The following is a 121,896-nucleotide window of genomic DNA, read 5'->3' as shown; positions in this document are numbered from 1 at the left end:
TTCCTTGGACACCACAGTGCTCAGAGCTCATGCTACATTCCATAAACATTGGACATTAGAGTTTTATGACCTCCGATCAGGAAAAGTGCACTGGAACATCACTCAAACTGAGAGTGTTGCCAAGTCGGAGAAAAATATCTACCCCAATTTCACTGCGTAGATTCAATCCGACATCACTCAACAATGGCAACTCCCATTGACACAGGTCGTGAATGGCAACACATAATTTACAAGAATATAAAAGTTTATGTATTTATTGTAATTTATTATTATATTGATTTAGTTACTGTAAATAACTTCATGTAACACAACTTGATTTGTACACCCTGCATGAAATCATTTGGTGAAATGTATTAAGTGAATGTAAGAAAAGCTATTCCTTTTTTTGTATATATAAGACAAATTATAAGGACAGGTTTGCTAGAGGTCTAAATGTGTTGTGAGGAACAAAACGAAAACCAGTTTATCAAGATCAGCCATCTTTGTTGTTTACATTCCCCCGGAACGCTTTGCAGTCATAACTGGTACAATCCAAGTGGGACAAATCTGACGTACGAGATTCACGGAATGCCGCATCAGCTTGCGAACGTTACATGACCAAATCCGGAAAACAGGTGAGCCGTGACCGTGACAGTTGTTACTTGAGCCCTTATGTACTGTGATGTAATTTTTGCAGTCAACAGCAAGTGACTGTACCAACAAGGCAAAATGGCAGGCCCCTAATTTATATTAATACCACAGTAGTCAGACTACCGCGTTTAGAATAGTGGGGATGCATTGAACACAATATTGTAAAAAATATTTTAGACTTGACTTCCCCTTGGACTTTAATTGCTTATTTTGTATGTGTGACTGTCATTGCGAGTGTTTCTTTGTCTATATGTGCTTTGCAATTGGCTGGTCCGAGTAGATCTTATTAAGGACAAGGATTAAAAAAGATGGACATATGGATGGATGCTTATCTTTCCTTTTTATTTGCTCATATAGTCAATGTTGGGGGTGGGGGTATCATGGTCTATTTATTTTTTATTTTTTTAGCATGAATGTGTTTTCTACCACAAGGTCTGCATTCTATTAAATTGCTTAGTGTAACAGCATTAGAAAACAACAGTTAATTTTAGCTGTGTGCAATTTGAACCTTGAACAGCAAAAATAACGCTTGACAGCGTTATCCTCTATTGTTTTTCAAACGACATGATATTTGTGCCATACACTCGTATAAGGTATTATGCATTCAGCAAGAAAGCATTAATGTGCTGTGTGACTGAGCTGAGCAAATATTGAACTTTCATTGGCTCACTATTAAAGTCACTTTGCAGCTGTTACAATAAATAATACAGCCTTTACAGCCACTGCAAATGGCACATCACACTGTAGTAAACACACATCTGTGATTGGCTGGCAACCAGTTCTGGGTGTACCCGGCCTGCTGCCCGAAGCCAGCTGGGATAGGCTCCAGCACGCCCCGCGAACCTTGTGAGGAAAAGAGGTTAAGAAAATGGATGGATGTAAAAAGAGAAAGAGAGAGAGAGTGAGGGAGAAAGAGAGAGAGAGAGAGAGTGAGGGAGAGAGAGAGAGAGAGAAAGAGAGAGAGAGAGAACAAATTTAGCTGAATAATTGGTGGTGGGGGGAATCCAAAATTTGCTGAGTCATGTAACTCACTTTTCTTTTGTTGTCGGTGAGCTCTCTGTAGTGGTATGCGAAATAATCACTGAATTCAATACAAATGAAATTTACACCATTATAAAGGGGTTGGTGCAAAAGTTGGTATGCAGTTAGACCCCCCCCCCCCCCCACACACACACACTACTTTAGAAAAGTGTTTAGACAAAAGGAAAAAACTGAAAAAAATACATTACACATTTATTATGTCATTAGGCTATGTACTACAGTATGCCCACTTTCCTCACACCCCCTAAAAATAAAATAAAACAACAAGAATCCTCTCAGTTGGAGAGCGTAGTATTTTTTGAGGTAGTACTTGCTTTAAAAAGTTTGAGAACCACTGCTTCAGATGGCTAAGGGTGGATATGTATGCTAAGAGACACAAATTCTGAGCATAATTATAACAGTTTAAAATATGCCTATACAGTGATAATACAAAATAAGGAAACAGATCAACAAAATCCTACCAAAAAGCTGATTTGCATATTTGGTGCATATTATCTATTAGAATATATTTGACATTTAAGTTGCTCATCAAAAGCAAGGAACAAGAGAGAAAAAAAGCCATTTAATAATATTTAGGAATCACTTTTTTCATTATAGTTACATTTTGTCTCAGTGCAATAATTGCATGTTTGCATTTTGTGTCATCTCTAATTCTGGAATAACTCATGTACCTTTTGTAACATTTTTGTTTGTTTGTTTATTTGGTGGGAGTGTTTCTCAATCAATGTTTTGGAAACACCGCAATAAAAGCATGCCGCGTTAGATTAATTGATGCAGGTGTACCTAATACTGTGGCCCAGCATGTGCTCTTTGTTTCATGTTGCGATGTGTATTCACTACTGTTTTTTTTTTTTTTTTTACCTGTGCTGCCCCTTTAAGGGAGCCACTTCAATCTAGGCGTGTTTCCTGCTGCCATTGACTCAAACAGTGAATCTGGCATCCTGCGGGTGGAGAAGCAGCACAGCAAAGCAGCTATTTTCTGCTTCCACATCGGCACATTTGAAGTATTTAATCTGATATTTTTATGAAAAGATAGTGATCGTTTCCTGGTAATTGGGGTCTTTTTGAAAATGTAATTAATTAATTATTTTAATTATTTTTTTCCTCAATGGGAAGCCGCTTGCCTGGTCAAGCGTGGACTAGTCAGCCGGGTCAAGGTTCGCTCCTCCACGGGTGGATTTATTATTTGTGGAGAGGTGGAGGAAACATCTGCAGCGAGCGCCCTCGGATGAATGTGTAATCTTCTTCCAGTAAGGGCGTGAAGAAGCCGACGTTGTTCTTCGCGTCGTCGTGGGAATGAGCTGCCGCAGAAAAAGACCGCAAAGTGGAAATCAACACTGCTGATGACAATGTGACTGCATCTCCGTTGTCGATCTCTTTTTTTTATTTTTTATTTTGTACCCGAGAACATGCAGAAATGTGTCACGTTGCTCAGTGAGTAACATCTGCATTTTTATTTTTATTTATTTTTAATATAAACTGAAGTGTGATCGTCGAGAGGCGCCATGTCGGCGGTGATGATAAGCAGGAAGGCGCGGAAATGGGAGAAGCTGCCGGGCAAGAACACTTTCTGCTGCGATGGACGAGTGATGATGGCCCGGCAGAAGGGAGTCTTCTACCTGACCCTCTTCCTCATCATCGGGACATGCGCCCTCTTCTTCGGCTTCGAGTAAGTCCCATGTCAATTCCCCCAACCACCCTAACATTCTCCTAACATTCCAAAATGTTCCAATCAATGCTGAATTGAGAGTTCACTGTTCCAAGAAACACTGTTTTTAATTGCCCTCAAATTCAACCCATTCAAATACTGTAAGTGGTTAATGAATAACTTTGGTGGCTTTCTGGAATTTCTCTGACAAATCTCTACAACACCAATATAATTCAATTAAATAGGTAATGATAGGTTTCACTTCGATAAGCAAATGTTTTCTTATTTACACCCAAAATAGACCATTATTTTTGCATAGATTCCACGAGCTAGTCAGAGAACGCTCCTAAAGCAAGGAAGGGTACACACATACTGACATTTGGGCCTATAATATTGAGCATTTTCCCTCCCTTGTGTTCAAAGTTAGCGGATGCATATCTGGGGTGTTGTAAGATTGACCCCCCCCCCCCCCCCTAACAATCAGCTCAGCAAACTGTTCAGGGCGACAATTTTAAGTGCTAAACCTGTTCAATATGGTTCAAATATAACTCTAAAAGATTATTGTGAGTGATTTTTATGTGGTATGGGGTGTGGTTGCTGGTTAGAGTAATGTTTGCTCCCTGGTCTGCTTCAAAAATGGTTGCAGCTGCAGTTATCGTACATGTTAAACTAGGGGTGCTCTGATCGATCGGCTGGCCAGTTTATCGGCCCCGATTTCCTTAGTTTTGGGTGATCGGCTGATCCCTTAAATATAAACCGATCTTTTCCACCGATCTCATCTCCCTCCTCAGAGGTCTGAAAAAGTCAGCCACTGTCCTCTTCTGCTGAGATGACGAATGGGCTTTTCATTTTTATTTCAGAGAACTACTTAATTTGCAGTTAAAACAAACTGTATTATTTCACAGACTTTTTAAAAATATCTGAGAAATTGTGATCGGTGCACCCCTATGTTAAACCAATTGATTGTAAATCTTTATTTTTTGTTTGGTCAAGCTGATTTAGGCTGGAATTTTCTTTGGTTCATTTGTGGGTTTCTTTCTTTAAAAATCAGTTAAGATTTTAATTAATATTCTTTGTTCATTTCTTGGGGTTCCTCCTTTTTGTCAACAAACAACAAATTGTTTTGTTGTGCATGTGGACCAAATTCAGTTCCTTTGCTGAAGGTTCAAGCCTGACCGCTCTCTTTGACGTGTTAAATATTTAATTGCTTTCCTGTGAGACATGTCTGGCTTTTATTTGAATATTTTCTCTTCATCCTAAGAAAGTCAAATGATATATTCCTTAAACATAGCAGAATGCATGTTGTCTTTAAAAAGATGAGTGTGGTATCAGCTGGATTCTTAGAAAAAGAGAATGAGACAAATTATGTAACCTTAATATCGAAGTTTGTGAACAGAAAGGCCAATTCTTCCTTTGGATATTTAGATGAAGCAAACAATCTGTAAACCCAGGTTCTTTTACTCGCTTATAAATATCTTAACCGTCTTGGGCCACATCATATCTATCTGATATGCTTTTGTCATATAATTCCTCCCGGTCCTCTGAAGTCCTCTGGAACAGGCCTTTTCACTGTTCCCAGAGCCACAACAAAAACTTACAGGGAGGCTGCATTCAGCCATGATGGCCCGCACCTCTGCAACAAACAGCCTGCCAGAGAGCATCAGGACCACAGAGACTCTTGATCTTTTTTAAAAGGCGGCTCAAGACTCATCTATTTATTTTACCCTTTAACTGATTTTTTAAAAATGTGTGTGATATTTTATCTGTTCGCTTATTTATTCATTTAACTATGTATTTAATTTTTTTTTTCATTTTATCTATATCTTGTCGTAATGGCTTTAAGGGCCCTATTTTTGTGCGCAGTGCAGATTGAGGGGAGTTTTTCTTTCTTTTGGTATTTTGCTTGAAGAGCGCAGATAGAATAGGATGTTTGAACCATTGTCTGATGGAACGCAGCCGACTCATGGACAATCTAAGTTCAATGCTGTGTTTGTTCTTGGATTGCACAAACATGGCTGATCTCATCAGGTTAGTATAGTATAGTTTCTAGGGGTGGGAATCTTTGAATGTCTCCCGATTCGATTGGATTCCGATTTTTGGGTCTGCGATTCGATTAAAAACAATTTTTGTTTCAAAATGATTTGATTGACAATGATTTTTGCTTCAATCTATAGATGTGCAAGGAATTGTAATGATCTACTCCAGTCTGACTCGCTAATGCTTATTAGTGCACTATTCGTGGCACTTTTATCACTCAAAAGAATGGCTCCACACTGTAAAAAAACTTTTATTGGAATAATTTGATCGTGACTGTTTCCTTATACTCTCTAATGTAGCTACAACTTAATAGTTTTTTAGACCGCGTGGAACAACACTGCCCCTATGTGGCCAAATTGGGTACAAAATGAGCAGCGCTCCAAATAAAGGCACACACAGACAAAGGCAAGACAGTATAAAATAATTTAAATAAAATCGATTTTTGGACATTAAAAATCGTTTCTGAATCATACTAAATGAGAATCGCGATTCTTAGTAGAATCAATTTTTTTTGGGGGGCACACCCCTAATAGTTTCAACTGAATTCTTTGACTTTACAAAATGGTGGATATGGATTCAAGTGCGGTGTGTTGACTCCAAACCCAGTTACGTTGTTTTTGGCAGGAAGAGCAATTTCACAGGTGTTCAAGATGACCGTTGGGGTCAGGCACAGGATGTGAACCTACTCCTTGTCAAGTAGTCACTGTTGTCATTCCTTTATTTAACGAGTAATGTAACTGTATTGTTATATTTCTCAAATATGGCTGATTGCTTCTAACACAGTGCAAGAAAGTTAAACAGTGTAGAGTTGACTCCCTTGTCCTTTTTCTTTGAGTGTGGACATAAGGATCTGTTGTGTGCAAAGAAGTGAGAGGATGATTGTGCTCACACAGACTGAGCAAGGCTCTGCAGGGACTAATGGCTGGAGAGTTGTTAGCGTGCCACGTTCATATTACAGCCCAGCAAGCCAGCATAACTATCCCTGATGGAAGGATAGATTTTCAGACTGAGACCTGGGTGGGTGTCACGATAAAAGTCATCTGTGGACCACGTGCAAAGACAGTTGTGAGAAAACACCGCGGGGCTTAACATGCCAGCAAAACAGTACAGTGGTACCTCGAGGTACGAGTTGAGTTATTTCCGCTCGTAACTCAAATCACTCGAATCTCAAATCATCTTTGCCCTTAGAAATGAATGAAATTGCCATTAATCTGCGCACGTCACATTTTTGTAGTGTTGTTTTAATGAGGACAAAAATAGCGCTCTGTAATATTGGGCTTAATAAAAACATACATAACTGGCATCATTGAATAATAGAATCAGAAGGAATGAAACCGTTTTTGTCACATTGCATCAATTGAACGGCCATTTTGCTGCTGCCTGCCTTGGCTGCGTTGTGGTAGTATAAGACAGACAGATGGATATACTGTACTGTATATGGATGTCTGTACAGTGTGCACTGAGTCGTCTCAGCTCCCCCCGACTCCATGCAGAGGATAAAGAAAATGACTGATTACTGTTAATTTGATTGTTTAAATGTGTTGCTCTACTGTTTGTGTTCAAATATCAGTTACTTTGAAGGGTTTTTATTCAGTTACTATTATGTATTAGAATAAGCATTAAGATTGAGATAAGGAATTAAGATTAAGATAGTGGACTAGTGTGCAATTCTACTCATGTTATATCTAGTTTGACAGTAAAATCAAAAATGGGAGTGGCATTAAGCATCTTGAAGCACAATTTGCACAACCTTTACTTTTAGAGGGAAATGAGTTGAGTTCACTGCCGCCGTTCGGTGCTCATATCTCAAGTTTGTGCTTGGAAGTCAAAGCAAAAAAATAAATAAATTAAAAAATCTGCCAAATTAAAGTGGTTTCTCGAAAAACTCGTGTCTCAAGGCACCACTGTATTTAGATTTTGTAGTATGTGATCATTCAAGTTGTTTTTCTTCACCAATACAAGTGTCATAGAGTTCAGAGATGTCTTGCAATGCAAACGCACCTTTGAGTGTGCAAAGTCGAGCCAAGAGCCCCACTGGGCCAAGGACAGTCGAACAGGGCAGACAGTGTCCTCCTGCCTGGCTTTGATCCAACTGCAGGCGAGCCGACGTCTCTCTTTTGTCAGCAGCTTTGGGCCCAGTTTGTAAGAAAACCTCTCTTTAGTTAGTGTTAAATTGTGGAAACACAAGTCTGGGTACACAAACTGAATTGAGCTATTTGCAATGGATAAACAAATCAAGAAGGTGCATCCAGGTTGTTTGTTTGCTTTCTGGGATGAATCAATTTCTTTGCAGCTCTTGTGGGCTCAAACTCTTAGTTTTATATCCTCTGGCATTATGTCGATCCTTTTTTTTTTGTGTGGAAGATTACTGATGCTGCGTTTCAAGCAACTTGGATAGTCCCAAATTTTATACTTACTTGCAAAACTGATTGATCACAGTTTTGCCATTTAAATGACACCATTGTACTCTGCTAAAAACATTACACGTTAGCCTCTTAATCACTGCCATTGACGGTTATAGACGTCAAAAATTCATTTGAACTATTTCGATTAGTTTAACTTTTTTTCCCTTCTTTTGTTAACAAGAGTATGAAAACCTAGATTTTTTTTAATTGTTCATTTCGAACAGATATAAAATTTGTGATTAATCGTGAGTTAACTCGTAAAGTCATGCAATTAATTTTGCTCCTAATTTTTTATTGTAATTAATCGCATGACTTCAATAGTTAACTCGCGATTAATCAGACATTTTATATCTGTTCTAAATGTACAAAACATTTTTTTCCCTAGGTTTTCATACTCTTGTTAACAAAAGTGGGAAAAATGTTAAACTAATAGAAATAGTTCAAGTGAATTTTTGACGTCAATGGCAGTGAATGAGTTAATAGAAACTTCAGCATGAACATTTTTCAGAAGCTTTTGTCTAAACTTTGAAAACGGTAGTCTTATGCAAGTACATACGGTAGGTGAGTCAACCATTACGCCGTTAGGTCACTAAACAAGCAATGAAACCATATTGCTTCTCATATTGTAATATGTTAAGCAAACACATACACCAATGAAGGGTATTGAAAATAAATTTGGATAAGCATATTGATGACCTCATACAGCTTTTGGCAGACGGAACAAGCAACGGGAGCATGAGGACAGCGTCATATGTTTGTCCCCCCGTGACGTGGGAGCATATGTCAGGACGCGCATTCTTCTTCTGCGGTCACCTGCGTGTGTGTGTGTGCATGTCACTAAGCGGAAGCTCTCGGTGTGTCCGGCTGTCCACTCAGGGTGTGTTGCATGAGGAAGAAGAGGATGAGGATGAGGCATTCAAAGCCGAGCCCGCAGAGAGGCTGCGGATCTTGTAACAGACACCGGAGCTTCTCTCAGCATCCAACCCCACCCTGCCTCCCGACCGGCCAATAGGAAAGCGGCCACTGGGCTTGGCTAATTTAGCACTAACTTGATTAATGCTCCCTTCAGACTCTATGCTCCATTTATCTGACACACATGTACAAGCTTGGTCACTGATTTCCTTTGGAGGTTTCATTTGTATTTTTTTAGTCAGATTTTTCAATCACTTTGTGTATGACTTTTTTTTTTTTTTTAATGGATGGCAGACAAATCGATCGCAGCTTTTCCATACTGCAAAGAACACTTACTATTTTTTTTCCAACGGGGCTCATATTAACTGAACATTATTCCTATGATGCAACCACCACTCTAATCCTATATTTAATCCTAGAAAAATCCAAATGACCCCGCCCCGCATGTTTTATCGCTCTCATATGGTATTTAAATGTTACATAACCAGCAAGATGGATTTAAACCGAGAGAACAGATTGTATCCTCTCTAGCTTCAGACTACCCACTTTCATATACACTGGATTATCTTTTTCAAAGAGTTTTGAAGGGAGTCGTCATGCGAAGATAGTTGCTAGATGGATGAGCTGCCGGTATGAAGTTCACATCATCGGATATTTCCCCCCGTCTTTGAATAGTTCCAAAGAGCCATTGAACATTCGTACTCAGAAGCTGCTTTATTCTGATCCTGTCTTTTATGATACAATACAAGAGATGCACCTTATCAAAGTTCTACGCCAGGGTTGGGAAAAAATATTGATTAATTGTTTCTTTAGAGTTTTGATTATTTTGGGGAATTGAATGACAATTAATTACTGTTTGTCATGAAGCATTGAAGGCATAATGGAGTGCACTAGCCTAAAGCACTGATCCTCAACCACCATTCCAAGGGCCACTTGGTACCGGGCCGCACGGATATTTTGAAAACAAACAAACAAACAAAAACCTAATATTACGGTATTGTTGTATTTTTTTGGGGAGCAGAGCACGTTTCGTGACTGGGAATGTCCACCAGCGCCCCACCCAGTTGACAAGTGTTTGTAGCAGGGCATATATGTCACTAAATGTACGTTATCACCCGGGCGGGAATATTGTCTACCGGCAGCACTTTGGATCAGCTGCAGCTGCCTGATTTTTTTATTTTTTTTGTTACGACCTATACAACCACCATGATAGTAGTCTAGCCCTGAAAATAAAAGCATGTATGAGTTTTTCTTTGTCATGCGCAGACATAGAAACCTTCATTAATTCAATGTTTTTCAGGTGGTAATAGGCATTTAGTAATAGCTTTTAAGTGATTAAAATTCAGCTCTGAGTCAATAATTTTGGCTTGATTTGTACAGTAGCTGTCAGTGCCATGGAGTCAAGGTGAGCGCTGATCATGGGCCTTACATATTTGGAGTCAAAGACAATTAATTCTGTCTTGTCTGGATTGATCTGGTGAAAATTGTGGTCCATCCACTCTTTGATTTGATGAATAATACACTTACTTGATGAACCTTAGGGAAAGTTCCGCGTCATCAGCATACGTGAGTATGATATGATTTTGAGATGTGGTGCTTCATAATCTGAGCATGTAGGTAGGTATTAAATAGAAGTGGTCCAAGAATGGACCCTTGTGGAACCCCACATGTGGTCTTTGTTCGCTCAGATTCATGACTACCAATTGAGACAGCTAGTACCTAGCTTGCAAGTAGATTTGAACAATTTTAACACAGTTAACAGGCGGAGCGCGTGTTGGCTCCTCTTCATGTTTAGGTATCTCTTCTTTTTGTTTAAATTTCCCTTGTATCTTGAGGGAACACTGACACAGGAAGAAAAATAGGTCGGAAGTGAAATACTTTAGTCCTGAGTCTGACTTGTCTAGGGGGAATCCATCTCCCTTAAAAAGATATCTTTGGTCCCAGAAATTGTTCCAATTGTCAATGAAATGCATCCATATTACTATAGAACAACTGTGACATCATATATGAGCAGTTAAGCTACAAAGAAGAAAAGAAAAATAGCTATTGTTATCAATCAAGGAAATATAGTCGGTAATCACAGTCGGTATTTATAAATTCCTTTTCCTGTTGAACATGTTCTCGACTATTTACTGGAAAATGCCACCAAAGCCCTGACTAATAGGAAAGTAGTGATTGGTGTCAAGGAAGTGTCTTAAAGTGATACAAGTATTTTGACTGTTGTGAGATCTTTGTACTGTATATTGGGTAGGAGCTAGGTTTATCCTTGTTTGTCATAGCTGAAGTTATATAGAGTCTTTGCTGCATGTTTTTGTTCAGCTGAGTGACTCAAGCTAACGAGCAACAGATATCTAATTATCGCTTCGAGACTGGTATATTTAAATGAAACAGAAAAGGTTGTGTGAGGTTTTAGCTGCTGTGAGTACAAAAAGCTCTCATCACATATTTACCAAGGTGCATTTGTGAAGGGACAGCAGAGCCCCCCCCCCCCCCCCCCCTATTTCATTCCAGCCTCTGCCCTGCAGGCAGTCAGAGTGTACAGATGTTTATGTGATGCCGTTGTGTCAGACTCTTGGCCCCGCAGTGCACAGCCATTTGCATTATGTATCACGTTGCATGACTCTGGCAAAGCGGGCACGGCTCGCCATGATGAAAGTAATAAAGGTTTATGAGTCACTGCGGCATGACAATGTGTTTTAAACCTTGGTTCAGTGAGTGGTTTTAATTACTTATGTCCTACCTCATTTTGCATCTTATTTTGTGGGGTTTTGTTTTGCTGTATGATCGAAGTCCTTGGTGGACACACCCTAACCACCATCAGACAAACACGTGGAATGAAGGAAGGAGCATGATGTGTCTATTATGGCTTTAATGGCTGCAATATAAACAGCTGATTGCGGGATTTTCAGCAAAGTGACATCCATTATCACTAAGACAGTGTTATGTCATACGAACCGTATACAAAGTTCAAAACATTACTCAAAAATGATATGCTATAGGTACACACACTGTACAGTATATGGAGAATAGGTCATACTAAGCATTATTAGCTCTATTTGTGTGTATGCGTTCATCTGTAATCCAAGCATCAAATAATAAGTAGCAAGTCAAAGTAGTTTGTTATGGATGCGTTGAACTGCCAATGTGGAGTAAACAAACAAAAGTTTGCCTTGCAAACTCATTTAAACGTATGTTCAAATTCGATCGAACACATTTGCACACTCATTCAAACGCATTTAAATATGTTTGAACCAGTTTACAAACTCGTTCGAACATATTTGCAAACTCATTCTAAGGAGTTTGAATGTACTTGTTGGCTAAATGCTAAAAACATAGCATTTTCCCCATAATGCCACAGGGTATGACTTGCCTTTTTTTTTTTTTTGCATTTGACCTACATTATACTGAGAGTTTGCTGAGTTTGCAAATTTAGTAAGCAAACATTGTTTATTAGTATTGTATGCATCTATATGCCCCCCCCCCCCCCACATGCATAATGCCACGGGGTACGCACATGCACAAGTCTAAAGCATAATCGGGGGGGTAGATATAATAATAAAACCATAAAATTCACTAAGAAACAATGTTTACTTACTTAACTTTGGAATATATTGGTATAATTTAGGCCAAATGCAAAAAAAAAAAAAAAAATACTATAAAATATATAAGTCCTTGGCATTATGGCGGGAAAAAAAATCCAAGAAATTTGAAAGCCTTGGTTCATATTAGCGGTTATCCAGCAACGTACAGTTGAGTGGGCAGTTGTGGCCGCTTTAAAACGCTCCGTTTTTTTTTTATTTCAGCCAGGAAGGATGCTAGACAAAGTAGCATCCATGTTGGACACAGGATTTGAGGGCAGAGACAATAACTTTAATTTGTCATGATTTTGAAGCCTCATTTTATATACTTGCTGTTGATAACACTCTTGTGTGAATTGTGTCAACTTTATAAGACATACTGCAAGCTATTTATTTGAACTTGGAAATGAATCTAATAATGTCAAAAATGACTGGTGAAAGATATTTGTGATACGACGCGTGTTCAACCTTGTATGTAAAAATGACTCATTTGCAAGTCATTTTCAGTATTGATCTGCCACTAAAGACATAGACTAAGCTCTGAACACACACTTTACTAAATTGGTGAAATACATCCCCAAGACGAGTGAGGAAGAAGGTTCACCGGTGATCAGATCAATAAACCTTGCAGATGAAATCATCCCCCCTCGGGTATCGAGCGGCTGATTAAGTTCACTTTTTTTTTTCTTCTGCTCACTCATTGAGTGATGACCTCACAGTGTCACTGTAGCATCATCAGCCTGCCACTCGACTGCCCGGGAAGCATTCGCACCCAGTCAGGAAAGCAGCATGGCTGATGGGAATGGATGATAGCGTGTGACTCCGATGGCCACCAGTAAATTTACGGAAATTACGCTTCATCAATTGGCTGCTTGTGACAAATAACCCATATGGCATTTAGACGTTCGGTCCACAGGAAATGGCTTGCAATTTGTTTGAACTCTGCCGCTTCTTTCCTATTGTGGGAAAATAGAGACATATCAGACCAGTTCTGCAGGTGTGTATACTGTGCGTTTAGGTATTCTGACATACTTGTTAATCAGCATTGGACTGGTGGACTTAACTTTTTGGTTGTGGTTTGCTGACAATCACCTTATTTTAACGGCCTTCCAGTGAACCCTTGTTTATCGCAAGGAACGCATTCCAGGCCCAACCGCGATAGATGAAAATCTGCAATATACAGCGGTTATAAAAAGTCCACACACACCTGTTCAAATGCCACGTTTGAACACTCATCTTTTTAAATCTCAGAATCCTGGCATCGGAACACAGGCGTGTACGCTTTATGTTTACTGCAGAGTGACTGTATGCACATTATTATTATTATTTTTTTCATATGAACCCTCCCACACCAAAACACACCAGGTAAATGTGTGGAAAATAATAACTGTACTTATTGTAGTGTCTGTATGTTCGATATGGGAATTTAAGAGGCGGGGCCTTGGATGGGTGACGTGTGTTAGATATTATTAACATTTAAATTCTTTATTTTCATATATTAACCATTGTTATACATTATTAACATCTTAATTCTTTATATTAACCATGTTGAAAGGTTTTGTAGACGTGTGTGGCGGGTAGTGTTGAGCTCAGTATAATTTGACCTTAAGCTGGGACATATTATTTGGTCTAGAAGTTCCTTCTCTGTGGGAAAACACATTTGGTCCTTGAGGACAGAATCTGTTTTGAACACGCACCCCTGACTCTGTTTTCGCCATCGCTCATGGAAAAGTACCCAGAGAGTATGTTTTGTCTACAAATGAAAGAGAGGCGGTCGGTTTTAACTATAAGAAGCCATTTTACACGCGGAAGAGACACATTCGGCGCTCTGAATTCCACCTGTTAAGTGATGAATTGAAGTCTGTTACAATGTCCAGAGATCTCTGTTAGATTAAAATCATTTTTGCAAAGGTGTTTTTTCTTACATTAAATTGTCTTCAAGTTTTGGAACACGCAAAGAGGACAAATAATTTTATTCCTCTTCATGTGTGACAGTGTGTGGATGTGAGCTTGTATGACCGACACCAAGTCCTGCCTCATTGTGTTTGTGTTTTACTATTCTTACATTGTGATAGCATTCAGTACATCAGCTCAATACATTTGTATCCAATATTGTGTCGTAACAAAGAAAATCAACCAACAATATGTTTGTGGTTGTACTGTAGCTTTCAGTGGTTACACAAACTACATGAATGTAATATTAGAATGACTTCTAATTATGATGAAGTGCAATAAAAGTCTTGGTTACAAACATTTACACAACCATATGTGATATAAAACAGGGATATTACACGGCACAAATGCACCATGTTTAATGTCTTGATGACAGTCAATAATGGATAATGATGATACAGGGATGTGACGATGATTTTATGGTTTGTCGTGAAGAGGTTAACTGTAACATAAGGTGTTGTATTTAAGAAAATGAGAAATGACATTTTCAGAGGATTAGACGGTCAGTGTTCGAAGACTTTAAATTTTCCATATTTGCGACTGTGACTGACTGGTGATAGGCATTGGAAATTAGATAAGCTGTATAGAAAACAGATGGGCAGAGGAACTAAAAATGCTGAAAACGTTTCACATTTGCAGCAGTGAAGTGCAGAATTTTTGCAATTTATCTTTCCAGTCTTTTAAAGTCCCAAATTGATGCTCTTCTTGTGCCGCATATCTATTTTATGGCATCTTTTAATGCTCACTAGTCTAGCCAGATATTCATTTCTGCGATCGTTAAAATCCTCTCATATTCTTCTCCCCGGGTTGTCACTGGCATGCACATAGGCCAACGCTTAGCTCCTTGATGAGCCTCCACAATGCAACTTGTACAGGATGTGGCACAAATGCAATATTAATGTGACATTATGGATAAATGATTTTCAGCTACTTGAGAGGTTGTCACAGTTGTTTCCACTGTAGCTGCTGTTGTTAGAAAATTGGGACTAAAGTACTCACTCTCTGTAATTCAGTGTTGTGAACAAGTAAAAGTACTGATTGAAATCCTTTACAAGGATCAACGTATGTTTTGCTTTTTCTTTAGCTTTTTTTGTGACACTAGGGATGTTGGTAGACTTTTATTCATATCAGTGCTACGCAAAACATTTGCATTAGAAGATATGTATTTTTTTTATTTTTAACAATTTAGATCAATTCCCAAGCGTTTTAATAACAGTTCTGTGCATTGATTAAAAATTCCAGAATAGTCCTGGTCTCATGCGTATCAGAAATAAACGCTAATCATTAGGGGTGTGCCAAAAAATCGATTCTCATAAGAATCGCGATTCTCGTTAAGTACGATTCAGAATCGATTTTAAATGTTCCAAAATCGATTTTATTTGAATTATTTTCTACTGTCTTCCCTTTGTCTGTGTGTGCCTTTATTGGAAGCACTGTTCCTGTTGTACACGATTTGGCCACTTAGGGGCAGTGTGGTTCCACGCGGTCTGATACACTGTTAAATTGTAGCGACATAGAAGCAAAAAGTCATGATCAAGTTATTCCAATAAATGTTTTTTTTTTTGTTGCAGTGTAGGAATGTTTAGATACTTCTCTGTATACGTTCATGAAGCGTTTTAAAAGAGATAAACGTGCCATGAGTAGCGCGCTAATTAGCATTAGCGATTCAGACTGGAGTAGATCATGACAATTCTTTGCATATTTATAAATTGAAGCAGAAATCCTTGTCAATCAAATAATTTTTAATCTAAAATCGTTCAGAATCGATTATCGAATCGTGAGCCATTTAAAGATTCCCAGCCCTACTAATCAGTGCAACCAACAAAACTCAATGCAGCTCTGCTTACCTTGTGGTTTGAGCATTGCGATTACATAGTTTTTCAGACAGCTTAGTGCCACTAAAGCTGTCTCATTCTGTCTGTGGGCAACATTATGTAATTTAGCCCCATCATCACAATATGGAAATATTTACAATGGCTTGCTCATAAACACATTTTCAGAACTAGACAGATACAAGATTTACTTGGTTGTTTACCCATTTAGAGGATCCGTTCATGATTGTTTTATTTTTTGTCTTTATGTATTAACAGTGGTTTACTTTATTTTACATTTCAATATCAGTTAAGAATGTTCTCGAAAAGGTTTCTAGCATCCTGAAACAGTTTGCGTTGATTCATCGAGGTTCCACTGCTGGGTGATTTATGCTAACGTGTCCCCAGTCCTCCAGATTGTCAGGGCAGTGTGGCATGATGTTATTTATTTCCAGTTGTGACTTTCTTCTGTCAAAGTTTACGACCTCATGTCCAGAACAGCAGTTGACGATATGCATGGTCTTGTGCTGTCCTGCCTTTTTACGGTCCATATTTATGGACGGCAGGAAAAGGTCTAACGCACCACTCCTGCTCTTTTCAACCGTAGGTGCCCATACCTGGCTGTCCACCTGTCCGCCACAATCCCAGTCTTCGCCGCTGTGCTTTTCCTCTTTGTCATGGCCATGCTACTGAGGACCAGCTTCAGTGACCCGGGCGTCCTTCCTCGTGCTCTTCCAGAGGAGGCCACATTTATTGAGATGGAGATCGGTAAGTTTATGCAGATTTTAAAATACTAGACATAAGCCTTTTTTTTGCAATTTATTTTCTATTATCACATAAATGCATGCATACAGCGGTGCATTGAGATACGTGTTAGCTTCGTTCCATGAATGTAACTCAAAACTTCTATATCTCAAATCATCTTTTTCCATTGAAATGAAGGGAAATGCCATTAATCCGTTCCAACCTTCCCCCAAAACAACAAAAAATGTTGTAATATGAATTCTGATGAGGAAATATAGAGCACCACAATATCACTTTAATAGTGCTTAAAGGAACCACACCATGGTATTTTAAGCCCTTCCACATTTTACTATAGGCATATAAATGATGAAATCTTACCTTTGACACAATTGCGATGTAATTTCTTATGAAATGTGAGTTATTTCAGTGGCTATTTTTCTTACGCGGAAGTCAAACGCTTGGTTCAGTAAAACCCCGCCTCTCCCCCTGTGGCTGCCACACGAAACATACAGATAGGTTTTAAACCAATTTTTAAAATGGACTCTAAACTTTTACGGGCTGCGAGATCCTGCATTTGGTCACGCAAGCCATCAATTCTTGAATAAACATTTGAAACAAAACGGGTCTTGTCGCAAGAAATCGTGGAAGGGGAGGGTAGCAGAGAGGTTGGAGGAAAGAAGAAGAAGGAGGAGGAAGAAAAAAAGCACCACAGCAGGTCGCGAACCCGCGCCCTATTGCTTATGGGGCAAGTGCACTGTCCACTCCACCATCCATTCATTTAAATTTATTGGCGCAAATGTTTTACTTGTAGTATACCAGTGTCAGCCAGTAGATTTTAAGACGGCCAATTGTCATTTCATTGCACTTTGGCATTGCAAATTTGAAGAATAATTGATTGCTTTGAATTCATTTGGACAGAATGTTTATTGATAGTCTACTTTTGTCATTATCCCATAGAGGGAGGTCTGAAAGTGGGCGTGCATTTAGTCCGCAGAGGCGGTGGGGAGGGTGGCGCAATAACGTAAAACCGTGCCAACAGCTTGTTTTCTCAGGTTGGGAGGGGCTGCTGCTTGGAGAGCAGAATAACTTAGACTTTCTCATACAGGGGCGAATGGAGGAAAACTCAACTTTGGTCATGTTTTTGGTGAGGAATTTTAACCTGGCTAAAAGCTCCAAAAAACGTTTTTTTTTTTATGTTGCAGTCTAACCAGTTTAAAACATTCAGTAATGACAGTTAGCAGAAAGAGTTAGCTACCGGTACTCAAAGCTATGTCTTCCGACAGCTGTAGTTGTACAATTAGAGAAAGTTGAGCGGCATCAATGGAATAAGTTTAAATACCACAGTGGAAATATTTTGGGTTCAAACCGGATAATCACGGTTCGATCGCTCGCATCAACAAGCTAGTATGTATGTCACATTTGTTTGTAGAAAGTCCCAACAGAACAAATCTCAAAGTCCATTTGCCGACATCTTACATTTAAGGATGCCTTTGTCCAACAATGCAGACATAAATGTAACGGCACAAAATGACGCACGGCCATAGTTTGCATAACTGTCTTCAGCAGCTTTATAGCCAAAGAGACACTTGATGAGCAGTAGAAAAAGCCCCCCAAAAATGTTGAGATCCCAAACAGTTATTTCAGCCTTGTATGCAACTGTAAGTGGACATTCTGAGAAAGATAAGTCATTTCTTTGTACTCTGCCACATCTGCTACTGATATGTGGTTGTATGAGTTATACTATATGTTAATAGTCGTTTTTAAAATAAAAATAAAAATATTTATCCAAGATACTTAACTCATTCACTGCCATTGACGGCTATAGATGTAAAAAATTCATTTGAACTATATCTATTAGTTTAGCGTTTTTCCCCCATTTTTGTTAACAAGAGTATAAAAAAATAGTGTACATTTAGAACAGATTTATAAAATTTGTGATTAATTGCGAGTTAACTAGTGAAATCATGCGATTAATTACGAAAGAAATTACGCCCCTAATTTTTAATAATCTTTTCTTTTTTTTAAAAAAAAAAGCAAAAAAGAAAAGATTATTAAAAATTAGGGGCGTCAGGCGATTAAATTATTTAATTATAATTAATCGCTTGACTTCACTAGTTAACTCAAGATTAATCACACATTTTATATCTGTTCTAAATGTACAATAAAAAAAATATTTTCTTGGGTTTCATACTCACATAAAAATGTTAAACTAATAGAAATAGTTCAAATGAATTTTTGACGTCTATAGCCGTTAATGGCAGGGAATGAGTTAATTTTGTGTTCTACATTTCAATGCCAATATTCAATATTCCTGAAAAGTTAATTGCTCTTAAAAAGGGTATACTTCAGTTATTATGCTGTAAAATAATTGTGTCAATGAGAGGAAAAAAAACGAACATAAACAAAATTATCCATTATCATGATACTGTCTGGGAATATTTACCATCCTCGAAAGAAAATTGTTTTTGTAACATGCCTATTAATGGCATGCTCATTAAATAAACCCTAATCCCCATCCCTCCAAGCAATTCTATTCCTCTCTCCCTCAACAGCCCTTTATGACCAGGGAAGTAAACCACGTATTACTGCAACGGTCCTTATTGGTTTCCTGCACCCCTGCACGTGCGCTTGCTCAGTCTTCGTCTGCGTTAAAGATTCACAGCATCCTTCAGCAGCCATCTCGCTTCACAAAGGCAGTCGCGGGTGGAGACTCGTGATAGGGGATGGCTGTTAAACGCAAGGTTGAGCCACTCGCTTCTCTGAGGGGGGACAGCTGGCACCCGACGCTCCCCTCTCTCATCAGCACAGTGACTCATTCAGCTCGCCCCATGACAAGAAAAAAATAAATCACCGTTAATTATTCTCATGATGAGCTCCTGTATTTTTAGACATTTTAAAAAATGGAGCAGAACGTTATGAGTGGCATGAAATGTTCCAGATTTTTTTTTTTTTTAAGGCTGGTTTCAGTATAGAAAATGGATGGATGAAATCAGATGAAAAGCAATGTGTGCCTGCCTCTTAATGGGAATGGGTAATTAATGTATGCCTGTCTTCTTTTTTTTTTCTTTTACTGCTTTACAATGTCAAAATGGCTGTTGTGAATAGGATCATTAAAATGGTTAACTGTTTTTCATATAAACCATGGGTAGGTTGTTTTTTCAGCCTCCACACCCTTTTTTAGCCTCCAACCTTATTTGATACACAGTAACACCAAAAATAGCTCCCCACTTCGTCCTTATAGTATTCCCCTAAATGGGCAAATTCTCAAAACATAAAAAAAAAATGTCTTTGAAGATCATGCAATTCAGAAATGCATAGTTGCTATCGGAGCGGCTGGTAAAAATGCAGCCGGGGTGCTTTGTCAGTGTGATAGCGCATTGGACCCCAGGGGGATGGCTAATATGGAGTACGGGAGTAGCATCCTCTCTGAATATGTGATGCCGCTTGCAGACTGAGCTGTGCTGCCTCGAGGGAGTGGCACACTTCCTGTGACTCAATCACTTCATGTATTCTCTGCTGGTTTGTCCTCTGTGATACTGTATTCTACTACGTTACGCCACTGTAACATACGCAAGATGGATAATTGCTTGAGTAAAACTGCTCTGGGAGTGGAGGTGATTAATATATGAACAATGTAGGGGGAAAAACACACAATGCCACAAAACTACATGCATATTTTTTTGTTGTTGCTGCAATTACCTTGAAAAGGTAACTTTGTTATTTTAGTGATTACTTAAAGCTAACTCATTTGCTCCCCAAAATTTATAAAAACGTTCTATTTAAAATTTTGCCATGGTCCCAAAAACGTATTTACACGTTTTTTATGTTGTTGCTATTTTATGCTGGCGCATACAGAAGGCTTTGATGCAGCTTCTGACCTGAAGACGCTTAAAGGGATACTTGACTAATTGAGCCATTTCCAGCTGCAAAAAGTTAATATTTTGTCCAGAATTAATTTGGTAGCTTCATTATTTTTCATGGACAATTAATATAATTTTTTTCCCACTTGCTGTCGACTGAAGATGGGATAACCTGTGCTGAGGAAGTAGGTAACGACCAATCATGGCTCAGTTTACTGACCAAACCCAGGTGAGCCATAATTGGTCGTTACCTACTTCCTCAGCACAGATGATGTCATCTTCACTTGACAGCAAGTGGAAAAGTGAATTATCAAATTCATTCTGGACAAAATTTTAATTTTTTACTGCAGAAAATGGCTAAATGAGTCAAGTATCCCTTTAAAGCAATGGTAGTCATTACAAAAAACGGCGAGCAGGTGGCAGCAGAGTATAAGAGATCAACCAGGGCCATGTTGCAACAAGCTATTTTCCTCAGTCTTTTCAACAGATTTGTGAATAATGATGAAACTTAGCTATATTCTAATATTAATTGCTGCAAAACGGAAACAGATAGAAATCTACTTTCTTTTATGTTTATGTTTTTAATATTCATGTTTTGTCAAATTTTACTCGCTGCTGCACCCCAAAGGTGATTGTTTCTAATTGCCCTTGCTGGTGAATTGGCACCTTTTTGCCAATAATGATAATAATAACAAAATGCTATACAGTAACGTTTCATGCCTTGGATGAGTAACTGTAGCCTGATTACTTCACCGGGAAAAGTAGAGTCATTCCTGAAAAGTGCCGGCATCACCAGGTACGAGCACCACTAGCGGTATAGGCGACAGTACAAATAAAATTTAAAGCATGAAATACAATCAAAAACATATTAGAACAAAGCTTGTTTTGTGATGCTTTCGGGGGCGCTGGAACGTATTACTGGCATTTCAATTTATTTGAATGGGGAAAATTGATTTGATAATACAATACAAGTAAAGTGAGTTACAAATTTGGTTACTTTTTCCGCAGAGGCCGCCAACGGCAACGTCCCCAGCGGGCAGCGACCGCCTCCTCGAATCCGCAACGTTGAGATCAACAATCAGATCGTCAAGCTCAAGTACTGCTACACGTGCAAGATCTTCCGGCCGCCGCGAGCGTCCCACTGCAGCATCTGCGACAACTGCGTTGGTAAGCGTCAGCTGATCGGCTTCATTGAAGTGGTTTATTAGGACTGTTTTAAGAGTTTGACGTAGAACTCGCGGCTTTTGATCAAAGTATGGCGAAAAATAGCCAGCGGTGATCACCGGTGTCCTTTTTGCTTTCACGGGGGGACTTGAAATGACAGCTTTTATAAATAGATTTGCAAAAACACACACAAAACAAACAGTGACCCTATGCTTCACACTAATACTATGAAATTGCGCTTCTGTTTATTAGTTGAATCATGAGTGCCTTTTGTCAACACGCAAACACACAGTGGACAAAGGAGGCTTTTGTATCCAAGCCTAACTAAATTCAATTTTCATATCCAGATTTCATGTCCATTTTATTGAATGTATTCAATGGGTGTTTGTATAATAAATAGATTTTTTTTTTGTGGTCATACTAATTCAATTCACTTATCTTCGCAAATCTGTACACAGAGTGTCTATTTATAGTACATGACCACCAAAATGTTGTCTCGAGGAAACATTTGCTAATCTGTTTTTAAGATATACATCTCAAGTTCACTTCATGGCAATATTATTCTTGAGCATCCTTGAGCTGGAAGGCCAAGCAGTTTATTGCAAATTAAAATGATGCATACCTTTTTAAGATATAATTATTGGCCCTTTAGGAAATAATGAACATATAATTACTATGCTTCAGGGTAAAATCATATATATGTCATATAACCACTATAACCCGTGAAAATCATGAAACACTTTATTTAGATATGAAGAAAGTCATGATGTTACTCATTTATGGTGAGTTTAGTAACTTCCCTTTTGAATTTGAACGATTCTGGGTCCATTTCTGGTTCAATTCTGATTTCAAACGATTCTCAGTTCCAATTCTTTTATGGGCACAGCCAAAAATGTGGCTTTGTCAACCTATGGCCCGGGGGCCTCTATGTGGCCCATTATCCAATTATTTCTGTCTGTGACATAGGCTAAAATAAACATTTGACAGAACCCTTCATTGTACTGGCAAACCAGGAGAAAAGAAGTAGATGATTCTCATCCCTCACTTCTTTGTTTTCAGCCAGTCACACATACTGTATTTCGGTAAGAGATGACGCCAAGGTGGGCACAGGTGGGCAAATAATTTTGCAAAGGGCCCACATGTGAAACATGAAGGTTTGCCGAGGGCCAAGCCAACCTCAACGTTGTCTATATTATTTTAACGTATTTAGGAGAAGCATATTATCGTGACTCTAAAAAAAAGTTTGTTCAAAAATAACCCAACTATGGGTCAAAAATGGAACAATCCTCTACTTGGGTCTATTTGACACAACTTTCTGTGTTGTTTTATACAAAATAAAAAGACCCATTTCTTGACTCAAAGTTGGGTCAAATTGACCCATAAAGGGGATCGGTCCATTTTTGATCCATAATTGGGTTACTTTTGACCCCACTGTTTTTAGAGTGTTGTTTCAGTAAATTGCTTCATTTTGTCTGTAGATGTTATGCATACAAAAAGTTCACATGACGTCACCCAACCCCACCTCTGGACCTGGCAGCCATTTGGTGGGCGAAACAATTTTGTGGCAAACAATTGCGGCCAAATCAAGCAAATTCTGAGGAGCGCTTGTGTTTCTTACTACAAGTTACTTTGATTCATTCATTTGTTCATTCTTTCCGGATTTTCACGAACCGCTTCTCAATGGTGTACGCGTGTGCCGTTCACGGTAAGCAGTCATTAAAATGACACCATTAACTCATTCACTGCCATTGACGGCTATAAACGTAAACAATTAATTTAAACTATTTCTATTAGTTTAACTTTTTTTCACTTTTGTTAACAAGAGTATGAAAACCTAGAAGAAAATTATTGTACATTTAGAACAGATATGAAATTTGTGATTAATCGTGAGTTAACTATTGAAGTAATGCGATTAATTACAATTACAAATTTTTATCGCTGACGCCCCTAATTTTTAAATAATCTTTTCTTTAAAAAAATTGATAAAATAAAAGATTATTTAATAAAAATGTCTAGGTTTTCAAACTATTGTTAAAAAAAGTTAAAAATTATTTAAAATTAGGGGCGTCAGCGATAAAAATTTGTAATTGTGTTTAATCATATTACTTCAATAGTTAACTCACGATTAATCACAAATTTCATATCTGTTCTAAATGTACAATAATTTTCTTCTAGGTTTTCATACTCTTGTTAACAAAAGTGAAAAAAAAAAAGTTAAACTAATAGAAATAGTTCAAATGAATTGTTGACGTCTATAGCCGTCAATGGCAGTGAATGAGTCGATCTTGACTATTAATACAATCTCAGCCCGAATCTCCATTTTTTACTTAAAAGCAAATCTACTTTCATAATTACATTTCAACATTCCAAACAATCCGATGAGTCAAAATGTCAACATTAATAACAATAATTGTTGCCAGTCCAATTGTTTTGCTTTGCCTTCCTTTCATTTTAGTCAGCCTTTTAGCTTGGCTGCGATAAAAGCCTTCTTGGCAGAGGAATCAAAGGCTACTCATCCTGCGCTATAAAGCCAATCATGGACGTCAACACCCTCTGAAACCCGAGCGTCTGTAAATCAAGCTTATCTCCATCAAACTGCAGCGCCTGCTACCTTCTCCTCGCTACACTAATCTTGCCTCATACCTCGGGTGCACCATTTGCCTCTTGTTTGCCGTCAATTGTTTTGAGAATTTAACGTCAATGTTTGGCTGATGAACGATTTGGATCCTAACAATAGTTTTGAAAGAAAACATCAAAATATGATTGAAGTGTAGACTTTCTGTAAGAGGAGATCTTTTGAGGTCCGAGCCCTCACTTGGACGATGTTTTTGATTTGATTTGTGAGCAAGCATTTGCGCTACAAGCGGCAGGCAGAGAACTCAAATTTAAGTAGATCTCAAGTTAAACATAAAACAAATAGAATTTTAAATTGGGCATTTAAACAACCAAATATTTGGCCTATGTTAGTCTTTGCTGATAGCTTAGGGTTAGGGCTAGCAACAAAAGGGTTGTCTCATTGTACACTTGACGAGTGGGCTGGCACAGTGGTGCTTTGAGATATGAATTTAATTTGTTCTGTGACCATGCTTGTAACTCTAAACACTCATATCAAATCATCTTTTCCCATTGAAATAAATGGAAACGTCATTACTCCCCCCCCCCCAAAATATAATTAGGGTTGAATGATTTATTTATTTATTTTTTACTCACTATTGTGATTGTGATTTAATATGTATTATTATTATTTTTTTTTACAAGAATTAAATTAATCTGTATTACAACAAACACAATCAGATCCATATTTTTTTAAAGATTTTTTTTTAATAGATTAGGCTTACTCTAAAAAGATTAAAAAACAACCATAAAATAATATGAAAGTTGTTAACTTCCGAAACACTTTTAACTGAAGAGTCTTTTTAGCATTCAATACAACAACTTCACAAAACACTACCAAACAAATGTGGCATAAACAGTAAATCAGTAAATCATAAAACAGATTATAAACTAATCCAAACAAATTTGTGGCTTTATCACTTTAGCTTTATATAATAATAATTATTATAATGATAATAATTATGTATTTTTTTTAATTATATTATTATAATTATCATATATATATATATATTTTTTTTTATTCCACCCCAAATTGCAGCCTTTATAATTTCGATTGCATTCTACTACTGTACATTGTGATGTTGAATTGCATTTGATTAATTGATCAGCCCTAATTTTAATGAGAAAAATATAGTACTCCGTAACATTTTAGTTGAAAAAACAACAACAAAAAAAACCTGTGTATTTTCTTTTCTTGTCCATGTGGCTCTCTTCTCCAATCGTAGAAGAATAGAGGAAAAAGGAAATGAACACCAAATATAGGCCGCCAGTTTTCAGAGAGCACTGCACAAGGCCATCTTTGAAGGAGTGGCTGATTTGAATGTATTTTTAACTACCAAGTCCTTTGACTGCCCCAAAACTGGCTGATACGCATTCCACATTTTCACCATGTTTTGATCTGTGTCCCCTCAGACCGTTTTGATCACCACTGTCCATGGGTGGGCAACTGCGTGGGCAAGAGGAACTACCGCTACTTCTACTTGTTCACTCTCTCGCTCTCGCTGCTCACCATTTACATCTTCACCTTTGACATCGTCCACGTGGTCATGCGTGAGTATCCTGCCGTGAGGGAGGAGGAGGAGGCGTATCAAAGGAATGTGACAAGACGAGAAGGGCAAGCTTTACAGATAAACACACGCGCTATGACCTACATAAGATCGACTGAGGCCGGTCCTCGAGGCATAGCATGATGTGCATGTGACACATTTTTCACTCAAGCTATAGCCTTTTTTAACCCTGCGTAGATGATACATGAGGACAACTTCAAGTTTCACTTCTGTGTTGCTCTGTTGACAGGTTCAGTGGATGATGGCTTTTTGAGCGCTTTGAAGGAAACACCCGGAACATATCCTTTTAAAACTACTGCAGTAGAAATACTGCAGAGGTGAATACATAACATTGGGGATAGAGCGGTCAAAATTAATCGATTAATCCACAGTTAATCGATTATCAAATTAATCGACACCTATTTGAATAATCGAGTAATCGTTTGGAGCCATTTTTTTCATTTAAAATTGTCTAAATCCTCTGGTTTCAGCATATCAACAGTAATTGTTCACTGATTTCTGTAGTTCATCATGAAAAAAGACTGATTATTCTCTTTGTATAATCAAAATAAGACATTTGCAAACATCTGTGTTTTTACTTTGTAAAACAATGACCGAACCGGTAACATAGTACATCAATCCCCCTTTCTTAGCACTATAGTAAATGAATACAAAGTACGAAGTAAACATCAATCCCTGGTTAATAAACAGTAATCAGGGAAAAAATGCTTTTGTAATACACTATGATTCAAAATTAAAATGAATCTGATTAGTCGATTAATCGCTTGTATAATCGATTCTGAAAATATTCGATAATGACAGCACTACATAGGGACTTTTATTTTTATTGTGGCTGCAATGTAGATGTGTGCACAAAATGTCAATTTGTGACTACAAAATAAATTAATGCAATCACTATACAGTTGTGCCTTCAGATGAGTGACTAATGAGTTTTGTTAGATTCAAGTTGATCATATATACATATATATATATATATATATATATATATATATATATATATATATATATATATATATATATATATATATAATTTTTTTGCTTTGAGTTGCGACCACTTGTGCTGTATATGGTGGTAGTGACCTCAATTCACTTCACAATAAGCAGCAGTTTGGCAAATAATGAACAATATAACAAAAATAGCTGTTTATTGCCACTCCCAGTTGAAGTTTACTGTCAAAGTAAACATTTAACAAAGAAAACTGTACCTTGTGTTTTTAAAACAACCATAGCATTGTGTTCGAGTCTGTTAGCTTAAAGCTAACACTAAATAGCGTCTATGTTGCGCTACTTTAATCTTTTAAAAGGAACCCCGACTGTAATGTTTGCTCTATATTATTTATTTGGTTGTTACTAACATAATTATGAGATTCATTTTTCAAAAATCATTTCCAGTTTAATACATTTTGTAGAAACTTTATTTGGACAGACGCCGCCATTGTTATTCACTACGTAGAATGGCCGCTAGCTCTCTGCCGAGCAATTTGAAATGTGTATACAGAAAGCATCAATACAGTCTGACTTATTCTGTCCCCAGATGGCCAATGCAGGCATACCAGAAAAGCAACATAACGGCCATGTCAAGTCATTCAATACAGACAATACAAAAGTTATTTTTTAATTTAATGCCATACCATCTGGTTACGTCTGGATTTACAGCCATTTGTCTGTCGGAGCCTCAGGAAGGAATTATCTTGGTTATGACCCCACCTACACCGTTGCTGCTTTTAATCATATTACGCAACTGTCGGCCATTTTGTTGTCCCTGACTGTCAGGCACCAATCATCTGTTCCTATTTCCTTGACTCAAATCTCACTGTGCTGGAGGTGCTGGTGTGTTTCTTCACGCTGTGGTCAGTGGTCGGCCTGAGCGGCTTCCACACCTACCTGATCTCGCTCAACCAGACCACCAATGAGGATGTAAGTCTCAGAAATTCAATACACTACTCAACCGTTATTAGATATTCCAGTCAAACCACCTTTGACCACACATTCACAGCGTGACAAAGTACTTTACACCTTTATTTACATTCCACACAAAGAATGCATTTATTTACTCGCTGTGTGCTTCTTGGTTCATTTTTTGCAGTGTGCCTGACATATGATGTGGTTTCATATTTCCTCAAATAGTTTTTGAGTCTTTGAAAGACTTTTTCAATAAATTGTGATTTCCGCCCCCCTCCCAGATTAGCTCAATAATTGCTATATTAAATTAAATAATGAAAAACATTAGCTTTAAACTGGAACCAGGGATTTTTTTCCCCCCCTCAGTTCACAAAAAAAAGAAGATGCCGCATGAAATTTTCCACTAGAAGACACAATCACGTTCAAATTTATCGTGCCAGTAACAGTATTTAAACCATGCTTTACAAACGCTTAACTACTATAACATCAAATTGAGAGCTGACTGACTAGATCCAGTGCGCGTGTGTGGCTTGGCATGCCTGGAAGGATAAACATTGACAAGGCATAAACACGGCCACTGCGCTTGTTACCATGACGACGGCACAGCCTCTTTCACAAGCCAAGGACAAAGGGTCAGCCGAATGCGGCTTGTTAATCATCAATCAATAATCAAAAAATAGAAATAAAATCTTAGCCAGCTTTACTTGGACTACAACAATTTGAATCTTCTATCTTCTGCTGTCTTAATGAAACAATAATGTGCACTTTATTAGCTGTTTTTGCAAGCCCCTTTAAGTTTAATTTCTCCCACACTGAGCACTTCATTCGCACAGAGAGGCCATGAACGTCTTCTCGAGCGAGATTGCCAATGGAGCAGCTGAGTCATGTGACAAATTGGCTGCCAAGCACTCTGGAAGCTAAAAACAGCGTCAAACGAGCAGCCAGACACGACCTGGCGATATAAACATCAGCAGGGGAAAGCGTCTTCTCCTCTTGTTGAAGTAGAACTGAGCTGACGGGACAACTAAACACCCTCCCCGTCTGGTTTAGGACATTTAGAAGACGCTTATGTGGAGAAAATAGGCAAGATGTATTGATTGATGGACCAGGGGTGGGACAAACGATCAATACAGCTAAGTGTGTCTTATCTGTTGTTATACATTATTGATGGACTGCAGCTAAATATGCAAAAAAAAAAAAATTATATATTTTTTTAATGGATCGACACATGCATCCTTGAGATGGTGCTCTTCCAATAAAGTAAAAGTATTTGGATTTTAGGGTAACATTATTAGGGGTGGGAATCTTTGAATGTCTCGATTTTTGGGTCTGCGATTCGATTCAGAATCGATTTTCGGTTAAGAACGATTTTTTTATTCAAAATGATTTGATTGACAATGAGTTTGCTTCAATTTATAGATGTGCAAGGCATCGTAATGATCTACTCCAGTCTGACTCGCTAATGCTAATTAGCGAGCTACTCGCAGCACTTTTATCACTCAAAAGAGCGGCTCCACGCTGCAAAAAAACAACTTTTATTGGAATAACTTGATTGTGACTTTTTTCTTCTACTCTCTGTGGCTACAACTTAACAGTGTATCAGACCGCGTGGAACCACACTGCCCCCTAAGTGGCCAAATCAAGTACAACATGAACAGCACTCCCAATAAAGGCACTCACAAACAAAGGCAGGACTGTATAAAATAATTTCAATAAAGTGGATTTTGGGACATTTAAAATCAATTCTGAATCTTACTAAATGAGAAACGCGATTCTTATGAGAATAGATTTTTTGGCACACCCCTAAACATTATGTTTCAAAGTGATTTATTTTGCATTAGTTACGGTAGATTTAATTCACAGTTAGAAAATCACAGTAAGTAGAAAAACAACCCAGTGTAGAAATACTACTCAGCCTTGTTTAAATGACAGATTTTGCTCACATAAAAAAGACACTTTAAAACTTAATGTGACCTTTTAGCTAAAATATTTGTTTTCTCACTTATACTTAGAATTAGCCAATCCCATTCAAACGTGTATTAAATGTGAGTCAGCACACACCTGCCACTTTTTTCCCCCATTTAAAATGCCTCTGATTAACTTCCAATAAAGTTGAGATGTTCTAGTAGGCTTTTCCTGTCCTTTTTTTAAATTTATTACCGCTTTCTAGCCTGAAGGTTTTTATTATTGTATTTCAAATTGTCTATTCAAATTCCCTCGACCTTGACTAAGGCCCCAGTTCCGGCTGAAGAAAAACAGCTTGGAATTATGGCCAAAGAGTTCAACCTTTGCTTCATTGGATCCGACTTGTGTTTAGAGAAACTTTGGTATTGGTAGAAAAAACAATGTCATGAAAACCTTACTAGAACAGTTTGAGGTTGTTAGTTTGGGGTTGTTAAAGCACTTAAATGGTGGCAGGTGTGTGCTGACTCCCATTTATCACGAGTTTAAACCTAAATGAAGCCACACGTCCCAGTTATAAGAGGGTGTGTTCACTTGTGCAACCACATTGCCTCATTATTCATTACTGTAGAAATACATCATTATCCCATATAAAAATATTTTATTATCTGCCCGTATTGTTAGTCACTGTTGACACACAAGTATGCTTGTACAAATCCGTGGTGGTGTTGCAGATTCTTGAATAGAATCAACGTGAATTAAACTTTGTGTGAATAGAATCAAAGCAAAATTGCACTCGTTGGCTGCATTGATGAATGGCAAGGTTCCCTTCTGCTTTAATCATTTATTCATGCTCCCACCCCTCTTTTTCACTTTAGAAGGGAATCGCTGGCCTCCTTTTTTCACCATTTAATGAGTAATGAAACTGTAATTTGCACCTACAGTGTGCGTGTGGTGTTGCTCCTGGAGGTGTAACAATGGCTGTCAGCAAAGCTGTTTTTCTTTTTCCATAATTGAAATCACCCCAATAATAGAATCAATGATACCTGCAGGGGATGGGACGCCTGCCAAAATATCCACTTGTGTTGGGTGGGGGTTGAGGATGGATGAAATGAAAGTGGAAAAAATACTGAGTTTAGCAACTGTAAAAGATAGATAAACCTGTGACTGTTACTATGCAGGTGTAACACTTTGGTACCTGTCAAACTGATAGGCAGGGTTGGGAGGGTTACTTTTAAAATGTAATCCGTTACAGTTACAAGTTACCTGCTAAAAAATGTAGTTAGTAACGTAACCCAAGTACCATAATATTAAAGTAATGTAACTGGATTACTTTTGGATTACTCCAATACCGAGTATGCTCATGAAGACAAAATAAAAATCACCACAATATATATTCTATACAATGTGATCCTGCTATTTGCGGGTGAGAGCCTCCAAATAGCAAAAATCCTAGTGTAATTTAAAAGCATGTAGGCTATTGATAAATAGATAGATTGATGGATGGATAGATAGATGGATGGATGGATGGATAGGTTTAGCCGTGTATATGTTATGTATGATGTTTAAATAGTAAATTGGTGGGAGGAAGATTTGTTTGGAAGGTGTAACTCACATTATGGTTGTAGGCTAGCAGGCTAGCTAGCAAGAAGCTACAGCGCGTAGCATGCTGCTGGACTCTCAGCTCAAACTTTCGCTCCTAAATTCCAAACAGTGAATACCGGTCACCATTTCCTCCTCCCGTCCGTGAAGCATTTTTAAACTGCCCGCGTGTTGAGGACACGACTAGTCAGTTCGTCTTACTCTGTCTCTCTCTCTTGCTCTCTCTAACATGCTCTCATCGTACAAATTGTAATCCCTCGAAGTAATCCCCATTTTTAATGTTTTTTTCCTGCAACTGTAACGTAATACAGTTACTTTTTTTTTGTTAATCTGATTACGTAACGGCGGTACATGTATTCCGTTACTCCCCAAGCCTGCTGATGGGTCATCCTAATATTTTGCCCCTTTCACAGTGTTTGTTATTTTGCTATGTCCCCCCCCCCCCCAAGGAATAATACTACCAAAAATAATCTAATACGCTAACATGGGTTTGTCTTACAGTCCATTTAGCTTAATGATAACATAATGCAGAATGCTAAAGAGGCTTAACTCAGCGTTGCAGTATTTTAACCCCTCAAGGAATGGATATGTTCAAAGAGATGTAATAATAATAATAATAACCCTTGAGGAAACCACAATAAATGCTCAAACTCTGCTTCTTTAAAGGAAGGCACAGTGTGAACCTGGAGGGGAAAAAAGCATGCACATTTGAACGCAAACAATGGAGCAACACATGAACGATGTAACTATAATCACAGCCAGGCATATATTCTTTATCCTATCTCTGCAGCTTACTGAGTCTGTTGGCATTTGCAAAACTCTTTGTGTATGCACTACAGCATCTATTTGTCAATATGATGCTGCTCCCGGGTGCCCAAGGTGCGCACAGCAGAAGCAGCAGCATATTAACCATTGAAACAAAGCAACAAATGTTTTCTCACAATGGGATCGCTACTCTCTATTAAATATAAAATAAACGTAGTAAAACACTGCCGTCTAATGGGATATTGCAGTATTACCACGTAGCGTATCAATGCATGTACAGTAATGCAATTATAACGATGCAACATTATGGAAATGGTTACAACCAAATCAGTGTATTGATTAGAACAGAGGCGGGCAATCTCTCCTGCAGGTTTTGGGCGGTTTCTCACTTCCAACACAAGCTGATTCCAATCAACAGGATCGTTATCAGGCTTATGCAGAGCTTGCTGATGAGCTGGTCATATATCAGGTGTGTTGGAGAAGGGCAACATGCAAAACCTGCAGGACTCCGGGCCTCCATGCCCACTTTTGGATTAGAACGCACATTTATTTGAAAGAAAGTAAAATGGCGCCATCTGGCTCAACACTGCACCGTTACCACTGGCTATACTGCAGTAATCATTTTTGATTCAAACAATACATGTTGGAATGTTGGAAAAAGTTACAGTTGCATCAAATTGATGCCTCTTTATCAATATAAAAGAATAGAAATTAAAATGGCACATACTGATACTGATTCTATAAGATGGTGGGGGGAATCTCAATCAGGCCACTACTATACTACTACCACTACTATATGTATAAAATACATATGAGAAAGAAAAAGTATGTATAATTTAATACTGTTTATATGTTTGTGTTTGTGTAGGTGTACCTAATGTTGTGACTTTTAGTGAGTGTACTGCACAATAATGGTTAGTAAAATGTTAATAGATTTTACTAGTAACACTCAAAAAAAAAAAAAAGTTCTCCTTTTTACTGGACCGACACTGTCTCAAAATTCTCAATGAATTATTGCATGTTTTGTTTAGCATTAAAGCAGGAGTCATTAAATCCTTGACGAGATCCTTTTTAGTAGGTCAAAGCCTAGCCTCTGGGAACAACATCTAAAAATAGAGCCCTGCTTTTGAATAAGGTATAAGCCCGGGGAAAATGTTTGGAAACGGACCGCTGAGCGCCGCTCTGTTTTAGCGAGATGTCACAGATCGTCAATGGATGCTTTTTGGTTGATTGATAGATTTTGTGCTTATAGCGAAGTCCCGTTTATAGCGGAGGATACATTCCAGACCCACCTCCAATAAATGGAAATCTGCTATGGAGACAGACCAAGTAAAAAACAAAAAAAACCTTTTTTTTGTCTGCAGATGCACAGAGGATCAAGAATATATGCCTGAGAGTAGTACGACATTGTCCGTCTACATGTTGCTTCATTGTTTGCGTTCATTCTTCAAAATATGCAACTATCAATGCTAATTGTTAGCATGTCAATTGCGTTTTTCATTACAAAATAAATGACGGCTCGTATCACGCAAAACTCGTAACTCAGGTCACTCATATCTCAATGCACCACTGTCCTTCATGTGACAATATAGTGGGAGGCAAATGCTGTATTTATTTTATTTGTTGTGTTCTTACAGATTAAAGGATCCTGGTCGGGGAAGAACCGAGTGCAGAACCCCTACAGTCATAAGAACATCTTTAAAAACTGCTGTGAGGTGCTGTGTGGGCCCACGTACCCCAGGTATGACCCAAGACCATACACGCTGCCTCACACGCATCATATTTTGCCGTATTAAATGTCTATGTTATACTTATATTCACTCCTCTGGCCATGGCGCTGATATGTCACACTTATTCAGTAGACTCAGAGGAGTGACTCATGAGCAGCTGACTAATCTTTAATCTTATTTTTATGGGTCCACATGTCTTCAGATAAAAAAAAAAATAGGCCTCAGATAAAAACTGCAGAAATAACATTAGCCTAGCATAGGTGCCCAAGTCATTTTTGACTTGCTACCACAATATTAAGAAAACATTTTTATTTATTTTTTTGCGCATAATTGTGCTTTTTCTTTATGTCAGTGAGGAATTGAAGTCATTCAGGTGGACTATTCCAGTTTGATTTTATTTTATTTTTTTGCCTGAAAATATCCAAAATTGACTGAGGCAATTATACTATTAGGCTAAAAAAAAGAAAACTAACTAATACATTAAATAATTTTTTTCCCCAGAATATTATTATGAGTGTTACAAGAAAGATACTCAATGTTTTGAAAAAAGAAGTTCGTGTAAAAAGCCTAATATTACAAGGATAATGTGTTTTGGGAAAAAAACAATTTTTTTTACAAGAAAAACTCATGTTACCGCAATAAAATCAAAATATTATTACTTTATTTCTGCAACTTTACTCTTATTATATCAATTTTTTGCGTTTTTTCATGTTTCACCTTTATCTTCGTTCATTTTTATTATTATTTTTAAATTAAGGATAAATAGCACTCTATAGTATTGCACATGTTTTGCTCTGTTTGTGTTCAAATATCCATTGCTTCTAAAACCACAACTGTCGATGCTAACAGTTAAAACAGCATTTTGCATTATTTGTTTGCATTAAGCTAGCTAGTCAAAGGCTAAGATATGGTTCTTTATGTGGTTGCATAACGTGTAATTCTCTAGCTTTATGTTTGACAGTGCACAGGGAGTGGCATTTAACAGCTTTTTAGTATTTGCCACACTGCTGCTATTGTGACGAGTCAAATTGAGTTCAGTGCCACCGTACAGTGCTCATATCTCAAGTTTGCGCTTGCAAGTCACAGCACATGACGGATCGCGTCATGGAAATCTCATCAGTCGAGTCACATTATTGCATGCATTATTTCTTTCCTACATTAACATGCAATTCTGCAAGTCCGTCTCAGCTCTCCAGTAGGTCGCTCAGTTCTACGCTTAGCTTCCATCTACTGACTGATTGCTGTGTTGCTGTTTAGCGTCTTGGACAGGAGGGGCCTGATGCACGAAGATCCGCCCGTTTCTGCATCGTCTGCTGCACCATCCTCCTCCTCTTTATCCTTTTCCAACAGCAGCAAGCCAGCACCGCCAACCACTGTGAGCATGACGCACACACACACATACACACACACACACACGCAATCACACGTTTACCCTCCCCCACTCACACATCCACCCTAGTAAAGTGCCTGAATAGAGAATGTAACATAAAATAGAATCTAAAGCAATAACCGGAAAATTTGAGGGTTAGAGAGAGAAAGAAAAAAATGGGTGGTAATCCAATTTGGAGCACGAGATTTGCAGCCATTTTGTGCCCTTAGTCATTCACGTGTCTTTTTGTTACTGAACAACTTAATTCTACTTAAAACCATTGTTTGAAGCAGCAAGTGAGATTTTAGCAGCAAAAAGTAATTCACTGCAATTACTTGTAGATTTGATTTCCTACTTAGAACGCAAATGTAATACTTTTTGAAAAATAACTTGAAAAATTGTTCAAACTATATTAGTAGTGTAGCAAAAATGGATTCGAGTCAGAAAATTGGTTTTGATTGAAAGATGCAAGCGCATCAAATAGATTTGAATCTAATTGTTCCACTCTAAAATCAGACTCAGAATCGTGTGGCACCCATTTTAGGGATAAATAAAGAGTGAGTTAGCATCGTTTTTCTGTTTTTTATTATAGACATTATGGAAAGTTGCCATTCATTTGAAGGGTTTAATGTATCAATGATTATTTGATGTATTTCGCTTCCAGAAAACCACGGCGCCGCTCATCCCAAACGAGCACACGCCTGACGATGCCAAGCCGGGCATCGGCTCTCCCGAAGACGATCTTCCTCCTTCTTCCTTCATTCTGCCCTTGGCTTCCCCCGAGACGGACGCCGAGGCCCCCGTCGCCAAGGACAAGAACCACTAACCGCGTTCCTCCGAGTCCTGCCCGCTCAGGAACTCTCACAATCCCCCAAGCCCGATTTCTCTCCTTCACCCTATGTGAGTGACGCGTCCCCCTTGAGGGAGAGGAGTGACTTCATGGAACGTCAGCATCTTCCCGTCTCCCGAACATTTGGCTTGGCAAGCCTCAGCGAGGGAGGAAAACGCGTGTGCATGACAAACGGACAGGAGCGCCGATGGGATGACTTTTCTTCCAAATCTTGTATTAACTTTAAATGTGAGCGGCCAATATACTCCAAGCAAATGGCCGTCAAAGACATTTTGCTTCTCTACATGTGTAAATTGTCATTTATTACAGTCCCCCTTTTTGTGTTGTGCACACATTACATTGCTCTATGCAAATTGTGGAGGCTGGACGAGCGGTGTTTGTGTGTAGCTGACATATTCTAATGACTCCGTAAAGGCAAGTTAAACCTTGTATTCTGTTAACTGCTGCATTCAGTACTGTTACTATAGCAATGGAAACGCCTGTCCTTCCTTCCTTCCCTTTTTATATACGTAATTGTTCAAGGCGTGTATAATATTCGGTGACACTCGCTTTACGCACACGAAATATCTTCACCGGGAGGCATCCCGCCATTTGTTTGTATGCAGGCATGTGTTGATGTTGTTCTTAGACCCTCGTAGCAATTGTGCCTTATAATGGACGTGACAGACGTCTGCCAACAAAGAAACTTTCGAAGGCATGCATATGCTATTTGCTAAAATGTAGGGGTGCCTTGAGATATGAGTGACCCGACAAGTTTTTTGAGTTACGGGCTGTAAAACTTGAGAGACGCATAATGTTTAGTGACAGTGTATATAAAATGCTGTCCCGTTTCCTAACAAGCTAAACATCAAACTAAGAGAATTACACACCATGTATTTAAAATGGCCAAACAATGTTGTCTTAAGTACAGCCCTCTAGCTTAATGCTAACATATAATGGAAAATGCCCATTGACATGATTAGACCCATTTAACTCATTCACTGCCATACTGTAAATTAATTTCAACTATTTCTGTTAGTTTAACGTTTTTTTTCTACTTTTGCTAACAAGATTAAGAAAACCTAGAATTTTTTTATTGTACATTTAGAATAGATATAAAAATTGTGATTAATCGTGAGTTAACTAGTGAAGTCATGTGATTATATTACAATTAAAAATTTCACCTGATGCCCCTAATCTTTTATTCTTAAAAAAAAAGATTATTAAAAATTAGGGTCATCAGGCAATTAATATTAGTAATCATAATTAATCACGTGACTTCACTAGTTAACTCATGATTAATCACAAATTTTATACCTGTTTGAAGTGTACCATTTTTTCCCTAGGTTTTCATACTCTCTTATTAACAAAAGTTTTCAAAAAATTTTAAACTAATAGAAATATTTAAAATGATTATTATTTTTTTTATGTCTATAGCCGTTAATGGCAGTGAATGAGTTAAGGAGCTGACATTTGAACACAAATGGTGTAGCAACATACTGTACTCAGATAATACAACGGTATTCACTGGCATATATTCTTTATCCTCTATGAATAATAATACAAAATTTTATTTATATAAATGACTGATATGACAGCATCTTACTGAGTCACTTACAGTAGCAGTTCAAGAAGTACTATTCATTCATGTATGACAATTATACAGCTTGCCAAATGCCAAAAGAGGGACACCAGGAGCAGCACAATGAAATTAATTGTAGCATTAAATCATGATACACAAACTGTTCCATTTTTTTTTATAGTCTCTCTAATTATGTTTTTTTTTAAGTACAATCTTCTAGACTATTTTTCATTAAACACAAACAAAATCTTGGTGTTTTCATTGGTTGGGAGGTTGGAACGGATTAATGGCATTTCCATTCATCTAAATGAAAAAGCTGATTTGAGCGTGTTTAGAGTCATGGGCGTAATCAAACTCATATCTTAAGGCACCACTGTAATCAGCTTTTGGGTGACATTTCCGGATGCAATTAAAAGGATGGAAAAGTCCGTCCACCTCTCTGCTGATAGTCTGACACTCTTAAGATCAAAGGCCACTTGGTCTCATGGTGTCAAAATTTGAACAGCGTGATGAAGACAACGGTTTAAATACCAATTCTAATCGAACTAGGAAGTTTATTGGTCCAGAGAAACAACAAATTGTGCATAATTCTACTGAAACACTGAACAGGTTCACATGTGCACTCAAAAAGGTTAACAGGTCAAATTAAGTTCACCTGTAAACTAAATGTTTTCATACATTTTGTGCATTTTAGGTTGATCCTGAAATTTCACCCAAAAGCAGAACTTTTTGTGAATACAGTAGATGTATATTAGGTTTAATATTAATTTGCTTTCTTACTGAGTCACGTGATGATTGAGACTCACCTCTTCCAAATGTGTAGGCTACTATGGGTTGAATGACTACAAACGACGAACATTTGACTTTAAACGTTGATGTGGAGATGAAAAGTTGACTCGACTAACCAGTTCAGGTTGTAAGAATCAGTCCTCCTCAATCCTCCGTAAGAAAACCAAACGATATGTATTATCTTGTGCTAGCATTGCTCGTCTTTGGAAATTTCAGGGAAAGTGCTCAATCTTTTGACTTGTAATGAGGAGTGCAAACTTAATTTGGACATACAGTACAGTTAGTGAGTGAGTAATAACCTTGCCAGCAAGATGAATTCTCCCGGTATTTGTGAGTTCACAAACTCCGGAGAATACATCTTGTACCGCTCCCGCTGATTCCCGTTTGCAGCCAATCTTTATTCGATCGGACCAATCAGGCGTTGTTTAGGCAGGACGAAACCAATAAGCGCCTGTGGCGGCGGCGGGGGGGCAATTCAACCTAACAGACGAATGGATGCTGCAGTTAATTATGTTCTCGCAGAATTATTCACCGTTTCCTTGTTGAATTTGAACAGCGAGAGGCGCTTCGTGCATTTTTATCTGGTAAAGATGTTCGTGCGCCCCTCCCTAAAACGAGACGGTAGACAAGATTTTCATCCGTTGCCTTGATTGGTCAAAACAAATGTGTTAACCGCATCGTCCAATCAGCTCGAATATTGTACAGCAAGTCCCGCCTTTCCCGAACGGGTCTGCCGAGTGAAGTACCAGATTGATAAAGTCAAGAACTCCCTGGCCTAGAGCGAATATTATCAATCTGGCTGGCGAGGTTAAGCGAGTAAAGCAAAAATAAATACATTTAAAAAAATACAACAAGCAAAGCCAATGTTGAATTGTACATATATTTAAAAATGTGGATGTAGTGAAAGTGACAAAAGCAGTATACGGCTGATTTTTTTTTCCTTCGCGTTCCCGAGCCCAAATATCACATTCGAGCCAATCATCCCCCAGCAGTCCTATCTGTTTCTCCTGCCGCCCTCCAAGAAAAAAAGAAGGCAGCTCACTTTAATGTCTTTTCATTTGCATCATTCCAGTGAAGGTTGGCTCGTGGCTGTCTTTAATGCAGGGAATATAAACTGAAAAAGGCAAGGGAGTGCGAGAGATGAGGCTGGAGGAAAAATGTGATAAAAGTCGAGCTTATTTTTGGTGTTCAAAACGATGTTAGCGAGTTTGTGATTGTGTATTGTTGTGGTGTATGCGAGAAAGAACAAGTGTTAGTGAACTATCTGTGTGTAGATAAGTATCGGACGCTGCCAACAGATTTGGTCACAAGTGAGCATTTCTAATGTGTTTGTCACGTTGGTTGACTTTTATTATAGCCAAAGTGGAGCAGAAATAGCTGATTTGGGAGATTTTGGTCATTCCTGGCAGCTGTTTTTCTTTGTGACATGATGTGTAAATGTTAAGGATTGAAGACAGATAATGGAGCCTTTAAAATGTTAAGGATTGAAGACAGATAATGGAGCCTTTTCATGAACCCTTAACGTTTCTTTTCACTATATGAGGAAAAAAAGAAGGAATGTGGAAAAGGGTAAATGTATGCAACTTATATTTATAACAGTATCCAAGCAGGTTGTTCCCTCTCAATTGTATGATTTTTTTTATTTTATTTGCCATGATCAGACCCGAATGCTCTGATATACGATATATATATATGACATCATGTATACAGTACTCTTTATTTATGTTCACTTTGTTTGGTCTTGACACTGTGATTTATGTATTTTATTCTAGTTATTCCACTTATTTTTACATGATCAGTATGTCTGGTAAATAAACCTTATTGTATTATTATTTTGTCTGTTGCAGTGGACATTCTGAAAGTCAACTTAACTTTATTTACAAAGCACTTTTAAGAACAACCACCTATGGAACAAAGTGCTGTGCACATATTAATTTTATTTTATTTTTTTTAAATCTTACATAAGCTGTAAAACAATTTGAACATAAAACAAGTGAAAAACAAAACACTTAAAGAGGTGCAGAGTATTAAAGTTGAAAGCCAAAGGTTAAAAATTTGTTTAAAGACATTTTTCTGGGGGGGGTGGAATGGTCTTTGATCTTTGACCTCAGTAAATAAAATAAAACAGTCAAGGTCCCATGCCAAAAAGTAAAACAGTTTAGACACGCTTAGGAAACTTTGCAACATTTAACAAATTCTGAGTTAAAAATAACATTGATTAGCGTCACAAACGTTCACCCCTTAGAGGGATACAGGCTTTATTTTGTCATATAGGTATTTATTCTGTCAAATAGAGTTGAGCATGTTCCATAGCAGGAGTTGCTCAGTGACACATTTGCCAGCACATCGAGGTTTCTTTGTCCTGGTTTCTTCTTCAAGTTCTTTTGAACGAGGCCATCTGCATCCAGCCTTGCTCTCTGTGGTTACTTTGTATTTTTGTCTTCACCATCAAGCCCTGCTCTCTGTTCTTACTTTGTATTTTTGGATATAACGATTCTGTTTTTCTATCTTCCGTAATATGTATACTTTTCAGTTCAAATTCCGTAAATAATTTTATGTTCAATTAGCATTGTCAGACAACATTTTAATCATTAATCATTATGTGAAACAATTGACAAGAGAATATCATTTAAAGTAAATTTTTCATTTTATAAATATTATCATGAATGAATTGACTGAAAATGGGAAACATTGCAGAAAATTCTCTGACTTTATTCATAAACTATTTACAGCACACACAGAAGTAATACATCACAGAATGCAAGTATAAAGAAAAAACTACTGAAAAGTAAAATTCATTTTTCACAAAACAAAACGATAATGCCAATTTAAAAAGGCCACTTTCTAGGAAGCAGTCCAAACAGTTTGTGTTTACAAAAGTACAGCAGATTTGGATAGAGAGTTGATTGTGTATGTGTCACAACACAAATCTCTCAATGCTTCCGTCCCAAAACTCCAGGACCACAATAAAAATATTGACATAACTCAATCTGGAGCCTTCAACATGCTTCTTGCATACTCAGTTCTTGCATTTGTTGTTGGACATCGTCAATCATCTTCTCTTCCGTCTCCTTGCTGGTTTTCGACTGGACATTCTGACGCTCCTCTTCCCGTTTGGCCTCGTCAGGCCTCACATCAAGCTGCTCCGAGCTCTCAAAACAACCCGAATCCCTCGGCTCCTTGGCGTCCTCCTTGGGTCTGTCCTCAGCCTCCTCTTCCTTCTCCTCAGCACTGGATTCATCTTCAGCTGCAAAATCATTTATATGTGTTAAGTACAGGATTTCTAAACATGTTTTTAGCTTTTTGTTGTAATTTTAAAAATAAAATGACAACTAATTAACTAATGAATGAATGATTTAACAAATTCACTTTTAACCCACGCACAAAAACATGCTTTTATTTTAATAAAACTTTTTCCTCCTAGTATTACAACTTTATTGTTGTAACTATAGGCCTATGAGTTATTTTGGAAATGTTTGGATGTTAAAACTTGTTTTTCCTTAATAACTTTGCAATGCTATTGTGATAATATGACCAAATTTTTTAGGGGGGAGGAGTTTAGTTTTATAACTGTAGAAATCTTTTCTCAGAACATTGTGACTAGATTTTACAACATATTCTTTTGTGTGACATTTTCTGTCAATTTAAGGACTTTTACTTCATAAAATTTGGACTTTATTATTATTATTATTATTAATTAATTAATGAAATACTTAATTAATTAATTAAGTAAATGTATTTACTTTATTATTTTCATCCCATTTTGACTTGTAACATTTTGTCTGGTAATGTTATGACTTTTTCTCAAAATGGTGCATTAGAATAATTTATTCTCATAACATTTTATAACACATTTCATAATACATTTTAACTTGTAACTTGTGAGTTTTTCTGCCGATATCACAACTTAATTTTCCAACACCTTATGCTGGGTTTGATCAATCAAAGTTTTTTATAGTATGGATGGCAAAAGTTGCCGCTGTTGATTTCATTTCGCAGCTACCTTGGGTTTAGTGTGAAGAAAAAGAAAAAGAAAAAGTCTCTGTGAGACAAGATGAGCTCAAATATCAAGATGACTGAACATGCGAGTGAGTGTCTGTGTAAGCGAGCAGTAAAAAGTTTTTATGTCGCTGAGGCAAAGAAGTCGGATGGTGGCATAAAAGCCTCCCTACAGGCGCACTTCTTGTGTCAGGAATACAAGATGACTTACTGACTGCCTTTTTTAAAAGATATGATGGAAAATTGACTTTTTAATACCTAAGTGTGCTCGAACTTTGTGGATTTGTAAAGTAATTACGAAGACGCATAGAAACTGTTTTAGATTGTGAAAAATGCGCATACAGCATGTCTCCTTTAGAGTTCGGTTAAATCAGTTGAATAGACAGACATTTAGGAGGATCGTTAAACCTACAGTCTCGGAGCAGGTCGGCAGCACTCAGGATCTTGGCGCGTTGATCCGGGTCTGTGATGTTCAGCTCATTGAGGTGAGACTCCTTCAGGCCTGTAAAGTCATCCAGGTTCTGAAATCCATGCATGGACAGCAAGGAAGACAACTCCTGGAATGGATGCAGATCATTTCTCAGTGTCACACACTCACATCAGGCAACCAATCAAATTTGTTTTAGAACGGACTCAGCTGAGGTAGACACTAGACAGTATATTGTTTTGAACAACTAGCTTGTGGCTAATGATAAGCTGATGTATTTGTTGGCCTATAGATGATGCCATGGATAGGAATGGACAGACGCAAAACTAACGAGTAGGCTTCGCACCATCAGACCGATGCAGTCCAGGACCTCCTCCAGTGTGGATGGTTTGGACTTGTTTTTGTTGGTTTTGCTGTCACAACGTCTTCGCCTGGCCGGGGGGCTTTCGTTGGGCAGGAGATTGACGTAGATGAACTTAAAGGAGCCCACCTTGTGGTTGAGTTTTCCCGTCCAAGTGCCCACGGGAGGCTTCTCGATGATGTGGATGATGTCTCCTTTCTGGAGGAGGGAGCAAGCACAATCATGATACATACTAGAAAGTAGCTAAGTATGCTGAGTCATGTCATCTGGAAGGCTCACCTGAAGTTTCAGGGACTCCACATCGTAAGGACTGGGAGTGAAGTCAGTGTGCGCCACCGCGCGGCCACAGAAGGGTCCGTTGAATGAGGCCAAATTCTCCTCTAGTTTCATGCTGTCCCTCTGACAGTAACCGCTGTCAAGGCTCTGTCTGTCGCTGTCTGATAGAGGAAGGACACGTTTGGACCAGGATGCTTGATGGCAAAGAGGGTCAATGGTGAGGAAGTCTTACTGCCAGAAAAGGGGCAGGTGACATGACTGGTGTCTTCGGAGCCTGTGGAGCACATTGATGTCCTCTGGCCTCCCCAGTTGGGGGAGACTGGGGATAGTTCCTCACTGCTCTCCCCCTGAAGAGGCAGAAACCAACGTGGTGTCAAGTTTGATGCTTTAACATAAAAAAAATTAAAATAAAGAAATTAAATAAAAATATACAATAAATAAAATTTTCATAAAAACATTTAAAATGTGTGTGTAAGAAGTGAATGAATGTGAAAAATATTTAGTAGTAAATATTATGATTTAGTTATAATAAAATATAAATATGAAGTAGCCTACTTTTTAAATATGTAATTTATTATTTTTTTTAAAGAAAAAAAAGGGGGGAATTTCAGCATGCAGTACATATGTTTCACCACCAGATGGAAACATTTATCAAATAGGACCAGTAACTCCTTTCACCTCTAATACATTGACACAGTGACTTATTACGAAGTGTACAGAGTTTAATTTTTTTTTTTTTACCCCTCCCTCAGCCAGAACCTTCTGCACCATCTTGGAGGTTTTGCGGGTCAACGTGCGGGAGATGACGTTGCGCCACTTCTTGCTCAGGTTGCCACCGCTTTTCCCTCCATCTGCGACGCTCCCTTCCACCTGAGATGGCACAAATGTTTAACCGTGAACTTTACTAATAAGCCATGGCTTCTACCCATCAGCCCTTCTTTCGGATGTCAATGTTGCAAATGATATGATGTGATCGATGGAACCTGTAATAATGTGTCCGAAAGGAAAAATTAATAAAACATAAAAATAAAAAAAATCCTCCCACACTGCAACATAATATGAAAACAACAATATTTGTACATTGTGTAAGGTTTGAGTTTCTTGCTGAAATACAGAAACACATTATATTGATGATTTGTTCTGCATTAACAGCTTTTTCTGGTGACTTGTGTTTTGTTTTGTTTTTTGTTTTTACAGGTTTTTAAGGTTTTCCTCAGATTTTGGCATTCTGACATCTTGAGTTTCACTGGTTGCAACCTGGTCAGTATCATTTGAATTGCCTCAAAGAAAAGAAACAGACTGGGATATTTTTTTTTTAAAGTGTGTGGGGGGGGGGGGGGGGGTTGTGCTATTGTGGCCCAAGATTAAATGTCCGTCAGACCTATCAATACTTCAGCCATAATAATATTCATACAACTTTTTTTTTTGAGAACTCACCGATATAAAGCACCGATATTGCTAGTATTTTGATATAAAATTCATAAAATTTCTGGCACATTTGATCATTCGCAGATGTATCAAACTGGCGCCTACTACTGCTAAGGAAGACTTTTACTCGATGTTGGAAATATCAGTGTCTAGTATCGGCATCCTCCACAAGGCCTTAAAAAGGCCGGTATCTGCCTGATAGTGATACCTGGTATTGGTTCTCGCCTATCTCTAATTTTCAATTACATGAACATTTACTTGCACTGGTAGCTACATTTTGAGCCTTCAGTCAATTTCTGAACTTCGTCATCTGTCTGGTATCACGGGCGCACCAATCTCGGAAATGGTCCAGTGCTTTTCTGGAAAAGTGCCAAATCTAAACCTTCATCTAGACTAGTACACATTTGAAAAAAACAGAGTTATCTTATTCTAGTTCTAATATGCTGAAATGATTTATTTTCAATGACAACATGGCCAACATAATAATTCTATGTGCTTATCAGGAAAAACGAAGTGAAACGTCTTTGGACTGACAGACTGTTGCGGCTCTTTGCCTGACTGCCTCTCGCCATGCAAAAGACATCCTGTCTGCACTCTATGCACAAAGCTCTTGATTGCAGAAAAATCATTAGTATTGACTTCCAATGAACTATGGTGTGCCGCATCAGGAAGTTTTGCACTTCTGCAACTCTCAGGCTTGTTTATGACCTGTGTTTATGAAATGCTTGGAGGAACAGCAGCAGTTCCACTTTTTACTCAAGCAGTGATTAAAGTTACACTTCGCTATAGGTGCACCTGCAAAATCCAATGCAGTTCTGTAATCCGAGTATTGTGCGTCATGGGCGATCATCATCAGGCGTGACACAAAATGATTCAATTGAGGCCTACTCACAGTCTCATCGAGGACAAACTCCTTATCAGGTGTGACGGGTGAGGTGACCTTGGGCTTCATGAAGTCCTTGAAGCTGCTCGACCTCTGCAGCGACAGCTGTAAACAAACACATTTACTTTTTATTTACATCAGCATTTACTGTCATCGATGTGAACGCGATCAGAAAAGATTAAAGGCGTACATACACACTCACACCGCAACACCCACCTCTTCTTATAATCTCCCCAAATGTGTGAAAATTTCACTGCAGTGTCATGACTTGCATGATGATGTCTGCATTTTTCTGTTAAAGAGGTCAAAACCCCAAACAACCTCTGACACACTTGCTGCTATGTGGAGAGACCATAAAACACATTCAAAATATACCTTTTCCCTCCCATACACTTTAAAAACATTTAAAGTTATTAAAACAATTTTAAACAAGTTGTAAATGGATTGGAGCATGAAATAATTGTAAGCATAAATTGTATAGAAAACACTATGTGCCTGTAAGAGGTGGGGCCTGGTGTCTGATGTCATCAATTGCGTGTGTGAGTGTGGGTGTGAGCTGTGGCTGACAGCAGCTTCGATGCATTGTGTTGATAAGTTTTACTCTTCTCCTGACAATAAATGGCTGATATGTGCATTGACAAATATGGCTCTCCTTTCCCACATCCAAGGCCATTACAGTAATCATGTACCGTGGTGCCTGCAGATAATAGCACTGTGTGGTGGCTTTGAACTCGATTCAAGAGAATTACATTTTACATGTGTCTTTTAACTCATTTACTGCCATTGACGGTTATAAACGTAAAAAAATCATTTTAACTATTTCTATTAGTTAACTTTTTTTTCTACTTTTGTTAACAAGAGTATGAAAACCTAGATTTTTTTTATTGTACATTTAGAACAGATATAAAAATTGGGATTAATCGTGAGTTAACTATTGAAGTCACGCGATTAATTACGATTAAAAATTTTAAATCTCCTGACGTCCCTAATTTTTTAACAATCATCTAGTTAGGCGATACATTTTTTAAAATTGTAATTAATCACATGACTAGTTAACTCACGATTAAACACACATTTTATATCTATTCTAAATGTACAATACATTTTTTTCTGGGTTTTCATACTCTTAACAAAAGTGGGGATTTTTAAAAAAAACTAATAGAAATAGTTCTAATGAATTTTTAACGTTTATAGCCGTCAATGGTAGTAAATGAGTTAAACAACTACAAAACTTTAAGTACGCTTAGCTAAATGCTAACCAACCATGTCAAACGCCATTGACAAGCTAACAGGTAGCGTAGGCATGGTTTTAGAAGCAAGGGATTTGAGCACACATGGTGGAGCAACACATGTAGGCAGATAATAAAACATTATTTACAGACATATATTCTTTATCCTCTATGAAAATGACATATTTTACAGAGTCACTTAAAGTAATCGTAGAAGAAGTATTATGATGATGATGATAATGATGATGATGATTATTATTATTATTAGTAGCAGAAGCAGTACTCTTCTTTGCTTGTGTCTGCATTACTGTATAATACAGTACTGCCTCCTGGTGGCAAATGCGAGCACACCAGAAGGTGCAACACAATGAATTGGACAGTAGCATTAAATCATGACAACCATGTTGATTATAAAAAATTAAAAACAAAACAAAACATAACTTGGGGAAAATGTCACAAATTAATTAATACAAAAATTAGAACAATTGAATGTGTTAATCCAACTCCAGTCGACTGGTCGTCTGCACCGATGAGGATGCAACATGAGGCATTGCTGATATATATATATATTTTTTTACTCAAACAACTTCTGCTATGATTCACCCAAGCAGAAGAGAGGAGCTAGATATTTTTTTCTCATGCGCTAACATCTTCAAGCGGTTAGAGTATCCATGTGTGTGTGTGTGTGCGGGCGTATTGGTGAGCTCATCTTAACCACAAAGGTTTGCTCCAACATATGCAGACTTAGTGGGCAAAAAAAAAAAGAAGTGTTCTAAAACTCCTCTATGTGTTCAAATGTGATAATGCAATTTATTACAAGTTGTGTACTATTTAAGGTAAGAAAATATTTCTGCTTATATCCCCTCACATGTAAAAGCATTGTGACAAAAAGGCTTTTCTCACCTTCTTCTTTTGCACCTGCTCCTTCTCCGAAGCGTTGGAAGGTTTTCGCCTCAACATTTTGTCGTCGACGGCGTGCAGGCGACTTGTAAAAATTGAGTGAAGGTTTCTGTCCTCGTCTCTGGGGTTGAGAGGAAAGATGTGAAAAGAGATGAGACAACGAGAGGTGCACTCCCCCGCTGCTGAAACAAGAGCACACGTTAAGGGGAAGTCACATGGCTGCATGGCAAAAAAAAACAACACTACTGCACATTTCATTGTGCTGTCAGTTCTTCAATGCGCAATAAAAGCCATTTGGACCATAATTGCATTTATCTAGCCTCAGCAAAGACAAAACATTAATATAACATTGCGCTTTGAGACAAATATCACTCTATAGTATCTTACTTAATAAAAAAAAAAATACAAAATTATAATTAGAGCTAAAGACAATTAAACAGCTTTTGTCTCACTTTCTCTTTCAATGTAAGTTCATTCTGGTTTGCACACGATGGTCACCTGGGGTCAGTATAGGACAGTCACACGGATCTACTGTATTGGAGACTCAGCTCCTCTCCTAGCTTCTCAGGATGTCACTACTATAAGTCGTTCTTTTTGTCTATTGTCTAAATCTGTCGATGTGGCGGTGCTGTACTGAAAGGGTACCAGCACCGCCACATACATGCTAGCTGTTATCCCATGTGCCTATTAAGTTTCACAATGTAATCTATATTACCTGTATTAAGGTAGCAGAAGCTTTGTGGTTGATTTAAATACGCAGTAGTAACCTTCGGCTGAGACAAAAAAAAAAGGTTTCTTTTTTTGAAGAATATTTACTAATTAAATCTTCGAAATTACTGCTGGCGGTGACATGAATGGACTCACCTGCAACCACACAGAATTCGTATCGAGTTTGTGCTTGCAAGTCAACAACAACAACAAAAATGGATCACATCTTGAAAAACTTGAAGTCAGGTCACTCGTATCTCAAGGCACAACTGGAGTAATTTAAAAAAAACAACAACAACATGAAAGCTTTGCATATTCTACAGTACAATGCACTTCTTGATGCATACTGTTGCCACATTATTTTCCTTCTTCAGCACATGTGAATCACGCTTGCGCTTTTTAAAGCTGTTGCTCATCTGGCCACTTTGTGCTTTTTCAGCGGATTTTCCTCAGCTGTGACTATTTGTCAGCACGTCCGAAGGAGGACCCTTTTTTTTTTTTTTTTTTACAAAACAACAGTGGAGCACCAAAGTAAAACCAGGAAAACAAGACTGTGTTCCAAATTATATATTTATTTTTTTCTACCCCTACGCTGTATTGTGACCCGTTTTGGGCTTTTTGATGGTTCTGACCAAGCCATTTCAAAATAAAATATTGCCCACGGTTCATAGTAAATTCAAATGATATAAAATCATCAACTTTTAGAGTATAAGTCGATTATTTTTAAAGAAAAAAAAAACTTAACTCAAATAGCACAGCTCCAAATGATTACATACATCGGCATTTTAATACATTTTATATGTTTTAATTTCAAGAATTGAAAAGCTCCCTATTTCACTGAATAACATTTTCAACCCCAAAAATGGTTCTTTCCAATAATGTTTATCATCTCTAGTTGATTTCATAGTTATCTAACTGTATATATAATAGTACATGTTCAGTTTGCTACTAAATTATGACAAGTTAGTACGTTATCTTGCAAAACTTGAAACAAAAATGGTGACAAATCTTGTGTTAATGTGTTTTCCCTTCGTAGCAGACGTACAATAGTAAAAGCAGAGAAGGAAGTAGAGCAAAAGCCACGTCTAGCTTGTTATTTTGGCGTGTTTGCAAACCGCACGAAGAGAGGATGCCCTATTTCGGCTTCCTCTTATGCCACTTCAGCTCGCTGTAGAACCAAAATTCACATTTCATTGGCACGTCACGGAAACAGATGAACTACACCTCCTGTTGTATTCTCTGAAAACAATGTCAACACTGGCCACATTATTAGGTACAGCACACCTGCACAACATCATGAGATTGAATCCAAGAGCATTATCAAAAGCTTTGCCTTGACAACGATAATAATGGTCTGTTTGAATGGGCATTGCCAGAAATGGATTAGCAGAATGCTTATTATTGTAGTTTGCATTCCGGACCCTATAGCAAGATATATGCATGGGAGGTGCAGGTATTATTTTTGCCTTTTCAGGGTTATCATCCACACGTTCTACAGTACTGTAGTATTTGTGCCTGAATGTGTGTGGAACAGCCCGTGTGGAAAAATTATCACAGCAAAATCTTGTGATATTTTATTAGTAATTTAATATACACAATGGTGTAATGCTATTTGTTTACTTTGACCAGAAACCTTAACTGAGAGTGGCAATAAAATGCTTAAAACCTATTTTTTGAGGAATTGTTCACCATTTGCCAAACTGCTGCTTGTTGTGAAGTTAGGTGAATTTGCAGCTATCTAGTACGGAAGCGTATTGCATTCACTTGAAAAAAAAAAAGTCCTGTTCTTCTGACAATTTTTTTTGGGCGAGCGTTGTTTTTTCGAATATTTTTTTCCCTGTTTTTTTTTATAATTTTTTTTCTGTTTCAAAAAAAACCCAAACATTTCCCTCTGTTTTTCTGAATATTTTTTTTCAGTTTTTCTGAGTAATTTTTCCCTGTTTTATAAAATAATAATTTTTATGTTTTTTTTTTAAATTTTTTTCTTTCTTTCTGTTTTTCAATATATAAAAAAACATTTGTATGGGGTCATTATTGTGGCAAAAATATTTACAAATGCGTATTTTGTCCCACAAATTGGTAAAAAGAATTTGTATCGCGTACACTGATTTGTATGCGTAAACAAATAGTTGAACTCGTATACGTATACATCTGACCTGTAAACAAACACCGGGCGATTTGCAAATACAACACCTTTGTGTCCACTAGGGGACGCTAGGGTCAATAATATTTTACGTTGTTGGCTGCAATCTAGGCTATAGCCATTTGTTTTTGTTTGTTTTCTTGTCTTTCGGGGGCCGGGGACATTCAACTATTTGTTCACGCATACAAATCAGTGTACGCATTTGCAGATTTTTATCACACATTTGTGACTTCAGTCACACATTTGTGGATTCTCGTTACACATTTGTGACTTTAGTTACGGATACAAATTATTTTGACATATTCGTGGATCAAAATACGCACAACAATGGCCCCATACATTTGTAAATAAGTATCTCATGTATCTCATGGCACCACTGTACTTCTTCTCGGTAGAATCAGTAAGAATGAATCCAATTGCAAGTGAAACACATTCTAGTTTAATTAAAGGATCTGCAGTTTCATAGTAGGGTACCAATAATGTATAGATATTGTTGTTGAATAAACAAAAGGAACCGAGTTTCAAATGTTTGCTTCAAAGATGACAACAAATCAAAATCAAATAAGTTAGGCAGTATGATTACATAAATAGTTTAAAAGCATCAAAATTACACAAAAGATCATTCTAAAACTTGGAACAAAAATGCCAGTGCACAAATGTCAGCGTTTCCCCCTGATATACAGTACATTTTTAGAGTGCAACATTGTACAACACAGCCACAGCCAAAGTGACCAGGGTGGGTGAAGAGGAGTGGACATATGAAAATGATCCGGACTGGACAAGGGGTTTTGTGTGCCTCAGCATCCAGCTCTTCTCTTCATGGAGGCCCTGACGGTCCAACTCGGGACCCATTAACCTCCGAATGGTCTCGTAGTATTTGTTCAACCACTGCAGCTGGAGTGAGAGTGAAAAAAGCATTTTCTAAAACAGTAGCTCATGATCGCCAAAGTGGCATCTGGTGTTCCTCATGAATCATTACTAGAACCACTTTTGCTCTGTGGGAATATTTATATATTATAATTTATTGAGATGTAGTAATTTTTATTTTTTTTATTTTTTTTACAAATGACGTAAGAGATGGTTTGTTTTTGACAAAGATCACTTTCATCTTTCAGTTGGAGAGAAAAAAGAAAGGTGGGGTTGAAGAGAAAAACAGCACTCTTACAGAAACATCATGCATCTTTGAAACAAGAAATTGACATGAAGCTTGTGACATAACATAATATTACTACTGTATAAACTAGCAGCTACTGAAAGATTTATTTATTCTCATTAGCGTACAATTACCTGGACTGGGCTGAGAAGAGTGATATCAATCAACTTCCTGTCATATGGAACCAAGGACACAGTGTCAAACGTCAAGTAGTTATGACCATACTGCAGGGGAAGGAGAGCGTCAATTACCATACGACACTTTTTAATAGAAAATGACTGAATGATCAATAATGACTTGGCTTAAATACATTTGTATGGTATGGCACAACCACTGCAACGTCTTCAATGCGAATCCCAAAGTCGTTATCCTTGTAATATCCAGGTTCTGTGGACAAAATCAGAACAGAAATTTGTGTAATATGAATTGAATTTTCATTAAAATCATGCAAATGATCTAACAAAAAGTCTCACCTATAGATGTGAACATGCCTTCTCTAAATGGAATGTTGTAACTCTGAAAACCAACAGGCCCTAAAGTAGCAAAGTAGATGAATATTTATGAACTGCATTTTTAAATATAAAACAGTGTGTACGAATAAGGGGGAACATAAATAAGTGGAATAAAAAATATAATGAAACTAGGAACTTCCAAAATACAAAACTAGGAAACGATAGTAAAGTATATTAATATTTATTGAGATTATCAATCATAATAAATAAAAGTATAAAAATAGAAATAAAAATAATATTTAAATAAATTAATAAAAATAATCAGTCTTAATGAGTCAAATACAAACTATAAAAAAGGTAGAGTACTGTACTACTACTAGTATTTATAAAATGTGCACTATTATTATTATTATTATTATTATTTTAAACTAACAATACAAATAAGAAAAAAATCAACCAAATATAACACTGGATAGAAATAGTCCAATGTTTTAGTATTTATTAGGTGTATTATTGTATTGTACATTAAATTATATTAGATAATTACATTAAATAAAAAAACTAAGAAAATAGATTACGTAGAACTAGACAAAAATACTAAAATGTATAAATTTTTAAGTGTATTATTTATAAAATAAAATAAAAACATGCAAATAAGAAATACAAAATATAAAAACTTGTCTAATATATACCACATTCGTATTTATTAAATTGATTATTCTAATAAAATAAAAATTTAATAATTGGAATAAAAAATAAGAAATCTTAAAAAAATATATAAAATATGAAATGAGGCAAAAAAAAGGAATTCAATATATTAGTAATTAGTTATTGTATTATTGTGTTTGTATTATAGAATAAAGACTAAAATATGCAAATAAGAATAAAAATCAAAACAGAATAAAATGAAAATACAATGAAGTAAAATAATTAATATTAAAAAGTTAAACATTTAAACCTTTCCCCCCATCTGAATCTTTAAAAGCAGTTTAGTTTTAAATTTGAATTTAACTTTCATGTACAATACATTTGAACTGAACCATTTAAGTACAGTTATTTATTTATTTTAATTTTCCCTTGTTTAAGCGCTGAGTTAAAACTGTGTACAATGTTACAGTGGCTTAAAATAATAAATATTCATTTTAGTTCTACAAACTATTTTTTTGGTACTTAGGCGGTCCTTAGTGTAAAAAAGTACGAGACAAAAATGTTTTTTTTAAATGGCGTACACTCATGAACCCCGAAATAATTGCCAACCCCGTGTCCTGTGCCATGGCCGTAGTTGAGACCCACTTCCCACAAAGCTCTGCGGCCCAGCATCTCCATGTTGGCACCTGGGGACGGACCACAAGCTTATCACTCAAACACAGCAACAGTCCAATATCGCCATCTAGTGTTACACTCAGACTTCTGAATGAACATTACCCACCTCTGGTCCCTGAAGGAAATATGGTTCTAGATATTTCGATATTTCCCATAAGCACTCTGGTGTAGGCCTCCTTGAAAATAGACATAAGTCAACGTTAGTTATTTTCACATTACAAAAGTGCCAACATGGAAGGTAACTTCCTATAAAGTGGTGCCTTGAGATACGAGTGACTGACTGTCACTTTTTTTGCTTTGATACGGTGGCAGTGACTCACTATATGACTATGTATCAGATGCACAGTGTTACCTTTTGCATAGCTGTGGGGGACCCCCAATGGACCGTCCGAGTGATGTCGGTTGTCCCGTCTCTGACAGCGTGAAAAGAAGTCATGACACCAAGTCAACCACAAGTGACGTGTGTGTGTGTGTGTGTGTGTGTGTGTGTTGTTACGCACAGATACTGGCCACCGGAGTCCACCAGGTACATCTCGTCCACCGTCAGCTTCCTGTTGCTTTCTACTGTTGGGCTACAGTATGAAAAGACAACAAATCAGCACTGAAATTAGCATTTAGCATGGAGTGACTATGACTCTATTTAGCTTTATTAGATGAACAAAGTAGCAAATTTTTCTCGAGGCTGAAATATAAGAATGGTATTACTCAATGGGAAAAGATGATTTGAAACACAAGTGTGTTCATGGACCAAATGAAGCCCGTATCTCAAAGCACCACTGGACTGTACTTACACATGACCAAATTATATTTACCTGTAATGTGCCAGTGCAGCATTAGGTCCACTTGCCGAGATGGTCTCAAAGCTCGGTCCCCTGCTGTCCTTTTGTTTGCTGAAAATGTTCATTTCCTTTTTATATATTAAAGTTTTCCGATTCTATTGTGATTTTGTACGTACAATGTTGAGACTGACCTGCGACAGTGGTTGACATACGCAGAGGCGCTCAGCTCCGACTCCTTTCCTGTTGGCACCGCCTTCTCCAACCACATGAGGAGCTGCATGACAGCTACGGCATCTCTCACCTGGAACGCAAAATAATAAAATAATAATGCTAGCCTGGTTCCTATCCAACCAAATTGCAGCCCAGTAACAGTAACTTAGGCATGTATTTGTGTGTGTACGACATACGTGAGCATCCCTCAAGATGCGCTGCTCAGTGTCATCTTTCACAGCTTTGGTGGTCAGCACAAGAGAGTAAGAGCTGCTCAAAAGTTTGTCCTACAAGTTAGTAAATATAAATTTAGACAAATGAAATCACACAAGGAGGTGAAAGAATACGGGTAACAAACGGTTCATACTGTATCATATCATATCATATTTTAGCAATACCTCCATCAAATACCAGTCAAAGTCTGCAGTGTAAGTGTGAAGCACACGCCAAAAATCAAGAATTAAATTGGATTTTGCTCAAAACCAGCATTCATGTCTTCATAGAGTAACTCAATATCTAAGTTTGAAGGTTGAGCAATGGCGGGGGAAAAAAAACAAAAAACAAAAACAAAATTACCTAATACCAAAATATTCAAAAGCTGCCTCCCTATGTTGAGAGCATTTCAGTTAGCTATATCTTACCATTTCAGTATGTTGTGTGAGAGCATTTCAGTTTGTTATAATATTTCAGCGTTTTATATGACATCATTAGGTGTGAGAGCATTTGAGGTTGGTATCATAGTTCAGTGTGAGACCATTTCATTTTATCATATGATTTCATTTTCAGTATAACATGTGACACCTTTCATTATATTAAATGAGAGCATTTCAATAAGCACTGATCCACAGCACTACTAAATTAGTAGCTTATTAGTGGCTGAAGTAAATAAATGAGTAGCTCATTAGCAGCCTGATGACACCCTGAGAGGCGAAACATGTATGTTTAATAAATTAGCTCATTCTCCTCTTCCTGACACCACTATTACTAGTTGAGTCTATCTCTATTGAGCTGTGCGGAGCAAGCTCCCCTTGACGTATATATGAGAGCATTTCAGTTTATTACTTCATAGCATTTTAGTATGTTAGATGAGAGATGTCAGTATATTGTATCAGAGCATGTGTGAGAGTGTTTTATTATATTATATGAGAGCATTTCAGTAATGTGTGAGAGCATTTCGGTTTATTATATCGGCTGAATTTCAATATGGTTAATGTCGGTGACGGATGTTCAGTATATTGTATGAGAGTATTTCAGTAATGAGTAATGTGTGAGGGTATTTCAGTAATGAGTTGGAGCCGAAACTCGAACCCACAGACAGACGTGCTAACCAGTAGTGCAGCCTGCTTTTCTTTCAGGTTGAATTTCCACAGTCACACTTTCAGATTCTTTTCCCCAGTTGTCCAAATACTTTTGTCCATTTAGCATATCATGTAAATTGTTCATCAAGAATGCAATATAAGTGCCATACCTGCGATTTTATGACCTCATAAAGTGCATAGTTGGTGTACTCGGTGCCAATCCACACTTTGACCCCCGGCCGCCTCACGTACTCCTTGAGGTGGTCCAAGATGGCGTCGTAGCTTTTCAGCTGCACGCACAACGGCCCACTGCATGAGGCGTTCAGGTACACCCTAAGCTCTTCTGTCACCCTTTCTGTGTGCAAAAAGAGCCTGACAAACATGTTGTGAGTGAAGATGATGATCACACAAAGTAAACCATCAGGGTCCAGCAGAGACATAATTCAGGATTACCTCTCACACATGCACTTCTGAAATGCTTTCAGCCACACAACTGAAAAACGTTTCACTCCCATACACTAGTGAAACACTCTCACAGCCAAATAAAAGACTCCACACAACTGAAACACTGATAAGCACTACTGAAACACTCACACACAACTGGAACCCAATCTAATTCATATACTAAAACTCTCATGCACACTACTAAAATGTCACAAACATGACTGAAACACTACTGAAATGCTGTCACACGCAAAACTTAAAAGTTACTCTCACGTCTCCTACTGAAACCCTCACACAAATCCTCCTGAAACGTTGTCACACAAACTACTGAAATGTCCCAACAAGCACTACTGAAACACTGTCATGCACAATATTGAGTTGCTGCCATAGCCAATTGAAAAATGATATACTCTCATAAACCCTCTCACACATACAATAAAATGCTGACTCACATGCAACGTAAAATGCTCTCACACACATCTGAAACATTCTCTGAAAACTGAAATGCTGTCTCACGCACTACTGAAATGCTCTCACACACAAAATTGAAACCAAAACCAAAACTCAAACATTCTGAGACACTACTGAGACTTCTCACACACTACTGAAATGTGTATTTCAGAGAATATTAAATGAAATTACCTGAGGATATCCTTCATCGTTAATCATTAATCTTTTTTTTTTTTGTATTTCTTGACACAGTATCACAAAAGTGTGATCATGTGAGTGCATATTTCATTTGTAGTTTGAGGGGATTTCAGTTATGTGAGAGAGCATTTTAGTAGTACGTATGAGAGGTAACCCTGAATTTTATCCTTGATGGCCTCTCATGAGGATCAATAAAAATGTACCAGATCTCGTCCATGGTCAGCAGCGTGTATGAGTAGAAGAAAGGGTTGTATGGGATGTCATTGCCGCGCATATTAAACAGCCCTTGAAAATGACAAATGCAAGTTATGTATATGAACTTTGTAGTCTGTACGTAAGATGCGGTAGACTTACATGCTGTCTCATCAAGTGCTGACAACAGGAGAGCTGTGGGCTGATAAGGATTCTCCTTCATCTGATTTCGGATTTGTTCCACTTTCATCTGCCAGGACCGTTCTGTGGACGACATTATATTACGTTAACAGTTATGATGAATAATCTTGCATTTATTCTTTTGAGCTGGAGCCGATCTCAGCTTACTGCATAAGATTCAATCGGGTCATCACAGGGCACATAAACAAACATATGCATTGACAATTTAGAGTCTTTAATAAACAAAACATGCCTGAATTTGGAATTTGGGAGGAAAAACATGAAGAAATCCCATGCTAACTTTAAAATTCATCTACTCTATGTTTTTCTGTCGAACCTATCCTATAACTATTAGCTGAAAATCTCGCCCATGTACGTTTTTTGCTTCCTTACTGAAACACCCCAGGCGGGGCCATGGCCCTCTTTATATAATAAATTACAGTCAATTCTTGCCGTATTTCTGTTTGCAGCTTATGCAGGATTTTTTTCACAAGAAGTGTTCCTGCAGAGCAACACACGCAAGCCAGGATGAAAGATCGAAAAAGATTAAAAAATGTCCAAACCACATGATGCTTTTTTTGATATTATGTGCAAATTTGCTCAGGCATTAAAATCCCAGCAATAATGCATCATATTCGTACTGAGTGTCCTTATCCAGGTATGCTGTCTAACGCGTGCACAAACATTCGATTTATGATGCTCTCCATTTGTTCCATTACCTACATGTGACCTTAAAGGCTAAATGAGGCTATTGGGCGAAATAACTTCCTTCCTTGTCCGTCCCCCCAAAGTCGGCATTAAATCTGTCAACCATAAATACATCACCAGGTTGTTTATGGCCACGCCACATCGTAAAATGTATTTATTTATCGGCACCCAGGTAAGGAGGGAAACGCACGTATGACTCTGTCGGGCAGGCGGATGAGACTATCAGGCGATATGGGAGGTCTGTCCTTCCACACTTGGTCCACCAGGTTGCCAGGCATCGACTTGAGACTCCGATTGCTGGACTCCAGACTCATTGCGTAGTCTTCCTGCGTTTCTAATGGAGCAAATGGCAGGCGATTAAGCACTCTGAGGCTAATCAATCACGAGGGAATCGTCCGTCTGTCAAACTGGCGTCAGCGGCCTCCGGTGATGTTAACCAGGACTGACGGAGGCGGTGATAAAGACTCACTGAGAGAGAAGAGGAACGGATCAAAGCCAATCTGGCCGCCATTGGGTACGTCTGAGATGAGCCACTCGGCTATGCTGCTTATGGACACTGTGGAACGACACAGTTGACATAGCACCGTTATTGATGATTCACAGCACTTTGTCTTTAAAGCAATCGATTAAGGTCCGATTTCATAATCACAATGGCTGCCACAAAGCTTCTCTACGTAATGTTCGATACCACTTTTTTTTTCCAGACTGATACAATCACAACAACTCTTGAGTAATCGCAGATAAAATCACATGAATTTGATGGCAATTTTCTATCATTTTCATTTCTAATTTCCCAAGTACAAATACCTCGAAATATTTCCAGGAATCGGCCTGAGACCGATACCTGGTGTCGGTACTCGCCCATCTCTATTTAAAAGTATTAAGACATTTACCTGAAATTGTTGTTCTTTTATAATGTCTGCAATCAAACTACAGTATATCTCTGCATATTCTCTCAATTTGTAACTTGCAATTCCATAGTCCTGTTTGATTTTGAAGTATTGCTTTGGCTCTATCATGGACGTTTGAACATTATCCTGATTTCCCCTAAAGTACTAGAGCTATAGTACGTATTCAGTAAATTATGTGGAGTAAATTTTACTTTAAACTGAGTCTATTTGGTCCCATTCAAGAGGGCTAAAAGTATTTGCCTATCACATGAAAAAACTAGAGATTTTTCACTCAGAAATTCTCAGTAAATTTTGCAAGGAGAGATTTTGACAAAATTGTACTTACTTTATTTACAGGGACATTCAGCGATTCCTAGTGCCATCAAGTGGTCAAAGCATAGGTCATAGCATTAGAACATCGCAGGAGCACACACACTACGGTGGATCAGAGTGACCACATTACGCAAGCCTACCGACGGCGATTTGCCAGCCGTTGTAAAGTCCGGCGAGCGACGCTGAAATTCCGAGCTAGCTGGAATTAGCCGGAGCAACTAACAAGAGCGGCTATCGGGAGGAGCTAGTTAAAAAAAAAGCTAGTAAAAGCTTGCGAGAGCAAAGCAGAAAGTAACAAGCGACTCATGGGAGTTACTGACCACCGGCAGACCCAGATGTGGTAAGCTGCGGTCGACCCATTGGTCAGACTCTCGATGAAATACCACCCGAGAATTACTCTCTTCTAGGTGTAAATGTTACTCTTTTTAGAGTGGAACAAAATAGACTCAGTTTAGAGTCAAATTTACTCTACAGAAATGATATGGCTAGCCTGTAACACATCCGGTTTTACATTGAAATTGGTGTGTCGCTCTAACATGCACAACGTTATTCCATCCAGCCGATGTATCAAATATATCATCGTACCATCAGTAGCATGCAGCTGCATAAATTATTTTTTGTAATTAAAAAAGGATTAATGCTGCCAAAAAATATTAGCATTATTCAGTAGGAGGACCGGCGGCAGAACTGCACATTTTGCATTTCATAGTCATGAGACGCTGTGACCGGATGTAGCAAAGCAGCCCCAAGACATAAAAGAGATCAAGTTGTCTGACACTGAACAACACATTGTGATTCAGGATGTCTTCAGACTCTCAACATTTCACTGTCCCCTACTGGGATTCAAGACACCCTGTGCTGGATGAAGCTACATCTTGGTCTCAGTTGTAGGTCAAGGGTCATCCATTGAGATCATTTTGAGACCCACCGTCTTTTTGCAGCTCCCAGTTGCAGTCCATCTGTCTCTCCGCTTGGACCCAGTAGCGGCTGTCCGTCCACAGCGCCGCTTTGCCCGGCGTGACCACGGCCGTGCCTGCAGACAGGCGGGAGCATTAAATTACAGATGCCAGTGAATGCACCGCAGTGCTAATGTAGCAAGCGGGGACACGGGAAGGTTGAAGGAATCTCATAATGTGAGGCTTCACTGTTACCATTTTTTAAATCTCTCTATTCCACACGGAAAGATAAAGTGAGTTTGCCGAAGCTGTGGGATAATTAATCCTGCGTAAATCATCATTTTTCATTTAGTGAGGGGGAGGAGGATGAAAGTAGCTCAGATGTGGGATGTTGAGTCATTGGAAGGACGAAGAAAAAGATGAGGATGAGGAGGAGGAGGAGGAGGAGGAGGAGGAGGAGGCTGCTACCTGCAGAGCCTGTAAAACCCGTCATGAAGGCCATCCTTGCGTCACGCGGTCCGATATATTCACTCTAACACACAGACACACTGTTAATCATCACACAAACAGGAAATGCATTTCATGGTGATTGACAACTGCGGTACCATGTGGGCGTCCGTGCCCGGGATAATGTAGGCCGAGATGTTGGAGACGAGCATGTGTTCTCGCAACTCGCGCAACTGGAGACTGCTGTTCACAGTTGTGCTCGGGAGGTACTGACACACACACACACACACACACACACACGCACACATTGACAGTAAAAGACAGATTTAATAACACGAATAACTGCTGACTCAGTCTTTCCTGTATCTCACATTGTAATCATTTATCATTTAACTATTGCACCACGTGTCACAATAACAACAATAGTACTTATCTTTCTGAGCATTTATAGACTCGAGCTTATTATTATAAATGATTACACATTACGAACATTTTAAATGTAATTATGTAATTTATGATCTTTAAAAAAAAAAAAATAATAAATTAACAAAGGAAGGCTGGAGCCCAGATTTGAATGCACAACCCCTGAATAGTGAGGCAGACGTGCAAACCACTCAATCACCATGCTGCCAATTCAATAATAATAATAATAATAATCATAATAATAAAATCATTCAAGAATAAAAAAAATAAAATTTAATAAAAAATATTTCTGTATTTGATGGAATTTAACATTCTTGCAACTCAAAAACAGCAAACAGATTTATTTAACAATATTTATTCCAAAAAATATGCAAAAAATATTTTAAAAAATTATGAAATAAAATAGGACAAATAAAATATTTTTTGCAATGACAAATTTGAATAAATGAGCTTTTGTAATACGAAATAAAAGGTAACAACAAAGTCATTCTTGCCGTGCAGAGCTCACCGGCGGGGACAAGGTACAGTTCCTCTCGGTGGCCTCAAACAAAGCCACTCCGTTGACGTTTCCTGAAATGAGAAGAGACCTTGAAAAGTTGCCCAAAGCGTTCTGTCAGCACTTTTTGTTTAGTACCAAGTTGGACACGAACACTGGAAGGACCTCTTAGACAAGCAAAGCCAATAAATCACAAAATGAAGTGCAGTCAAATTCAATAATGTACTGCTGTTGATCCATTTTTATGCACCGGAATTGGAGAGCAGGTAAGAATAAGTTTTCTCTACTGAAAACTGACCACCATATATATTTTTTCAAGAATTAACAACAACTGTCATTGTGTCTTAAATGTGAGCCAACCAAGCAAGAATCACATCAATGAGGACAAAACAGAACAACTTTTTTTTCTTCTTCCAATTTACCTGTCAAGACCATCAAAAGCAGAGCCAACATGGAGAGCATCTTGCCTCTGAAGCACATCCACACAGCGGGTGGGCTGAGGTGGGTCGGGCCTGACTGGAGCAGGTGCGCCGTTGAGCGTTCAGTCAATGTGAGTTTGTGGTGCGAAGTGAAGTGTACGTACTGTATGCGGCTCCCCTTCCCTGCCTCCCTCTCTCTCTCTCTCTCTCTCTCTCTCTCTCTCTCTCTCTCTCTCTCTCTCCTTATCTCATCCACTTCCCTTCCTACTCTTCTTCCTCCGCCTGTCTCAATTCACTTGTCCCCTGACAGCTATCATGTGATCTGCATTCATTTATTTTTATTGCTATTGCACTCTGTTACTAAAATTGTGTAAAAAAAAAAAGGTGTGACATCACACTTTCATGCCATCTTAAATTCATAAAGTTGCTTGACCCCAGGTGTTGTTTTCAAAAATGTTACAAAAAATGAATTTTAATACTTGCTTTGAACATACAGTGCAAGATAAGTTCCCCCAGCAGTTGGCAGTGCGTCCTGGTCTGACCCTAGATTTAAAAAAAGAAGAAGAAAAAAAATGAATTTGTGTGGAAAATAAGTGCTGATTTTGCTTAGTTCTTATTGTTTTGATTTTCACTCCTTGTTTATGCTACTCTGTATATGAATGCAAATTGCAAGTTTCTATGTGTGAACCCCTTTTTGTGTATTTATTTTATATAATAATAGATGTATTTTAGTTTACATATTGTTACCAAATTTGTATTATCCTCTATGAGTGTTTGTAATTTTCAATATTCAATCAAATAAAAAATAGAATAAAAACTTTTGTGAGGGAATCCATACTGTTTGCAAGCACAGGTCATGTGTGTCACAGGTGTGATGTTAGGAATGTAACAATATCCAAACGTAACGAATCATGATACAACATTATTATGATGTTGTCGGGGGGTTGGCGATATTAATAAAAAGCTCACAATGCTGTATAAAAACTCACAATATTGTAACCCCCCCCCCCCCCCAGTATTGTGTTTTGGTACATGAGAGCAGTAACGAAGAAATGTGCTTGGTCAGTCATTTTATTTTAAATGTCTCGTCTATACAATGCTAATTATAATTATACATATAGTTCAAATAGTACAGGTAATATTAACCCCAATGCACATAAACGACCTAAAACACTTACATTAAGACATTTACTTGCTAATACACGTTTACATTGTGAACAGAGTCAATTTGGCCTTTACGTGGGTCTAAACATAGGTGGCCAAAAAGTGCCTAATTAAAATTAAACTACACTATTAAAATAACCACCAGAAGGTGCTGGAACTTCACAATGGAAATCAACCAGGATTTTTTAACAGATGTGCTGCTTTTGATATTGTGCCACTGATACAACAATATCATGTTTTAATATCATGATATCGCCATTATTGTTATATCCCAATGTGACGTAAGAACAGATTTAGTCGCAGAATTAGACAATGAATCCCAAAAACACAGTTTATTGACATCCACATGCAGACGCATAAACAGAGTTTTCGCAGATCTTCACTTTTGGTTGGAGGTTTTTAACAGAATTGTTAGAAATTAAAGTAAATCTGCTGTTTCGTGTAGATGACTGCCAGGCCAAACCTGAGAAAACTATATTTGTTTTGTGAAGGCCTCAGATCGATGATAGATTCAAACTTTTGCTGTCAAAATGGATTCAAAGTGTTTTTGAAAAGAGCTCACATAAGAACAGGTTGGTTCATGTCACCTCATTGCAACTACTGTATGACGCTTTGAGACAGATGTCAGATTCCAAACGGTCTGAGAACACATGTCCCGTTATGCATACTGCATACGACTCTTTCTGTCATCAATAGGAAGTAGCGGGTGTGATTCACTCGTTGCAGTTTGTGGAGGGAGCTTAAGTTGACAAGTCAGGCTACATATTGTAAATCATAACAGGAAGTGAAAGCAGCTGTGTCCGGCTTAGCAAAAAGAACTACAACGCACATTTGTTGAAAGAAATCATCCCACATTTTCGAAGCAAGAAGGAACATTGGCTGGATCGGAGCTCTTCATTCTGATTGGTGCATAAAAGGTGGAGCAAAGTCACTGGTGTCATTCTGGAAAGATAACCTACCATCAATAATTCATGTGGAATTTGTTTGTGGTTTCTTCAGCAGCTAGTCAGTACACATACATCGCTCGAAGATATCCTGCATGATTTGAAAGAATTGTTGCACCTGCTGACTGACACTTTGGAGTCCATCGACAAAATGAGGTCATATTAGCCAGTTTGTGTGCATGTGTTCATCGTCATCTAGTTATGAGCAGTGATTTGGCGGCTGTGCTGTCAGTGTTTTGGGACCACATATCAAATCTTGTACAGAGCCGCCTAGGGTCAGCCCTGCTGGAATAATGACAATTTTATGACTCGGTCATAAAATTGTCATTATTATCTATCAGGAACAACTAGCCTAGCCTAATGATTAATGACGACGGTACAATCAAAGACTCTAATAAATGTTGCCTATGTTCATTCATTTGACTAATGAGCTCGCATTACTGAGTGTGTTTCGTACTTCAAGCTGGTGCCAAGCCATTGCTTTTTTTTGCTGTGGCATCTCAGAAGAGATCAAATGTTTTTATGCCAGCCATACAATCTAGTGAGCATAATCTACTAATAACATAATGGAAGAGGAAGGACGTTCAACTGATTTTTATTGTTTCTGTGACCATGTTCTACTTTTTTCTTCAATGTAACATTGACACACCCAATTCAAATAATTTAAGTTTTATTTTTAGTTTTCTTTTTTCTTTTTTTTTAGTAGGTATCATGAATGATGATTATTTAGTGGATTGCTATATCGTTATTATTTTATACATTTTACATTTTATTTTATGCACCTATGCTCACTCCACATCCACATTGTAGATTATTATTATTATTATTATTATTCATGTTTATTGGCATCTATGAATTAAAATAATACAATGTGTTCCACATAATTAAAAAATAATAATCACTCATTATTATTACTACTATTACATGCAAATAATTTTTACAGTAAGATTTTCTATATTTTTAAAATAAAAGTAGTAGTAGTATTGTTGTTATTATTATTATTAAACATAATAATATAATGTATTAATATTACTTATTAAATATGGTATATTGCAAAAAAAATGCTTGAATTATTTTATTACAGTAACATATTGTATATTAATTATAATACATATAATTTTAAAATATAAAATATCATGTGGTATCGAAATTGTCCCTATATCACCACAAGGGTTCACTGTTGCCAAAGTAATTTCACCTCCAACAGCCACTAAAACACGTGATTCAAAACCAAACCTTGCAATCAACTGGACTCTGAGCCGTCCGTGTGTGTGTGTGTGTGTGTGTATTTGCTGTGTGTGCGTTGATGTGTGAGGCAGTGTTACACACATACTGTGCAACTGGGTGATGAGGCACAAAGTTAAAGATCAATATTAATAAACGGTAGCCGTGGCAACGGGGTAGAAGAGTGCATGAGTCAGATCTTAGCCAGGGGGGAAGCAAAGGTGCTGAGGAACCAACATGGACACACTAAAAAAACTGAATAATGAATAAATATAAAGAATATATATATATAATGGCGAAAGTTCATAAATGTGCACTAAGAGTTAATTAATAGCAGATGGACAGATGGACATTGGTATCAAAGCTTTGGTGACATTCCTAGATAGCACACGGCTGAGTAAACAGTGAGGGGTCGCTCATTCGCAAACATCAGCTTGTGAAAAGATGATACACGTCATGGACGTTTAGAAGTTAGTCGTGTTCACAAGCCTTTCTGCAATGTGTTCAATGAACAACACATAAAATATTGTCATTGCGAGTACAGCTGATTCTAGTCATGGAATCCTGGGCAACTCGAGTCACATGATGATGGTTTGATCCAGGGATGACTCCAGGATCCGAGGTTGAAGGGTTGCTGAAGTAACGTTCACTGTTTTGTAACTTTTAATGCATTTAATTCCCACATCAACGAAAGAGACACAAAAGCCCGTGACTAAACCATTAAATCTGATTATGTAAATGTTGAGTCAATGTTGAGCAAAAAGATGAATGGATTGGATTTATAAAATAAACATAATGGAACCATACAATTTTGGAGGGAAGACAACTTATTGATACAGCAAAAAATGCCAGCTAACACCTGACATAAACAGTGACCTATGATTAAATGCAGCAAAAATGATGAATAGTAATGATAGTAATGTGCTTATAAATAAATAAATAAAAATAAATATATATATATATATACAGTGTATATATATATATATTATCACACTGTATTGAGTGCTAAAAGTTAATAAATTATCCACATCCTGGTGTAAGTCAGGTACATATTACTAAATAATAATAATAATAATAATAATTATATATATATATATATATATATATATATATATATATATATATATATATAATTATTATTATTATTATTATTTAGTAATATGTACCTGTATTATCACACTGTATTGAGTGCTAAAAGTTAATAAATTATCCACATCCTGGTGTAAGTCAGGTACATATTACTAAATAATAATAATAATAATAATAATTATATATATATATATATATATATATATATATATATATATATATATATATATATATATATATATATTTGCTTAACTGACTAACCAAACACTATATGATTATATACTTTTTTTAAATAGCATTTTTGAAAAGGATATTAAAAATGAGCTCAAATTTTAGGGGTGTTAGGGTTCAACTCAAGGCTGCTTGAGCACCCCTCCAAAATGGTCTAGAAACACCTATAGTCTGATTTTGCTTTAGTAATTGAGCTCAAACAAAACGAGGCCTCAGAATATTTTTTCTCATTCCATCAGGGGAGGACAAATGAGATCCAGTGGCTGGGGTAGATACATAATCGACTTGAAAGTGGGAATGCGGCCAACATTGATTGTGGCCGGTAGCTGATGATGGAGTCTTGAGTGTGACTGCCGAGGACGAATGAGTGAGGAGGGGTAGCTTTGATGCGGGTGGCGGGTCACGCATGTGTGGGATGATGGCAGCGCAGATAGCGACAAAGACTGAGATTACTGAAAGGTCGGGAGTTGTCGAAGGAAGATGGATGCAAGACTTTTAGCCTGCACACGCACTTAACGCACTCTGCAGTCAGTCGGTGGGTGGGAGTCCGTTGTTGAGGCCTTGTCTTATGTAGACATCTATACTCTCGCCCTATTTTTTTTGTTAACAGGCATCCGTGTGCTCGGCGTAAAAACGGTTGCATCTTCATTTTTGTCTAGTTTAGCTTAGCATGTCTGCTAGCCTGCGCTATGCCTCGATAGGCATTCCAGCATATTCTATTGCATGGCCCCGCAATCTCGCAATTTGGAGACCAAAAGTAGGCTACATTTTAGACTACCAAGAAGCAGGTCTAAATTGTGGTGCTGGTGGTGTGACGCGATTCGGTGGATTTGATGGCGGCGTAGGCATACAGATTTGGAATTGTGTGGACAAAATCAATCAACAAATGAACAAATTATTTTCATACTTTTAATAGAGCCCACCCCTGACAGTGCAGTATCAAATCTAAAATATACATTGATATATTAATTGCGGTGGTTCCCCTAATTCAGCCTCACCACTGTATACGTCCCATGCACACTAAAACAGATGTGTGCACATACTGCATCAGCATGCGTTCACACACTCCAACACAAATTGCTTACTGGGCCGAGCTCCAATCAGCAGGATTAATGCAGCCATATCACATTTTACTGTAAAACACCGCCGCACACTCTGGGGAACAAATGAGTCCGAGTCTGCAATCCCTCAAAGCTTGCCTGCAATAATTGAATCAACTTTAGAGGCTATGGGATAACCCGCTTGAAGAAATTCACAAAACCTTGCAGCTTTATTATGTTCCTGGAGAAGCGCATCAAATGCTTTTACAAAGCAACAACAAAAACCTTCTGTGGATGGAGCAAACGGATGGGCACGGTGGTGTCTTGACTCTCAATTCATTGAGTGTAGAAATATGTGAAACAGTAAGTGAATTGTGTTGAGTTTAAACGGCCTGAAATGGCCTTGAAACCACAGAATCAACTTAAAAAGACCTCAAATAGACAAAATGCTGGCTCGAGTCCAGAGAAAACATTTTAGGATAGTTCAGTGGTCCACTGCATCCTCAGATGATTGGCTTGCGAAACATGATTAGCTCTAATGTCGAGGCAAGCTTGTACTTTTGTAGGATGTCATCCAAAAAGTAAAGCACTTTGGTGGAAAAATGACATTTTGTGGGGTGGGGGTTCTTTGAACATTGTTTGTTTCTTTCATCCCACTTCTGGTACCATCTTACGAAACTCTGAGGAGAAACAACCTGCATTAGAACCCAAGTGTATTGGTCTGAACGCCTCCCATAAAGGTATGCCATCTTCAAGGTTCACCAGTCCCAACGTTCCCTCATTTCGCTTCAAATAACCTCACAGTTAGCCAACTTCTGACAACAACTGAACCGAAACAAGAACTTTTAGGAGTAACAGTCTAGATTTGAACCAATCACTACTCGGTTGAAAAACCTGTACATCATGTTGCATAGATATTGATCACCGTTCCCAAGTTTTCCCAAGCATTCCACTTTTGACATCAGTTGTCATGGAACTTAGCAACTCGGATTTGGAAAATAGTCTATTGGGTTGAAAAAAACTTCTTACAGGTCCGAGCTGTCCAACTATATAACTGTCACATTGGAAAGATATCTGAATCATACCAATCACCACTAACAAAATAATCTCTCAAATGGGTTGTGAGGTCTTCCAGGGTCATTGCAGTGGGTGGTAGCGATGATCATGTTTGGCCCAAAAGCCATTGATGTGCACCGTGTGACTCCTGGCTGTGAGGTAACACTCTCGTTCCAACACCCTGGTGCTCGGGACACTTGCCATGCAGGGTGACTTGTGGCACCATTTTGAATTCCAAACGGCTGAGGGAATCTCACGGCTTGAGGTAAAGCAGAGAACATGGTAGGCGATGGTGTTTGGAGGCTTGATAAAGTCTGGAGTGAGTGTAAGTTAAAGTCAGCAGATCAGTGATGCTCAAGATGCACTAATCCTCTGCTATCAACTTATCAAAGTGTTTGTCTCGGGTTGGGATGAAAGCTGCTTTGTGATTGTGTGAGCAAAAACAGATGCTGAGTGTGTCTGTGTGGCATTCTGCAGTCTTCTTCTAGTTCTTCTTCTGAAATATTTAATAAATAAAAGTTACAAAATGCCAAACGCTCCCTGATTTAAAGGTCTCAGACAATATGTTAAGATCTCGCATATCGTTATGCACAGCAATGGTCCCAAATGAATGGCAAATCAAAGGAAACCATTAGGAACTGGTTTATTTGTATACGTAAGGTTGAATATACTTCAGCTGACTCCAGAAATAGGCAAAACTGAAATGATCTCAGCTTCTAAACAATGTGATGTCCAGGGGTTCCGTCCCACTTCCCCTCATGGCGCGGGTAGTTGTTGACTGCAGGGACCTAAAGAAAACACCCAAATAAGGAGGGGAATAAACAGGAAAAGCACCTGGTTCAGAAGCGTGTTGCCTTCAGGGACTTGGGACACACGCCTCTGTGGTCACACTGTGTTGTTTCCTAACGATTCTTTAGGCTTCCTCGTTGACGGATATCCCCGATCTGTGAATGTGTGTGAATATGATATTGTCTCAGCTTGTTTGCACAATGATATATCTATAACTGGTATCATTAATTTGTTTCCATTAGAATAAGGAATCATGGCTCCAATCCCACAACTTGATTACTCCAAGAAATTTGACAATTTCTCAACTTGTGAAGAATAATTTTTTGATGATGTGAGGAAAAAAAAAGAGTCATGCGAAAATCCCCAGAAGTAACTGATTTCTGCCAGATCAATCATCAGCTAGTCTGCCTAAAGAATCATTAGAATATTTTATATATAGGGTCATGTCATGTTTTTTTTCTCCCCAATATATGGGACTCAGCGGGCTGATTAGCAGACCGCCAGGCTTCCCGTTCTGTCTCCCTCTGTTGGTCATTGTTACTTTTGGTGTTGACGGGTTGTCACTGTAAAGACAAATTCCTTGTTGTGTTTATACATATTTGGCCAATAAATCTGAGTCTAATAGGATGCAGGTGGTAACATTAGGCAGTTTTACACCAACACAACTTGAACCACAAAAAAACAAACAAACAAACACACTAATGAAGTGGTCAATGAAGCCCATATCCCACTGAGGGTCAAACATTTGAGAAGGTAGCGGATGTTGATTTCCTGCTAGGGTTCGTTCAAGGCTGCAACGTTCGCAAAATGTTCTCTAAACATACTTCGGTTTTAATTTTAAAAAACTGTTGCTGCAAATTGAAAAACCATTAAAACATTACGTGAACGTCTTTGGTACCATGACGAGATATCAACATTCGCTAGCTTTGCAAATGTTTGCCCCTCAGTGGGATACGGTCTTAAATGTATCTTCTTCCATAGTTGAATTATTAGTAAATGCTGCAATGCTCTACGCTCTTTGGCACATTGTTTTGTAGGAGCAACATTTTTACGTTGCTTAATCTACAGAGAAGATTTATACAGCCAGATTTTAAAGCCATCCGTTCAACTTTCCCCTAGTGGAACTTCCGTTCCTACAAGACAAGTGAACCCAGGCCTCTTAAGGCAAAGTTCAAGTCCTCCTTGAACTGCTCCGCGCTCAGACAAAAAGTTGCTACTAGTGAGTGTTTGCTTGAATAGACACAGTCAACAAGTAAAACGATAACAAGGACTCCACATTTGGTGAGGGACTGCCAGTGTTGTGCGAACATTCAGGAGTCCATAAGGAGCTTGAGAGGGAGATTAGTGCCTAACTTGACCTCTTGGCCTTTCAAAACAAGCCAGTACTATAGCTTACAAGGGGGAGGAAAAAAAAATGTAGTCACCTCCGACTTGCTGAAGCAAATTCCTTTTTCCCTCTGACACTTGTAAACCGTTCACCTCATGACAAAAGGGAGCAGCGCATGTCAAAGGCGACCAGTCAATTTGGGCCATTAGAACACGCCGGTCAGAGGGAGGTTAAGCCAGAAGCCGGAAAACAGTGAAACGGAGCCCGAAGTGCTTGTCAGACACGACGTTAAATCCATGAGCTGCTTTGACGACTCGGATGTGGCTCCTGGTTGAAAACATGGGGGGACTTGAGAAACCAAAGTGCTGCCACTTCTGATTTTTCTTACTGATTAAGTCATTACTTCTGTTATCAGGGCAGTAAAAAGCTTAGACACCTCTAAAACAGTGGTACTCTTCTTTTTATTTATTTATTTATTTTTTTTACATACAAGTACCCCATTGCTCTTTAAGCACCACCAATGAATTTTTTTTTATATACTACTAATACAAGTCATACATCTTTGTTCATCTATGCCAGCAAAGTATATTGACAGTTGTTATTGTTTTAATGAAATGTTCTTCCACTCGATGGCAGAAGCTCTAATGAGTCCAACAAACCCACCTTTTGTCATTGATTATTAGTGATGCACCGAATATTCGGCCACCGAAAAATTTTCGGCAGAAAGTGGCTATTTTTGCCATTTTCGGCATTCGGCCGAAATGAAATTAAAGCCGAAAGAATATGTCCGAAATAGGTTGTGGTGACAGAAACAAAAAAACGCTGCAAGCAAACGTCTGTTTGAATTAAACAGCAAACGCGGGGGTGAGTGTCCGCCTTTTCTTCTCGAGTTTGCACCGGTCGGTCGCAGCAGCTCCTGGGGTCATTGCGCACAGGAGAGGGGCATCGCTTTCTCCTGCAGCGCCTTCTTTTTTTCTTTGATGAGAGCCCCTCGAGCGCTTCCACTTTTTCACTTGCATTCTGGTGGCCGTGCTAAATACTTTAGCTAATGTTAGCACTATTGCTATCAACAGTTTTAAGCATGGAAACACTTACCGCTATCTCCGGGTGGTGACAGACCTGTACAGGACGCAATGTGTGACTTTGCATTCCGTTCCCGAAGCCGATTAGCTAGTGCGAACAAATTTATTTATTCATTTTTAAATGCTGGTGAATATGTGAATGTGCCGATTTTAAGTTCGCCGCACTTTGTCCCACCGCACGCATCCGTCTCCGCTTGTGTAAATTACATTGACTATGAGGTGCAATTGCACCGCCAGAAAATGCTCAACTCTCATTTGGTGTTTAATGTACCATTAGCCAACATGTCTGCGGAGTGGGCACATTTCAATTTATATTGTGCTTGGTTAAAATGGCAGTGTTAAATAAATATTTTATAATATTATTATAATTTTAATTAATTACAATACATGCAATGATAGTAAAAATTGGCATAATTTTTTGGGGCTATCCGGTTTTCGATTTCGGCCAAGCATTTTCATTTCGGTGCATCCCTAATATATATATATATATATATATATATATATATAAGTTTGTGTGCCCACATAATGAATATCAGAACACTGGAAAAGATGCTAGCACAAGATTTATTCATGATTTTAAAGCAAATCTCCAGCTGTAGTCCACAACATGAAACCAAACAAAATATATAAAAAAAACAAATTTGTACGCAGCAAACACACTCATAAAATTTGCATTAAATCGTATCACAAATAATTAATCAAAACATACAGTGCAAGCATGACAATATAAAAAGCCAATGACATTTTTTTTTCATTGGCAACAAAAAAACATTTACAGTGTAAGAGCAATGTTAAGATTCTTACAGATTCAGTTAAATACCAACCATGATCATTCAGAATTTCAGATAATTCAACTGCACACTCACTGTGCTACTCTCAAGTCATTCTAAAAATTAAAAGAAAAATAGTCTTCAACCAGATTAGCTAACATTTAGTCTAGCTAAATGCTAAAGCCCACACTTGGCATGCATTTAACAGAATTTTCAATCCAATTGATCAAAAACATGCCCAGTTTTATAGGGTGCTCGCGTAAACTGACACTTCTTGAAATCAACACCAGTCCTTCTTTATCTTAAAAGGGGAAAAAAAGGGATCTAGCAGATATTATATACACTTTTAAAAAGCCACAATCACAAAGAGCACATTTAAATGCTAAATCATGTCACTTCAAACTGTGGAATAATAGGATTTATGGCAAATTCCTCTCATATAAGAGCCTTAGGCTCAAATTTTAAGACGTCCTTAAGGAGAACGCAGGGAAACAACGCTTGAGACTTTTCCAAAGTCATGCCACACTATTCAGTCTGCCTGTTCGCAACACGTTCTTTTGCTGTTTTTCTGGACATTAAGGCAGTGTTATCCTTTCGATACGGAATACCTTTCAGTGCACCCTTATATCTATTATTTAAAATGATTTAAGCGGCCCACATCTGCCAAGCGTTGACAGGCCAAGCCGAAAGATTGCATGTGATGCTGAAAAGAAAGAAAGAAAGGAATGGCTTGTTTCATGATTTGTTGAAATGGTGCTGGACCAGCATGCAAATGTGTTTAGAATTAAAAATGACTGATTTGTTGGCTGCATTTTGGTTGAGGTTATCCATATGCATTTCTCAATTTAAGTCATGGTAAAACAATTCATATTTGCATTCAAAAATACGCAAGCATTTATTTATTTTTTTTAACATTGTGCAGATTTGCTTGTGTAGATTTTTGTGGGGACTTTCGATGGGAAATTTAGTTTGCAACAACTCTTAGGTTTGAGGTAGAAACTCAGGTTGTTATAACTGAACTTGTCTTACGAGATGTTTCATCCACTGCTTCTAAGATCTCTGTTATAGACTAACCTGCAATTCTGCATTTGACATTAATTCGGTTCATTAATTCTACTCAATTCCTGGTCCAAATTCACTGAGGATGCAAAACGCTGTCCAGGATCTTAACCACCTTAGCTTCCCTATACATATATATAATGTATGTTTAAAAAAAACACGTTCATTTTACAAGCCTATTCAGTCATTCATTCCTGTCCTCACACCATCAGTGGTCCTTGGATGCAGGCTGGACTACCTGCGGTTACTTCCTTGGGTTGCGGCGGGGTATCACAGTGAAGGAAAAGGGAAAAGGCAGGACAAAGTGGTGAAACAGCGGGAATGTGACGACACGCCGAGCTGCTTGCACACCATCATGGGGAATTTCTGGCTTGTATACGTAACCTTTGGGCAACCTGCTCATGTTATGACAACATGAGCTCGAATGTGATGGAAAGACATGTTCAAGCGAAGCACCTCTGGACTTACACTAAACCATAGATTCATCTTTCATAGAGGCGGACACAGCGCTTTTATTGCAATGGCTGCATGGCCATAAAAAGATCTCACAGATGGGCCTTGTGGTTTTGGAAGACCAAGTGCTTCCAGATAAATTGTATCTGTGTCTGCGGAGCCGTGTGCTTTGAATACTTTGCTCTTTAAAGAGGTGCTGAGTCACACACTTTGACACATGCTGATAGCCTCCATCATATATCAATAACACTCCAACGGGGTTCAATATTTATCTTAATTTCCAAGCGAAATGATCACACTACTACCTTATTGTTATGGAACAGTTGGAAGATAAATATTCCACTTTCACACTGCCTTTACTACATTGGAAACCAGCACATTGGATTTTTATATAAAGTTCACCATCTAGTGCTCATATCTCAAATATTTGACAGCAAATACGATAGGCCACCCCCAAAATCGCTAAATTTGCCACAAATATACAAATAAATAACAAGTCACAGGCCTTTGCCCCAACACTCATCAACACAAAGAGTCTTTCAATATATGAAGAGTGCAGGTGCTGTATATGAGCAAAGGGATAGTCGAAAAAGCAAAACAATGGCCGCATTCTTGGCTGCACTGATGGATGTGGATGCGGCGCTCAGGTTGTCGGCCATTTCCTCGACGCACGCTGCGCAGCCTCCAAGGCCTCGAGCCACCCGCGTAGTTTCCAGGCGGCACGTCCGACATGGACACTTCACCCACAGAGAATCCGACATTTTTTTTAGGCAGCAGGTGGGAGGTGTGTGCGGCGACGGACTTTCCAAGGATGTCAAGTCAATGGAAGCCACGCGAATGAATGTCCTTCCCCCTCACAGCTGCAAACAAAAGCAGTGGAATGCAGGAAGACGACTGCTCACGTCGCAGATGGAGAAGATACGCCGGTCTGAATAGGAACCTGAGCAGCGCGCCGGAGGGCTACACGAAGCTTTTTACTGGCATGATAAATCAACACAATTGTAAGCCACAGGACGAGAAAACCCTCGAAAGGCTTTGAGGGATTCAAGCGGAAGATATCAAAATCATCTGCTCGTAACAGTTTTCCAATTGGACAATGAAGTCAAGCAAAACCTCAATTAAGTCGGTGAAAAGGCAGTCTGGGAAGGATGCGTTTGTGCAGAAATTGGTTGATGCTCCAGAGAACACAGGGCTGTTATCACAAAAGGGAACATATTAGAGTCACACGCCGGACAGACAGGAAGTGCTAAGCACATTTTAAATATCGCCATGGTGATTGAGGGAAGATGGGCTGGAGAGCTGAAATTGCACATAATTGCCTTGCCTGAGCCTCAGCGACTCCTCGGAGAGCAACCAGGCTCATTGAAGAAAAGAAAAAAAAATACATTTGAACCATCAAAACAGCAAAAGTATAAAAGTAATGTTCTCGTTGTCAATGTTTTACAGCCTATAAGGAAAAAATGTGAGATTAATGAATGATCAATTAACTAGTTGTCTGGCTCTGTACGATAAATGCCCTGTGATTGGCGACCTTACTTTAAGGTATCAGTACTCGCGACAGCAGCCAACATGTGGCGGTTTTACTATCTGCAACTAGAAATGAGAAGAATTGACAATTGCCATTAATTTAATGCAATTTGAACGAAATATGCTATAGTTGGGATTAATGAGTTTTTCTTTATCATTACCTTTCATTGTTTTGTGGGGGAAATTTTACGCATCAAAGTATGTAACAGTTGAATACTGGTATCCATCTTTAAAAAAAATGATACCAACGATCTCTATTAACTCATTCACTGCCATTGACGGCTATTGACGTCAAAAATTCATTTGAACTATTTCTATTAGCTTAACATTTTTTTCACTTTTGTTAACAAGAGTATGAAAACCTAGAAAAAAAACATTTATTGTACATTTAGAACAGATATCAAATTTATGATTAATCGTTAGTTAACTATTGAAGTCATGCGATTAATTACAATTAAAAATTAGGAGCGTCGGGTGATGAAAATTGTAATTAATTGCATGACTTTACGAGTTAACTCACGATTAATCACTAATTTTATATCTGTTCTACAATAAAAAACTTCTAGGTTTTCATACTCTTGTTAACAAAAGTGGAAAAAAAATGTAAAACTAATAGAAATAGTTCAAAGTTCAAATAGTTCAGTTTTTGATACATCAATCTCTTTTTTTATGGCTGATGTTGAACAAGATTTGAAAACATCTGGAATTTCATTAACTCAGTCTGCAACTTTATGAAAAAGCTGACTGAAAGTATAGAATGAACAATAGATTTATTAGCCTGGGGATATTCCCGTCTGTATGTATCCTTCACACTATGACAAGTCTGTCATCGTTCAGATTTTCAGTCATTGTTCATGCACATATCAATTAATACATTGGAGCCACTGATTGGTTCTGATGTCGTAACTTGATCTTCAGCTCCACTTGATTGCCACCGAAGGAGTTACTTCACTTACTAAACATCGTGCACCTGCAAAAAGTGCTATAAGCACCCATTTTCTGAAGCATGTCAAATGTTCTAAAGTGTTTAATAGCAAACACACTTTGGCTTTATCCTTACATAGCTCGAGCTTGATCACAAATGTGTCCATAAGAATGGCTGGTGGAAGAAGTGAGATAATGTTTAAACTCAAGCTGATCTTGTCAGAAGACAAAAAAAGCCTACTAGGACATCTGAATTTTAATCGGGGTTAATCAGAGATACTATTTGGTGGGAGGTGTGTGCCAACTCCCATTCATCATGAATTTGAATGTGGTTGATTCTTAACACAGCTACAGCCACAATTTTAAGAGGGTGTGCACACTTACGCAACCACACTATCTCCACTGTTTATCTTTACTTTCCACTAGAAAATATCTGAACATTTTGAAGTTATCTATCTTGGTCTCATTTAAAAAAATATTTATCACAAAAAAAAAGACATTTGGACAGGGGTGTGTAGACTTTTTATATTGAGTGCATGTGAGGTGAAAACATTATGGACTTGGCAAATCTTACCTGGGTACTCCAGAGCAAACACCAACCCGGTGTCTCGTCGTCATGGCCACTGCAGCAGCCTCAGCCGGCTGTTTAAAGTGTCTTAATAGGGCCTGTTGATGGATGACTCCATTACTGTATTGCGCCGCATGCTGCGTCACCTTCCAGCTGCACGCGACGCTGCCACGCTTAGCCAGCTCACACCAGAAAGCGGTGTTGCTGTGAGGAAATGAAAATGCTTAAACACAAACTAACAAACAAACGTGCATGAGATATCTACTGCAGAAGGACTTCCTGATGCTGATAAGCGCTTGATTGCAGCAAGCGGAGCGGAGATGAAGTTGACAGCGAGGGCGACAAACGTGCTTCCTGTAAGAAGCCTTGTTGTCACGCTTCATCGCAGGGGTGGACAAACTTTCATGCTCATCGGCCACTTTTGGATTTTTCAAACGGATAAACGTATGAGCAGGTCATTCATAAATGTGGTTGAAAATATATATATTTTTACATCTTCAGTTAACGGATCATTCAATTCTACCACTTAAATGAAATTAATAATAAATCTATATTTTGTTTATTTTTTCCAGGTTTTCTGAAAAAACTGATGAAGATGACTGAGGCCATTATTTTAAGATGGTGACATAATTTCAATAAAAACATGTATTCTCTCTTTTTTATTAGTTTGAATTTGTAATTAACTTTCTGATGATTGAGCATTTTTTAAAATAAAATACACAATTTTTAGATGTAAATATAAAACTGTTTTTAGAAATATTTTTGCATTTAGTACTAACATTGAAATTGAAAACAATTTTGTTAGTTTAAAAAAAAAAAATATATATATATATATATAATTTATTTTGTATTCTTTCCATCATTTTACACTGTATATTATTTAATTTACAACTAATCACTCAAGCCAATAATAAATAAATAAATACATGTGAGATAAGTGAAACTATTACTTTTATTAATATAATAATGAATTTTCCTTTTTAATATGTATTTGTTACAATTAATTAATTTTAAAACAATTGTAATACTGAAAATAAATAAAAATAATTCTGATATTTCAGTAAGAAAAAATTAAATATGCTTAGCATTTTTCAATACTGTACAGTGTAACGTCAACATTTTAACCCACTGCTAACAGAATCTTTATTTACTCATAAAGTATTATAATGATTATCACAGTGGCACCTTTTTGGTGCTGGTTTAATTCATTCAGTGACGGCACTCGAAACTCAAAACACACATATCTCAAATTCTTTCTCCATTGAAATGTATGGAAATGCCATTGATCTGTTGCAAGCAACCTTCCCCACAACAAAACAACAACAACATTTTTGTGTGTGTTTGTGTTTTTTTTTATACGGAACATTGCATTAATGTTACAGTGTAAAAAATGCTGTGCACCTTGGAAGCCGAGAAGCAATATAATACAGCCATTCTGGCACAAAAAGAGTTTCACAACTACTGTAAGCGACAAAGCTGGAGCAATATTGGATGTTACTTTTTTTTCCTGCAGAGGATAAAGAATATATGTCTGTCAGTGTTGTTATTTTGCTAAAAACAACAACAACATAATTCTCAAGGCACCGCTGTAGATGGAAATATACAGTAAAAAACAACAACTGATACAGCCATTGAATTGGAATTGAGAATTTGGATTTGCAGTGTAAACTTAGCATAATACAAAGAAAGTGTTGGTGTCTGTGAGTTGTCACTCGTTGAAAGATCTCGAAGGCCCCTTGTTGGCCTTGGGGCATGCAGACCTGAGGGCTGGTGGGGAGGGGGGCTTGGTGGGGGTGGGGGGGGGGACGGGGGTAGAAGACCACACTGCCACTCAAGACCATTTGTTCATCCAAATTAAAAGCATGACAGCATGACGCTTGTTGCACTTGGTCCCCTCCAACCATAACGTCAAAGTGTGCGCACACGTCATTCTTTTGTGCATGTGCATACAAAATAATACTCATAGGCCACAATCCTTAAAATTGGGCGATGAAAAATTGATCACTCTTCATTAAATCTTTCTCAGACAAAAACGTGCCCGTCGGCAAAGAACGCAATCATGTCCAACCTTCTATAAACTTTTTAATCTAAAGTGGGCCAATTTCATCATTTGACTTTTTGGACAAAGAAAACAGAACATTAGCTGAACTTCCTGAGCAGATCGGCAGTGAAGTGAAAAATGAAGCGTGAACCAACGAATGTGGGTCAGGAGACTCATGCATCACACCTCGCCGCACCGCTCGCACGCCTAAAACAACACTTTTAATCCATTCCTTTACGCTAATTTAACAACATAAACATGTAAATTAAGATGAGATCGACCGGGCAGATATGCACTTTGCTTATGCTGGTTACACGCTTACATGTAAATTTTGTTAAAGGGGAAGTCAACACCAAAAATTCCTTTGCAATATGCTCTGTGCAGCCGTACTAGTCTAACCAAGGTATTCTGATATTATATTACTTTTGTGTAACATGAATAAAGCAGTAAAATGCACCTGTTTTTATCCATCTCATGGGGCGGCCATTTTGCCACTTTCTGTCGACTGAAAATGACATCACAGTTGCTCAGGGCTTAGCGAATGACCAATAATGTCACGTGACCAAAGTTAGAAAACTGGTGAGCCGAGATTGGCTGTTACATGAGCAACTGTGATGTCATATTCAGTCGACCACAAGTGGCAAAATGGCCGCCCCATGAGATGGATAAAAATGGGTGGATTTTGCTGCTTAATTCATATTCCACAAACACAATACTAATCAAAATACTGTGTTTACGCTAGTGGGGGCACATAGAATATTTTGTAACGAAAATGTGTGGTTTGACTTTCTCAGCAACAGAAAGCAGTAATTGATAACTCCAGGGCACCTTTACACTACGACACCGTAACTTACTGTGAAGCAAAATAACATGGTACAGTGATTCTTAACCATAGGGCTGCGGTCCAAAATTGGGCAGCAAGCGGCAGCTAGTGGGCCGCAAAATTAAATCAAGTTCAATAAACCGTTTCGTTCATCTCAAGGCACCACCGTAGATTACTTTTGAATTTGACTATGCAACATCTAACAAATATTAAAGCAGATTTTGGCGGGTGGTAAATAATAATTGTTTATCCAAACAAGTTTAGCACCAACACTAAGGCAACATGTCCGCAACAGTAGTGCTATTGTCGTGTTTTTTTTGGTTTGTTTTTTACCAGCCAATGCACAATGACACTGATTTTAAAGCTGCCATTTTAAGGGGGAAGTCACTAAACCTCATTCACACACAAATGGATTTGTGGGTGTGCAAGGAAAGGAAATGCACATTTGCTACAATCCTCTTAAGTTTCACAGCCGTGGAATGTGTCACGTTTACGCTCAGTTACACGCTGCCGTGCGGATCATTCAGCCGCAGACTAAAATACGTGAGAAACTCAGCCACGTTAAAGCCATCTGAAGCCCACTAAGTTGCTGGGGCACCTGTTTTCTGCTCCGCACCTACAGTCTATGCCTACAATGCTCACGGAAGATTGAGACCCCTCTTGTGACAAATCCAAAGATCCTGGATTATTCTCATCCTGCGTGGGGACTGGCGACACAGATGGGAGTCCAGCAGACCTGTGATGGCTTCCATATGTCACCCGGCCCTTGAGAGCGTGTGCACTTTTTCAAATGTTTTTCTTTCAATCTTTCATCTCTCGCTCTGTTGAGCTCTTTAAACAGCTCCGAGCTGGATGAGGGAGGGGGCCGGAGGGGGGTAAGGTTGGCGTGGGTCAAACGTGATGGCGATTAATTGTAGCAAAAAAATTTCGGTCTCGGCCCGGTGCCTACACCTTCACTCTGAATGATCATTGGGAGGTTAAAGACGGGCCACATTTTACAGGCAAAAAGTTGACAGGAGATAATTTGTACGTTTTGTAGCGCCCTCTGTGTTTACTGGGGTCTCAAAATTGGAGCCATGCTGAGATTTCTCACCATAACTTCTTCCTAAATTGACCGTTGTGATCTTGAGGGAACATTTACGCGACAACAACCACAACAACCTTTATTTTTCCTTATTTTAAAAATGAAAATCACAAAAAAAGACTACTATCAATGTCATACCCATGCCAGGCCACTTGGAGAAGTAAGAAGCAGAGTGACCAGCAAAAACAACAACAAAAAAGCAACCAGCAACAAATCTAGTCATTATTGGAGACTTTGAGACTCACTCCTGTCCAGGCTGCAAATGGATAGCGCTAATTGATCATATTTTCATTTGCAAAGGCCAAAAAGAAACTGTGGGACCCAATGACTAGGGGTGCGATGATACGGGTAACTCACGATTCGATACTGTGAAGATATGTAACGATAACATCACGATACACGATATCTACGATAATCGATATATTGTCAGAAATTTGCTCAACGATATATCACAATATTCAGTATGTGAGTGACAGGGAAAAGAGACTGGACACCAGTTCTTTGCTACTGCTTCTACCTACTTTACCACCATTTAGGGATTAGCGCCCCCACAAACAGGACAGGAGAGATTAAGTACTGACGGTGACTGCAAAGCGTAACAAAAGTCACAGTTCGGATTGAATCACAAATTTGAGTCACAGATCGAATCGTTTTTTGGATCAGAAAACAAAACAAAACAAGATAAAGTGATTTATTTTATAAAACACTTTTGCCCATTAAATAATAATAATAAAAAAATCTACTCAAAATGTCTAATGTAGTCGATTAGGATTTAGGAACAAAACTTTGAGTGCAATAAGAGGCAGATACATTTTTATTTTATGTATAAAATAACAAGGTATTAATGGCTTCAAGTTGTTTTCCTAAAATCTAAACGTCAATATTTGACATTTTTAATTTGAATGTTTTTATTTATTGGAAAAGGTGTTTTATAAAATAAATGAAGACAGAGTTCTATTATATATATTTTTTATAATGAAAAAGACAAAGTGCAATTTAAGGCACATTCCCTTCCTTTAAACATGGAGAGTCATTTACAAAGTAGCCTAAGCCCAAGATGTTGAAAAAGTAAAGAAAAAGTCAAAGAAAGAAAGCCAGGTAGGTGCCACTCATTACTGTTGCCAGCCTTTCTTGCACTTCAGGGCCACCGTACCAGCCAGGCACTAATGCTAACACTAGCTGCTAGCCACTATTTTTGTGTGTGTAACTTTATTGAAAACAATACATGAACAATACAAGATACATTTAGTCAAGAAAATTGGAAAGAAAGGGGCTCAAGGTTATTTCCTCAAGTCTTTATAGAATCTTGGGGTTCAAAGAAAACCTTAGATTATCCTATAGATTTTAAATACAGCAAAATGAGGTCACGTAAGCCCATAGTTTTTTATTTATTTAAATACTTTAATCAATAAATACAATTTACTATCAGGATTAGGTACGTCGAACAAGTACCATTCAAACATGAACATTAAGAAAAAAGAAGAAAAAAAAAACAAGAATGCAAGAAACGCTAGGGGTAACTAAAAATACATGTCAAATAAAATTAGATAAATATGTTACATTCAACACAAGCAGAAACAGTCTTCATTGCTTTTTCCTTCTTGCAATATCTAATTGACAGAGAAAATAAAGCCTGAGTTCGTTAATGAAAGCCAAAAAAGAAGGCTTAATTCCCATAAATGTACACTTACGTAGTGAAATTTTGCCAAAATAATAAATAAATTAACCAAAAACACCTTTGCTTTGCTTTTTCCATTTCTTTCAACAAAACCAAAAATAAAATTCTCCAAAATAAAACAAAAATCTTTGTCAAAATAAGTTCTTATAAAAGAACACAGCCTAGACCAGAAAAAATTTATATGTTGAAATAAGTGAACCATAGTTTCCGGAGAAAGCTGCTAGCCACTAACGTCGGAGACTTGCGGCGTATCATACAACGACGACGTAATTAACTAGCGGTTTCTTAGCATCCTAAATTAGATTAAAAATACTTTCGGGATGGCATTGTGATAATGTTGGTAGAAAATATGTAATTTCAATAAATACTTCAATCGATGCCCTCGTCTTGAGTGACACACGAGAGCGTTAATATTCCCCGTCTGATTATAATCCCTGCGGTGGAGCTCATTAGCCAGGCATCCAAGTTGAACCCTGGTTGAGTCGAGTCTGGGACCTCGGCTGTCACTCAACACCTTTTTTCTTCAAACAAAAGGCCATCAGGGAGAAATAATCCTGCTCTCGCTGGCGTTTTCTGGAGTTTACAAGCTGCCCCTTTTTGGGTTTGGGCAGACATATGCATGCAAACATCTGCACAATGTGTCTAAATGTTATCTGATGTAACAAAGCATCTGCGAAAACAGAGGAAATACATCACTTTAATAAAAATTTATTATGACATAACTCTAAAAACTCATATCTCAAATCAACTTTTTCCATTGAAATAAATGGAAATGCCAATAATCCATTCCAGCCTCCACCGAAAAACAACAAAAATTGCTGTAATGCGTATTAAAAAAAAGAAGAAGAAATGAATTAAATAAAATTGTACTTTGTAAATAACAAAGCATCTGCGAAAACAGAGTAAATACATCACTTTAATTAAAATGTATTATGACATAACTCTAAAAACTCATATCTCAAATCAACCTTTTCCATTGAAATACATGGAAATGCCAATAATCCATTCCAGCCTCCACCGAAAAACAACAAAAATTGCTGTAATGCGTATTTAAAAATAAATAAAAGAAATTAATTAAATAAAATTGTACTTTATAAATATATACAGTAATAGCATAATTAAATAGACTTAAAAATATTAAAACAGTTTTTGTCACACTGTGAAAATGTTAAAAATCATTGTGTGTACCCCGCTCAAATATGAAATGGGCCTTAACAGAAAGTGCAGCATTGTATACAAAGCACTTCTTTTAAAGTACTCAACTACATTGAGGTTTAACCTACTGAAAGAATGCAACAAAGATCTGCTTTCCATACCAAAAGTATTAGCTAGCAAAGGTTGGACAGAAGCTCGTCTTAATAACCACAGATTGTCTTTTCGTCTCCACATCGGTCCCACTCACCAAGCCCGAGCCGCAACTTTTAAAGCACCATGATTTTCAGAAGCCTCATGGTTACGGAGCAGGGTGCGCACAAAAAAAGCCTATAAAATGACACTGGCTGCTTGGAAGCACAGAGCTGCCAACGTGATTTACGGCATGCCGGCTTTTCCTGAGGGTGACAAGGAAGACAGCGAGGAAGAGTGATTCGCCCCCTTTGTGGGGTCCTCTCATAAAAAGGTTGAGTGATGAGACCCTACTGATCTTATAACATTCCTTTGTTGTTTGGCTAACAAAGACAAATAGAAAGCGATACGCCGCTTGTGCTAACTCGCCAGTGTCACCAAAACACTCACACCGCTCTCTGTCCTGTCCATCTTTCGCAACATTTTCATGGGAAAAGACCATAAGTTACAATCCAAACAAATAAAAGTCAATTACATTTTGTTTTGTAATTTAAAGCAACAATATTCAGTCATTTGACCTTAAAATAACAGCTTCAGCTCGGAATAAAGAGATTAGCATCTAGGTTGTTGCCATGGTGACACCCCCCAAAACACACACAGACCCGAACTTGAGAGGCAAATTCAAAACCTCACAACTGTGAGGCCGACATGTGACCCATTAGCTTACTGTGCTGCCCTAAAACATGACACACGGTAGTCCCGCACTATTCGTGGAGGAGGCGCTTTCCTGTTATAAAAGCTTGTCCTTCTTTTGGGATGTATTATTTAAAAAATAAAAATTTCTCTTTTTTTTTTTCTGGAGAGCTCAGTATTGTTCTTTCGGTAATTTTACCGATTTGACATGTCATCATCATTGCTCTGTCTTTTTATTTTATTTATTTTTTATTTATTTATTTACTTTTTTTGTATGTGGGTGAGTATGTGTATGTGCGTGTGTGCGTGCGAGTGTGTGTATTCATTAGTTCACCTAAAACCTATTAAAAAATCCCATACCGTTGACCTAAACCGAACACTTCCAGCCATTATATTATTATATATATTATTATTATTATTATTATTATTATTATATATATATTATTTCAATTCTTAAGGCATGCGCAGACCAGCTCACCAGAGTGTTTTCACCGCCATTGTCCCTTCACCTAAGAGGAACATAGCGAGCCCGCCTGAAAGACCGCTGCTACTATTGATGCTTTTCGTGACTTTCATATCTGCATTTAACAGTTGTACCCCATAAACTGGTTACAGAGCTTCAACCACCCAGCTGTGGAAATGATCTGCCCTCCACTCCACAGCAAGATCAAATAATGTCAAATCTAATCCATGACAACTGAAACCAAACCCATCAAAAACAAATCAGAGCTGCAACGAAATGCTGCATTGCCCGCATTGTAACATGCCTTCACATTCAAGTGGACGCTGCCTGGTGCGCCGCCTGGCAAACAGATGGCAGCCACTAACACCAACACCCACCCCGAACGCTGGGATCCTGGACCAGGCCTCCGCCAAGCGCTCTGCTAGCTCGCAGCACCTCTCAAATCCTCAACAACTGATCCTCTCTAGAGCCATCAGCAGATTAGGGGACACACATGAGTGAAACTGACTGGACAGCTGAGCCTCATTATCCATCCTCTTTGACTACGAGGCCATTTTGTACTCAGTGGATGTTTTGGGTTTGGGACAATGGTATAGATGACAGGGGAGACGGCCCCCATGAGAGCCCTTCAGGAGCCGAAACTTTACGGGAGGCCCACTTATTTACTGTCTGGATTCAAACCATTAGACAATTAACCGGTTAAGAGGGATCAATTGGATGTTGGATTAAAGCCAATTGGAAATGCTGATTTACTTTAGATTAGATCAAGATTACAAAGTGAACATAATGTTCTCAAACTTATTGCATCCTTACATTTGGATGAGAATTAAAGATGTGCAAAAATAACATGATCAGGCAGATAAGACGGGTTTCTTCTAACATACCTTTTGGTTTTATTACTTAGTGTTCCATACTGTAACCTAAACATCGCTCGGAATTGGCTAGTGGTCTAAAGTTTTGTTTTCATCTGTGCTTGTACGCTTTCAACCGATTTGAAGAATGTTTTGCAACTGCGCATAGATCTCAAAGGAAAAAAGTGACAGTACTTGCAATAGATAGAAGACGATTTCAAGAGGTCAGTAATTCAATATAGTAGAATGTGGAAGGTTAAACAAAATCTACGACAAGATGCTGGTTGGAAAGTTGTAAAAGCGCCTCCCTATTTCCTTGATTTAGTGGTACCATATGTTCCGACCCAAAACCTTCATTCACAACACGCTGGTCATTTGGTGATCCGATGTCCACAGGTTCGAGAGTGTTTTTGATCCGGGTTTCAGTTCTCTGGACTGCCCTACCCATGGGAATAAGAGCTGTTACCTCAGTAGAACATTTTAAACCTTGCCTTGAGACTTATTTGTATACTCTTTGGCCTGCTTGACTGCATCTTCTTCTTGACTTCTTCTCTCTCTCTCTCTCTTTTGCCTTTTCCTCCTTGGCTTGGCTTGGAAAGGATGTTAGGCGACAATGACGGAATTGGATGCTGCTGTAAAGATTTTGCACCAACTGAACAGGACAAGATCCACCACCACCACCACCTTGGAGTTGTTGCTAAAAAGATTTCTGCATTGACCAATGTAGATTCCTCTTCACCAACCAGGCCTGGTTTGGAGGAGGACCCATTTTTTTCTGAAGGCGACTTCCTGCAGTACTTAAATGTATTAAATGGACTCTTACACTATTCTAGTTAACATTGTATCGCATCATATCTTGTGTAAATTGTTGCCCACTCGGCATCCATTGTAGCCTGGTCATCCTGGAAGGGAGATTCTTTTTATTTGATTTCCCCCAGTTGTGTGTGAATAGTTTTTATTATTATTATTTTTTTTTAGTTTTGCCTTGCCCTACTGTGGTGTTAAGATCAGGATGATGTCGTTAATATTTGCCAACTGTGGCGTGAGAAGACTTTTGAGATTCTTTTGTGATTAAGGGCTATACAAATAAACTTGAATTGAAAAGACTTTAATTCACATAACTCACTTTGCTGAGGCTGTGAAGTGGAGGCTTACCTGGATGCCAACGGAGGAAAGGACTCCAGTAGGGCTTGTTGTGGTCCGCTGTGTCTCACTCTTCTGTGATTTCCGAAGCATGTCATGAAAAAAACGTGCCCAGGAGGCATTCTTGGCAAGAAAAAAAAACTAATTATAAGGAAAAAGGTCAAATAAGGGCCAAACGTGTGAGCTGAGGGGCATATCGATAAAACGTAGATAAACAATTCAACTGGCCGAGACTCTCACAGGAAACAGAAGCGACGGCCAACTTTTTTCCCATACAAGACAGGTAACTATTAATTATGGCCTGTCAAATGTTAAGCTTAATTGGATACATTTAAACTGTGGAACAATTCATTCACCTTTTCCCATCCCCAAATAAAATTCCCTGCGATTTGGACCTCTTCACATGGCTGGAGACAATTTTGTGTGGACAAGCCGAGGCCCTCTTTTTCCTGTTGAAAAAAAAAGAGTTTCAAACCATTATATATATGTTATTAAAAACCTGCACCCTCTGATAAGGCCTAGAAACGGTTATTGTGCTAACGTGACTTTGAGGTCTGATAACACTGGAATCTCTACTTCTCGACCAAGGGCAGTTATAGACTGTTTAACAGTCAAAAAAATAGTACAAGCTCAAATGTTTCTCAAAATTTTAATATACGATAGTTCAAAAAAGGCACTAGAGGCTTTTTCTTTTAGAATAAGTATTCCAACAAAACTCACAAAAAGGCAAAGGAAAAGTTAAATACACAGGCTGAACTGAGGTGTCATGAAGTCCACAGATATAATGATGTCATGAATGTAGTGGTGGTTCTGGTATGTATCAAACTGGGCTGCAGAACCCACACTCCCCCCTCACAAAATACTACTTCAAATTGGTTTGTATTGGTATTATGACTTGCACATTGTATCACTGCCGTTTGTGTGGGGAATTGATATCCCCTTGTGGAGTAGCCCTCTGTAGAAGTGATGTAAAAGAGTGGTGGTGGGTGTAGGGGCCTTTGTCGCGAAATGATGGGAAATGTAACTCTCGTAAACCTGGAGAGGTACAGGTAATGCAACCAAAGCTAAAGTGGGACAAACACTGCCTCACAAGCCAGGGCTACTCGTCGCCATCAGCTGCTAATGCAGCCGCGGCTAGCATGTTAGCTTCTTTCTCACTAAGTTTATTTTAGTTAACGAAAACTAACGAAATAACTAAAATTAAAAAAACTATTTTGTTAACAAAATAAAATACAAACGAAAATGAATTTAAAAAAACTAAAACTAACTGAACCTACATTTTACGTTTAAAAACTAACTGAATCTGAACTACTATAGCGAAAATGTCCTTCAGTTTACACTTTGGTAATTAATACATGAGGCTTTGGGGTTGATTTTAAATGTGATTTTAAGTATATTTATTTCGATATTAACCAGAATAAGGACATTTGAAAGTGTGTCCGACAGAAGTGACGTCATCGCGCAGCAGCCAATAAAAAAGCACCTTCAGATGATGTCGCTCCGAGGCAACAATTTTGCATGCTTGACTTTTGGCTCCAATGGCTCGGCTCGCCTGCTATTTTTTTATTTTTTTTAACTCAGCCAAAATGCAACACTAGGTAAGAAATGCACAACTCTTTTCATTTGACCTAAAACTAAGCATTTTATAAATACTATAACTAATAGAACATACCTGCAAACTAATGAAAACTAACTAAATTTAAACAACAAAACTTTAAACGAAATAAAAACTAAGTAAAATGAAAACTCCAAAACTATAATAACCCTGCTTGCCACAGACAGCAGTGAGCTTCTAGCCGCTAAAGTGAGCCCCGCCGTCTCCCTCTCAGTCGCAACACCCCCGGAAACGCGGCTTCTTTTGATCCCGGTTGTTTATTCTTTTCATTCTTTTGACGCAAAAGCATCCCTGGGTGTCCCGAAGGGCGTTATATAAATCTCATTTATTATTATCAAAGAAAAACAGATGTGCATGAGATAAAAAAAAAAAAAAAAGCTAAGCATAAGCACCAAATTTACTGATTTCCTCATTCCTTTACAGCAAGCACTTTTTTAGATGATTATCTTCGTAATAATTTCAGAAAAGTATGCATGATTAGAGATGTCCTCATAGATTTTGACTGCTGTTCTTGGACATTATAAGTGAGGTACATTCAGTGATTTAGAAATTAGAAATGACAAATTGAGTCCACTTCCTCCGCTGACCTCAGGGGGGCATACCCATATTGCAGAGGAAAACGTGTTTTTTCCTATTTACTAATTTCTCCAACACAAACTGACAAACTGATAAAACTAAAAAAAACGAAAGCTGGTTTCATTATCCTAATCCCAAAAATATAAAAAGAGCATTTGAGAGAAAAACAGGCAACCGTAGCGGCATAGTCCCTTTAATTAATGGGGAATGTGGTGTTCCAACTTGAAATCGCCAATAACCTCATGCAAAATGTATTAGCCTTGTAATGTCTCTTTTATTAGCCTCTCTCTAAAATCATTTATTCTGATACTTTTTATTTTCTCGGTTCAATTGAACTGGCATGATTTTTGATTTTATTAGCGATGGGGCAGTTCCCCTGTTTATTAACCTCTCGCTAAGATGCTTGCTAACAAAATCAAGCATTTGAAGCATGTGGTCACTCATCTAAATAAGGCTAATGAGAGATGCATTATAAAGATGTCTGTTTTTAGAATAGTATTTTTCCTCTTAATTTTACTCGAGTTCTGTATCATACAACTTTATGGGTGTTCCATGTGGCGGCTCTATAGAGAGAGCATATGCGGCAAGTTATGTAGTGTGCTTTTGTGCTCTATGAGGCCTCCTCTAGTTCAACAAGGACTTAAATGAGGCATGTCATCACACTTCTGCGACAGCACCAGACAGACGGTCTCTGCTACTTCCCGTGCAAGGATTTTAATATTTCCCATCTTTCTCATCATCAGCACTTTTCATCTGAGTGGCAGGAAGTCACGTGACACGGCTTAAAGCATCTGAAAAGCTAATAGATTTTTGGACCTGAGGAAACAACCTCGACATCAACCAGCCTCCAACAAAACTCTGTGAGCAATATTATTCCAGCTTGTGGTTTAGTGAGTCTTCCTCTTTCAACATTGAATGCAACTATGGGGGGAAGCAATCACTTTGACAATCAAACTGGTCATACAGAAAAGCCTCAGTTAAGGCAGATTATAAAAACTGCTTTAATTGGATGCAGGGTTAATCCTCTGTTATACCGGAAATCCTGTTTAGTGAAAATGGCCAATTATGTCAACTGCAAGTATGGTTGATTACTGCTTTACAGTTCATTGTATGGCCAGATAATACTACTAGTACTTTTCTGGGTTTGTTAATCCAGTTGGTCTCAATTCAACATTTATCCTCTTATCCTAAAAATAAGCAGGTAGTAGTAAGAAGAATAACGCTTTTACTAGAAGGGCATTCGGAGAGCTCATTGCTCCATTGAGGCCAGTAAAATAAAAATAAAATAAAAAAATGGAGAGAAAGAAAACTATCACAAAATGTAATCTTCCCTGGTTGCACTTCCATCTGACTGTGCCAAAATAAGCATTTTTTTCTCTCCCTTCGGCAGGACAGCCTAGTGGGCAAAAAAAAGCATGAAAATCTATCAACTCCTTTCGTAAGCTTGCATGTCAACCAACCAGACGTCAGACGGTGCTTCAAATAAATTGTTCTACCACAGACATTTCTGAAAGAATTTGACTGGTCTTTGATTGGCATGACATGCAGGCTGAATTGCATTCACAAACCTAAAAAAAACAACAACTAAAATACATACATCAAACCTCAAAGGCTTGATGATCAAGATGTGGAAGCATTCAAGTTTTTCAGGCCTCACACTGGTTCTTGGGTCACATTGAAGCTAATGCACAGCAATCTGTTCTCAGCTATGTCCGTGGTGCATAATTTATCCTTACCCAGGATCTGGATATACCGTATAAATAATCCCAATATAAATCATGCAGAGATTTAGAAATTTTCCTGAATGAAGTCACTCACCAAATTTCATTTTAGAATGTTTGGAGTAATGTCTGTGTTCCAAAATGTCTGCATATACACTTTCTGGAATCTGCATCCAAAATAAGGGTCCATATTCATTTTTGGGTCCTAATTCTGTTCACCACATTTTGAGTGAAGTTCATGTTCCAAAATTGACTTAATTTAGTCTAGAAAACAGATTTTGAGATCTAAATCCAGATCATTGAAAAAACATATGCAACTTTTTCAGAAATTTCAATGTCACGACATTGTGATCAGTTGTGAGCACAATTTTATCAATTGGTCGTGCAAACGTGACACACATGATCAACAACTTTATCAGTTCGTTCTTGAGCCATATAAAAGTTGATCAAAATCTGATAACAACCTTCGTTGAGAATTGATAAATCTGTGTTGCAAAAAAGATGATTCCGCAATCTGATTGGAATCCAGATTATGATCTGAATTTATTGTGTTCCTGAATTATAGCAGATACACATCTAATTGTTTTCAAAACGGGTGAAAACTCTTTAATGTCTATATTGTTATGTTTCGTGTGGATGTTGACCCAAAAACAGGGTACCAAGTCAGGTGTGGACTCGAAAAAAGTAATTTCATTAAACAAAAATGAAAAGGCAAACAAGTTATTTTCGTACTCCCACAAACACAAAATTATCAAAGTCCAAAAACAAGATACAAAATACAAGCTAGACTTAAATGGAGACATCAAACAAACAGCAGCAATACGTGACAAGGACAATGAACCGACGAGGACTAAAAGAAAGCAAGGAACTAAGGCTACGTTCACACTGCAGAGCGTATGCCCAATTCGGACTTTTTGTTAAATCCGATCTTTTTATGTACCGTTCACGTTACAAAAACAAATGCGACATCTAATGTGAACGCAACGTGCCCATCATGCCACTCGCGTGCGCAAAGAGCACATGTCGAGTGGCAAAACAACGACGTCACGTTGCGTGAGTAAATATTGTCCCGACTTGTCACGTTTTACCGCCAGTAAAGCCACTGAGGCAAGCGACTTTTATCACTGTCATATGCAAATTCAGCTGTACCAACGCCTGGTTGGTGGACCGTTTTCACGCTCGTTCCTGGTTGGCTGCTATCCTCGGCTTCCTCGTCCGTTTTGAATGTGCAGTTTACAAACAGCAACAGAAATCCATCTGACGAGGAAGAGGTCATTTGGGGGAAATGAGGGGACACTCCACGAAAGAAGTCTACCGAACCGTCTGCAGGGCTGAATTTCTACTATCGCTACACATGTCAACTTTATGCTTCATATTTCAAGTGAGATTAAATTCAAAACAAATAAAAAATTAACACTGTTACGCAAAACAGCTTTGTATGTAGTCTCCCTTCCAAGCACTCTCTCCCGCCCGCGCAGAGCGCATATCAGGCTTTTGATGACGTATGAATCGGATGCGTGCGGATGAGCGTTCACAGTGCAGACGCATCGCATACATATCCGATTTATATCCACATTCGAAAAAGGCCCAGGTCGGGTGTAAAAAAAAAAAAAAGTACCGTTCACACTGTATGAAAAATTCAGATACTTAAAGAAAGCAAGGAACTAAACAAGACACACGTGGCTCAGGGAGCTAATTGGCTGACACAATGGACCGGGTTGACAAGCACAGGTGGACAAAATAAAAACTTCATGAGACAGACATTAACCACAGGAGACACAATTAAGGAAAATGTGACAACGAAAATCTAACTAAAACCAAATCAACAAAGCCCAGATCATGACACATATTACAAAAGTGGAGAAAAGTCGGACTCCAGATCTATCCTGATTTTGATTACACTATAAAAAATAAGAAAAATAAATCCCTCTTAGATCAAAAACTACACATTCTAAACGATTCGTTTCATTTGGTGGTTGCCCTCAAAACTAACATAACCAAAACACAGGTAAAAACGTGATCTCCAGCGTCGGCCGAGGTAAACAGGAGCCCAACATACTCATCAGCAGTCTGCATAAATCTTGCATGTATACGTTAACATGAGTCATTCATATTCATGGCTGCCACTTTCACTTCTCACTTGACGCTTGAACCTTCTCAGACTTGCTCGGCGTGGTGCAAATATCGCAAAAGCCCCCAAGTGGCATTTTACTTTCCTCTGGACCTTGACTGGAGTCCCCGCAGTGTCCAATGTCTCTGCGTGTTGACTGTCATGCCACCCGCGAGCGCCATCTCGCCTCAAAACCATCAGCAGACCACCAAAGGTGACCTTGGCAACTAAAATCTCACTCCTGGATCACAAAGAGTAATCAAGAAATGCGGTGGTAGCTGGTCAGAGGTGTCAAGGCCTCAACTGCAGGCCTTAACGTGATCAGAAGTACTCATCAATACGTTTATTGCGAACATTTAAGTATTTCCTATTTTAGTCATGTTATCAGATTTAGTAAACACAGATTCTGAACTGCTCCATGATTTAGATGACACCGTTGTAAGCTCTCATGATGGTTTTAAAAGATGTATCAAGTCAGGTAGATTCCTACTAAAGGCCCAGGTACGAATTACACAGCCATCCAATGAGAAAACGCGCCATTCTAAAAGAGACAAGCCATCAATGAGAGGCGGCGATCCCCGCCTGTCATCGTCTAAATGCAAGCTCAAGATCCTAAATGTTGCAATGCGTGTTCCATTTTACAACACGTCCAGCCACGAGGGACAAACCTCATGCGCATTTCGCAGCCAAGACAAAAAGATAAATAGATCAGTTGTCACGATGCAAAGAATGGCGTCCAAACGTATCCTTCACAGGCACTGTAAAGCACTCTGCTGCGGCAAGAACCAGACTTGTCGGGGAGACGCACGCACTGCAAGATGACAAATGACTCATCAAAGTGTCAGCACATCTGTTGAGAGTCAACAACTCAAACACACAGTGAAATACGTTGCCTGCTAATGGATTGAACAGCAAAACATTGCCCCATAAACGGCTTTTTTTTTTATATTACTATGGGAAATATACAGGAACATTTCCCACTTTCTTTTATATGAAAATCAAAGGAACTCTTTTTAGTATGTTACAGTTTACTCTGCAAAGAGCACTGTAATCAGCTTTTTGTGAATAAGAAAGAAAGTGATTATTTGATGTTGGCATAGAAATGACATTTACTGACATTTATTTTCTACTTCCGCTGTTTACGTTAGAATGGAATCTCTCATCTCTTCGTTGCTTCCTGGCTGACTACTACAAGCCCTCGCGACAAACATATCCAGTAAGGAACTTAATCCCCAATTTGAATCATGAGAGAATAGCTAATCTCCCTACAAATCAGACCACAGAACAAAACAAACAAAAAAAAAATCATTATTTTCACTCTGCCTCTCCTGCGTTCCCTAAAGTGGAAGTCAACCTTAAACATTTCTTGACAACAATATGTTCTACGTGACCTCACTAGTCTAAACATGACATTCTGATTAATATTACATTTGTGGAATATGAGTTATGAAGCAAAATCCAACCATTTTTATCCATCTCAGGGGGCAGCCATTTTGCCACTTGCTGTCGACTGAAGATGGCATCACAGTTGCATAGGGCTCAGGCAACGACCAATCACAGCTCACCTGCTTTCTAAAGCTGCGCTGTGATTGGTTGTTATCTGAGGAATGAGTAACTGTGATGTCATTTTCACTTGACAGCAAGTGACAAAATGGCTGCCTTCCGATACTGATAAAAACTGCTGGATTTTGCTGCTTAACTCGTATTCCACTTACGCAATATTAACCAGAAAACAGTATTTAGACTAGGGGGGCTGCATAGAACATATTATTGTAAAAACAAAAACAAAATTGAGTTGACTTCCCCTTTAACCGCACTTCCCTGCTACAAACATAACGATGGGTGGACACAATTCTCTCACATTTGTTTGCGCCATTTGTTTTTGTCTTTTTGCCATGATTCGATACAACTCAGAAAGAACAACAAATGTCCATTTGTCTTAAATATTACACATTCCACTGAATGCCATCCTATCTTATATGTTGTACTTGAGAGCATAATGAAAGGTGCAGTGATCGTTTTGGTTTGACCAGGATAAGAAACAAAATCAGATATTTTGAACACATCCTCTACCAGAGCATTCAATCTCCTTTAAAACCAGTTTGTGCCCAGTAAACATGAATTCTCCAGCAGGGGCAATCCTTCCCACTGGCTTTCGGAGACTTACGGTGATGTACAAAGCAGCTGTCCTGTGCGCCCTGCCTGGCCTCCCTCCCCAATCTCCCGCTTGTTTAATATGTGCGCTCGTAAGGAACACGGTCATTTCGTTCCAATGTCACATGGCGGCACTTTGCAGTCTTATCCATCTCCGCTCTCCTGAGAGCTCTCAAGCTTCACGTCTAGGGAAAAAAAACGATATGCCGTCAAAACAGTGGAGGACAGGGCATAAGTTATGGACTGCAAGCGCCCAGCGATGTGAGGAAACACGATGGCTGCTCGTTCTTTGACATCAAGCAGCTGCACTCCAAGCCGAAAGATAAATGTTTTTAGGAGAGGTTTGTTCATTAGCTCCACACCGCAATTGAAATTGCAGCTTCACATTTGCAAAAATTATCATCTACTGTCCCATTTTGTACATCTAATTTGACAATCACCACACAAGAGGAAAAAGCAACCAATCAGGGACAAAAGTGTGACTGATGAGGTGTCAATCATCCTAGCGCACTTGCAGGCACACTCACAGCGGGCACACCCCCGCGGCCTCGCACCATTATGCGGTTCCAAGTTCGGTTGGGCTTGAGGAGCTTTGCTGACACTATTGCGCAATCAGTTAGCAACAAAAGTTAAGAAGAAAGAATTGGAAAGATGCCGAGACCTTTCAAAGGTCAGAAGCTGAAAAGATTCACAACAGGCTCAGAATTGACAATATATTTTTTTCTTTTTTATTTTCTCTTTCCAATCTCCTCCTCCTCCCTTTCACTAAATTTCTCCATCTAATTTTCTACTTGCATTTTGACGCCAGCCGACTGGGACTGGCTCAGTAATTGGCGCCTGAGCAGTGACAGCTCCAAACGATGCTCCGGGGAGGATCGCTATCGAAATGTAGTCAGTACTGTACATACTGCATTGTCATCATTAGGATCTTTCCACTGCCGTAAACAGTACTTGTTGATGTCGTCATGGCATCCACTTATATAGTAAGAGACAATATCTCTCCCTCAGTTCTCAAGTGGATTTTATCCAGTTTGCCTGCGTTGTTCCTTTCCTTTCCCACGGCGCAGCGTTGTTGTTCAAAGTGGGTCAAGGTTGTGTTTTTAGTCCACGCGATGTCTTTTCCCAGTCTATCAGCAGGCGACATGTAAAGTAAATCACAGAATAGAGGACAGCATTATTCCTGCTGTTCCCTTTAACTTGTCCTGAGGGAAATGTTTCATTTTGAACGTGTGATTGCGTTTCATTAAATATGAACAGTGATGTGCAGAAATTACAACCACAACAGTATACATTAAAACAGTATCTCCTCAATCTCAACTGAGTAATGCTTAGTTTAGATAGCAGGATTTGCAATACACATTGCTCAGTTGCTGGCTCGCATAGGTCGTACCTAATGTTGTGGCCAGTGGTTGTATGTCATTTGGAGGCCTACTTAGGAACCGTTTATAGGCTGATGTGCTAACCACTTTCCACCATGCTGCCCCAATGATAGCATTTGATGAAAAACAAAAACAACACAGCTATGCGCACCAAATGTACCACAATAAATAATATTAATATCCTGACAGCGTCAAGGCCTAAGTTCTGCACATATGACAAATATTGGTCTGATTGAGCTGGTTTTGGCAGAAGTTGCCATCCCACTTGTGTGAGCACAAACAGTGTTGATCACGCACCCCCCCAAACAAATCTGATTCAGAACCACATGTGCAACACTCCACAGGTTGAGCGTGCAAAGGAAAACAGATGAAAGGAGTCCAAACAGCCTGTCAAACATTTATATTGTGCCGCCTCTTGAGATGTTTGGAGTCCAACTTGTAGAAAATTAACTCTGAAATCAGATCCCACCAGTGTATGTTGAGCTCTGTTGAGATCGAGTGCAGCATATAAGAGTGCGACAAGCCGTGTGGTCCATGAATCAGTGCTGCTCGACATCGTTTTGTGATGAAGAACCTCAAAAGTTCTCACAGTTGGTAGCAGGCCCGAGGAGAATGCTGATGAAACACAGAGGCCTTGGAAGGACACCAGGCGTTTCATGCATAACAATATTGTGGAGCTATATAATATGAGATTACACTTTACATGTAAAAATGCACTTTGCGCACACATGGACCCCAGCGAGTCAATTTCTGCTTCCACAACAAGCACTTCCACCACCCTGATTTTGATGAGAATGAGGGGAGCCGCTTCAATTGGTCGGGTGTCGACTGCATTCCATCCCACAACAGCACAAAATGCCCCATTATATCTACGCTAGTCGAGCAAAATACAGTACCCCAAAAAATTAAGTCCACCCATGTATGCAGTTAGACTTCGCTCTGTGCTAGACATGCACTTGGCATGAAAATAGGGAGAGCGAGATGTTTCAAAATCTGCATCCAGACAGCTATTTTTAAAAAATATATTCAGCCTTGGTAGAGATTTTTGTAACAGAAATAAAAAACCCCATTCAGACAGTGTTTTCCAATATTTTTCTTAGGACACTATGGATTCATGTTGATTTAAAATTAAGACAAAAGCAGAAGGCGTGCATATAATGTATGTTGTACAATGTAGCACAGATCCAAATAAGGATTGTTTACCCTTGGCGGAGATCTGTACTCCACTCGTTTTGTTTTCTTGTTTTGTTTTTCAAAGACTCCCAATGACATAACTGCGCTCGCGTGTCAACTTTCTTGACAGAACACAACCAGCCCACATCCCGTCACCGCAGTAAACACACGTTGCTATGAAACAGAAAGCGATGACGCAATGTCGCCTTTCATGGCCGAAGATAACGCCCCTCACATGGAGGTCCACAATCCCAAATGACGGAATCATTCATAGGCTTTAGGAGATTTTTTTTTAAAAAGACCTCCTTGGTGTTAGTTATATTCAGCTGGAAGAAAAACGTCTATAATTCATGAGCTAGTTACGTGCTGAACCAGCTTTGCTTTGAGCTCAGTGACTTAGGGCACATTTCAACAGGCAGGTCAAAGCAGTCACATAAATGCCATCCAATCCTGCAACTCTCAACCGCCAAACTTGACATTAATCCAGAGGCTAATGTGGCCCTTCCTGTGCCCTAATGAAATCTGAAGCTTTTCAATGGTCGGCACATAATGGCACTTTTGGAATTAAGCAGCCAGGACTGCTGGGACTGGACTAAATAGCACACAGATGGCCCACCCCAACCTGGTGTCCACCCCCAAGCTTGTTTGGCCTGTGGGTGTTGCTCCAACTGGTTTCAAACATTTACAACAAAGAACGTTTGATCAGAAACGCCAAATGAAATAATGTATGTTTAAACAAATGCAGCAGGCAGGAATGTTCTGTTTAAATCAGTTTTCATGAAGTTAATTGCTCAGTTTTGTACAAAATTTAAATGCATCCGGTGGAATATGAGTGACTGAAGGTGTTCCAAAATTCACTATGCAGTACACTTTTTTTTTCAATATCATTTGAAGTATCTTTCAGGGAAACGTCAGGCCATCAGCATTTGACAGCTTAGGCGTTGCAGTATTTGTAAACAATATCATTCCCCTGCTCATGGCTTGCTGATTGACATTGAAATATTTCTTTCACCAGCTGTTGGTTCTGCACCAGTTTAAGAGGTTTTATAGCTATCACACTTTTCCAACACCTCGCACAATTTATAATATGCACTGTAATTTTCTTGGAACTTACTTAAACCATGCAGCAGAAAGCCTGCTACTACCACAATTGAGGAAAACACAGAACTCATAGAGCAGGCGATCACGCAAACCCAGGGAAAGTCTATGCAGGTTTTCCTTCAAACTCAGCATCAACAAAAGCTTGATTCAGTGGATGTTTTGGAAAGTGATAAATCTTTGCCCATACCGACTTCAGGATGTTCAAAACCTTCAGGCAGAAGATCATGATGCTCAACAACCTCAAGTCAGTATGGGTAAAGTTTCTAAAAAAAAACAACTGCAAAGACCAAGCTGTCAAAGGATAAAAGTCTTGCTTCTGTTGTGGACATTGTGGTGTTCTCTGTCAACATATAGCGGCATCTAGCTAGTTAGTTTAAGGGATTATGGGCAACTCCACAACCAAATTTCATGAAATATCCATGGTTGAAAGCAGAGTGGTGCAAATAAAATTGACTCTGTGACCATGCTCATAGCTCATATAACTCATATCTCAAATCATCTTTCTTTATAGAAATGTATGGAAAATCTATTTATCCGTTCCAGCAAAACAAACAAACATTTCATGTGATTTTTAATAGGGGAAAAAAAACATTACATGGTATTGTATTTTACAAAAACATACCAATTACATATAATAAGCAAATCAAATTTTTAAAAAAAGATAATTAAATAGTTTTTGTCACACTTCACGTCATTGAATGACCATTGTACTGTTGCCCACTTTGGCCATGTTGTGGCAGTACAAGAAAGACCGATGGCTATACTGTACTTGGATGTTAGTACAGGTATGATCTCTCAGCATCTCTCAACTCTTTGCAGAGGATAAATAATATATGAGCATGAGTTCTTTTAGACAGAATGTCTAAATAAATTGGTACACCATTTGCATTTAAATATCAGTAGCTTAAAGGGTTATATATGATTTTCCCATTATGTGTTAGCATTGCCAATAAGCTACTGGACTAAAGTCTAAATAAAATTTTTAAATACACATTGTGTAATTGTCCTAGTTTTATGTTTAGGAGATAGCTTTGTTTGGTTTTACAGGAAACTGTGGCATTAAAAAGCTTCACGTCTCTTAAAAGAAATGTTTACTATTAAACATTTGCCCAAGTACTGCTTATTGCGCAGTGCACTGGTGGGCAAACTTGGTCCTCAAGGTACTGCAGGTTTTGGAGGTTTCCTTGCTCCAGCGCAGCTGATTCCAATCAACAGGATTGTTACCAAGCTTATGCAGAGCTTGCTGATGAGCTGATCATATTTCAGCTGTGTTGGAGAAGTCGAGTGTGCCCACCCCTGACGTAATGGGTTGTTGGGTTCACCGCCACCAGAGCACTTATATCTTAAATTATGACTCACAAGTCAAAGCAAAAAATAATTTGACTGACATCTTGTAGAACTCGCGTCACTCATGTATCAAGGCACCACTGTAATTTTATTTCTTTCAGCGTTACAGTCCACTTGCGTTGGGGACATCAATGAGAGGAGTTTGTAATGGCTATTTGAAAACAACAATAACTTTCATCAAAAACATACAGTTGTTCTAGTAAATTGACATACCCTTAGAATATGTGACAACCGTACGAGCACAATGCTCTGAATCGTCACCAAAATTCACATGCACATCTCTACTCATGTTCACTTCAACCTCTGAAAATATCAAAACAATTGCCATCCACCATTCGTAACATATGATCAAAAGGAAATACAGGCAAACAGACAAATACTGCACTCCATGTTTGTTTAGTTCAGTTGTTTTGTTAACAAATTGGCCTTGGGGGAGGTCTGTACTTGCACTAGCCCTTCAGTTTTCCATGTGTGTTGTAACTTCAGAAATGATTTAGTGGGACACTGCAAATGCATGCATTCTTTTTAAAATGGTCCTTGTTTAAATGTGTCCACTCATCTTGTGTTATCCCCACTCTGCTGTCTCTGGCAGTAGCGTAAGCTTACATCCTTCTATAAAAAGTGATGCTCTCACATAAAAATAGGATATTCATTCACAGTGGCACATCTTCAGTCAAAGCCAAGGGTGGCCTCTCTCTTGCTCTCCTACCAACAGCGGTTGGCAGTTCGTAAATTAAAAGATTTGCTTTGGGGAAAATTGCACCCAGTGCACATTTGAGGCAATCAACTCTGCAATTATGCAGTCTCACATTTCAATTTTGCATCCAGCTGTGAAAAGCTCACTCAAGTCTAACTGGATTTTACTGGAAACGGGATATGTAAAGGGATGCCTGACACCGAAACACTGAAGATCATGCTTGAATTTGTCCAAATGTATACTGTCGTTGTAAAAATAAGCTTTTCACCTTATTTTTATTGCCATGTACCATAATGAAACATGACCTCCCAATCTGGATATGAAGATGGAATCAAGAAAAATAAATTAAATCCCATTCATGAAAAAATGCTAACCTAATGCTCAATTATTATAATTTTGCAAATTACAATTCCCATCTTTGAAAATCAGGGATTCGCTGTAGCAGAGTGGAACTATCCAATCACAATGAGGATCATCTCACCGAGTATCATCTAGTTCTATTTCTAAATAAGAACTTAGTGACAGTTCGACAAGATACTTGAAAGTCAATTCATTAAATAGCTTGCTTACGTGATCAATACATATCCTCCTACTATAAATGCAATTACATCACTAGATTATTACTGTCTCCTCACAGCCTATAAAAACATATTGTGCTGAAATGTGGTAGGAGTGTGGTTGTCTGAAGTTGTCCGAGCAGGTGGTTTCGACTTCAAAGTTGATCACCATTGCATGTTCTGCCATGCTAACATGCAGACGGGCTTAGATGTCTGCGAGTTCGAGCGAACAGGATTTTAAAGTCTTCGTGAACATATAATCAGGATTCCTGAGTGTAACTATTTTCGAGAAAATAAAAGATTGGTTGGTAAATAACTTAAATTAATGTCAAACAATTCAAATGAGGATCAACAACAAACTGCAACCTCATGGTTCTGATTCATGCATTATTTACAAAGAAATTGAAGGAGAGAGATCACGCGTTTTGTTTCACAATTTAAAACAATTCCTAGCTGTGGTAGTATGGTCGTGCCAAAGGCGAGTTTGGCTTTGGTTACCGTGACGACCGGGAGCGTCGGCTGAGCTTTCAACCAGAGAGGCTTTGTAGACTGACTTGTCATCTTGCCAGCAAGTGTATACCATCCACTATGTTTGAAAACCACTCATTGACAAGAGCCCAACCTATTGTCGCACTCTACTTCATACACTACAACCGTGTGTTCTGTGAACACATCACCAACCACAAAGGTTGGCTCCGGCAGTCGCTTGAAAGCGGCTCTGAATCTCTGCCAAGCCCTCTCTCGTAATCATGGATGGAGAAAATTGGTGTGTACGGTCATAATGATGTAAAATAGTCCCACTGTTTGCCAACAATGGCGCGGAAGTGCAGAATGGCTCTTCCACAGACACATTTTCAAAAAAGACAGATAATAATAGGTCTACTTGGTTGTTTAATTTCACACTTGACCAACAGGGAGGCATGCCAGACCTGACTTTACTGAACAAAGATATAAGCATTTTGCAAAACCTGTTTCCATAGCCAAAATTCGTGTTTTCCTTTTGCCGATATGCTTCAAAATCCACTCCCTCTAAGCGGCTTTTTTTTGTGTGCAAATTTTGGGCCTTTAAAAAACAATTCTAGTGTTTTCATTCAGTTTTATTTCCGCATTTCTTGAAAATTTGAATTAAGATGCCACTGTAAAATATTGCTGGCGTCAGGTGGGAATCCTTTTACCTCCGAATTTGCATCGTCAAAGAGCGCAAGTTATTTTTGACACTTAAGATTGGTTAATAATTTGTAAAAAAAAAACAAAGAATAAATAAAATTAAAATAAGCATAAGCAGTTTGACTGCTTTTGGCCTGTAGTATTTCTAAACCACTAATGTGTTTGTTTTGTTTGTAAACAGGCGCAAAGACAGACTGTATTCTTTTTGGTAGAGAGTTCAGATATATTTGTATTTGACTATATGTCATTTTTTTGGGTAGTTTTGTATGTCAAAATGTCACACTGATTTACATTTTAGCCTCTCACTTGTTCCTGTTGAACTCTGAACAAAAAGACAGACCATTATCACCTGGCCCTACGACGCCCTCCCCCGACTCCAGGACTGCTTTGAACAGACAGAGTGGAAGACTTTCCACCATAAAGACCTGGCCACATTCACAGACACAGTACTGTCTTACATCAAGTACTGCATGGGTATGATTATGGTGAAGAAGCCCATCCAGGTGTGCGACAAAGCACTCTACAACACAGCCAAACTTGATCGTGATTGAAGAGCACTGAGCTGTGTGGACGATGTTCACGCGGAGCTTCGAGGGATTTTGTAACGGTTCGATGGGAAGACAAAATGTGAAACAGATAACACACAACTCAGATCCATAATGCACTGCAGAGAGCTATAAACAGCCCTCAGGTCTGCAGAGTGACAATCATAACTCTGTAGGTGCAGACGTACAGACATTTGGGACTTTTAAAGAAAATGGCCCTCACAGAATTTAAAATATGAGCAAACAAATGAATTTGCTTGAATAAAAGCCCATTTCTCAACACACCCTGTATCTGTATTTACTCCTTATCGGTAGTAGTAAAAATGAAATAGGTGTTAGAGCTAGGATTTGGTGCCAGTTGACTATTAAGGCAGTATATATTCGAAACTGCATTGATGGAAAAGTAAATAAAGACTCCTTAAATATGCACTGCAAAACAACTAAAAACATCTTCACATAATTACATTGGCTGGTGCATTCAAGCATTTGAATCAAAGTCAAGGAATTGGAATGACTTGAAACATATCTGGAAGTTTGCTTTAACAGATGCCTCAGCATGTGTATCTTTCTTCTGCAATGAAGCACCAGCCAATGTTTTAACATTTCAACAGTGGGAAATGTGTTACAGACCGAAACATTTCAGCCTCTTTGTGTTGATCTGTTTATGCGAGTTAGCGCTCATTAATCCATGAATTCCAACGAGGTGCTCTAAAGTGGACACCTCACCATATTATCCAAAGGGAAGATTCATTTTTGGGGCATAGGGATAACTAGCTAGCTAACTCCAAATCGTATGTGTGCCTGATGCGAATGAAGGCGCTCAAGTTCTTATATTGGGAGAGAGGGGAAACTCACGTGGGGGCACAAATGCACCACTGTACACCGTTTTGCAAATGCCCAAATAAATCAGAAAAACTGACATTTTGAAAACTGTTGAATTTTACTACTCATCGGTCAAATTACTGTAAATTATTACTGGCTGGAATGGATTAAAGACATTTCCATTCAAGGATAATTTCAGATATGAGTGTTTTGAGTTATGAGTGTGTTCACAGAACAAAATGAACTATATCACAAATAATATTGCTGCCATTTCTCTTTCAATGGCACAAACGGTACATAGCAACTAGCTACTGACATTAGCTATGCAGCCCTTTCTCTGCATCAGCTTGACAATTTTACCACGTTGCTTTCTCACTGTAGGGTTTACTGTCCAGTGCTGCCTTGAGATGACAATCTTTTCCCATTGAAGTAAATAGACATGCCATCAATCCGGTCCATTGTTCAACCCAAACAACACAACGTAATGAGGAAAAATTGCACACCATAATATTCAGTGACATGGAGATCTTTTCTGACCCAAACACTATCGAATCAGAAGTACGGACAATAGAGGACAATGTCAGATCGTGGCATGTCGAATTATAGGGCCTCAACATAAATGCTAGTTCGCATTAGCATGAAGCTAGCGGACTGAAAGGCTAAACAATGTTGCTGTTTTAAAAAGAAAAAGTGTCATTCTTTTTGTTCCATGTTAAGTTTAGTATGTTGAGCCACTTTTTTGAAGAATTGCTCACTCTTTGCCAAATGTCTGCTTTTTATTATTATTATTTTTATTGTGAGTTGAGTGCACTGTTCACTGCCACTATACAGCACTCATATCTAGGGTGACCAGGCGTCCTGATTTGGCCGTGACAGTCCTGATTTTGAGCCTTGAGTCCCGTGTCCCGGCAGCATTCGCCAACCTCATTGTTTTGTCCCACTATTACGTAGGTCCCATCCTGGCGTCGTGTTTTTTGCCATGTCTATGTCAAGCACACAGTTGTCATAGCGATTCATACGATAAACCCATTAAAAGGAAGTCCTTCCTATTTACATCCAAATTTACATTTGCGTTATCATTGGCGTCCACATCTACTCGGTAGCAGGATGGACCTACTTAGCAGAAGGTGTCCGGAACTTCCTGCTTTTGTATCTAAGAATCATGGGAAATGTAGTCCTACTGTCCACTGCGGTCGCCAATCGCTGGTCAGACATTGTGGGCTGAGATTTCTAGCGGTAAATTTCTAATGTTAAAATGCCTGACCGGTGCGATGTAAACAGCTCAGCCAGCTTCTAATAGCTGTTATGCAAAAAAGATTGGATAATGAGTGCATTGACCAGTTTAGGGCTGTTGAATAGTCAACCAAGATAGAGTTTAGCATTAGCAATTGATGCGCATGTTGGCCGTCTTTCGAGTATACTCGTACCGCAAAGCACCACTGTAACTCGGACTTTTGGGGAGTTCGGCATTTAGACGTTCCACTATGTTAGAAACAGTTCAATTCATACAATAATATGATATGAAATATAAATAGTTAGAGTTTAAATTTATTTATTTATCTCATTTAACGGACTGAAACCTTGCTTGTGATGTCGGTTTGTGTGCATTCCGAAATAGTATTGAAATAAAATTCCAAAGAGCAAATGCTGGTTGCTATGTTAGCGAGGAGGTCAAACGTCCTCTGTGGAGACGTGACTGCTTCACTCATCCATTCATCAAGCAACATTTCAAGTACAAAGAACACCATATCCTTTACGGCCTTTTGTTTGTCTTTCTCCTCTTCCACCCCACCCCCTAAACTCTTTTCACAGTCGGATATGAATTTCTTTTAATGTCAACAGAATGAAGAGATAACCAGATTCCCTTATTTTGAGAGGCAAATTCATCAATATTCTCCTGTTAATAATATGAGATTAAAGAGATGAAGCGGAGGAATATTCCACCATTAGTCAGATGCTCCCCGTGTGCTCCTCATTCAGGTGTGTTTAAAAGTCACGTAATGGCTCTCATCTCAGCTAATAGAGGCAGGTGAGCTGGGCTGGCTCTCCTAAAAGAGCAATGAACTGAGCCTAGTCCACATAAAAGCTAATGTGTCATAAATGAAGTGGCCCCAGTCCCCAAGGCAGCTAAAGATGAAGCAGCCACGAGATGCTACTTGGACTTTATAGGCCGAGAATGCTTGAATAAGTGCATTTGATTGCCCATATCGTAATATTAGGCGGGGGAAAGAAGAGAGATGTTGAAATGTGGGATTGCGAGGGAGCGACGAGATTTCATAATAGGAAAGAAAACAAAAGAGACGTTTTACAGTGAGATAGCAGACAAAAGAAGAAAATAAACCACTTTGTTCTTATTGAACGCTTGCTCACTGGGGTGAAAGCGTTGATCACGACTGCATTGTTTTCCATTCATTCTTTACACAAGAAAACGGATCTGGTTCAGGTTCATACTGTATCTGACCATATTCAACATGGTAACGCACAAATAAAGCCGCATAACGAATAAATCAGATGTGTGGAGAAGTGGTACATGGTTAGAATTAGATTTTACTATAATAAAAGGTTGTTCTTTAACAGTGTTGACAATTAAAATTACTCATTTAGATTATTACTTTTGTTTTCTTCTTTAGTCTAAAAAATAGTGCCATGTTTTTGTGAAGTGATGTGACTAAAGGAGATCACCACCATTATTGTGACCTATAACCAATACAACTCAATTGTTTTTTGTTTTGTTTTTTAAAGGGAAAAAATAAAAACATGCAATAATGTTGTTCCATAAATACGCACACTCTCAAACTAATACTTTGTTGTGGTTGCAGCAAACATACCCTTTGAAGTTACTGCCAAAAAGTTCAACCCTGGTTTCCTTGGACCATAAAACATTTTATTTTCACACATGCCTTTGGGAGACTTAAAGTGTGTTTGGGCAAAATGTATGCTTGGATGATTTGCTTTTCATGATAAGGCTTCCATTTTGCCACCCTACTCCAAAGCCCTGTGACTTGATTATATGAAGAAGATGGGAGATACAGTATGACGCTTGGCAGCCTCCCTCACCAGTTTTCTTCTCACATTTTCATCCATTTTGGAGAGATGTCCAGTTCTTAGTTATGGCACTGTTATGCAATATTCTCCACTTGGTAATGGCTGTCTTCACTATCTTTCATTGTATATTTAATGAATTGAAAATTATTTTGTTAAGCTCTCTGTGGACTATGACTTTTTATTTTGATTTAATGTGATTAAAAACTTTTTTTTTTTAACAAGGGTTTTAGAAATTATATATTGTGTATTTTACTTAAAACCTCACAGTCAAGTCAACAGAACAATCCTGTATTTGTAAAACCCAACCTCTGAAACAGTTAATTTATTATTACGTTTGCCTGATCAATGGTAAGCATACTTGAATGTTACTTGAAGCACTGTGTTGCATGGAGAAAGCAAATGGATGCTTGCATAACTGCATTTTTCTGAAGTACCACCACCAAACAAATAAATACATTATAAACACAAACATTTTAGATGAAAAAATACTTCATGTCGTAATGTCGACATCATATATGAAGAAAGGTCATGACAAGAGTAGAGGTTAAGCGGAAGGAATATGCCTGTATGTGTTTGTAATAATAAGTAATCATGAAGGATAACAAAATAAAACCTGCAAAAGCAAAACCATTTTTGACATTAAAAGGGTTTAAGAGTTCAGGTTCTCATGTTTTACGTTGAAACACAAAAAGAGCCTTTGTCCCACTGCTGAAGGCGGACGACCTAAAGGATGTCGTGAAAGGTTCAATGAGCTCTGTTTTCTTCAGCGCCTTCACTTGAGCGGCGCAAAATATCCTTCAAAGACACATCATGTCTCTTTTCAGGGGCTGTCGAACCTCCTCGCCCCCCCTCCCTACAAAACTTTTGCTTATCTCTCGTCTGTCACGTCACATCTCTCGGTCGCGGCCTGAGTCGGCGAGCCCAGGCCCTGGCACGCTCAGCCCCCAGTCTTCCAGACTGCGTCCACAAAAAACAAATCAGCCGTTTCTAAACGGATCGCACATCTGATAAGAGCAACAATATTGGAGAGCGAGAGAGAGCGCCACTTTGGAGACAACGCCTCCTTGCTTTGAGCTTGTTTTGACTGCATTTGAAGCTGTTTTACAATGAAAAACAAGGCTGGATTTGCTGAGAAACAATGACACCAGCGCACAGGGAAGCAAGTGGTTGGTGTGTTTTCCTTAAAGACAGTTAGACAGTGCCTGAAGCTGGGACGTTGCCACCAGCTGCCCCCACATGCCGACGCACACGGGCGTAGTTAAAGGTCGCGCTTAAGATGGTTGCTGCCAAGTGAAGAGGCAATCAATGGTAGCGGAGGAAAAGGAGGGTGCTGCTATCACCTGGCACCTGAACACACACCCTCACCAGATCCCATGTTCTGATTAGACTGATTCAGTGGCTATTTGTAGTTCTGTAATATCTGTCTTTGACACGCTCATGAGGGTCTGCAACAGGTTCTGCACATGCTCACTGGGAAAGTAGAGAAATGTGTTTACCATGTTTTGTTATTTAGTGGCCATCCTTTTATAGTGGCATTTACTCGTCTGCAGGGGTGAGGAGGGATTTTAAAATACAGCATCGCCTTGACATAGGAGTAACCCGGTTTACGAGCTATCATTCGGACAATTTTTGTTGCTTTGACTTGTGAGCGCAAACTTCGGATACAAGCTATGTATGATAGAGAACTCAATTTTACAATAAGCAGCTCTTTGGCAATAGTGGTGAACATTTAATAAAAAGACGCTTTAAGCTGTTTAATGCCGCTCCCAGGTAAGGTTTACTGTCTAATTATAAATCAAGGAAAATGTATCTTGTCTATTCAAAACGTCATAGCTTTGCCATTCGAAAGTACGCTTAGCCTAATGCTAGCAAACAATGCAGAACGCCATTGACATGCTAATAGCTAGCATCAAATAGTAGCAGTTTTAGAAGCAATGGCTATTTGAACACAATACATGTACTGTAGACAATACTGACAGGCAGAATTGCTTATCCTCAACAAAAATGAAGTAGAACTGTTTCTGTAGTCAGCTAATCAAAAGACCAGCCAGTACACCGCATAGTTTGAGGTTATGATAGGATGACTCAGGCTTGTCCTGTCTACTTAGACTGTTGGGGGATCTCTACCATGCTTCCCTTCCTTTTGTCTTCTCTCTGTCCTCACCTCGTCACCATCCAGCAGTATGTTGCTCATCTGCTTTTTCTTTCTCTTTCCTCCCTTATGGCTAGTGCTTGCTCCTTCTGGAGATGCACCCTCACATTTATCTGATTGTTAGTAATCAACACTTGGGAAGATAATGGAAGTTTTAGCCACAACAAACTTCAGGTTCTTAGATAACTTTAAATTATAAATATATATATATATATATATATATATATATATATATATATATATATATATATAAAGCTTAAAATATGACTTGTATGACTTTAAGAGGCTTCACTCAATACTTTTCATGGCTTGCCGAAAGGGAAGGGCCACATTTACGCCGTCAGAAGTGCAAAGCACCACAAATGATTCAGTTTTTCATTCATCCGAAAGAAAATGTCATATTTTCACTATAATTATAATTTCGCAAATGGAGCAATTAAATACCAAGTTAGCACGGTTTTGCTCAGCAACAGCATCAATGTCTATCTTCAGACAGTAAAACAACAACACAAATAAACATCCGAAAACTTCATTAGCATTTCCGGAATCAGCAGCTATGTATGGAAGCGGAAAATAAACAGGAAAACTCAATTGTTTGTGCACAACCATGAGCTCATCATCGGCTTAATTTAGCCAATTCTTGAATCGAGAGGCCACCTGTTGATGATTCCTGCTACGGACATTGACATCGGCATAGAAGAAAAAGATTCCATTTGCATCCTACAGTACGTGTTACCTGAGGAATGTCTGCCTGTTATTAAGAAGTCAAGAATCAGGAAAGGTCATCAAATGCAGACATGCACGACATTCCTTCATGTGCGCTTCCTGTAAACAGCCAAGTGTTTCCTGTGTTGCGGCAGATGTTTGGCCCTATTGCCGCCTTCCGACCTCGGCCCGTGTCCTGTTGACCCCAAACACCCGGCTCCCCCGCATGTAAACGTGCAGTCATCCCCTGGCTTAGGGTTCACTTCATGGCAAACGTCCACCGACACACGGCGAGGAAACGCCATCTGCTACAGTTTCATTACACGGCTTTGCTCCGAGCTAAGACAATTAAAGCTAATAGAGTGCAAATGTCTGAGCTGGTACTGCCAACTTTACAATGTCGCTCATACTCCCATCCATATCCATATGACTTTTTAATGACTGCTAAAGCCACAGTCGTGAATTATCAAGATGTCAGGGGGGATGGTTCAAGCACCTGGATTGGGCGCAACTGTTTAATAGCCCACTCGAGCACATTACTGTTTATGTGAAATATCTCTGCGGGCTCGCTTTGCAATCCTTCCCGAATGTTGGATTAAATTGAATTTGGAATTACTCCTAACTACTAAGTGGGCTGGTAATAGCGCCATAATCCCCATCTATCCGCCATTAGCGACGATTGGGAAGGATTTCTGTCAGTGATCAGTGAGCACATTTGAGAAGATGTCGTGAACAAATTATTCTAAAAGCAACCAAGCTAATTATCTCTTGGCTAAGAAAAGGGGCTTGGATCAGCATCTTTAGCACCCCGGGCAAGGGGAGCGATCCACGTGAACAGGAGAGGCCTTCAAGTGCCGTGTGTAAAAATGGAAGGTGCTCCTCTTGTTGGATCTCACACACTCATTGCCCTTCTGGGAGCCAGGGCCCTTGGGGTAGACAATGGTCGGGCTGTTGTGAGACAGGAGCTGGAGAGTTGAGGGTCACAGGGCCCCTCTTCTTAGGTCCACGACACTAAAGTGTGACTGTTTAGTGACAACACAGAGAAGAAGAGTCGCTGAGAGGGGGTAAGGGTCCGGAGGTTGGGACCCAAATGCGGCCCATCCATCAAGTGTCACTACATGCCTTTGGGGACTCAGATGCAAAACCCCAAATGTGAGCAGAGTTGAGCCACTCGGCAGGCCACAAAAATTAGGAACACCTTCACAATCTGACATCTAATGCAAAGGATAAACTTTCAAGATAAACGGAAACCAGGTACAGTCGTGCCTTGAGATACAAGTAACCTGAATTCTGGGGGGTTTAGATATGAGCAGCCGCCATTCAGATATGAGCTGTCATCTGGGTAGAGGTACTTTACATGGGCTACTCCACTTTTTGCATTCAAATATCCAATGCTTAAAGAGTTATAACACCAATGTTATTCATTAGCTCATTTCTGCCATTTTAGCATTAAGCTAAATGGCCTGTCTGAATCTGTCTGGCCTCAAACAAATACACCAAAATTGCATTACATCATCTCAGCTATCATTTAAACCTGCTTTTACTGAGTCAAAAATTGAGTGTACGTGTACGGCGCCGAAACACCCAGAAAGGCGTAACTCATCTACCAAATTCCACTAAACTAAACTTGCTTTGGCATTTGTCAAGTTGATCGCCCAAACAAAAAAGCCTTAGATTGAGTTCATCTGGAAGTTTGCAACGTTTTTCACGTTTCAAGAGTACAGCAGCAAACCAGACGACCAGCCCTGTGATGCAACCAAACACTGTAAATGTTTTACACATTCTTCATGTTTTGAAAACGTCCAAATAGCGGACACAAAAAGCACGTCGCCTTGATGTCGCTACATGGCCTGCCACGATAAGGAAACTCCAAATTCTCACAATTCATGGCAATAAAAATCAACCTTTCCTGTTTATTGTGTGGTAAACAAACGACAACCAGATAAGTTGCTCTCTTATCGGCCTTTGTTGTGAAAAGAATATAAGAAATGTCAAAAAATGACTGGTTTAAAGGAGGAGGGGGGCAATAATTGATACGTATTTTCCTGCAGCGACTCCCCAACTGTCACGGAGGCCGACTTCAAACGGCGCTTGGTGATTTAAGCCATCCATACCTATTTAGCCGGAGGCGAGCCGCTGAAAGAATGGAGCGAGGGTTAGAGATACAAAAGCAGGAAGCTCATCTCGCACCTTCCATTCTTTCATCCGCTTATTTTGATGCCCCCGAATTCCAGACATGTCTCCCTGCTTTGCAATTTCAAAACAGTTTTCAACAAGAGCATCTGTTGGGCTATTATCATAAACCTGCCCCCCCCCCCCCCCCACATGCTCCCTCTTCTTCTTCACACCCCTCCCTCCCTTTTTGCCAACTCCCAACCCATGCACACTTACTGACTTGGGGGGGAGGTGGCTTTTCTGTGACCTAGCGGGTCTGAGATACATAAGCCACATGACCAGACAGCCTCCTTATCCGAGGCGAGCAGGACTTCTAGAGACACTCGCGGCTCCACTGAACTTGGCTGCTCATTTTCTGACACACACACGCACGCACTCTGTGGGGGAGCTCGGATAGAGACGTGCCTCCACTCATTGGAGTGCTGCTGTCACATATACACACGATACACAAATACACATTTGGACAACACTCATTTCTTACACACACACACACACAGAGCAGAGCAAACAGTCTCTTTGGTGCTCCCTCACTTGCTCTCTCTCCTCCCTCCCTCCCATCCACACACACACACACATACACACAAACAGCACTACAGTATATCAGCGAGCGACTAGCGGCGAGCCAGAGGGGAGTGCAGAAATGAATGTGAAGATTCTGACGCTGGTGATTGTGCTCCTGGTGTCTCTGCTGTGTTCTGCCAGTGCTGGTGAGTAGAAGCGAGGCAGCGCTCGTGCACCTTCTGTGCTTTTCTTTTTTTTTCTATTTCTGTCCTGTTTGTGCTCCAGCAGGCTGATCTGTGTTTGTATGTGTGGTTGATCAGTTACCCGGCATGTGTGGGCTCTCAGCAGGAATATAGGAGCACCTGGCCGGGTACAGTACTGCACTGCAGTGGTTCAAAAGGCTTCAAGTTGAATGTTGTTCTCCTGGCTTAGGTGCATCATTATCATCCCCTCACCTTGATGTGAAGCCAAGCTGCAAAGGGAATATTGAGAGCTTGCGTGTGCGGGGTGATGGATGCATGGCAGACTGTTGTGATGAAATGTATGCTATGCATGGCACATGTTCCCCAAGCTCAGCAGGGAATCTGACAAATTGACGGCTGGCGTTCCATCTAACCTGCGTTGCATGATGATGATTATTCCATGACTTTGATTGTGCAGCAGAGCAACACGCTGCCTATAGAAGCGTCCTGTGCTGATGATAACGAGGACTGTAATTGTTGTATGGGTCGGTGAGGAGAACACACACATCCCAGTTGCGTGGATCATCTCCCCTGTAACAGTACATTTCCGTAAAGTGCCACTGGAGCCATTGTTGGACTACATATGGATGCCTGTGAAGTCTAATATTGCACATTATTGCCTTGGGGGGAAGGGGAAGGGGGGTCTCTTTGCGGGGAGTGATGGTTCAAGCCTGCAGATGTGATGCAGGTAACACCGTGGTGTGAAAAAACAACAGTTAGGCCTTGTGTAAACGTCCGAGCCATTCTTGGGATTATCACCAACCTCCCAACTACGGTTGCTGGGAAGACTCACACAGGCTTGAGGATTCTATAGGCTGTGAGGTGTGATTGAGTCCGTATTGATTGCAGTGATAAGGCTACATGATTTATAGACTTAGGTAGAAAAGAGAGGCTGTGTAGCCAGGGTGCTGTCCATCCTGCGTATCGATCCAACAGAGCGGCACCATCCACTTCCCATGCTTCCCTGCACATTCGCCGTGCAGCGACACACGCTATTTTTGTCCGACGCTACTGAGCGCACGACTAAATGGGAAGCAATTATCTAGCATCACGGCCAGTGTCGTTTTTCGCACCCCTGCGTGCGGCAAAGCATGTTCGTAAACCCCGCGGGGGGAAACAGGGCTTTTCAAGAAAGCTTATCCGTCTTCGCGTTTGTTCCAGTAATGCCGCTTATGTGCCTCCCATTCGTACCCCTCCTAACCCTGGGCTGCTACCGTATAGTACCAGAGCTCCATTGATGGGGAGGAAGGGAGAAAAAGGGAGCTGCGAGAGATGAAGGGAGGCAAGTGTGTTGCGGCGGTGATGGGTGTGGGGAGGGATGCTAGCTGGAGTGTGTCAGCTAGGATCGGGCAGCGTGCGCCGTCGCGGAAAGGTGTCAGAAGAAGCTCTTGCATGTAGGCAGTGGGTGTGAAGTCTTTTATCTTGAGACAAATGCGCTTCCGATTCATTGGGCATCTGTCTAAGCCGGGAGTGTGTCTGGGAAATAAGGCAGAAATGCACAGCAAAGACAGATTGTATGTAGTGTTGAATCATGAAGTGGGACTCGATTGTTAGGTTTATAACTATATGAATAGTGTTGAAGTCAGAGGGCAAGCCTATTGGAAACTTTTCATCATTTTGTTATTGAAAAGTTTATTAATGGTAAGATTGTTGGCAAAGCGATGCCACTATGTGAAGGAACACTGTGATTGATTCTTTTGCAAGGAATCAATCTAGGACAACAACCAAAAAGTATTTTTCTAAATACAATAATCATTTAAAAACATGCTGTGCTTCGGTGCTAGCCAAAGGCTTAACAAAGTGGTGTACAAATTATGGCCCGGCGGCCATTGGCGGCCCGCTATCCATTTATCAGTCCTCCACGGCATATACAAAAAACGTTGACATGGCTCGCAAAGCTAGTTTAAAAAAAAGATGGAAGTGTGCAGAGTGAGAAGAGAGGTTGTCGAAAAATTAGGTACCACTATTATGAATAAATTGGCTTATATACTGTAGAGCTTTTTTAGATATAAAAAATATACCAATAAACTATTTACAACTAAAATAATAAAATTTCTCATCAAAACACTGTGGTGATTTTTTTCTTTTTTAGAATTTTAGAAGAAAAAAATTGTTTATTCCCCTTAATGTTTTGTTTATCCTCAAGTTTTTTTTCTTTAAATGGTCATCTTAATAGTGTTTGATTTTGTTTTGATTCTGAATGTGTTGATTGGATTAGAAGCTGGAATGTAGCATTTTCCCAAAACAACAAGAAACTATAACAATATATCATTGCTTGCTATATTGATTTTGCAGTGTGTTCAATATGTTCAAGTCAAATGATTTCAAAGTGGCCCTTGCATCAGTCCATATTTTTGTATGTGGCCCTCAAATGAAAAAGTTTGGACACCTCTGTCTTAAGAGAACAAAGTGGCTGCTTGGGGCCACTTATCCCCCCCCACCCCCCACCCCCAAAAAAGTGTTGGTTTGTTGTAACATATTAAATATCTCTGCTCAAAATCCATTTCAACATATGTGGGAAAATGTGTCATGGCATAATGACACCAAGGTTAAACTTTTTGGCCATAATTCCCAAAGGTATGTTTAGTGCAAACCACAACACCATACGTATTGTCAAGCATCTTGCATTGGGGCTGTTTTTTCTTCTGATGGAATTGGGGCCCTAGTCAAGACGGAAGGAATTATGATCAGTTGCGAATATCAGTCAGTGTTTGCACAAAACCTTCTGGCTTCTGTTTGAATGACAAAAAAGAAAAAGAAAAACGAAATCACGAAAAGCTTATTAGAACATCTGAAATTTATTGGGGGCTAATTAGAGGATGCTTAAATAAATCTTCATCTTTAAATGGTGACACTTAACATGAGTTTGAATTCTAAATGCCCACCTCCCAGTTATGCACGCTTGTCCAACAGCATTATTTCAGTTGTTTATTTTTACTTCACTTCTCAAAAAGATTAATAAAATATTCAATTGAGTTATACAGATTAGAGGTTAATGGTGTGAAAAGTTTTTTTTAATGATTTATCTTGGTCTCTTTATTTTTTTTATACCACAAAAACCTAGCATTTGAATTAGGGGTGTGTAGACTTTTTATATACACTTCATATGTTTGATACTGTTACGGAACATCAAGTATCATGTAATAATAATAATATTAATAATAATAATATTAAAAACACTTCACTTGAGAAGTGGTCTAGGCATAAATGTTCCTTTTTTGTTTTGTTTTTTTGCTTGTCAAGTCCTAATGTTTTCATAGACAACTCCTTTTCAAAAACAACCACTTTAGGACGCCTTTTCAAGTGATTTCACACTTCAAAACACTGTTGCCATGTAAACTAATGGTCAAAAAGAAATCCAGCTGAAAAATGGTGGTGTAGAAATGGTACCTGCGAGCACCTTGTAAAATTTCAACTCATCTAACAAAAAAGCAGCAGTGGCCTTCTTCGTGTAATACTGCCATCCTCTAGCTGTGCACTTCAATTACCCATCCTTGAAAAGCACTCTGGCTCAAGAGTGGGCTCTAGCTTTAGACATGTGGTATCCATAATTCATCCCCGAGGCCGATCGCTCTTTCTCGCTCTGACTCTCAAGACGTAAACAGTCCTTCCATGTGTCTGTCGCAGGAGCATCCATCTATTTCTCGGCACCCCATAGCAACACATAATGGCAGCTGGCACACACACACACACACACACGCACACACACACACACACACACACACACACGCACACACACACACACACACACATACAACCCACACATACAGTAGATGTAATTGTTCTAGCTGGGTTAAACAGGTGAGGTAGTCATGCGGCCTTGATGGCTGCTTTTATCTGAGCGAGAAATCGACTGCCTGGAAAGCGGGCGATATCATGTGAGCCTGTCAGCGCTGCTATTATTCCGTATGAAACTTTGATGTATTGTTGGGGCTGGATGCACGCATAAGACGCCGCACTGCAGCGCGCTCATATGCTCAACCTAGTGTTGCGGGTCAAACTCCAGCCAAAAACAGTAAGTAAGGCATCTCAGAGGAGGCCAGAAAACAGCGCCTGGTCGGGTCTGATTGGCAAGTGTAAATCATTATGCGGGGTGTGCTAATGCAAAGAAGGTGTTTGTGACTTTGGATGTGATTTCGGAGACTCGGGAGAGAACAAACGCAGATAAACATTTCCAGATGCTCAGGAATATCTTAATAAGTGCTGTATGAAAGGGAGGGGGCGGTCTGGAGGAATGTTAGCATGGGATTATTGGAGAAATTAAGGTGCTGAGAAACACATGCACTAGTTATTATGTTGCTAATAAACACGGCAGGTCAGATCTAGTCCACTGCAAAAAAATTAAATAAAAATACATTTAAAAAAATAAATAAATTGGATTTTCCTAAACTGGAGCCAGCATTATGGACTTTAACAAGCTGTTTGCAAGGCGGACAATAAATGACCTGGCTCGATACACAGTCACACACACAACAATTTGTTGGGTACACCACTAACAAATCTAATGAGATGCAAAAAAAAAAATGCATAAAAAATTACAGTTAGATTCTAATTACAATGTTTATCACTGTTATTGTAGTAACCAAAATCTAAGAATCATTGTTGTAACACATGATGTACAGTACAGAAATGCCTTGAGAGACCTGATTTACACGTTTTTGAGATATGAGCCGTTATTTGTCAGATTTCCGCAAACTTCAGATACTATGAACTTGATTCAAAATTGAGACTCCCAACTAAAGTTTACAGTCACACTAACCATGAAACACACAGCACAATTACACATTAGGCAAATCCTCTTAGCTTCATTCTAACAAATTATACCTGTCAATGCCAAACACTAATGGCATGCTAACAGTTAGCATTGATAGATGTTGTTTTAGAAGAAAGAGATAGTTGAACACAATGGTGGAACAATACATACATATATTATTTATTCAATGTGAAAAATGACCAATATTAACACATTATATAGCATCTTACTGAGCCACTTACAGCAGTAGCAGTTGTCGTAGTAGTGCCATTGGCATTCTTCTTGGTTTGTGTCCGCACCAGAGCTCTGGTCCGCACTGTATGGGGTACAGTAGATGCCACGGACTTCCGACTTACGGGTTTCACACATCAGCGTCGTTTTCCGGCCACTGACTGACTGCGCCCCCTAACTGCGCGCTCCCGCGCAGGGCGTCTCGACTCTTTGAAATGCTTCGGACAACAAAGACACTTCACACTCGTACCCGTGGACGGGAAATCGCAACCGAGGGGCACAAGAAGGGGCGGAAGCACAAGAACTGGGACGCGGCCCACACATCGCAAACAGGAAACGGAAACAAAGCTGATGTGTGAAAACCAGGAAGTCGGAAGTCCCGCCTTCTCCGTGGCATATTCGCCATTATACTGCCTCTCGGTGGCCAATGTGGGCACAACAGAAGGAGCAGGATAATGAATTTGATTTCAGCAGTAAATCATGATACACACACTGTTCAATTATTTACATCCATCCATTTTCTTAACCGCTTTTCCTCACAAGGGTCGCAGGGGGTACTGGAGCCTATCCCAGCTGGCTTCGGGCAGTAGGCAGGGTACACCCTGAACTGGTTGCCAGCCAATTGCAGGGCACACAGAGACGAACAACCAGCCACACTCACAATACCACCTATGGACAACTTGGAGAGTTCAATTAACCTGACATGCATGTCTTCGGAATGTGGGAGGAAACGGGAGCAGCCAGAGGAAACCCACGCAAGCACGGGGAGAATATGCAAACTCCACCCAGGAAGGCCGAAGCCCGGACTCGATCTCCCGTCCTCTGCACTGGGAGGCGGACGTGCTAACCAGTCAGCCACCGTGCCGCCCTTCAATTACTTACATCCTAGCAAATTAGTCTATCCTTTTTATACAGTAAAATACTATAGAGTACCATTTTGAGAGGGAAAAATGTCATAACATTTTGAATTTTTTTGAATTTTCCCCAAGTTCCCCTGGTGGGAACATTTCATATCAGTTTTGACCATCATTGTTTTAGTAGATGCAAGATTAATCACCAGCTTTTGCATTGGAGCTCACAGGATTGAGACCAGGTGTACCTAATATTGTGGCCAAGTGTTGAAGCGAAGAATGGTGTCCCAGTGGAAACGTTCTGGGCTCAAATGTGCTTTAAAAAAAAAAAAATTTAAGACATGCGGACGTCTGTATAATATTGGCTGACATGAGCATCATGAACAGCACCCACCACTGCTCCAGAATAAGTGGGAGTTAAGCAAGCGATTTAAAAAAAAAATCATAAGTCATTTGGTAGGGATATAAGGCTAACCTTTGGCCCGTCGAACCCTAGAGATTCTTGAAGACTTTGGCATATGCGAGCGTTTGGCCGCCATAATGCAATTCAGAACCCTTTGAATGAATAAATCTACTCACTCAGATCTTCCCTGGAGAGCAGATGCAGCGGAGGGAGGGGAAAAAAAAGAGCAAAGACAAGTAAAAGAAGAAAAGCCGAGGGACTTTAAAATAAAAGGGTGGACTGGGAACAAGGTTATATGGGAGCTTGGAGGGTTGTCTCATTGAAAAGCTCACATATGGGTATAGCGAGCGGAAAGCTGACACTCACTGTGTGGATATGTGCTGCACTCCAGACCTTTAAAGGACATAAAATGTTCAAAATGTGCCACATGGATGCTAAATGTTAGCATCTCAATGGCGCTTTCCATTGTTTGTTAGCATTAAGCTTGTTTGGTTCTTCTGAATTCACAATTTTCCATTCACCACGTTTACACAATTGTGAGGCATGCTTTCAGCATCGTAGTAAGGATGGGAAAAGTGATATCATTATTAATTTGTGGTTTATTTTGACAAAAGCATGACATGCAAATATTTTGAACAGTGAAAAAAACATTACAGTGTTGCCTTGATTTACGAGTGCCCCAAGTTGCAGGTTTTTCTAATCCTAACCTGAGCTGGGCTAGAGGCCGTATGGAGTGAAGAGGGTCATGTTCTGCCTAACTAGACCTCATATCATCGTCAGAAGTTTTCTTTAGGACCTGCCATTCCCTCTTAATTAGAGCCAGATCGTCCCCCCCTACTAACAGCTTTCCACCAGTGCCCAATGAAAATGTTATTTACGACCCTCTGTTTGAAAATTAAGTGTTTATACATTTATAGCAGTAGTTCTGGCAGATCTAATTCCTGATCAAGATCTAAGTGGACACTTTTATTAACAAGCTGTCAGACCACAGAATAAATATTGTGCTCTTTAGGAATGCAGGTGCTTTAATGGCCTTCATGCACGATTTTAAAAGACCACAAAATATTGCTTTGGACATGTCGTTTTTTGGTAGAAGCCCATACATATTTTACATCGTCAGATGTTGCTAAAAGTAACGCACAGCAGGTTGTTCTTAGTCAAGCTTGGGACTACAACGACTATTGCCGGCTAAGAAAGGAGATCCGACTGTTTTTTTTTTTTAAAGTTTCCCCTGTGGGGGATGTGGTGTGACAGGAAGCTTTGGGCAACATGTTTCTATCGCTAAGCTATTGTGGTGCCTCTCAAGTGGTTTCAAACTGTCATGTTCACAGTGTTCTCACTTTGAAAGAAATGTTTGAAAATCACAACATCCCTCCCATTCCCTACACAACTGGAGATCAATCACCGGGGAATGAAATCATGTATTATTAATCGCACTGCACGTGTTGTTGTTCGTCGGGTGACTATTTCATACGTTAAAATCTTGTCAGTCAGATGACTTGCCACTGAATAATAGCGCAGGTCTAGCCTACACACAGGTGGTTACCCCGGATCAGTACTGGGCCCCTCGCCAGTGTTAGGGAGAATGGAAACAGATGTTTATAAAATTAGCAAAACCATTTATAAACATTTATCCACATAATGGAAACAGTTTATTCCAAGGGAGACCTTGTGGTTCATCTGCAACACTGGTGGCTGTCACCGAGGTTATCGTCCATCTATATCCATCGGTCCTTATTCATATCATTTTTCCATTTATCCATCCATCCATCCATGTCACGTGTTGATAACCATGAGTTCCAAAGGTAATTGGGTTCAGGTTCAGAACAAGTACAACTCCATCCGTGGATATGGTTCAAAGCAACCACCATTTTACACCCATTGTGTCCAGGTTAAGCATCTGAGCCAACGATATTCCTCCGGTAATGCAGTCTGATGCAACGTAGCTGCTATTTCCTGTCATCACAAGTGTATATACAGTGTGCTGTGGGGAGAGCCAAGGCCCCTGCATAGTGACATTTCCCTCCTGTTTCTCTTCCTCCAGCCTGTCAAATGGAAGAAAGCAGGTTCACAGCCCAGAGGGAGGTGAGATGATGATGACACAGGAGAGAAGGGAGAGGGCGGGGTTGTGCTTTCCTTTGCCCTTCACACGCCGTCTTTGAGAATAGTGGCCTCTCAGACACTCTCAGAAAAGTGGATGTAGAGAAAGTGCGATTCTGTTCCTCAAAGATGCAACCTGCACCAATGTACAGCGGTACCTTGAGATATGAGGAATGACCCAACGTACGAGTTTGTCGAGAACTTCAGATAAGAGGGCTGCATGGTGGTAATGAACTCAATTCAACTCACTTCACAATAAGCAGCAGTTTGGTAAATAGTGAATAATTCTTTAGGGAAAAAGGCTTCAAGCTTTCAGTGCCACTCCATGTTGAATTAAATACAAAACCAAGAGAACTACACGGGTATACAAAACAACTAGCTTAATGCT

General features: G+C 39.0%; 4 protein-coding genes across 8 annotated transcripts in view; 2 read left to right on the top strand and 2 right to left on the bottom strand.

Moving 5' to 3' along the window:
* The first annotated feature begins 2,575 nt into the window (after positions 1–2,575).
* zdhhc9 (zDHHC palmitoyltransferase 9) lies at positions 2,576–40,266 on the top strand. Of its 2 annotated transcripts, none has more exons than XM_077577732.1 (10): positions 2,576–3,022; positions 3,157–3,340; positions 16,623–16,783; positions 21,628–21,786; positions 25,810–25,947; positions 26,194–26,242; positions 27,779–27,881; positions 33,773–33,876; positions 35,123–35,240; positions 35,899–40,266. In XM_077577732.1, the coding sequence occupies exons 2-10, from the start codon at positions 3,177–3,179 to the stop codon at positions 36,058–36,060; spliced, it is 1,158 nt and encodes a 385-aa protein (XP_077433858.1). In that variant the 5' UTR covers positions 2,576–3,022; positions 3,157–3,176; the 3' UTR covers positions 36,061–40,266. The 2 variants fall into 2 exon arrangements, with proteins under 2 accessions (XP_077433858.1, XP_077433859.1); XM_077577733.1 differs by having other exon boundaries at positions 2,586–2,675; positions 2,788–3,340.
* Positions 40,267–41,125: 859 nt separating this feature from the next.
* sash3 (SAM and SH3 domain containing 3) lies at positions 41,126–44,140 on the bottom strand. Its single transcript, XM_077577734.1, has 5 exons — positions 43,730–44,140; positions 43,501–43,658; positions 43,207–43,419; positions 42,846–42,990; positions 41,126–41,681 (listed from the first exon to the last, which is right to left on the bottom strand). Exons 1-5 carry the CDS (start codon positions 43,782–43,784, stop codon positions 41,434–41,436), a joined length of 819 nt encoding a protein of 272 aa, XP_077433860.1. The 5' UTR covers positions 43,785–44,140; the 3' UTR covers positions 41,126–41,433.
* A 99-nt stretch (positions 44,141–44,239) lies between these two features.
* On the bottom strand, positions 44,240–62,209 carry xpnpep2 (X-prolyl aminopeptidase (aminopeptidase P) 2, membrane-bound). Of its 4 annotated transcripts, XM_077577730.1 has the most exons (23): positions 62,083–62,209; positions 61,673–61,734; positions 60,900–61,010; positions 60,763–60,826; positions 60,327–60,431; positions 58,645–58,731; positions 58,366–58,509; positions 57,450–57,551; positions 57,299–57,380; positions 56,174–56,375; positions 54,903–54,992; positions 54,687–54,796; positions 54,529–54,606; positions 54,217–54,288; positions 54,069–54,129; positions 53,823–53,892; positions 53,623–53,727; positions 52,415–52,474; positions 52,252–52,328; positions 52,076–52,165; positions 47,941–48,058; positions 45,818–45,913; positions 44,240–44,367 (listed from the first exon to the last, which is right to left on the bottom strand). In XM_077577730.1, exons 1-22 carry the CDS (start codon positions 62,138–62,140, stop codon positions 45,843–45,845), a joined length of 2,019 nt encoding a protein of 672 aa, XP_077433856.1. In that variant the 5' UTR covers positions 62,141–62,209; the 3' UTR covers positions 44,240–44,367; positions 45,818–45,842. The 4 variants fall into 4 exon arrangements, 2 of the variants coding, with proteins under 2 accessions (XP_077433856.1, XP_077433855.1); XR_013295530.1 differs by lacking the exon at positions 44,240–44,367 and having other exon boundaries at positions 45,827–45,913; positions 47,941–48,119; XM_077577729.1 differs by lacking the exons at positions 44,240–44,367; positions 45,818–45,913; positions 47,941–48,058 and adding an exon at positions 51,205–51,682.
* Positions 62,210–112,743: 50,534 nt separating this feature from the next.
* Positions 112,744–121,896, top strand: part of apln (apelin) — a 23,134-nt gene continuing 13,981 nt past the window's right edge. The window contains exon 1 of the mRNA XM_077578700.1: positions 112,744–113,134. Within this exon, the coding sequence (XP_077434826.1) occupies positions 113,068–113,134 (67 nt within the window). The 5' untranslated portion in view covers positions 112,744–113,067. The remainder of the gene's footprint in view (positions 113,135–121,896) is intronic.

Source organism: Vanacampus margaritifer, chromosome 10 (assembly GCF_051991255.1).
Source record: "Vanacampus margaritifer isolate UIUO_Vmar chromosome 10, RoL_Vmar_1.0, whole genome shotgun sequence".
Classification (NCBI taxonomy): Eukaryota; Metazoa; Chordata; class Actinopteri; order Syngnathiformes; family Syngnathidae; genus Vanacampus; species Vanacampus margaritifer.
The sequence above is the reverse complement of the archived record's forward strand: the minus strand, read 5'-3'. Positions and strand labels throughout refer to the sequence as shown.

Bases quoted from the DNA above. Each gene is read 5' to 3' on its own strand.
- zdhhc9 (XM_077577732.1), top strand. From the start codon at position 3,177: ATGTCGGCGGTGATGATAAGCAGGAAGGCGCGGAAATGGGAGAAGCTG. The intron at 3,341-16,622 runs GTAAGTCCCATG...TTTCAACCGTAG, and splicing joins GCCCTCTTCTTCGGCTTCGA to GTGCCCATACCTGGCTGTCC. The intron at 27,882-33,772 runs GTAAGTCTCAGA...GTGTTCTTACAG, and splicing joins ACCAGACCACCAATGAGGAT to ATTAAAGGATCCTGGTCGGG.
- sash3 (XM_077577734.1), bottom strand. From the start codon at position 43,784: ATGTGCTCCACAGGCTCCGAAGACACCAGTCATGTCACCTGCCCCTTT. The intron at 43,420-43,500 runs GTGAGCCTTCCA...TCCCTCCTCCAG, and splicing joins TGGAGTCCCTGAAACTTCAG to AAAGGAGACATCATCCACAT. The intron at 41,682-42,845 runs GTAGGTTTAACG...ATGATTTTGCAG, and splicing joins TGCCGACCTGCTCCGAGACT to CTGAAGATGAATCCAGTGCT.
- xpnpep2 (XM_077577729.1), bottom strand. From the start codon at position 62,140: ATGTGCTTCAGAGGCAAGATGCTCTCCATGTTGGCTCTGCTTTTGATG. The intron at 56,376-57,298 runs GTACATTTTTAT...CATGTTTGTCAG, and splicing joins CTGACCATGGACGAGATCTG to GCTCTTTTTGCACACAGAAA. The intron at 54,289-54,528 runs GTAAATATAATT...TTCATACTGTAG, and splicing joins GCTGCACTGGCACATTACAG to CCCAACAGTAGAAAGCAACA.